The 144,179-nt window shown below is 39.4% G+C and overlaps 2 protein-coding genes and 1 pseudogene across 4 annotated transcripts; 1 reads left to right on the forward strand and 2 right to left on the reverse strand.

Annotated features, from left to right (window-relative positions):
• Positions 1 to 1,024: 1,024 nt before the first annotated feature.
• On the forward strand, positions 1,025 to 3,103 carry LOC104603316 (CBL-interacting serine/threonine-protein kinase 25 pseudogene; annotated as a pseudogene). The gene has a single exon (XR_016082548.1). The product of XR_016082548.1 is annotated as a CBL-interacting serine/threonine-protein kinase 25 pseudogene (transcript).
• A 16,599-nt stretch (positions 3,104 to 19,702) lies between these two features.
• LOC104603315 (Glycine cleavage T-protein family) lies at positions 19,703 to 27,244 on the reverse strand. Its single transcript, XM_010267318.2, has 5 exons — positions 26,558 to 27,244; positions 21,268 to 21,521; positions 21,084 to 21,182; positions 20,591 to 20,749; positions 19,703 to 20,484 (listed from the first exon to the last, which is right to left on the reverse strand). The coding sequence occupies exons 1-5, from the start codon at positions 27,034 to 27,036 to the stop codon at positions 20,240 to 20,242; spliced, it is 1,236 nt and encodes a 411-aa protein (XP_010265620.1). The 5' UTR covers positions 27,037 to 27,244; the 3' UTR covers positions 19,703 to 20,239.
• Positions 27,245 to 32,771: 5,527 nt separating this feature from the next.
• On the reverse strand, positions 32,772 to 112,143 carry CPL4 (C-terminal domain phosphatase-like 4). 2 transcript variants are annotated; one of them, XM_010267316.3, is made up of 9 exons: positions 111,833 to 112,143; positions 110,208 to 110,416; positions 89,850 to 89,941; positions 74,417 to 74,532; positions 74,086 to 74,266; positions 37,518 to 37,807; positions 33,964 to 34,155; positions 33,795 to 33,833; positions 32,772 to 33,371 (listed from the first exon to the last, which is right to left on the reverse strand). In XM_010267316.3, the coding sequence occupies exons 2-9, from the start codon at positions 110,345 to 110,347 to the stop codon at positions 33,066 to 33,068; spliced, it is 1,356 nt and encodes a 451-aa protein (XP_010265618.1). In that variant the 5' UTR covers positions 110,348 to 110,416; positions 111,833 to 112,143; the 3' UTR covers positions 32,772 to 33,065. The 2 variants fall into 2 exon arrangements, with proteins under 2 accessions (XP_010265618.1, XP_010265619.1); XM_010267317.3 differs by having other exon boundaries at positions 89,850 to 89,935; positions 111,833 to 111,992.
• Between the last annotated feature and the right edge of the window lie 32,036 nt (positions 112,144 to 144,179).

The raw sequence follows: 144,179 nt of genomic DNA on the forward strand, positions 1-144,179 counted from the left end.
TTGCGAGGTCGGGCCAAATCTTCCTTCATCAAAAAGTTTTGTCGTAGAAAATTAAAAAAAGTTTGGTTTCAATTACTGGCTTCCCGTGGGAGAAAATTGTGAGACCAAATGCATTTTACAGTTAAATTTTAGGGTTTAAGGTTAGATTTAAGGATTTAGGGTTCAGGTTTAAGATTTAAGTTAGCATAAAATACAAGAATTTTTTCTGAAATTTCTCACAATCATAAAAACTTTCCCTAGAGTTTTATTTTAATATTTGACATCTTTTAACTTCTGAGAAATTCAACAAAAGCCTTTCTTTCATCTTTGTCCTAGATGGAAAATGTTAGACTGATGTACCAGTTTTTTTCTAAATACCCATTTTACCCATTTATAAATTATTTTACATACAATTTTTTTTTAAATAACTCAGTTTTAATTTAATAAAAACCTCCTTTAACATTCATTTCAGTAATTTTACATACAAAATTACTGAAATATGTATTTTTGTTGAATTAAAATTGGATTATTTCAGTAATTTTGATGTAAAATAATCTATAAAAGGGTAGAATAGGTATTGAAAAAAACTGATACATCAGTTTAACATTTTTGTCTAGGATGACGATGAAAAAAAGGTTTTTGTTGAATTTTTGAAAAATTCAGAGAAAATATTTATTAAAATAAAATTATAGAGAACGTTTTTATGATTGTTAGAAACTTCAGGTTTTTGTATTGAGATGGTCGGGTTATGGTAGGAGCGAAGCAAAGCCCTGTCACCAAAACCAAACGATCAAATGGGCTGGGCCCTCTTCTTCCTTAAAAATTTACCCTCGAAGTGGGTCCATCAACTGAAAAAAGCAGACTGACGGTTATAACTACAAGCCAAAACCCCAAACCCATGGTTAGCTGCCCCCACACGCCATACTCCACCCATTCATTACATTATTTTCATTACACCTCTCCAAATCCAATCATCTTACTCCACCAACTCGACCTCACCTGAGCTCTCCTCTCAATCAGTCCGATTTGAAAAATTGTTGGGAACCCACCACTAAACATTCCAATCAATCGGACTTGACCCATTTTTCAAACTGATTGAAAAAAAGATACCCAGGTGTCTATCTCTCATTGGTTTACTTTCTCTTATTAGTTCCCTGAAATCCCTCATTTCTCTCCATTCTATGTGCTCGCCGGTCGCCGCTTCATCGTCATCGATATCACAGTCAGAAAACCAGGTGCTCTCTCTCTTCACTTCTTCAGTCTCCTCTCTCTCTCCCCAACTGCCGGTCCCGGACAGTCTCTAATGGCTACAGGACAATCCATGCCTCCCCCAGCTCCTTATTCCATTCCATTTATTTTTCCTCCCCCAGTTGCTTGTTAACCGCTCCGTCCTGTCCTCCACTCCTCCCTTCCACTTCCACCTCCGCCACCACCGCAGGAAATCATTTTCCGGCCATCACTTAATGGCTATATGTATATCATCGATCCTTTCCTGGATTCCATGTCGACCCGCTTAAACCCTTGAAAAACCCATCTCCATCTACCTCTTTGATAATCGATTCGAACCAGATCGACCCTTCTGAACTCAAATGGAGAAGAGTAATGGAACGAGGAGTCTTCTGTTCGGCAAGTATGAGATGGGGAGGTTGTTGGGGCAAGGCACCTTTGCCAAGGTCTACTACGGGAAGCATCTCCATACCGGGGAGAACGTCGCCATCAAGGTGATCAATAAGGACCAGGTCAAGAAGGAAGGACTCATGGAGCAGATCAAGCGGGAGATCTCCGTCATGCGCCTCGTTCTCCACCCCAATGTCGTCGAGCTCAAAGAAGTCATGGCCACCAAGACCAAGATCTTCTTCGCCATGGAGTTCGTTAGAGGCGGTGAGCTCTTCGGAAAGGTCTACAAGGGGAAACTCCAGGAGGACGACGCCCGCAAGTATTTCCAGCAGTTGATCAGCGCAGTTGATTTCTGCCACAGTAGGGGCGTCTCTCACCGTGATCTGAAGCCTGAGAATCTCCTTCTCGATGAGAACGAGAACCTCAAGATATCGGATTTCGGTCTGTCTGCTCTTCCGGAGCAACTGCGCAACGACGGGCTCCTTCACACGCAGTGTGGGACTCCGGCCTATGTGGCTCCCGAGGTTCTGAGGAAAAAAGGCTACGACGGCTCAAAGGCCGATCTCTGGTCTTGTGGGGTAATTCTGTATGTTCTTCTGGCTGGTTTCCTCCCTTTCCAGGACGAGAGTATAATGAAAATGTACCGGAAAGTTTTCCGGGCGGAATATGAGTTCCCGCCCTGGTTTTCCCACGAGGCCAAGCAGTTGATCTCGAGTCTCCTGGTTGCCGACCCCGATAAGCGGATTACGGTTTCGGAGATAATGCAAATGCCCTGGTTCAGAAAAGGCTTCACTCGACCAATCGCGTTCTCCATAGAGGAACCGTTGCCGGAGAAGACAGAGGAAGACGACCCTGTCATGAAGTCGAAATCGTCTCCGCCTTTCTTTAACGCGTTCGAGTTTATTTCCTCGATGTCATCTGGGTTCGACCTCTCGAGTCTGTTCGAGAGCAAGAGGAAAGCTAGGTCGATATTCACGTCGAAATGCTCAGCCTCGGCAATCATGGCGAGGCTCGAGCTGGTGGCGAAGGGGCTGAGTTTCGGGTTCGTGAAGGTGAAGGATTTCAAGGCGAAGATGCAGGGAAGCGTCGAAGGGCGTAAAGGGAAACTGTCGGTGACGGCGGAGGTGTTCGAGGTGGCGCCGCAGGTTGCCATCGTCGAGTTCTCAAAGTCCGCCGGAGATACGCTAGAATACGCCAAATTCTGTGAAGAGGACGTTAGGCCAGCGTTAAAAGACATAGTTTGGTCCTGGCAAGGTGACGGTAACGGTAACGGCAACACCAACGCTAACAATCAACCACCCTAGCTCTCTCTATTACGGATTGTTTTGTTCCACTTCCATCTTTCATTCAAAGAGGTAGGGAGAGAGAGAGAGATTGTAAGTAATTTGTGTTTTATGATTCATAAACGGTTCGGGTACGGATTCGAGTGAAGGGTATTGGGTGCATTTTGTACATAAAAGAGACTTTGAGATTTGGAATGAAATGGGTTGCTTTCATTTGCTCTTTACTTGGGATTTTTGGAATGTGAGGTGTGGGTGTGGTTTCCTTGTCTAAACTGGTGTGGTGGTGGTTTGAGTTTCTGGTGGGCCTAACTTATGGGCTGAGGTTGCACCACTTGGAGCTCAAAGCAGGTTCAATGAACCTAGGGCCCATTTGGAGTGTTTAAGTAGATGTAGCATTTAGAATACAATTGAAGGGTTTGGATTGAGAAATTTGATTGGTTTCTACTTGGAATGGTTTGGATAAGGGGTGGAGGTTTATGGTTGAGCTAAAAGGATCATTTAACGGAATTTTTAGACCACCAAGTCTGCAATGTGTTGAATTGTATCATCCAAAGAAAACGACATTTGGGTTTTATGGAGATTTTGTTGAAAAACTTTGGGCCTAAAATGTGTTAAAGTGAGGTGAAAGTATATTTTGTGCATTTGTTTTGTTGTGGGAGTTGGAAGTTTATGCATTTATTATTGAGGGTTGAATGGTAGAAAGGTGGGGCAATGATAATAGTATATCTGTGGAGGTTACAATGGTTTTTCTGTAAAGTGGACTGTTTTGGTTTTGATAAAATGTTCCCTTCACATGGCTAGAAAGGGATGGGCCAGCCAGACCCAGACAAAATACAGAAAAAAAAAAAGCAAAGGCAGCACTCAGAGTGACACAATTGTCTGCATTGTATAGGGATTTCTTTGGGTTATGCAAATGGGTAAAAAGATGATTAAACTCATAAACATGGATTAAGAGAGAATTAAGTAAAAAGAGCCTTTACTCAATGAAGGTCTTAGCTCTCTAGGGCTTCATTCTTGGTCATGTGTGAACAAAGTGAGAATTTTAAGTGAGATCCATATATAATTTCCTATTTTTTTTTTATTTGAGCAGTGCTATATTAATAGGCCTTATTATTTTATTATTTGTCTAACAAAACAACTAACATGTCTCTAATATCGTCCCTTTCTGCCTTAAAGTGGCCTTTCCATCATCGTTTGAAGGTGAAAATGGCCATTTTCAAAATTTTGGGTCTAAAGTGGCTTTGTTGAAAAGTTCAATGGTTGTCAGAGTCAAAAATCCAATTATGTAATTGAGAAGTGTGTTTTGATTTATATGATTTAAATATACGAGAGAAAATGGAATATAATAAGAATTAGTGGGAGATAATATGAATTAATTAAGTAACTTAATTTATGAAAATTATACCTAAATAGGAGCAAAAGATCCACTACATTAGCTCCATATGTTGACACCATCAGTTAGTATCAACAACGAATAGACTTTTGGGAGTTCAAATCAGTTCCCCCACGTCTTACATCACATCTCTGCCATGTATTGGGAACATCTCCCATGATGATATCATCATTTATGGTATTATCATCGAGAGATATTCCCAGTACATGAGGGGATGTGCTATGGGGGGCTGATTTGATCTCGACTTTTGGCCATTACAAATGTATAGTATGCTAGTAACCTAGATTATTTTCTCTTCTTTCCTTTTTTCTTATTTTCTCTACTTCCCTTTTTTTTCTTTTGTGAAGATAGAAAACAGGGAGATGGGCTACCACTGTTGCATAGCTCCATGAAGTTCAAAAAAAAAAAAAACTGCAAAAGTCTCAACTTGTTTGGAATGCAAACAAGATTAATTTGGTTTGCTTTTGATTTAAATTTGACTCTCTTATTAATTATTATTAGTAAGTATTAAGGTAGGAAGTAAAGTGACGTCGTCCCAACCTTGTATGAAAAAGTTCCAATGAAAAAAAAAGGCTGATATTGGAAGCAAGATGATGTAGTCTTGGACCCACTTCATATGAGAGAGAATTGAGGTAGGAGGCAAGTGATGAAAATTTTGCATCAATATTTTAGATGCAGAATTTGCACTATTAATAAGTGCAAATATCTAAATCTATATAATATATAAAATTGTGAATGTGGCGTGGAAGTTTTTTTGGACTAAAATTATCTTCTATTTCTTTGTTTGAGTAAGGGTATAAAAGTCACTTTATTATATGTTTATAGATTCAATGTCAACTTTAATGTCTATTAAAATGCCCATATTTGTATATTTAATTCATCTCTAATTGCAAGGGTTGAAAATGTAAATTCAATTATTACTTTTCACCTCATTTAATCTCATCTAATTAAGTCTTATACTTAAGATATTAAATCCCATTTTCTCTTATTAAATCCTATCTTTTTAAGTTATTTTTCACTAATAAATGCTACTAATTAGATCTATGTCAATATTTTTAATAGTATAAATCCATATATTTAAAATTGACCAAAAATAAAATCATTCTTTATCTAAGTTGTGGTTAAGCAATTCAACCATCCGAGTCAAATTGATCAATCAACAAAATCATAGTTAGATAATAAAATTTTAAAATAGAAATAAATATAGAAAATTACAAATAGTGTAAAAAAATTAGTCACATTTATGTAACCAAATTAGTTTTATTCATAATGAAATTGAAATACATAATTTAGAATTGGCAAAAAAGGAAATATAAAAATTAATAATAAATAGTTCAACTTTTGGGTTAAATGTATTAAACTTTAATGTCATAAATAAATAATAAAAATTAATAAAATATAAAAATACAAAAATAAAAAATACATATATTTTGCAAAAAAAAGGCTTTCAGACACATGTATAATATCATATATTTGTCATATTAAACAAAAAGTAAGTGTAAAATATCATAATTAGTTTTACACACAAAAAATACAAAAAAATAGTAAAAAGTTGAACACATCTATAATTCTATATTTACATTACTATTAAAAATTTGAATAAAATTGTAGAATTTTCTTTTGACTAAAATACTCATTTTTGAATTTAGCCCTTATTTAATTGTGATGTTTAATTTATAAATTGAACTAATACTTTTCACCACATTCAATTCACTCTATTTAAATCTTACTTTTTTTTTTTATAAATGAACAAAAAAAAGATACACAAAAAAATTATAAAATGAAGAATCTAGCCAAACAGTAGGGGTGCAAATGGGTCGGATCATGATCCGAGTTGATCCTTTTTGGTGAATTCAGGTATCCCCAGCCCGGATCTTTGGATTGGATCGGGTCAGATAATAGGATCCAATAAAAAAACTAGAATATATATGTGTTATATATTTATTTATATTGCATTTTTGTAAATTTGTTATATTATTTATTGTTTTATAAAAAATTATATATGATGATGAAAATAGTTGAAAATATACATGTATTTTTTGTTTTTCTTTATTTAAATTATTATATTTTATATTTCTTTTAATATTTTATTATTTTTTAAATTAAATTGGAACGGATTAGATCCAAATATCCGACTTCCTCATCGGATTCATATTCCATGTTTATGAGATGCAATCCGATCTACTGTTAATAATATTGGATCAGATTTGGATACCCTAATTTAGATTTGATCCAATCCGTTTACATCCCTACCAAACAGATAGACTTGTCAATGATACCTGAAACTTTACAACTCAATCCGATTATTACATATTTGGATGATGTGTTTATGTAATCAGATTTGGATTTTGCAATTACATCCGATTAATGATAAAAAAATATAAAATATATAAAAACAAAAAAAATCATAAAAGTTTATAGAAATTTTTGGATATATTATTATTATCATTATCATCATCTAGAGTTGCCACGTGCATGCTTACTAGTTATCATTAAAAGTGTGAATGAGAGTGTGAAACTTTTGTTTGATTAAAATACTCTAATTTTTGAATTCGATCTCTATCTAATTGTAAGGACAGAAATGCAATTTAAACAACCACTTTTCTCCTCATTCAAATCATTCTCATCAAGTCTTATACTTATGGTATGTATTAACTCCCATTAGCATTTATTGAATCCTTTTCTTGATCGGAATCCCACTATTTTTAGATTTTTTTGGCATTGACCACTATTTTTGAATTTGGTCATTCTCTAATTGTGAGGGCATGAAATGTAAGTTAAACTACTGTGGTTTTTCTCATTCAATTCCCTTTCATTAAGTCTTATATTTATAGTATTAACTCCCATTCTTTTATTGAATCCTATATTAATTAACCATACTAAATAAAAATAAGTGTGAGAAATTAATTGTTTTTGTTTTCCTATTTGGTGGTGAATCAACAATTCAACCTTTTGGGTCAAATGTGCTAACCCTTGATGTCATAGCTAAATAATAATAAAAATTATAAAAGATAAAAAACACAAAAGTATATAAAATACAAATATATATATAGAGAGAGAGAGAGAGAGATAGATAGATAGAAAACATTTGGGAACATTTCTAACATCATATATTCATTGTATTAAATAAAAATAAGTGTGACAAATAAAAATTAATTTTTATAAACATAGAAATAAAAAAATGTAAAAAATTTTGAAAATATATTATTAAGTATCATGATAATTTTTTGAAGAAATTGTTATGTGTAAAGCACATGTACACTTTGTAATAAGACAAAAAGTACAAGTTCTGCATTAGGTGTAGTACTGCAAATCTTAATTACAAATAATTTTTTTAGTTATAAAATCACCCTTATATAAAAAGATGAAGAGGAAAATAACTTAGGATGGGATATAGTTCTCATAACAATAACATAAATAGTTCAACAATAATATCCAACCACCACAACTTCAACAAAAAGTACATCAGTACTATATAGCACAAAATTTCTGAACTGATTTTTTTTTTTGCATTACAAATTTAAATTGCTTATAATGATTCGAAGTACCTATGCAATTTTGATTTGCCTTCACTGGATTAATAAAGACTTTGTCATTTTATATAGTTTTTAAAATGATGCATAAACCATAACCATTTGATGAAATGAATTTAGGGTTTAAATGGTTTCATGGGCACGTTTTCTATTTTCTTCTTTTACTGCAGAGTTAAAGACTATAATAAAATTTGGGTGATCTCTGAGTTTTGCTTTATGGTTTCAAGACTATACCCTTGTAGAGACCTCAGTTGTCGCCCACCCATTACTAGAAACTCTCTGGACTCATCATAACTGAGGTGGAGAGAATTATTGAAACTTTTACACAATATTGTAGAATGTTTTATGGATAAATCAACAAGATAATCTTGGGATTTTATGTGGTTTTGTGCAAAGTTGTTTGCACATCATAAAACGACCCAATAAAGGTTACCAAGTATGCACAGTTCAGATTAGGACCTCTTTGTCTTTACCCTCAATGAAAAGGTATTTTCAACTTAATACTACTATGACGTTCCAAAGTTCCCATGTTTTTGGTGACAAATGAGAAGAAAATGAAAACAAACTAACCATCTTAGCATGTATTTTTTTGACACTTCTTGAGGACGACACCTGCTAAAGATTGTCGGCAACGTTAAAGCGATGCAAACACGTCATAGATTTTTTTTTTTTTTTTTGTAACTTTTTTGCCCTATTTATCACCTTTTTTTGTAATAAATTGTTCATCTGCTTGTAAATGAAGACCATACCCATGAATAAGGGGCCATTGATTGGTGTAATGGTAAAATCTCAGGTTAGCAAGCAATAAGAATGCAGGTTTGAGTGAGGGACCAGTCTCCCTTTATGCAAGAAAGTGCCAAAGGTTAGGACAGAATCCGGTCTAGCATGAATAGAGAAGGGGTAATTATCATGGTTGTGTATTTGCTTCTTCTTAATTAGATTGGATATATCATATATACAGTTGAATTTTCTTTTTCTTGGATTAGAGAGATGGAAAAGGACTACCAAACTATTCATAGCAAGTGACTCAATCTACCATGAATGGAAAAAAAAAAAACGAAAGAAAGAAATTCTTTAAAACAAGTTGTTTTGTTTAAAGAAAAAAAGAAATCCATGTTTTAGAATTTCTAAAACAATACCAAAAGTTCAAGTACAGATATTGCATGATTTATGAAAGATAATGAGATATATTGTGTGATTTAAAACAAAAGAATGTTGTTCAAACCAAAAGTTCAATAACATGTTATTGGTTTCAGCTTTAGAAAATCAGATGGTTTTAATGTGCTTTTGGAACTCACAACAATAAAAGCAATTCACATCGAAGAATTAATTATCTGAAAATGTAGGGACGTGATGAAGGGATGAGAGATCCATCCTATGGATGCCCAAAGAATGTGGAATAAGGGGCGAATTTCAAAAATTTTATCTCTCCCTTCAACTGGGAATCGTATTCCCTATTTAGAAAATCATATTTTCAAGGATCAATCTTGAACCATAAACTGAACCAGATCTGAACCAAAAGGAGTGGGAGAGGATTATACCTGATACGGAGAAATACTATCTCCCAATGGAGGTGTTCACGCCCAAGGAAGGATCCAAAATCTGCTCCCACTGAAGATGGCGCAGTGAAGGATGGAGCAAAATCAGCAATGTTCTTCAAAAGAACTTGACCCTTCGCAAGAATCAACTGGACGGCTTGTTTGTACAGCTCCAATCAATCTTTTCCCAAAAGATTGAAATCAAGATCCAATCTTGATTGCTCCTAAGAACTGGAGATCGAACTGAAGGAATGGCAATGGCAGGAAGGTGGCGGCAGGAGAGAATTCGCAGTATGCAGGAAATCTCTCAATCTCTCTTTCTTTAAGAGAAGAATGCTGTTGATGATGTAAAAGGCTGCCGCCCCCTTCCCCTTTTATAATCTCAAAGGGATCAGCTCCTAATCAGATTAGGAGTTGCTAATCCAAATCATATTTGGGTTAGAAGTCCCTTAGTGATAAGGGATAATCCTTATCTTATATGCAAATCAGATCAGCTGTCTCCTAATCTAATTAGGAGGTTTCCAGATCTAAATCTTATTTAGATCTTGGACTCTCCGAGTGGATAGGGTCTAAGCCCAATCCTTTTAGCTGACCCACTTCAGAATTTGCCCCCTTTAAATGACTGATCAAATCAGCCCAGTTCGAAATGGGCTTAAGGCCCATTAAGGTTATGTACTCAAAAACCTTCCAAATTGCTGCCCAGTTGGGCTTCCTTGTATGGCGTGGGACCCAAGCATTGATCTACACATCAGCCACATGGGTTCAGCCCAGCCTTTGTTACAAGGCCTAGCCGAATGCACTGCTGAAGACAGTGTACCCCCTGAAACCCATCAAATGAGCTCTATGGGCCCAACACTTACACTAAGTGGTCCCTGGGCCAAGCCACCTTGTAACACCCAAGGACTGTGGGCAGATGCAAGATTAGCCCATCAGGTGTTATCCTCAATGGTCTTACACTTAACCTCTCAGCCCATAATGATCATACACTGCCCGACAAGAAAGGACCTCTCCCTCGGCTGCAAGGAACAGTGTTGCACTCTCCACTTATATGGATCCCGGGAATTAAAACTTTCTTGCAAACAATTTAGAAACCATATATATATACTTTTATATCCTATATAAAATATATTTTGCAAAACAAATCTCAACGGTTGAAATCGGCTGCCGGCAGTCTTGGTTTCCATCAGTGAGAGTGCATCCCCGATCATTACCTTTGTCCGACAAAGGGGCTGATCCTGTCACTATGATCACCCACTCAGATGAATTCTCGGACTGTCCCAACATACCCAGGTTTTGACCCCCGCTAAGGATCTCACTGATTGGTACATCAAAGACAGTCCAATCCGACACCTAGTGTAGTATCATAATCGAGTCTAGGGGTCGGGTGTAACTTTCCAGTTTTGCCCATCAATCTCCAAGGTCCAGGGCAATACTGGAAATCTGGTCCAGTTCAAAGATTCAATTAATCCTACATTGTATGTGCCTAGGGTCTCACCCTGGCAGCTGAGACAAGCCACCCCAACCGACTTGGTGGCACTACAGTGTCAGCCTTGTCAGGATAGGTCTCCCCAGACCGATCCACTGGCTGTGAACATTCTAAACTAACACGAGTCTCATTAAGTGTCCAGTTTAAGGGTATTACACAGAAACATACCAAGGGAACATGAATCAAATATGTATCTTTATTCATTTACAATAAACTCATAAAGTACATCATTCTGATTGAAGCTAAGGGCATACAAAACTGTCTAACACGTGAATTATTTTTCTTGTTGTTAGTTCCAAAAACAAAGCAAATTCAATTACCTGGGTTGAAAACAAATTGGTTCTTAAAACAAAAAACACAGAAAACAAATGTATGCATTTTGTTTCTAATAATAAAACAAAAAACATGTTCTTGAATTTCTGGTTTAAAGTACGTTCCGTCAATCTTATAATTTCCACACTTTGAAATAAATCCAACTGATTTTTGGCTTTCAAAAAAGGAGTTGAAGAACATGTTATTGTTTTTTGCCAATGTAGCGGTTTCAAAAACAAATGAAAACAAAAAACAATCAAGATTTCATGTTATAGAACACCACCCTATAAGTTTAATCTCTGGTGCAAACCAAATACTTGATTTGAAGAATTTCCATTGTCTCAGAAGAAAGGAAATTTTTTGGCTCTCCACATGATGTGTTAGTTCACTAAGACTGTGTAGCAGTATCAATGTTGGATGAATTGCCGAGTAAAATAACTTTTCATGCAGAGAGAGCCCTGTTTATAGCCCAGCTTGTCAAATCTAGACAGCCTAGTGAACTAACTCAAATGGGGGACGGAATCATCTGCAAGCAAAAACGCTGCACACACTCAGGGAGCAGGGACATCTAGCTGTACATTGGGAACATCTCCTCATGAATTTAACATATTATTCCCACTGTGCAGATGGATGCCGTGTAAACACATTTTTCGCTTGCAGGAGATCTGGACTCCTCAACCAGTACCCACCCAAATTAAACTCCTATATGTGGTTACAATATTAGAGAATTAATCAACCAATTAATCAAGTGATATAGAAGAGATAGAGACAGGCAAAAAAGACAAAGGTTGAAGTAGTGAAAAATGATGTAAGGGCTTATAATTTAGCAAATGATAATAATGACATTGAAAAAGCTTCGATGAGGATACACCCCCTTGATGTGGGATCATCTCATTGGTTGTTATGAAAAAACACTGGCATAGATGCATGAGCCAAAGAATCAACTGGAATGAAGATCCCTCTTATAAGGGAAAGTAAAGACATAATCTAAAGCATCCAATGAGCATCACTGTTGTGGAACTGAACTATGAGTTGCTTAGCTCAGAGAAAGAATTCACAAACTCCTTGACTGGGTATAGCATGTGTTGGCAAGCACCAGAAGAGATGTTCTGGTTCTGCAACTAACTAAAAATGACAATATCATCCAAGATAGATGGATGCTAATTTTATTGTGCAAAATCTGGTTACATACAGAGTCATACTAACCTCATAGCCAGTGTATATAATAAAACAGTCTAGCACCAAGAAGTTGATATGAGTGTTCGTTGGAGATTTATTCTCCTTTTGGGTTGTTTAGCCTTTGTCACTGCAAATAATTCAGTTGGCATATTCTGTGAACTGAGTTTTCCCTACAAATTTTTATGAACCTAATTATCATTCATCATTTGTGATGAAGGAAGATTTGGCCCGACCTCGTAATCACTCAACACGTGGCAAAAGCAACAGCTCGGCACAACAGCACACCCAAGGTGCAAGTTCCAAAAGGAGGAACCAGCGATCTGAACTTCCTACAAGGAGCCCGAACTCCCTGCAAAAAGCCCGAGCTCTCCCTTAGGCCTCGAGCCTTACAAACACAAAGGGCAACAACCCGAACTGGCCTGCCCCATGGCAGTTCGGGACACACTTCTATCCGAACTCAAGACCACCTCACTCACCACTCCAGCACTTCGCCTCCAGGACGCCAAACTGAACAACCGTACCACGCCTGACACCGAGGAAGTACGTACCCGGGGGCGGCGCACCAGACTGACTTGGGATCTGACGCTTGACAGCCGCACTTCAACAACCACCTGCCACTGCCATCTCCAGTTGCAGAGACGGCTCCGACAAAGAGAGCAGTGGCGGTCCTGTCCCAGCAGAGATGATGACACCCGAACTGGCAGGAGCACAGAGATAATCATACCCAACCTGACGGAAGCTTAGGAGTGAGTGCGCGAGGTGGCTATAAAAGGCTTCCTACCCCCCAAGAACAAGGTATGTGAACTTTGCGCCATCTGGTTTTATCTTGCCTTTGAGAGAATACTAACTTGAGCTTCGGAGCAATCTCACCGAGTTCCTCCCCGGAGATTCCCCACTTTCTTCTCTGTTTCAGGCCCTCCGTTGCTCCAGTCAGAGGCAAGGTCGTTGACAGTTAAGACCGGCCGGATTACGCATCATCAATTTAAACATTGAACCAGCATTATTGGACATGAGGGGCCTGTTTTTTCATGAAGATAAAAAGAGACCAAGTTTAACCCATAGATGACTGAAACGTGGGCTGTCATTGTTTGATTTGAGGTTTTACTTGTACTAATTAAAGCCGAATTTCTGATTGGGTTTGGATCAGGAAGCCTGCCAACTTGACTTGAGCTGAGTCCACAGTGAGTACCAACCATGGGGCCTGCTGCCAGCTTGAGCCAGGGGCCTTGAGGAGACATGAGAAGACCCAGCAGTCTCTCCGTTGCTAGATAATGACTGCCCATGTCAAAATTTGGAGAGTTAGAACAAATTTTGATCAATTTTTGAGCTGTATTAGGCTTTGGATTTACATTGGTTCTAACAAGGATGAGAGCACATAGAATCTACTCTTACAGCAGCCAAACAGGACTTTATTAATTGTCCCCGGTACTGCAAAAAACCCAAACTAAATCTTTTCTGATATCTCCATCTAGCGAAGGAAAAACATTGTTTCTGGCCAATTTGCTGAAAGGGCATTCCAAGAACAAATTGCATAATCTGGTATCAACATGAACCCATCAAGCCAGCTTGCAAGAGAACATGCATGTACAAGGCATAAAGGCATAAGGAAATTAATTTGCATCATTACTCTAGAACCACAATACTTGAGTCTATTGTTCAGAGGATCTAGCTCTGGGCAGGAAAACTAAGGGCTGTTTGGACAAGTTCAAAAACATAGCCAGTGTGTTTAAAGTCAGATTAGCCTTGTCTTTAGACACCATGAAAAGGAATCCCTCATTTTCTGGCTATGATTTTTCACTTATGCTTTGAATCTCGTTCCAAAACTATTAAGTTAGTTAACCAAATTACCAAACTGTGCATTCTTATATCGTCCAATCCTCTGGACCATCAACTAGACTTGAAAGGAAGATTTTTTTTTTTTTTGTGGTATTCCGTTTTTCCTTTCTCTTTCTGAAGCAAACGATAGAAGAACCAATAATGCATGCATTTAGAGAAAACTAGTCCAGATCAAGCCCCTCCATAGCCAGCTAGCAGGATTGTCAACCCACCCTACATACAATCAAAATGTAATGTTAGGCCGTGTTTGGATAAACTTTTATAAAATATTTTGGGAAATTGTCTAAAACTCACTGAGTTTTCAATATTTCTCTTAATCTCACCACAATTTTTCAAACTGTCTAAAATTCACCATGTCAGTAATTTTTTTCCCAAAACTCACCTTCCGTTAGTGCACCGTTAATGCTTCTTAACAGAGGTGTCCATGTCAGCATAAATAACAATTTTCATGACCAAATTACCCTTGAATGGTGAATTAGAGGAAAAATAGTCCAGATCAAGCCCCTCCATAGCCAACTAGCAGGATTGTCAGCCCACCTTACATACAATCAAAATGTAATGCTAGGCTGTGTTTGGATAAACTTTTATAACATATTTTGGGAAATTGTCTAAAACCCACTATGAGTTTTCAACATTTCTCTTAAACTCACAACTTTTCAAAATGTCTAAAATTCACCATGTCAGTAATTTTTTTCCCAAAACTCACATTCCGTTAGTGCACCGTTAATGCTTCTTAACAGAGGTGTCCATATCAGCATAAATAACAATTTTCATGACCAAATTACCCTTGAATGGTGAGTTAGAGGAAAAATAGTCTTTTTCAGTTTTCAATTTTCTTGTTTTTTTTGCTTTTTTAGTGTTTTGTTATAATTTCCAATGTTTTTTATAATTTCTGTTTTATACATTTTTTTTACTTTCTATAATCTATAATTTTCCTGTATTTTTTGTTATTTATTTGCAATTTGTGTTTTTCTATATTTTTTGGTGTTTTTTCTACAATTTTTATTTTCTGATTTTGTTTTTCGTTTTCTATAGTTTCTATAATTTGAAAATAATTTTTTATTTTGTTTGCAATTTTTATAATTTTTTATATTTTTTGTAATTTCTATGTTTTTATGTATTTTATATTTAAAAATATTTTTTCAACTTTTTTCCTTTTTTCATGTCTAAATATTAAAATGCTAATATATTAACACCCATTAATTTATTTTGTATATATTTTATTTTTTCTATGAAGGTTAAAATGGTAATATATTAACACCCATTAGTCTGTTTAACGTCAAGTTGGTGATATGATGAGATTTAGACATTTTGAAAAGTTGTGGTGAGTTTAAGAGAAATGCTGAAAACTCATGGTGAATTTTAGACAATTTTCCAAATATTTTTGTATTGAAAGTACAAAAGTACGGAAAACGATATAGTGTTTGTTTTTGTGCCAATGTGACCACCCTTCAATAAAACTCTCAACCCTATTCACTTTTGCTAGAGTCGGACTGTCTGTCATCGGTCTCAAACCATGAAACCACCAGAAACAGTCACTAGAAGTAAAAAACGGGTACTTTTTCCAAACAAAAAATATATGGGAAATTGTCTAAAAATCACCATGAGTTTTCAGCATTTCTCTTAAACTCACCACAACTTTTCAAAATGTCTAAAACTCACCATGTCACTAACTTGACGTTAAATAGACTAGCGAGTGTTAATATATTACCATTTTAATATTTAGACATGAAAAAAGGAAAAAGGTTCAAAAAAATATTTTCAAATATAAAATACATAAAAACATAGAAATTACAAAAAATATAATAAATTATAAAAATTGCAAACAAAATAAAAAATATATTTTTAAATTATAGAAACTAGAGAAAATGAAAAAGCAAAATCAGAAAATAAAAATTGTAGAAAAAACACCAAAAATTATAGAAAAACACATAAATTGCAAATAAATAACAAAAAATACAGGAAAATTTATAGATTATAGAAAATAGAAAAATATAAAAAAAAAACAGAAATTATAAAAAAAGCATTGAAAATTATAACATAACACTAAAAAAGCAAAAAAAAAACAAGAAAATTGAAAACTGAAAAAGACTATTTTTCCTCTAATTCACCATTCAAGGGTAATTTAGTCATAAAAATTGTTATTTATGCTGACATGGACACCTCTGTTAATGGTGCACTAACGGAAGATGAGTTTTGGGAAAAAAAGAAACTTACTGACATGATGAATTTTAGACATTTTAAAAAGTTGTGAATTTAACAGAAACATTAAAAACTCATAGCAACTTTTAAACAATTTCCCAAAATATTATCAAACTGCCTAGCGTAAAAGTGGGATATTTGAAACTGACCCCATTGTTCAATGGGGTTGATGCATGTCAACCTAGCAACATTTACACAAGGATCAACTGAGAAATAATATCTAGTCTGCGGGCCAGAAGTTGATACAGGGAATGAGGGAAACCCATTAAATAAATTTCAAGATTGGATAGGTAGATTGTCCATAGCTGAACGGGCTTACTTGATCTAACCAAGAAATAATCAAAGAACCCATTTTATCACAATTCATAATGATCAGTTTGCTTCAGAGATCAGCTTCTTCTGATCCAAAACCCATATTAATTCACACAGGTTCACCCTTATCCGTAGTACGAGTACACTGTTTGGGTCTCTGTCTGACATCAAGCTAGGAAGCCCATCGAAGAAATTGGGTATCTAGTCTTCTTGATTCACTTTTGCATTATTGGGATTACATTTGTTGCTTACGTCAATTATTTGTAATTACTTCACACAACTCAAGAGCATATAGCGTCCACTTCACTCCATTTTTTTGTTGTTTGATCTTAGATTTCAATTTAGGGGCAGAGAGAGAGAGAGAAGACTAATTTCTTGTACTCATGTGGGATTTGCATGGCTTCAACTACTTGTGCACGTGGTGCAGGGGCTGAGTAAAAAGTGATTAAGTCAGAGCTATTTTGGATCATTTGTTCAAAGACAATTAAGCAGATTGTGGTATCAAGTGTCAATTATGTACCAAGCAGAACTTAAATATCTGTTCTTTTTCTTTTTCTTTTTTTTTTCTTAAATTCAAACTTACCAACTTTCTAAGTAGAAGAAATGTTGAATTAATTGTGCTGGTGCTCTGAATTCTCTTTGGACTTTGGACTGTAGTCTATAGACAAATTTAACATTGACTGATACTCAAACCTTTCTAACCAGTGATTTATTCATTCTCTGTACCATGGTTGGATTTAAGTATGTCTTGATTCTGGCAACATATGATGAAAAGTAGAGCTACTCCTGCAGTACTCCATATTTGCCCAACTGGAAACTGTTCTGAAGTCAAGTCTATTATGCTTTCATTCCAAATCTCTACTTTTATGGTGCATCTGTAATTGAATGTGATAGTAAGTATATCTTGATAAACATGAAAGTACATTTTATGAAACGAAACATAGACAAATATAGTTGCCCAATCACTGAAATATCTTATCCTCAATGATCAAGGACAAAGATTCCTCTCTATCTGGAGATTTGCACCTCAAGAGAGAGGAAACCATGGTGTCTTAAAGACTTCTTAGATTCAAACAAAACACAAAACCAAAATACGCATCCGGTAGGGGTGCAAATTTGGTAGCCTGATTTCAAGAATTTCAACTATAATATGCTCGGGTTCATTGAAACTAAACAAATTCCCAACCCAACTCGATCCAAATTGCATCTCTATCACCAGCCAGGTCACCAGTTCGGTAGTCCTGTTTGGTCAATTTGATAGAAGTGCTTAAAGTGGATGTCCATTGACGAGTAGCAAAACCTTTGTAGTGTTTTTTTTTTAGTGTTATGTGCCTTGAATTAATCTCAACTGAACAGACAGCAAGGTTCAAAGTATTGATACGTATCGGCCCGTATTGGCCGATATGTATTGTGCTGATGGTTTTTCAATACGTCCCTCCAGGGACTGTATCGGATCAGACACTGTTCAGAGGGTAATCGGACCTTAAACTGATCCCTCTAAACCGATTTCAAAAATAAATAAATAAAACCTAAAAAAAAGTACTGATACAAACGTATCAGCCTGTGTGGGATACTTTGAACCCTGACAGACAGAGAAAGTTGAATATTATGGAGGGGAGGAGGGAGGAGAACAAATACAAAGAACCAAATCGTGGATAAGATTTCAAAGGAAAACCCATAAAATTATTGAAGTGTTATCACTTATCACTTATTTGCCATAACCATAGACCATAGTGGTTGGATGCAGCTGATCCAGTAATAAAAGGACACATCCAAACCAAGTACAGTCAATTATTGGAATCTTATGGGATGTTAATATCTGCATTAAACCCAACCAATAATGTGGAGTTGGAATTTATGTGGGTCCATAATACACTTTCAATCAATATTTACTCATTCGTAGTCTAAGATGTCTGCATTCCAATGGCTATTAGGACATGGCATCCAAGGCTATCAACAACTTGACTCATGTCAGACCAAACCTAGGGCAGCCCTAATTTATATTATTTGTCACTTGGGCTTATGTTATCATATCATACTGGCCCAGCATACCTCTAAAGCTGACCCAACCCAAGTTGTCTACATATGGCCTGTAATGTTATTATTAATCACTTTGGCAAGCCTATTAGAAATCTTCTGCACTTTTGAAGTTCATTGTTTGGCCGAAGAGGTACCTCTGGTCCAGGATAAAAGTTTTATCATTCCAATTGGCTTGCAGGAGAATAAGCCCAGAAAATTGTGTCAACCCAAGCCCGAAGTGAAAGTGAAACATGTGATCATGTTGGGTTAGGGTTAGGGTCGGAGGGTTCAACAGCTCAGCCAGATTTGCACCCACCCCTTACTAGGCCCATGGGCATGCGTGGCTATCGTGATACTTAGTTTTTATGAAAAAACATCATTAGCCACGTTCAATTTGTAAACCAGATTCAACCCCCCTTTACGAGTGCTTATCTTTAATTTTAATTTTAGGCTAAGACCACACCAAAATAAGCACTTACATGTGTATAGGAAGGAAGCACGAATAAACACTTTTTCAGGAATTAAGGCCATTTTGAATAAGTTGAAAATTTTGGCGTTTTTTTTTTCTAGTGCTGTTTGGAAGGTCCAGAGCAAAGATATAGGAAAGGTCCCACGGGACCACAGGAGAACCTCTCCACTCTCCAGGAGAAAGTTGTCTAAAGGCCCGCCATGCCATGTAATTTTCAAAATACATAACTACCCTGTTTGGGCTTTTTCACCAAACACTTACAAGAGCTTATTAGGATAAGCACTTCCAGGCTCAGTGTCATACAACCATATCCAAATTACCATCGCCAACATACACCATGCAGTGACACTCTATGGAGTACCAGTATAACAATGCTACTCCATGTGGCTTTAGTCTTCACAGTTTTGGTTCCCTAATATTCCAAATATCAACTCAGAAAACTTCAGGAGTCACAGAAACTGCCTGCAATCCTTTTCTTTGTTTTCAAATAATCACTAGGATGAATTTTTTCTTTAAGTTTTGGTTTACAAACCAAGGAAGAAGATACCAAGGCCAGGCATAGAATTTCCGGGTTGTATTCGTTTACAATGTTTCCCAAGGGGAGTCCAAATCTTGCTGTTCACTAGCAAAAAGTGCATAGAACTATGCAACCATTACAACAATGATATTGATACTTACAAGGGACAAAGTTGATTGAGAAGAAAAAATATGTTAAACCCCAAATCAGGAACTCAACCCAACCAAAGGTTTTGCACCCTTTGAAGCTACCAACAAATTAAAACCACAAACCTGAAGGACCAACCAAACAAGCTTGCTCTGTTCCAGCAATCTGAGACTGTCAAATTCTTTTTTCCAACTGGTTCTTAACAAGGTTAATTGCAAAATGTTCTTAAGACTGTCGCTTCCAAAAGTAACTGGTTGCTTCCACTCATTGAGGAACTAATTGCTTTTTATGTTGCACAGGCCAGCTAGTGGGCTTCTCTATACCAGTATCCATTAAGACCACATGTGTAATAGAAATCAAGTTCAGTCCAACATGTGGATCCAATTACCATTGATGGTCTAGTGGCAGCCTGTAACTCTAAGCAACTGCATGGTGTTCTTGATGCTCAGGAAACCATTCAGCAGGCCACCATTCTGGTCTAATGGCTTCAACCTTCACATCATCCTGCCCCTTGATTCTCAAGGCACCTGAAACTTTAAAGGCTTCCTCCAGCCTCAACAGACCCATCCCACAACATCCAAGTGCTGTTGTCACTGCCCCAGCCTTCTTGTTGGATGCACTATCAATGACTTCCAACCCTGGAATGACCTTTTGCTCTACTTCTGAAAAACAAAATAAGGAAATGAAGTAGACCATAGTATTGTCAGATAATATTAGTATATTACAGAACATGTCAGATAAATTGAATTTTCCTAAAACTCAAAATACCTTTGCCACTCTCATAAGCAAATTTTAGAGGAACTAAACGCTTGCGAATGACGCCACAGTGATGTGTACGGGCAACAGACTCTTGGCCCACATAGCAACCCTTGTCAAAGCTGATTGCATTTAATCCAGCGAGATTGTATTCAAGTGGAATAGCATTGCCTGGAAAAAAAGCAATAGGAGCTTGAGAAGTGCTGATTTACAATAACTGACGTGAAAATAGCAACCATGGTCCAAACCCAGACAGTTACCACTTGCTAATAGGAGAAATTGCAATGTTAAGAGCAGATAAGTATAGCTTTTGAATGTTGTTGGAGATGGTACAGCAAAAAGGACAGAGAGGGTGGAAGATATTAATGAGGTAAAAAGAAATATTTTCATTACCATATTGATGAAAGTTAACAAACTTGTGATTCCTTTTCAATATGTTATCACTTTTTGTAGAATGCACATTTGAAGAGAAAATGCAATTTAGTGGTATATAAAACCAATGCACCTTTCGGAATCTCAGTTGAGCCCTCTGCAACCCCTTTTTCCACTCTCCATAAAAGGTACTGTTGTTCATCACATTCCTTATCAGACTCGATCAATGGTGCTGCAAAAAACAAAGTGAACCTATAAAGTCTACTCATTGGTTGTCATACATAAGAAATACAAGCACAAACAACATAGGAGCTTACGTATTGTATTTGATGGAAAGATCCCCCTAAAACCAAGACATTCCAATCTGGGATCCTTGAACCACTGCCACCCAAGATTGTCTCCCTTTGAAGCTGACACACCAGCATGATCAACATCACCACCCCAGCCAACACCTGCAGCATCTGGTTCTTCTGTAGATGAAGACCTATTGGAAATGTCTCCACCAAAACGCTGCCAACAAGAGAATTCTTTGGCCAGATTCTCAATCTCAACCTTAGATCTTAACCGGTATCTGTAGCATCAAAACACAGACAAGAAAAGTGCACAATTCTCAGTTGCAATGGCAACAATAGGTCTGATACAGGTATTTAAAGAAACAGCATGCAGATTTATTCTTATGTTAATAAAACAACCCTCTAGGCTACCCTGATCCTTTAGAAAAATGCAAAAACTTCCTGATGAGGGGTAATTTGGCCAACCAGTCACAGAGCGACATGTGGCACATCCAAACCGCCCAGAAGCATGTCAGCACCAAGTACCACATGTGTCCTGACCTGAGGAAACCGATGGGACAACAAGGTCGCACACGCTACCTCGGTAAAGAAGGCTGAAGGCCGACATGCACTTCATGTCCTCTGACCCGGGCAACCAAAGAGCCAAGCAGCCAGCCAACCTCCGGGGTGCCAACCTGCATGGTAGATTAACCTTATCCTGAATAACGCGCCTATCGGTTCAGAGTCGGGCGGTAGCACGATCCCCATCTGGCACGGATGACCCCGTCCTCCGTATAACTCGGGGAGATCAGTTGACGACTACTGCCAATGTGGAAGGAACATGCCCCAAAGATAATGGGCAGAAAAGGCCTGACGTCCCCAGATATCTCAGACGCGGAATTCGGACCCCAATGCCTATATAAAGGACTCAACTAGCTCACGTTCTCTTACTCTCTGCTCTCAACTAGCTCACGTTCTCTTACTCTCTGCTCTCAACTAGCTCAGCTGACTTAAGCATCAGAGTGCTCACCCCAGGTCTAAACCCCCAAGCACTCTAATCCTCTTCTACTTTTGCAGATCGGTACGCCAACCTCAGCATGCTTCGTCCGAGCTGTCCACCAGCAGGGAAGCAAGTGAATTTGCACATCATCACTTCCTATGATTGCAGTTGAGCATTACATACTGCTAGCTTTAACCGTGTTAGAGGGTTAAATTATTAGCTTATTAGTTGTCCAATGTTTGGACGAATTATTAAAAATATAATGTGTTGGAGCATATAATAATTTTCCAGCTCTAATGCCATAATTAACTCAGCTAAAACATAAAAGAAAAACCCTTGTCATCCACCTTGCAGACCAATTCAGAGATCAAGAAATGAGAGAACAAAGCCTAGAAAGATTTAGGTGTGCAATCATATTATTGGGAAGATGGCTTAACAATTGATCCTGATGAATCCTATAGGATGCCTGTATATATCTTCGCTTTGGAAAATACAGAATCGTATCTTCATTCTTCGTATTAGTGTTTATAACCCTTCCCTTTCTAGGGGCCTTATTTCCTCATGGCCCTGTAGCTATCACCTAAACTGATAGGAGGAAAAGACTCATATATTCTCAGTGACAAGGAAAGATAGTGACGATCAACTTAGTTGCACTTAGAGAGCTGAACGTCATTCCTTATGGGATTAAGGGTTGCTAAAGAGCACATTTTGCCCTTAAGAGATGTAGGTGAGGTAGGAATTACTTTTGGGTCCATGGAGATTAGTAAATTTATCATGGGAGATAAGATCTAGCATAAAAACGGCTTCAATCTCTTTCTTTCAGATTCTGAAGGTGTACATTTTTGTGGCCTACGGCTTGTCCATGGCCAGTATTCATAGAGAGGAATTATATGGTGGCTGTCTATACATTTAAAAATGATCCAGTGAGCTTTTTCATTCTGTTGAGCATCCATTTTGTACATCTTGCAGAATAGACAGATGCACCATTGCAACAATAAATTGTTCATCATCTAAGCTTTGTCCCAACTATAAGGGGTCGGCTAAACGAATCCTGTTTTGCCACTATGTTCTGTTAACTGCTATAGCCTTTTTCTATCAGTGTTAACTGCCATGGCCATTGTTAAATTCTGAGTTCTTAAATCATTTCTTACTAGTTCAACCAATGTCCTTTTTGGTCTACCCTTAGAAAGGAAAGGAAGGGGTATAAACACTAATATAGGTGTTGGAATTGTGTCTTATTTTACAACTGCTGGATTAATTTTAATCTAACAGTTGGTGTGGTCCCTCTTTAGGTTAAAGAGGTCATATAAAAGCTTTCTTTTGTATGTAGGGTTAAGGTTTTTGGGAGAAACAGTGTGAGAGAAAAATACAGAGTGCTCTTGGTGTGAAAGTGTTTTTTTCTCTTGTTTTGATCTTCGGGTTGAGAGAAAAAGGAGAATGGGTGTACAAGGGTTAAGGGTGGGTTTGGGCTGCAAGTCACAAGGTACTTGTATTGTTTCTCAGTTTTCTTTCATAGTGAAGAACAGATTTCGTCTCTCCCGTGGACGTAGGCAAAGGTCGAACCACGTAAATCTTTGTGTTCTTTGTGGCGCTTGTTTTATTTGTCTTTGTTGGGATTTCATCTTTTTGCTGCTATTAGATTTCTCATGGTTGTTATTTTAAATACCTTGTGATTTTATACTGTGGGTGGTTGTTGTGGGGCCCCAACAAATTGGTATCAGAGCTCCCAGGTTAGTGTTTACAAGGTGTTTGTAGAATTGCTTGAGAAATAATGGCAGCAAAAGGTACAGGTTCTCAGTTCCAGATTGAGAGGTTTAATGGAAAAGGCAGTTTTACCCTATGGCAAAGAAGGGTGAAGGACATCCTGGTTCAACAAGGCTTGGCTAAAGCGTTGAAGGGAAAGGATGGAAAGCTAGAAGACATGAAGGATGTTGATTTGGGATAAGGTGTGTTAGTACGATTTGATTGCTCCTGGATGATAACGTTATGTTTAACATTATGGAGGAAGATTCTGCACCGGAATTGTGGGATAAGCTAGAGAAGCTTTATTTGGGAAAAAGCTATATCTGAAGCAGCAATTGTACGGGCTGAAGATGGAAGAAGGTAGGAATCTCCTAGAACACCTAAATGTGCTCAACAGTATCTTGGATCAACTAAGGAAAGTTGATGTCAAGGTAGAGGAAGAAAAAAAGGCCCTCTTACTTCTTACCTCACTTCCTGATTCATATGAAAACTTAGTGATAACATTACTGTACGGGAAAGATACAGTAAAGATGGAAGAATGTACCACATCTCTTTCTATCAAATGAGGTTAGGAGGAAGCCCAAGTATGAGAGCGGGCAGGACTCTGCATTGGTTACGCTGGGAATAGATCGGAAAGGAAGATTGCTTGATAGGGGGTCTGAGAGCAATAGGTCTAGATCCAAGGCCAGGGAAAAGGGCAAGATACAGTGTTATAGATGCAAAGAATTTGGTCACATGAAGAGAGATTGTCCTACACGAAAAAGGAGTGGGGATGAATCTGAAAGCATGGCAATTGCATCTGATGATGATGGAGACGTTCTCACAGTCTCCGAGGTATGTGCAATTTTTTCTCCAAATGAGTGGATTTTAGATTCTGGATGTTCTATGCATATTTGCTCTAGGAAGGAATATTTTGACACATTCCAAGAGAGGAAGACAGGTGTTGTCTCCTTAGGTGATGGGTCTACGTGTGACATCACAAGTGTTGGGATAATAAAAATCAAAATGTTTGATGGAGTAGTTCGCAATTTGGGTGGTGTGGTGTATATCCCAAAAATGCGTAGGAATCTAATATCACTTAGCCGCTTGGACTCCAAGGATTGCAAGGTTTTTGCTGCAGGTGGAGTCATGAAAATCACACATGACGGTATGGTCCTAATGAAGGGAGAAAAATGCAAGGGTCTGTATCATCTGGTTGGGAGTATAGTGGCTTCCAAGACCTCGATGGGGTGTTGGAAACGGAATGCGCAAGGTAGTGTGTCTACACGGAGGGTCTCTTTTGTGGATAGAGTGGAAACAAATGCTGCAAGTTTCCAAGGTATAGATGATGGTGAGAGGAAGATTCCTGTTGGAAGAGAGGAAGGATCGAGGTCCCTCTCTGAAGTTAACTAGGATTGTTAGGTTGGGTACAGTTACACAGGTACATTGGCCATTTTGTTTGAATCAAGTGGAGTCAGGACCGAATGATTCAGGTTATGTGTAGCTGGTGGTGTTTACAAGATCAATGGAGGTTCGTGGTATTTGCAAATAGGTGGAGGCACAAATAGTATATCTCTAAGGTGGTTGAAAAATAAGCCAAGGTGGAGATTGTTGGGATTGTCTTATTTTACAACCGTTGGATTAATTTAATCTAACAGTTGATGTGGTCCTCCCTCTTTAGGTTAAAGAGGTTTTACATATAAAATCTTTCTTTTGTATGTAGGGTTAAAGTTTTTGGGAGAAAAGGTGTGAGAAAAATACAAAGTGCTCTTAGTGTGAGAGTGCTTTTTTTTCTCTTGTTTTGTTCTTCGGGTTGAGAGAAAAGGGAAAACAGGTGTACAAGGGTTAAAGGTTGATTTGGGCTGCAAGCCACAAGGTACTTGTATTATTTCTTAGTTTTCTTTCATAGTGAAGAACAGATTTTGTCTCTCCCGTGCATGTAGGCAGTAAGGCCAAACCACGTAAATCTTTGTGTTCTTTGTGGCACTTGTTTTATTTGTGTTTGCATAGATTTCATCTTTTTTGCTGCTATTAGATTTCTCGTGGTTGTTATTTAAATACCTTGTGATTTTATACTGTGGGTGGTTATTGTGAAGCCCCAACAACACAGAATGAAGATATGATTCCTTATTTCCCAAAGCTCAGCATATATACAGGCATCCATTCATCAAAAAAAAAAAAAAACATATATAAAGGCATCCTATAGGGTTCATCAGAAAAAATCGTTATTTCCAATTAATAAGAGCAAACTATATGTCCCAAAAAAGTGATTGCACAGCCAAACCTTTCTAGGCTTTGTTCTCTCACTTATTGATCTCTGAATTGGCCTGCAAGGTGGATAGCAAAGGGTTTTCTTTTATGGCCTTGTTAAGGTCTTGAACATCTTATCTGATCAGAAGAACAGTTTTTCCCCCTTCTTTTCTTTGGTTCCAATAAGAAATTAACAAATCTTAAACTATCAAACAAACACCTATTGTTTTAACACAGGCACTGCACAAATCGAAAAATACAAGATCAAATAAAGATCAGAACCCTTTGCAGACAAACTCATTTAAGCATAAAACCATAGAAATGTGGAAAAAATAAAACAGTATCATCAGAAGTAGTACTTACTTCTTGAAGCACTGCAGCAGCTCATCCAATACAGCAGCATCAACATCTGCGAACAGCTCGAATTCCTCATCAGAGTCTGAACCAGGAAGCGAGCCAGTTCTGTCGAGCTTATCACCGGACCGGGAGGGGCGATAAAGGAACAAGTCATAAAGGAATCTCCCCTGGGGAGTTAGCATTGCAGCATAGAGCCGGGAAGCAGACACAGTGGATAAATTGGGTGTAGTCAAAGCAGAAGTTTTCTCTCCCACCGGCTCAAGGAACCGCCGGACGTCGTTGGTCAAGAGGCCCTGCAGAAACTTAACAGTATCGGGGCCTCGAAATCTAATGACAGAGCGGCTCTTGAGAAGGGAAGCCATTGGACCGGCATCTTCAAGATGGGCTGCTCGATGATGAGAGAAAAGCTTCGAGGGGGAGGAATGAATGTTTCTGTAACCATTAATGGATCTGTAAATCTGTAGCGATGGCTTCAAACGATGCATTCTTCTTCGCTTCTGGTAAATTCGGTCGAACTTCGCGCCGTTCTTGCAAGATTCGCAGGTGTATTATGTTTTCGTAAGCTAAGCCTCATGGGTCGGGAGGACTGTAACGTGGGTCTTATGACGCGTGTATATTTGAGTGTTTCAGGATCAAACCACGTGGTTCCGGTGTTGCTTTTCCGTCTAAAACGAGAGAAATGACGAAGTTCCCAAAAAAAAAATCAAACTCTGCCAAGTGCTCGATGAAATGCCCAAACCAAAGGCTCAATTTGATAAGATCATAACTTCATAAGAGTACAAATACAAATGGTGGAAAACCTCGTATTTGCATTCTATATATTCGTATTTGCATTCTTCCCAATGAATATAAATACAAATATATAGAGTGCAAAACCTTCTATTTTATATATATTTATAATGTATATATTTGCATTTATAACTCTTTTCAGATTGAGCCTAGAGAGTCAAATAATCCTTAACGTATAATACATGACACACCCGGGGAAAAAACATAAGACTCCATTTGAGAAGAATGTAATATAAATATATAAAGTGCATTCCGGTTCATGCAAATATAAGGTTGGTTTAATTTTGATTAATAAATTTGCTTTCTTGTCAAATGATTTTTAAATGTAATAACTAAAAGGTACAAACATAAATCTCAACTTTAGAATATATCTCTTTAACATTGATTAATTTTGACGGCAAAAGTTTGCTTTCAATTTTTAATATAAACTTTGTTCTCATTTACTTTCAATCAAGGTTTAAAGTGTCGATACATATTGTGCCGATGGTTTTCCGATATGCCCCTTTAGGGATTGTATCAGGTCAGACACTGGTTCAGAGGATAATCGGGTCTTAAATCGACCCCTCTAAACCGATCTCGAAAAAATATATAAAACTTAAAAAAAATACCGATGCAGGCTAATATCAGTGTATTGACTTGTATTAATACTTTGAACCTTGCTTTCAATCATTGTCAAGACGCAAATACATTATTACCAAACACTAGCAAAACTGAACCAAAATACATATATGCACTGAACCCACATTTGCACTCTTCCCAATCAAAGCCTAAATAAATTGTGTAAAACAATTCTTTTGATAATAAAAAAACTACACAAAACCCTTAAAAATTGAATCGAGGAATATGAAATTCACTCTGTTCAATTCAATTAGGATTTTAGTTCAATCAAGTAGCTTATCAATTTTATACCCTTTCCTAACTTGGGCTCATGCAATTTTTTTTTGTATTATACATTATTTAATTTATTTTTTGAATAATTAAATTGTTATCATTAGATGTCATGGGGCCAAAGCTTGGCCCCAGCCCGGTCCATAATTCATTAAATCATCTTTCATTAAGCATGGAAAGCCTATAAGCCCAGCTGGAACCTGGGCTTATAATCAAGGTTCAGGCCTTGGCCTAGGTTGAAGGGAGCTCGCATTCTATGCACCCGCGAATGGCTGATTGATACGTCGACCAGGCCAATGTTAGTGCGCGCTTGAGCATTAACGTGGTCTGGTCCGGTTCATGTGGAAATGAACTGGTTCATGTGAACACGAACCGGTCGAGTACCCAATCAAAAAGCCCCTTTTTCTAGTTTCTTCGATTCTTCTTTCAGTTCTTTCTTTTATTTCTCTCCACTAAACCCTACCCATACAACAGAGTAACTCTTGTCCATCGGCGGCGGCAACGTATCCTTCTTCTCTTCTTCTTCGACTTCTCCGATGGTAGGTCCAGTCTGAAGGACGAACAGGTAGGACACGCCGACTGTAAACATCTCACATCCCACATCCCACCGTTGTTTCTCGGTTTTGAATGAAAAACAACAACTGATGAAACAGGGGTTAGGGTTTGGGGAGATTAACTTTGTTCTGACAACTGATGACTGCCAGTGCGAGGAGTAATGGTTCTCAGAAGAAGATGGGAAGAAGAAGAAATAAGAGTCGTTGGGAAATTGGAGAGAACTTTTTTATATTTACCGTTGAAATTCTTGCCACCGTTGGTGAACCATGTTTATGGACACCGGTGTATGTGAGTGGCTGATGGGATGATTTTCTGGGTTAGGACCGGGATTGGGAGAACCGGAGAAGTGGAGGAAATGGGAGGGACTGAGGGAATTCAAATGAAATCCTTTATGGGCGGTTCATTCGAAGGACAATCAATAATAGCCAGTTCAACCAGCCAAATTATTAATAACGGAGAAAACTTCCGTTAATTCATGATTAACACGTGTTCGCCTCTCATTCGTAGGTGTACTTGTCCAGTGCACCCACAGGTGCACAGAATGGGACCTCGATTGAAGGCTTTATCATGGTGCTAAACCCAGCCTGTCCCATGATCACCCTTATTGAGAGGACTCCTCCCCTGCCTTCTTTCCTCTTTCTATTATAGAAACAAAAGTATAGTTAGAAAATAGAAGCTTCAACCCAAGGTTTAAAACATCGATGCAGACGACATGCTAAGGAAAATGGGGCATATTGGTCTGTATTGATATGCACTTTATATTTTGTTTTTAGATTTTCTTTTCAAACTTGTTCAAGGGGTCAGTATAATGCATGTCTACCCCCTGAAATAGGTCAAACCCCATAACCATCCCTATAATAGTGCATCGGTGGGTCATTGATATGATATGTATCAGTTGATATATGATCCATGCTTCAATCTAATTAGAACGTGTGCAGAGGAGCTCTTGAAATAAAAGAAGTAATCTTATGATTTGGGGTGATCATTTTCAGCTTGACCCGACCCAACCTGGATATTTTGGATTGGGTCTAGGTCTTTTGTTCAAGCCTAGATGGGGCTTAGCCTATATATATATATAGCCCTCCCAAAACCCCACATTAGTAGAATCTCATGCATTGGGCTGCCTTTTTGCCTTGTGATGTAACAATTTATACATAAAATGCATACGTTGGAACCAAGCCTGGCCTAGACCCAAGTTATAGCCCTTATCATAAGTGCAAGACTCATGGTCACCTCTACTTATGATATTCCTAGGAGTGGCCATAATTCGAGTTTTTCACAAGTTATTCGATCTTGACTTGGTCTAAGCCGAACTCTGAGTCAAGCTCGAGTCCAATACATAGGCTTATTTGCCAATTGAACCGAACTCAAGCCCAGTAAAGCTTGGCTCATGAGGCTTGCGAATCTAATTGAGCTTATACATACATACATAAACAATAAAATATAAAAATAAAAATATTATATATATAATATTTTTTATTGTTTATATATATAATAATCACACTTTTTTATAATTCTTAATTTTTATATATCAAATAAAAATAAATTTTTATAGTTTTTTTTTTAATTTTTATAAAACGGCTCACAGTCAAGCTCAAGCTGAGCTGAACTTGGACTTACAAGCTTTTGACTTGAGCCAAATTAGAGCTCTAGCCTCATAGTTTATTAGCAACCCATGCTCAAATAGCCAAATATTTGGCTCAGCTCGAATCCACCCCTAGATGTTCCCAATTAAGCCATTATTATTTTTATCATATTAATTAATTATTATTATTATATAAAATAAAAATTGATTGGTTTTATTACTTTTATTAATTCATTTTAATTATATCTCAAATCAAACAAAAAACTGCACAAATGGGGAAAAATACAAGAGGTATAAGTTTTAACATTATAGCAACTTGAATTAAATAACACTTAATTAATAAATAATGTTTGGAATCCAAAAGTTTGGAAATCCTCATACATTGATTCAACAAAACTAAATACCAACATTATAGGCAATCCACGGAGGTTTGGGTTTAAACCTCTCTCTCTCTCTCTCTCACACACACACACACACATTGAGTATCTAGTCATAAAAATCTCTCTCCACTGGTCCTTTAAAAAATTATGTGGCTATATATATATATATATAACAATTTTACAGACATATACATGGTAAATTGGTAATACATAATTTATAATTACTAAACTCAGTATTGTGTAATTGTATAAATTTATTTATAGAGTTCAAAAGTGATTAGCATTTTTTCAGCCTTTTCTTTATTCCAAAGACAATGAAGTAGATTCAGATTAAATCTGAATGGTGAGCATATCTGCAATGAAGCCATGTATATCAGTCGAAGGTAATCTGTTGATTCGAGGCAGAGGAGTTTAATGAACGAAACTGGCTTCAGTTCTCACAAGACCATGTTCATACCATTTGCACAGTCCCTTGCAGTATACCTCTCCATGAAAAAAAACATATAAATGCAAAGATATTCTTAGTGCATGGCTGTAAAAGACTGTACAGACGATGTGAAGATAGTCTTGTGAACACTGAAGCTAATCTCTTAATGAAGGTATTTTTACGGCTACTAAAGCTGGGTTTGTAGCAATGTAAATGCAGGATTGGTGCTATACTGCACTTTGGTCCGATTTGGTGGGCGTTCCACTTTTCTTCCATCGAAGTAAACTTGCTCATATGTCAGTATGTCACATCCTTCTCTCATATTGCTCCATCAGAGAAGTGGCAACGGTCACTATGCATCTGCTGAACCTGTCGTTGGCGACCAGGGTAACATCAATATTCCAACGCAAAATCATTAAACATACAAGCTTCAATCTCAGATCTGAGCAAATGGTGTCCACCGATCTCAAATCTGATAAAAAACCTCTTCACTGATGCCATCTCAGATCTGGCAAGAAAAAGAGCTTTTGTTTTAATCGCATCTGGTATAAACACCTAAGAAATCATTCAAATCTTTTATACAAGATTTGAAATTTCAGGCCGTATCGGTCAATATATATCATATTGGAGGTTTCCCGATATACCCCTATAGGGGGTGTTTCGAGGTTTAATCCAGTTCAGGGAGTAGACAGGCCTTAAATCGACCCCTCTGAACCAGGTTTAAAAAAAAAACTTAAAAAAAATAGGAGAAATGAGCTTTGATACAGGCCGGTACGCCCCTACTAGCATATCATCCATACCAATATTTTGTGCCTTGCTTTTACATCTCTCTCTCTCTCTCTCTCTCTCTCTCTCTTCTATTCTTCTTCCCTCTCTTTTCCCCTTTCCTCTCTCCAAATGCCGGCAAAAGTGCATTGACAGTTTTAGGTAGTCAATGCCAAATGAGAAGAGATGAAATCAAACATACAAAAAACGAACCCATTTGCATTTTGAGAACTAGTAGAATGTGAATTTACAGTGTAAATTTGAGCTTAAGGACGTGTATCAATTCCATTTTGTTGTGCAATGGCTATGCTTTGGAATTTGGGTTCTGTTCATATTTTATATTGATATTTGGTGCCACTTAGGCACCATTTAATGCCACATAAGCAAAAAGGTGAAAATGTCTCCATTGCAAGAAACCTCAAAATAACATTTTCCCCAGAATGTGGCTCTTACAGAACCTGAGTGACCCAGTATTGCTTGAAACAGCTTGAAAACGTTCAACCAAACAAAGAAAAGGTGAGAGAAAACAAAACACTTATATGATGCTGACCTGATGGAAACACCTTGGAGAAACAACTCTGGTACCAAACACCTACTAAGTAGGGGAGTTACAATTCAGTGGTTGAAGGTGATGCAGCAAGCATAGTGAAAGCTTTGCAAGAGAATTTTGAAACTTCATGGAAGGTGCATTCTGTTATTGAAATTATAGATTTCTGCTCAGAATTCTTTTATTTTGGTAAATCATGCAACGAGGAATTGTTATAAAGTTGCTCGTGGTCTAGTCAAGACATGGTGCCTGCCTTCTAGTATCAGCGAAAGCTAGGAAACGAGTGCCCCAAACTGTATAGTTGATTTGTTAAATTCTAATTGTCAAAAAGATGCATGTAACTATGCAACCCTTACAACAATGGCATTGATACTTACAAAGACAAGGTTAGTTGAGAAAAAGAGAACCGCAAAGTCCCCATTCAGGAACTCAACCCAACTAAAATTTTTGTACCCTTTGAAGCTACCACCAGATTAAAACCACTAACCTGAAAGACCAATAAAAAAAGAGTAAGGAAGGTAAGTATACAGGTTTGCTCTGTTCCACCAACCCGAGGCCAGAAATTTTCTTTTTTCAGGTCACTTGTTCTTCTTAACTGCAAAATTTTCTTCAGATTGTCGCTCCCAAAAATAATTGGTTGCTTCTATCCATTGAGGATGAACTAAATGCTTCTTATGTTGCACAGCCCAGCGGGCTTTCTCTGTACCAGTGTCAGTTGAGACCACATGGGTAACAGATGAGTCAAGTTCAGTTGAACATGTGGCTCCTAACTGCTCTGCTATCTTCCAAAGCTGATGATTCTCTGCATGGAATTTGGTAGGAAATACACGGCTGAAGACTATTTTACACCCCTTCAGAACATCTTGCCTTATTGCTTTCATCACCTACAGACACCAGCAACAGGGAAAATTTCTGGTTTAGGATATAAAATCATATGCTATCATATCATACACCTGGAATACCGAGGACAATCACAATTCATGTTTGGTCAAAATTCAAATTGTTTATCTCTATATCTGTCCTTGTTTCAATGGTCAGATCCAATAAAATCTTGGAATAATTTTGAGCTCTTCATTGAGGAAATTTGGAAGCCATGTCGGTTGCAATAATCTCAGTTTAATTTTCATAGCATTGGGATGAACCATCTAACATTCTAAAATGAACTCATTTTTGCCAGATGTAGTTAGGTTAAAGCAAGTTAAAACCCAAGACCAGCTAGAAAACTTGACAAAATAATAAAGCACATTCAATTTGATTGGGGAGTTCAGAAAAAAAATAGTTGATTAGGTCATTGCAGGAAAACTTACTTGTCTCACATCCCTTGATTCAAGATCTGCACCAAACACCTGCCAGGCACAGCCCAATCAACAAATGAATATACATTAAACAAGCAAGTACATCAAATTGGACAAATAAATGGTCAGAGCAGAAAAGGCAAGAAAAGAAAAAGGAAAAAAGGTCCGACCAGAAACTAACCAACTCATTGAAGAACATCTCGTGGATGCGTTTCAGAACCTTAAGAACAGTTGCAAGTGCACCTTCAGATTCACATTCATCCCTCTTCAACTCAGAAAGGGATTTAGCACTGAAGCCAAACTGACGACAACTTGAAGAAAAGTAGTGGTATCTTTCCATCAGAATAAGGTTTTCTCTATGTTTCTGCCATACCTAAAATCATGAAGAACCATAATGAAATATTAGTGGAAGTATTCAATTTATTAACAAAAGGATGTTATTCAAGAGTGAAAGCTTTGAACCATTAAGAGTGTTAAAGCAGTTAAATTTGGCAATACATTTTTTTGGGTAAAAGAATTTTTCTTTTTTAATTTGGTAGAAGAGATTCTTTTACCCAAATTTTTTTGGGTAAAAGAAATTTGGCAATACAAAGGACATGTAAATATACTCTTTTTTTTTTCTGATCAATTAAAATATACTCTTCTTTCCCACATTACCTACTGCATTTTAGACAACCATCTGCAATATAATGAGAAACATTCCTCGTGTACTTTTGTCACATACAGTAGTCGAGGCAGCTCCAAATCTGCTACAAACAAGACATACATAACCAGCTACATAACCCAATCACAAGTAAACATGTCACTGGCTGGTATATCCGGTAGCTGTACAGAAAACTGATGTGTTTACTGATAATTGGTTGCATAGCCTGTTGAGAACGCTTTGTTTGTAGAAGAACTAGAGTTGGTCAAGGTGACAGGTAAATATGCTTAAAAAATAGATATACTTTAAGTTTTCTTAGCTCATTTACATAGCAGTCAAGGTGGCAAAGTAGGTTGGCACCTTGACTAGGTGAAGGCATAACCCAGGAAGCTGACTAGCACCAGTCTCAATGACTGTTTAAGATGGCATCAATATGTACATAGATATTTTGTGTTTCCAAAGAAAGTATATGCATGCAATGCATATGCTTGAGGAACTCTCTGATCCACTGGATAGGGAACCCTCTGGGTTGATCATCTGTTAATCTTCTGGTCCATATCACCTCTATACCGCTCCTTGTATTAGTTTTTTTTTTACCATGGTAATATTGACAATCAAAAGTACTTACAGAATACAAAGCTAATTAATTAGCAAACATGAAGAAAATTAATCACCAAAGCTATTTGACAGTAAAATAATCCTCAAATCTTAAGACCCTTAATCTCACCATGCATGTTTGTGAGAAACTACATAATATGCACACCTACAATACTTACATATAAAACAAAATATTCCATTAATAAATTATATAATAACATAAGGTATGGGCCAATTGGTTATGGTAATTCCTCACGGGTGGAAATGTTGGCCTTGAAGTTGATGGGGTTGCAGGGATTGAAAGATGTGGAGATGGAGGGAGATTGTCCAACAATTATATGCCGGACTTGGGAATTTAGAGCAGTGGTTACAGGCACACCAGATTGGCTCCACTTTGAACATCTCATTCAAGTAGGCTTCCAGAAGTGCTAATACACTGGCAGATTCTTTGGCAAGAGCAGGGGCAGGAGGGCATCCACTAATTGGCTTCACACAATTGACTTGTGAGTACTGCCTAGACAACACGGATCTGGAACTACCAAACAATCATCTTGACTACACATATTTTCTTTATAAAGAATAAATATAGAACAAAAAATAATATATGTGGAGAAAATGGTACTAGCCTCCATATTGGAGGGTTTTCTTAGCCATGACCATATCCAATCCCTTTTCATCAAGATCTCAAAGTTTTTAATGATTTAACTAGCCTCAAATCTTGAATTGGCATTAATTTCTTTTCCTTTCTTTTGAAAAAACAAAAAAAAAACAAAAAAGATGTAGTAATTTTTACCAATCCTATATATTTATAAAAGCACACCCCTAATTATAAGTAGTCAAAAAGCACTTGCTTTGGAAGACCAAGTATAAAAACCTGGTCCCGAGTCTTGACTCCCACCCCTTGGTCCCCTAATTGTAGGGTACAGTTGCATGTAAACCAGGGCAGACTGGTTGTTAAAATCGTATGATTTATGAAACGATTCACAATTTGAATAAATACCAAGGACTTTGATTTGAATCTTATGTATGAATCCTTTTCTGCAAAAATCTTATGATTTTTTATTTGAATCCGACAATTTGAATCCCACAATTTGATTCATAAATCTTATGATTCATGCATAGGATATGTAGGTTAAAGAGTCATTGTATGTGGATTTATTTGACTTTCAAGTCAAGCTTGATTAAAGCATCTTAGGCTTCTATTGTATAAGTCATAAATTCTATTGTTTTAGGTATATATATGATAGATATGGATTGAAAATAGTGTAAAATCACTGTCCAATATATATATATATATACCTATATTTAATTTTTTGACTAGTTTGTAAAAAACAGAAATAATCTTCCAATATACGATAAGATTCATGATTTGTTTGACTTAACTTTCTTTATGATCTATGATATGATTACAATTTTCAAAACATTGAGAAACCAAAGTCTTTGGCCCACTTCCAGCTACCAGCGTTGGATCAAGAAAGCCTTACTCAAAGACACAAGATTACATGACCAGTCACAGTGTAAAGGATGTTTCCTATAACTGGAATCAAGATTTAATTCCATAGCAGTAGATTGAACTCAATAGTATCACATCTGAAACACACTTTTTAAACTGATTTTACATCACTCATTAGACTCCACACTCTAATGACTTTGACCCAGAAAAATTCAAAATCAGCAAGGCTGAGCCAAGATTAAGGCCTAAGGGAAGACTATGGTCGACCAGATTTCAGCTGCCATTTTCAGCCTATAACCATAAGGACCTAACACCAAACAGGTTGAATCCACATAGCTTCCAAAATAATTTGGATCTAAGAAAAAGTAATTGCACCTACAGGTATCTGCATTTTGTTTTTCCTTTTTTAAGAAAGAGGTAAAGTATTGTATTAATCTTTACCATAAAGATCAGAATTACAAGTATAGCATGTACTCGTGTACAACCAGCAACTATACAGCACCACCAAAAAAAACAAGGCTCTCCAACTAAAAACAGCAAAGAATCCAAAATTATAACTATTTAAAAAGGATACTATGATAAAAAACTGATGATGCAGGATTTTGCAGGTTACTTGTTTGAATACAAACTTTCATGATTCGTCATAATGGTTTTCCTCTGTATAGGTTAAGCTTTCCCTTCAAACTATTTGCCATAACTTGGAATATATTTAAGCACAAACATAAACATAACATAAAAATAAAAAAGGCCATTACACAAAGTTGGCCCCAAATATCTAGGATCTTGGGAGGGCGGACTGGATATGGACCAAACATAGAATAGATCTAGAAGTTCAAAGAATAAAAAAATGCATTGATAGCAGAAGAGAAATGGAACCTATCCTAATTTATTGACAAAAACAGTTACACATTCTCTACTAATCTGGAAAAAAACCAATTTAAATTCACAATCCATCCAAATGTATATGTCAAACAGATTAATAACCAAAGTATAATGTCATCAGAATTCAAGCATGGGTTAGCTAGATTGCAACACTACTTACAATCTCCGTATCATCAAGGATCACAACAGCACTTTCTGCCCCCAACACCACATCAAGGCCCTTCTGGTGCCTTTGAGTGCAATTATCTTGTGATATCACCCTAGAACTAAAGTACACTCCTCCAGGATCCAAGAGTTTTGCTATTTCCAAAGCATAGGAACGTTCCGCCATAGTGTATACGTACATCTCAAACATGCTACTTGCTTCTTTCAGAAAAGTGTGTACAAAGGGCCTCAACTTTGTCAACATGGTCATAGAATCCAATCTGAAAAGGCTTCCGTTTAAAACATCTGAATATTTCAAAAGGAAACAAAATTAATCCCATAGGAAAACAAGTAGATAAAACTACATTGAAATAAAAGGATGAAGATGTAATTGAGATGAAGACCAAATTATTCTCCAAAAACACATCCTGTTTGGGATTTTATTTTGAATTTAGCCAACTTCCCCCTCCTTTATCTTGATTTGTTGTCTAACTTACTATTCTATTTCTAGAGATACTGGGCCAGATGGGCCATAGTTCTTTTCTTTTATTTACAGCACTGTTTATGACTTGTGTCTCCTTTAGTGGGCCTTAGTTATGGGTCTGTTTTACTTTTCTTATTATCTTTACTGAGCTAGCTGTCCTACTAGAGATATACTTGTAATTGTATTCAAACTAAGATCAGTTTCTAATAAAAGATGATTTGGGGGACTGGAGAGAGGTTCAATTGTCTCTCTTCTTTCTTCCCTTCCTTCCTTTTTCTTCTTCTCCTGAACTCTTTTTCTTCCATTTTCCTCTCCTTTTCTGTTTTATTTTCAGAATTTCTGCAGGTGTGATTTACAACTTGGTATCAGAGCAAGTTCCTACCTTCTTCATTCTTTCCTCTTAGGCCCATACACACTGTGTATGGAGAGTTGATTGGCTGATTGATCAACAGTTTATACAGCCCAGTTGGAGGATGTTTTTGGAGAAGATTACAGTATTTGTTTGAGGCCCATGACAGGTTCTTGGAGAGTTTCCCAAAACCCTAGATAATTGGAAAGTTTTTGAATTAAGGGGTACAAAGACAGTTTGGAGCTGGTGCTTGAGGCTAGAATAGAAGTTTTTTGACTAATATTGAGATCGATCTAGGTTGGAAAGGTTTCTGGAGCCTCAGGTAGGAGCAGCTAGACTTTCTCTGTCTCCCGAGTTGCTGATAGGGGTGCTCATGGTTCGGTTGGGTCTATTTTTGAAACCAAACCAGTATTACCAGTTTTTGGGAAACCAGTAACCAAAGCCGAACCAAGCCGATTGGTTAACCATCAGTTCAGTTCGTCGGTTTTTCAGTTTTTTTTATATTATAAAAAATATACAATTTATATTTAAAAAATATAAATATACAATTTATATTATAAAAATATAAATATACAATAAAAAACTAGAAATACACATAAAATATTATATTTTAAATAATAAATAATATATTATATATTATAAATATATATATATATATTTATATATAATGCATATTTATTAATTTATAATATATAGAAAATATAAAATATAAAAAATATATAGAAATATATGTATACCAGTCGGTTCCGTTAACCGCTAGTTTTCTATATTGGTTAACCAAAACCAAACCAACCAAATCAGTTAACTGGATTTTCGGCTCGGTTTCGGTTGGTTTTTGGTTCGGTTGGGTTTTTTCGGTTTTTCTTGCTCACCCCTAGTTGTCGTGTAGCAAAATCCTAGTTTTGGTTGATTGAAGAGCAGTGTTGGCCTTAGGGAAATGACTCTTGATTAGTAGAACCCTAATTTTATTTCTATTTGTTATATTGTCAAACATAACATTCTAGCAAAGGATGAAGTGACCTTATCTCAAGCTTATGCCATGATTAGTAGTGAGGACAATAGAAGACAGGTACAGGTTGGAGAAGTCCCAACTGATCACTTTGCCAATGTTGGAATGAAACCAAGGGTTACCATTGGGGACAAAGATGTAGTGTATGATTATTGCAAGAAGCCTAAGCACACGAAAGACACCTATTGGGAGCTACATCCAAAGTTGTTTACCTCCTAGATTCAAGAACAATAATAAAGGTAAGAAGAAGGGGAGTGGGAATGGTGACAATGCTAATACAACCACCTCTTCTAAGGCTAAGAAAGGGTCCAATGATGAAAAATCAATGGAGGAATATATTGCAATCGCTAGAGTAGAAGAGTATGAGAAGTATGGTCGGATCATTAGTCACTTAGAATATGCTACTACAGCTACTACTTAGGAAATTACTTGTACTAAAAAAACTTACCTCAAAAAATGGTAAACACTAACTAGCTCCTATCTGGCCAAACCAAGATTTCTCATACTGATGGCTCTCTTGCTCCCATCTCAAGCAAGGGAGACATCAAAGCTTCAAATACCCTCATCTTTAGTCCTTCATGTTCATAAGCTTAACACTAACTTGCTTTCAATTAGTAATTTGACAAAATCTTTGAATTGCAGTGCAACTTTCTTTCCTTCTTATTGTGTTTTTCACGACATGAAATCTCAGAAGGTGATTGGGAGTGGCCATGAGGTGAATGGCATATACTTGTTGGATATGTCTAAGAAAAGTCAAATATCACCTCAAAGAGAAAATTTTGGTTCAAATGTGTCTGAGTTAATTAACTGTGTTATGTTATGTCACTAGCATCTAGGTCATATTTCCTTTTCTTCATTGAGACTTTTTGTTTCCAACCTTATTTAAGGAAACCGAGTTGTCAAGTCTACATTGTGAGTCATGTGAGTTGTCAAAGCATTGTAGAAATTCTTATCCGACAAGTAATAAAAGACCTACTATTCCTTTTCATATTGTTCACTCTGATGTGTATGGGCCATAGCATTTACCTTGCATGGGTAGTTACAAATACTTTATTCTGTTTATTGATGACTTTTCTCGCTATACCTAGCTTTATCTTGTGTCTCGTGCTGAAGTGCCAAGACTTGTGAAACAATTTCATGAAATTATACTTTCCCATTTTGATACACGTATCAAAATATTCCAATTTGAAAATGCTAAGGAATATTTTAAGAAAGAACTTACCTCATACTTAAGATTTGGGGTTGTGCATCAAAATTCTTGTGCCCATAATCCACAACAAAGAGGAAAAATCAACATGTTGTTGAAGTAGCTAGGAGTATTCTTTTTTGCCTCCCATGTTCCAATGGGGTGATGTCGTCATGACAACTACCTATCTTATTAATAGCATGCCTTCTCGAATCTTGAGGTTCAAGTCCCCTTTTGCTTTTTGTTTCTTAATGGTGATATTTTTCCTATTCTTTTGTGTGTCTTTGGTTGCACATGTTATGTCCATATTCCCAACTCTTAGAGACATGAATTTGAAACCAAGACTCAAAAGTGTATTTTCTTAGGGTATGCCTCCACATAGAAGGGTTATTGTTGTTTTAATCCTACTACTGACACTCGTTTTCTTCCCATGAATGTCACCTTTGTTAAGTCACTTCCCTTTTATGGTCATTCTCCTAAGGGGGATCATTCTATTAAGTTGTTTGCTTCATCACTTCCTCCACCATCTCCTATTGGCTCTAGTGTTAAATCCTCTACAGATCCTATTCCTTTGGCAGAGTCTTCCTTGTCTCCTAGTTCTCCCATTCCTATTCCTCCTGCACCACCTGCTAGCATGGTTTAAAATGTCCCTAATTTCCCTAATATTTCCACAACATATTTCCATTTCCATGGGTAGTGACACGAAATTTTACTAGAATCAACATTTCCCCAATGAACACTATCGGAACTATGTGGATTACAAGAGGTAGTTTCCACAACATATTTCCATTTCCACTTTCATGGGTAGCGACATGAAATTTTACTAGAATCGACACATTCCCTAGTGAATACTATCAGTAGTATGTGGAGTACAAGAGATAGTATTATAACATAAGTTGGTGACAATATTGTAGACATGTGAAGTAACAAGTTATTGTCCACCTAACTTACCTGATGACAACTTCAAGCTAGCTCAATACTCATTTCAAACATGTAGTTAAATATTAGTTCTTGTTTGTGTAGTAGATTATTTGGTTGATCTATTACAACCATGTACATTTTCTATGAGTTCAAATTTTGCTTTAACTCATTCTATCATAAAGCTCTGACTGGTTTACAGGGCAACTTCAGAACATATTCTTTTGTCTATAACCTTAGTTTCTTAGCTTTGTTTAGTGATTTGAAACAAGATAATAATTTAAAAAGGTGTGCCTATGCTTCTTTTATCATTTCATAAAATATCCTTCTATATTTTGCATATTTTACAATGTTTCCACCATGTATATAATTTTTACAATATTTCCATACGATTTTTCTGACATTTCCAACATGTTTCTTATACTTGGATGACCGAGATCGACATTTTAAACCTTGCCTACTAGTCCTCCATTTTTCACTACTCATCCTATTGTTCAAAGGCAGTACCAAAGACAAAGGCTACGGCATTTAACAAGTAGTTCGCCCATTTAAAGTTGAGCCTTAGGCACTCCCAATTCCTAAATAGAGGACATGTTCTTTACCACCTGCTCCAATACCTTCCTTCCTAGACCTTGACCTACCTATTGCTGTGAGAAAAGGCAAGAGAATATGTACAACTCATTATATCCCAAAACACCTACTCTTTCTTACAGTTTGATGTCACATTCATACTATTCTTTCCTAGCCTCTATTTCCTCTCAACCTATACCCAATTTAGTTATAGAAGCCTTGTCCAAGACAGAATGGAGGGAGGCTATTAGAATTGAAATAGAAGCAATTTGCAAAAATAATACTTGGGATATTGTAAACTTGCTTATCAGGAAGAAACTAGTGGGATGTAAGTGGGTGTTCACCATCAAGTATCATGTTGATGGAATAATTGAGAGGTATAAGGCCTGATTGGTTGCCAAGGGTTATACACAAGTATATGGAGTTGATTATATGGAGACCTTCTCAATGTAACCTTAGTGAGAGTTTTGTTATATCCTTGACAGTGAGTTATGACTAGCCTTTATATCAATTTGGTGTTAAAAATGACTTCTTATATAGGGACTTAACTAAAGAGGTTTATTTGTTACTTCCTTCGGGAATATATAGTAAGGAAATGCAGGGTAAGGCGTGTAAGTTGAAGAAATCCCTATATGGCTTCAAGCAATCCCCTCGAGCATGGCTTGACAAATTCCAAGTTGCACTTATTGAGTTTGGCTACACTTAGACACAATCTGACCATACCCTATTCAGTGGGTGGGGAGATCAGCAAATGCTTTGGCTAATGTGTTAGCCAAGCAAGGGGCAAATAGGGAAGAATTGTTTTGGGCTCAAATGTGATTCATGTACTCTTTTCCTAGTTTCTTTGCATTATGTTAGGAGAGGCTACAGCTATGCCTCTCCAAGGGCTCTTGTATGAGATTGTAAACCTGGATTAATTTCTATTTTAATAAAATTCAATTATCATCTAGAGGAAGTTCAGGCACTCAAGAACCTCCTTAATTCAGAATTTGAAATTAAGGATTTAGGGGAGTTGAAATATTTATTGGGAATTGAAGCTTCTAGGTCTAAAGATGGAATCTTTTTCTCCAAGCGGAAGTATGTGTTAGATCTTCTAACTAAGACTAGGAAACTTGGTGCCAAACCTACCTCTATGCCTATTGATTCATACCATAAGCTTTCATCCAGTTATGGTGAGCTCTTGGAAAACAAGGGAGTGTTCCAAAAACTTCTGGGGAAGTTACTATATCTTTGTGTTATATGGCTAGATATTTCATATATTGTCAGTGTGATTAATAAGTTTATGCATGCACCTAGAGACACACATATGGCTACTATAAAAAGGGTTTTGTGTTACCTAAAAGGAACTCCAGAAAGGGCACTCTGGTAATAGGGAACATTATCTTTTGTAAGAAGCAATGTGCGGTAGCTAGATTTTCAGCTAAGGCAAAATATAGACATGGTTCATGGAGTTCCAGAGTTGTTATCGCTTAGGTCACATCTAGATGAGATGGGCATTGCATATGATAAGCCCTTGATGTTGTATTGTGATAATCAAGCTGCAATTAATATAGTTCACAACCCAATCCAGCATGACAAAACAAGGCATATTGAGGTAGAAAGACACTTCTCATACAAGAGAGGATGGCATCTGGAGAAGTCTGCCTCCCTCTCATTGCCTCAGAGCAGCTGGCAGATGTTCTAACCAAAGGTGTACTTGAGCCGAAACTGCAACACTATGTAAACATGCTGGGCATGATTGATATCCATGCTCAGCTTGAGGTTGAGGGGGAGGAGAAGTGTAGAGATACTAGGCCAGATGGGCCATAGTTCTTTTCTTTTATTTATAGCATTGTTTATGATTTGTGTCTCCTTTCGTGGGCCTGAGTTATGGGCCTGTTTTACTTCTCTTATTATCTTTATTGAGCTAGCCACCTCCTTTAAGAGAGTAAGGGTATTCTTGTAATTGTATTCAAACTAAAATCAGTTTTTAATAAAGATCAGTTTCTTGTTCTTCTCCTGAACTCTCTTTCTTCCATCTTCCTCTCCTTTTTCTGTTTTATTTTCAGAATTTCTGCAGGTGTGATTTATAATTCTGTTTAACATTAACTTAATAAACAAAAAAAAAATATATATATATATATCAAATAAAGAATCACTTCCATAAGACCCAAAAACAGATGCAACCTTGGCAACTAATGTTGTCCACTTGTTTATGGCATCTCCATACCAGCACATTGCTGATTGGAATAAAGAACTGAAGAACTCAACCATTTATCTTTTGCTTTATGCATTGTTTCTGTTTTATATGTTTTAAGTTTTAACCCAACCATTTTAAATCATGAATGTTTAGAACAAATAGAATCCATATAACAATGTGCAGATGATATTATTATCTTCTGCTATGATAGGGTGAAGGAGTTAGAAATTTACACCTATTATTAAAATTCTTTGAAAGGATGTTGAACTTAAAGGTGAATATGGCAAAAGTTGCATTGTGGGGCAGAATTTGGGGGAGTAGATGTAAGGAAGATATACAGAAATGCTAGGATGTTCAGTGGTGGAATGGACCATCAAATGTTTAGGTCTTCCACTTGGAGTATGTCCTAAGGCATCTAAATTTTGGAATCTAGTCCTGGACATTTTTTTTAATATGAAACCCTGATTTTTGTAAAATCTGAAAAATCTTAATAAGATTATACAGGTCCAGTCCCTAAGAGTAGGGATTTCAACCCCCCCCCCCCCCCCAAATTATTAGCAGTTACAATTCAGCCCAGAAATATCCTCCCCTGTTTACCCCTTGTTTAGCTAAAGAGTCGGCCAAACCATTTGCTATTCTTCTAACCCATCTGATATGACCAGTAAATCAATCTCTCTTGAAAGACTTCCGATCTCCCTCATACTCTGCTTGTAAATCCATAGCCCCATGCTACCCATTTGTAACCATCCAATCACCATCTTCAAATCCCCCTCCAAGTCCTAGACAGATTTGTTAGGAAATTATATTGGAAGAAAAATAATATTTCCTTAGGTAGTCAAATTACATGGATCAAATCAATTTTTGCCAAACTCCCAATCTGCTCCTCTCTGTCTTTAGAAATCCAGCATTGGTAGCAAAGAGGATTGAAAAGATTATAAGGGATTTCCTGTGGGAACAGGACTCTAAAAAAGACCACCCAATCAATTGGGCAACTGTGTGTAAGAGCAGAAGAGGGTTGAAAGATGGGAAGGGTATGCATGAGAAATTCCTCTGTGGTAGGAAAATGATCTTGGAGATTAGATTTCCCGGTTTCCCCTTGATTGGGATGCAGTGTACATTTGAAAACAAATCTCTCATCACCTTGGAAAGGCATCTCTTCTATTCTACAAAAAATTTCTCCAATATATTCACTTTGTTATCATCTCGGGTAATTGGGTCAAGTTTGGAAAGATCTATGGCGGGTAACATATCACTAAATGTTAAATATCACTCTTTGTACACCCTGTTACAGGAGTATACCCATATTTCTCTATGTGCCTCTGTCTTTGTACATGGAATAGAGTGAGACTTAGGTCTTAGACAAGGGCTGAGGTCCTTGAGGAACCATCCTCTATGGGCATTGAAGAGCAAAAGCATTTGAATTTCAGAAACCTAAAAGTAAAAGGTGATTTAAGAGTTGTAACTGGTTGGCTAACCGAACATCAAGAGACCCCGTGGATAATATAAACATGTTGTCAGAGAAATTAAAAAATATATATTAGTTGATTGGGAAGCAAATGTACCATGGGTAACTCTGCCAATGGTTTGGCAAAGCAAGGAGCTATAAGAGATTAAATGTTTTGGGGTCATGTGTTGTAAGGTGATAGATTCATTGTATCTGTGAGGGAGTTGGCCCACTTCCTGGGGTGTAAGATCGTAATATTTCTTATTACAGATTGGTCTCTCCAGGGACTCCAAAAAACTTCTTGATACAATCACCCTCTTCAGAAGTCAAGAATAAAAAGAGAAACAAACAAGTTTTTTTTTTTGAAGAATCAAAAGAAAATGTATTAGAAAAAAAATAAAGTACAGCAGGAGGTGATAAGATATCACCAGAAGCAAGAAATACCCTTAGAAAACCACACCCTGCATATAAATGATCCCAAAAAACCCAAAAGATAAACCACACCTTGCAAGTTAAAGATTACCCAAACATCCGGAAAAAGATCACTGAACAGACAACAGACCCAATACAAAATCCCCAAAAGACTAGAGACCACCCCCCAAATCTGTCTAAAAGCAAGAGCCTTTCCAACTGCCCACATCAGTCTTCATCTGTGAGCACATCCTCTTGATTTGAGAATTCCTCATCCCATTCCTTGTTCCTTTCCAGCTTTGCTTTGTTCTTCATTTTCTCTTCCACTTTTTTTTTCTTTCAAATTCTCCAAAAGCCTTCCAAGCAAATTCCTCACCACCCCAGAATAGCAAGCCCAAGTTTTTCCCAATTTTGACCTCTTTATCCACTATTTTTTGCATATCTACCTTACCTGAAACTTCATCAACAACATCATTTCCCTGCCTTAGCCACATCAAACCAGCCTCAGGATTGACACCATTCACCTTGTTTTCCTGTTGTTCCTTGATCAAAAGGCGGGGGGCTGTGACTGAACTTTTCACCAAGAACCTGAACTTGCGCTTTTTTTTTTGAATTTTTTGACTTTTTTTTTATTTTTTAGCTTTTTTTTTTTAATTTTTGCACCTTGCTTAAAAAAAATGCACGACTCGCCTTGCGCCTTGCACCTCAGGCACAAATTGACCCCTGCGCCTTGCGCTTTTAAAACACTGGTTTAAACATGGGAACTAGTCTGTTTAGTTTATTATTTGTGTTCATCTCTAACTTTTAAAATGGTATTTTTCATTGGTAACAACACAATTTTATTGCTTTCATGAAAAATTTTTTATTACAAACCTGTAAAAAAAGTTTTGATTATAATACTTAAGTGCCTTGCACCCTATCTAAGTTGGCTGGCTAATCTACCCATTACACCTCTCTTTCACTTGGTATAATTCCCCAATACGTTTGATCTCTAAGTGCCCCAGACGTTGCCAAAGTATCAGATAGGTGGTTAGCTAACCTAGGAATCTACCTGTATTGTACCCCAATCTCCTAAGACAATCTTGATTCATTCCTTTTCATACGTCTATATTTCCATAAACCAACTTTTTTGTTCTTAGCTCAAGCCACTATAGCCTTTGAGTCTCCCTCAACTTGTAGATTGATGTTGAGTGATTTAGCCATACTGCCATACTCAAACCATGCAACAATTCCCATAATTCTGCTCTATTATAGACCTTCTCCAATTGATCCTGAAAAGAGTGCTTGAATATGACTTTCCCAATTCATGAAAACACTTGCAATTCCAACTGGCCCTGGATTCCCTAGGCTGCACCCATCAAAATTCATTTTGATTCTATAAATATTGGATTATTGGGTGGTCGCAATATCAGATTTTGCCTTACTCTTGCTGATGAGGAGGAAGCCATTATCAACCATTTTTTTGCATAATATCTTTTTTCTATCAGCAAGAAGAAGAATTTTATTATTAATAATTGAGTGAACAGTTTACAGAATTACAGTAAAGCACAGAAGACAATCATTGCCCAACATAATATTACAATATAGCCCAAAAAGCTGCTGCCTGTAGACCCCCTGTTTGGCTAATGAGTCGGCCATCCCATTGGCAGTCTGCAGTCCTCCTAATCCATGTAAAAGATGCATTGAGCTCCCTTGCCAAGCTTTCAATCTCCCTTAGGGAGACATCTTTTGCATATTATTATCTACTGTAAATTGCTGAAAAGTGTCCAAGGATTTTACCCAATGCCAATCTTCAACAGTATATATTCTACAAGTGCGTCATTGTTTCTCCACTTGTTTATAGATATTCTTAAGTTCCTCCTAGATGCACCAAAGGATGGCTGCTCTGGCACATCTCCACATGATTGCCCTTCTTCTAGGAGGTGAGAAAAAAAGGTGTGAAAAGGCTCTGTAGGTTCAGAGGTGAGGAGTCCACCTGTAAGGCTGTAACAAAATAAAGAAAAGAAAAACACCCAAATACTAATAGCAAACTGGCAGAACATTAGTGGATAAAAAGTATTGTCATCACATAAGGGTGGCACACTGGCTGAAATCTTTGGACTTGTTCAGACTTCACTTTGGATGATTTACTGAGAAACTAGAAAGAAATTGCAAGTTCAGCACCAATTAGGAGGGTTTCAAGTTCATTTTGGACCCATCCCCCTAATGGCTTTATAAAACTAAACTTCGATGGTATTAGCATCAGGAATCTGGGGCAATCTGGTATTCGGGGAGTTTAATGAGGATGGGAATGTGTTAGCTATTTTCTCAGGCTCAATTGGAGAAGGTGACTCTCTTGGGGCTGAAATCCTAGAGGCCTTGGAAGGAATTCAAAGAGCTAAAGAATTGAATATTAGTAAGTTGGTCATTGAAGGAGACTCGGAGGTGGTAGTAGGTTGGTTAAAGGAAGACAATAACAGAATGTGGAATTACAGATATGAAAAGAAGAAATTTAAATGGCTGACTAAGGACATTGAGGTAAAATGCAGTTGGGTGAAGAGAAGGGCTAACTCGTTTTCTGATGGGTTAGCCAAGCAAGGGGTGAATAGGGAATCCTTATTTCTGGGCTCACTTCTAATTGTATTTTTCTTTTTCCTTTTCTTTTGGTGACCTTAGCCTCTCTTGGGGGAGTTAAGATAGTTTATCTCCCCCTTCTTGTACTTAAAGCTTTTGATTAATGAAAGTTATTTGTTATCGATAAAAAAAAAGTATTATCATCACTTGCCTTGCAAAAGACGCAAACATGAGGGAATAACAGCCAAAAGGATCCTCTCTTTTAAAAAGTCTCATATGTGTTGGTTTTGTCATGAAAGATTCCCTAACGGAAAACTTTGACTTTTAGAGGAGTGGGACCTTTCCAAATGAAACTGACAGGACAAGACAAAAGAGGGGAAGGGTTTAGTGTGAGCGCTGCATAGAAAGATGTTCAAGAAAAAGTCCCTTTGGGTTTAAGGTCCAAATCCACTGATTCCACTCATCAAAATCAGAAGCTTAAAGAAAGATACCTTTTAGAGATTCTAGTGAGGAGACTGCAGATAAAGCTTAATGTCCGCCAACCCTCTTTTTTTTCATGAATAGCTATTGTTGGAGTGGTCATACAAGATTGCAACTAGTCTTAGGTTTTGAACAGAAACTAAAAAGAGAAGAAAAAAAGAGGAGAAGAGAGGAGAGAGAGAGCTCGAGAGAGATTTCTGAGAAAAGAGAGAGTGGTTGTATTAGAAACAGCTGCCCCACTCTTAAATTTATATACATAGTGTCATAATTGTAAAAGGACTGAATTGCTTACATGGCAAGATAAGATAAAGCTGAAATACTAATCCTAATCATAACTAATAGACTAATCCTAACTAATAGATTAATCCTAATCATAACAAATTGCTGACATACGAACACAGTGGGGTCCACATTAGTGTTCTCTACACTCCCCCTCAAGTTGGGAATAGATGTTTGTCATTCCCAACTTGCATAGATCTATCTCTAACTTCTTCCTTGAAATAGCCTTGGTGAGAAGGTCTGCAAGCTGCATGTCAGAGGTGATGTACAGAAGGCATACTTCTTGAGATGTAACCCTTTCTCTGATAAAATGTTTGTCCACTTCAATATGTTTAGTTCTGTCGTGCTGTACCGGATTATGGTCTATATTAATGGCAGCCTGATTATCACAGTACAGCATTAAGGGCTTCTCATAAACAATACCCAACTCCTCAAATAATGATCTCAGCCATAGAATCTCAGCCGCACCATTTGCCATGGACCTATATTCAGCTTTAGCACTAGAACGAGAAACAACATTTTGTTTCTTACTCCTCCAAGAGACAAGATTACCACCTACAAAAGCACAATATCCAGAAGTAGATCTTCTATCATCAACGCACCCAACCCAATCAGCATCTATGTAAACTTCTATCTTCATGTGATCATTATTCTTGATAAAAATGCCTCTGCTTGGGCACCTCTTCAAATATGCCAATATCCTCTCAACTGCAAAGAGGTGAGTAGTTCTCGGAGAGTGCATATACTAGCTAACAACACTGACTGCATAATGGATGTCGGGTCGTGTGAGACAAAGATAGAGAAGTTTTCAAACTAACCATTGGAACATAGCTTTATCTTCAAGAGGCTCTCCACCCTTTGCACTGATCTTGTGGTTCTGTTCAATAGGTGTGTCAACAGGCTTAACACCCAACTTTCCAGTTTCTTCCAACAGGTCAAGAACATACTTTCTTTGAGAAACAAAAATCCCATGCTTGGACCTAGCTACCTCAATGCCCAAGAAATATCATAGTTCTCCCAGATCTTTCACCTCAAACTCTTGATGAAGGAGTTGCTTAAGGGATTCAATCTCACTATTATCACTCCCTGTTACTACAATATCATCCACATATATAGCAAGCAAGGTTAAGGAAGAATCCACTCTCTTAATAAACAAGGTGTGGTCTGACTGGGCATGCACATATCCGAACCTTTCAAGGGCTTGTCTGAATCTATCAAACCAAGCTCTGGGGGACTGTTTTAGTCCATACAAGGCTTTGTTCAACCGACAAACCTTCTTTCCTGTCTCTATACTATAAAATCCAGCAAGCAACTGCATGTAAACTTCTTCCTGCGAGTCTCCATTGAGGAAGGCATTTTTAACATCCAAGGAGGAGGATGATAAGGGAGGAGGATGCAAGTCTCCGTTGAGAAAGGCATTTTTAACATCCAAGGAGGAGGATGATAAGGGAGGAGGATGCAAGTCTCCGTTGAGGAAGGCATTTCCTGCAAATCCGCGATACCTGAGGGACAGAACAGAAGAAAGGGAGGAGGATGATAAGGGTTGGTTAAGGTGTAGTTCCGAAAGTGAAGATGAGGAGGAGAGTTCAGAAGAAATTTCAAGCAAAGGGAGTTTGGAAGACGATGAACTCCAAGGAGATCAAAACAAGGAGACTCTAAATCTGATGGGTCTCTTTTCTAGAGATTGGGAGTGCGCACAAGTGGAGTCTGGGGCGGATCGGAAGGAAAAGTCAGTGTTAGCCAACAACGCATGTCAAACCGACGGGGGCCAATTCCAATGCCCACAAGGGGATAAGCCTTCACCAAGTCTTGGGGCCAAGCAAGAAACCGAGATGGTGGCAGATCGTGTTAACCCAAAACTGAATGGGGATACACCTCTGAGAGGTAAACAATCGGGTAAGAGAAGCAGCCTGTGTGTAAACCAAATGACGGGGAATGTTTCCCTCCAAAACGAGGAGACAGAAAACTCCAATTTCTCTTTACTGGGTTTGACTTCCACCTGTCCTCCCTTGCATTCCCCTCTAAACTCTCAGTCAGTTTCAGGTAAATTTGTCAACTCTGTAAATTCATTTTTTTCTACTGATGAGGTTGCCGTGTCCCTTGTTCCAGATTCCCTCCCTAGTTCAGAGTCTGAAGCCCATAGTTAGAAGACCACAAGAAGTTTTCAGGGGGTGTTGGAAGGGGAGATGAGGATGGAGGGAACTTGCAGGGATAAAAGAATTTGGGGAATCATTGACAGTATAATGGGAGCAATTGAAATAAATGAATTAAGGAGGAAGGCTACAACTAGGACATAATCGGATTATAGTGGGGAGGCTGAGGGCAGAGTTGAGGAGATGGCTAGGAGTGGAGAGCACAAAGATATTGAAAGAGGGGAGGCTAGTAAGGAGGACTCAATAGCAGAATTTGTTGGCAAGCTAGGGTGTAAACTTAAGAACCCAAATGACCTAAAAGCCTTTCTACAAAAAAAGGAGAGTAAGATTAAAAGAAGAAAACTAAGTGAAGTTGAGAGGTTAAGGAGAGATATTGAGGGGGATAAGAAGTTTGGGGTGAGAGGGGAGAGAAGGAAAGGGATTATATAAATCTCGGGTGAGTTAGGGTTGAAGCCTAAATTTGAAATGCGGATCCTAAGCTGGAATGTAAGGGGGATGGGTAGTGTGAGGAAGGGAGCAACTATCAAAGAGGCGATTAATAAGTTTGACCCGGATGTGGTGTTAATTCAAGAATCTAAGAGATCTGATTGTTAGACAATGTATGCCCTTAGCTCCAATCAGAATGATGTACCTTATGACATTTAATGTAAATGAATAAAGTACATATTTGATTCATGTTATTATGGTGTGTTTCTGTGTAATACCCTTAAATTGGACACATATGAGACTCGTGTTAGTTTAGAGTCTTCACAGCCGTTGGATAGATCTGGGGAGATTTATCCTACCAAGGCTGACATTGATGTGCCGCCAAATTGGTTGGGGTAGCTTGTCTCAGCTGCCAAGGTGTGACCTGAGGTACATGCAGTGTGGGTTTTCTTGAAACCCTGAACCGGACCAGAATTCTAGTATTGCCCTGGACCTTGGAGATAGATGGGCAAAACTGGAATGTTACACCTGACCCCTAGACTCGATTATGATACTGCACTAGGTGTTGGATTGGGCTGTCTTTGATATGTCAATCAGTGAGATCCTTAGAGGGGGTCAAAACCTGGGTATGTTGGGACAGTCCGAGAATTCATCTAAGTGGGTGATCATAGTGACAGGATCAGCCCCTTTGTCGGACAAAGTGAATGATCGGGGATGCACTCTCTGATGGAAACCAAAACTGCCGACAGTTGATTTCAACCGTTGAAATTTGTTTTGCAAAATATATTTATATAGAGATATACATATATATATTATGGTTTCAAAATGTTTGCAAAAATGTTTTAATTCCCGGGATCCATGTGAGTAGAGAGTGCAGGACTGTTCCTTGCAACCGAGGGAGAGGTCTTCTCTTGTCGGGCAGTGTTTGATCATTATGGGCTGAGATGTTAAGTGTAAGACCATTGAGGGTAATACCTGATGGGCTAATCTTGCATCTGCTCACAGTCCTTGGGTTTTTATAAGGTGGCTTGACCCAGAGACTATTTAGTGTAAATGTTGGGCCCATTAAGAGCCCATGGTGATGGACTCAGGGGTTCACTATCTCCTATAGTGAATTCGACCAGACCTTGTAACAGAGGCTAGGCTGAACTCATGTGGTTGATGTGTAGATCAATGTTTAGGTCCCACGCCATACAAGGATACACAACTGGGCAGCAGTTTGGAGGATAAGTGAGCACATGGACTTAATGGGCCTAAAGCCCAATTCGAACTGGTTTAATATGATTAATTAAAGAGGGGCAGTTCTGGGATTTAGATCAGCAGATAGGATAAGGGATTGTCCCTATCCACTCAGAGGGTCCAGATCCAAATAGAGATTTGGATCAGGAAACTCCTAATCAGATTAGGAGGGCTGATCTTTATCTGCAAATAAGATAAGGGATTATCCTTATCTCTTAATGAGAGTCCAGATCCAAATACAAGATTTGGATTAGGAAACTCCTAATGGGATTAGGAGAACCTCTCTTTAAGGCTATAAATAGAGGAGAAGGGCGAACCCCAGTTCATCCTTCAAGATTACTGATTCAAGAGAGAAGACAACTGTAGTTGGACTGACGCCATCTTTTGCTCTTGCCTTCTCCTGTTGTTACCGCCATTGCCAGTTCGATCTCCACCTGTAGGAGCGATCGAGAAAGGTTCTTGATATCAGTTTTTGGAAGAAAAACTGATCTGAAGTCGTGCTCACTCGTCCTCCATCAGATTCTTGGTGAAGAATTAGGTTTTTGCTGAAGAACCACCCTGCTGATTCTGCTCCACCCTACGCTGTGTCATCTTCAGTGGGAGCAGTCTTTGGTGATATCCTTGGGCGTGAACACCTTCATTGGGAGTTACTACTACTCTGTATCAGGTATTTCCCTCTCCTACCTTTTGGTTTCAAATCTGGTATGGTTTAGGGTTCAAGATTGATCTTTGAAAATGCAGTTTTCTAAAATAGGGAATGTGATTCCCACATGGGAGAGATAAATTTTTGAAATTTCGCCCAACCTACCTGCAGTGTTCGGCCATCCATATGATGGATCTCTCATCCCTTCACTAATTTCGACAATAGATGGGCAAGAGGTGTGTGGAGATCAAGGGGGATAAGGTGGGCGACTACTCCATCATGAGGAGCTTCAGATGGGATTGTAACTTTGTGGAAAGAGGATGTGGTTGTAGGGGTCGAGGAATTAATAGGAAATCACTCAGTATCTGTGATATTCAGGCAGGTGGCAGATGGTTTTGATTGGGTCTTAACAAATGTATAATGGCCCCAACGACTACAGACAGAGAAAGAAACTATGGGAAGAGTTGAGTGATATTAGGGGCGTCTAGGAAGGACCCTGGTGCGTGGGAGGGGATTTTAATGTGGTGAAGTTCAAAGAGGAAACTAATAATCCGAGTCAAAGGGTGACTACAAGCATGAGGAATTTCAATCAGTTTGTGGACACCTTTGAGCTTAAAGAAATCCCTCTTCTAAATCACAATTTCACCTGGTCTAACCTACAATCTAGGTCATTTTGCTCCAAGCTAGATAGATTCCTGTTTTCAACAGATTGGGAAGAGCATTGGAGGAATCTAACTTCTAGGGCACTCCCTAGACTTACCTCAGACCACTGGCCCATAGTGATGTGTAAGGAGGAATTAAGTGGAGATGGACCTACCCCCTTTAGGTTTGAAAACATGTGGCTGGCTCATCCAGGATTCATTGAGAAAATCAGAGACTGGTGGGAGCAATGTAATCTATCAGTAGAGTGGGAGGGTATGAAATTCCACAAGAAGCTTCAATTTCTAAAATCCAAGATAAAGGAGTGGAACCGGCTGGAGTTTGGAAGATTGGAGGAGAGAAAGCAGACTTTGCTAGAACAATTAGAGGACTTGGATTTAAAGGAAGTAAGGGGTCCCTTTGGAGAGGAAGACAGAGAGTTGAGGTGGAGTGTGAGGAGGCAGATGGAAGACCTTTTGCTCCAAGAGGAAATAAGTTGGAGACAAAAATCTAAGTGCAAATGGTTAAAGGAGGGAGACAGAAACACGAGGTTTTTCCATTCTTAGCAAATAGCAGAAGAAGGAAGAACTTCATTTCAAAATTGGAAGTCGAAGGTGAAGTAATTCCCACCAAGCAAAAATAGCAGAGGCCTTTGTAAATCATTTTAAATCTATTTTTAGAAGGCTGGTAAATGGGAGGGTTTGGCTGGAAGGGCTGGATTGGCCTACTCTAAGTGTAGCGGATAAGGAGGGGTTAGAGAAGGTTTTTGATATAGAGGAGATTAAGGAGGCAGTGTTTATGATGGATAGGACAAAAGCTCCAGGCCCAGATGGATTCACAATGGCTTTTTATCAGGATTGTTGGGATATTGTGAAGCAGGATATTATGCGGGTCTTTGAGGAATTTCATAGGAGGGGAATAATCAATCGGGGCTTAAACTCCACTTTTATTGCTTTGATCCCGAAGAAGAAAGAGGCTTCACACCCTAAGGATTTTAGACCTATCAATTTGGTGCATAGTCTATATAAGATAATTGCAAAAGTGTTGTCTCTAAGAATAATGAAAGTTCTTCCTTCTATTATTGCACCCAATCAAGGAGCGTTTGTGAAGGGGAGGCAGATCACTGATCAAATCTTGATTGCAAATGAGAGTTTGGAAAGTTTCAAGAAGTCCAAGAAGAAGGGTGTGGTCTGCAAACTAGATTTAGAGAAGGCCTATAACCTAGTTGATTGGTCTTTCCTAGTAGAGGTGATGAGGAGTTTTGGGTTTGGAAACAGATGGTGTAAATGGATTTGGGGTTGTGTTAAGAGCTGCCACTATTCAATCTTGGTGAATGGAGCTGTAAGGGATTTCTTTCCTGCCTCGAGGGGAATAAGACAAGGAGACCCACTCTCCCCCTTCCTATTCACTCTGGTTGTAGATGTTTTGGGCAAACTGATTCATAGAGCTGATGCGAGGAACTTAGTAAAAGGGTGGAGAATAGGAAGGGAGCAAGTACCAATAACACACTTACAGTTCGCAGATGACACAATTCTTTTCTGTGAAGGTGGGGACATAAATTGGATAGGGAACCTGAAATTGGCCATACAATTATTTGAGCAGATGTCCAATCTAAAAGTGAACTTTGATAAGAGTTGTTTGGTGGGAGTGAATTTGGAGGAGAGAGAGGTAAGTGAATATGCGGGGTTATTAGGGTGTGCAATTTCGGATTGGCTATTGACTTATTTGGGTCTCCCCTTAGGAGATAATCCCATGAAGGACAGCTTCTAGAACCCGGTTCTAGAAAGCCTTGAGAAAAGGCTTGCCTCATGGAGGAAAAATTATCTTTCTCTAGGGGGGAGAATCACTTTAATTAGGTCTACCCTAGTTAACCTTCCTGCTTACTTTCTGTCGGTGTTTAAGATTCTCGCAAAGGTCTCAAGTAGAGTGGAAAAATTCATGAAGGATTTCTTGTGGGAACCAGGAGAGGAGAAGAAAGACCATAGGGTGAGTTGAGAGGTGGTAACTAGAAGCAAGCAGTTAGGAGGGCTTGGGATTGGGAATATCAAGAAAAGAAACATGGCATTGTTGGGGAAATGGTTATGGAGGTTTCCAATGGAAAGAGACAAACTCTGGACAAAGATTGTGGCTAGTATACATGGGCTGGAAGACAATGACTGGGATCCAGAAATCTTGGCAAGGACTATAGCTGCTTCTCCTTGGAAAGCCATTCATGATTTGCTTCCAATTTTCTCCCCTTGGATAAGGTATGATTTGAACTCTAGTAATCTCGTAAAATTTTGGGAAAACCCTTGGGTTGGGAACTCATCTCTAATGGACCGATTTCCCTCCTTATATGCGTTGTCAGACCTGAAGAATGAACCCATTTCTTCTTTCTTAGTTCCTTCTGATTCTAATTCCGGTTTTGGATGGAATCTAGGGTTGAGGAGAACAATAAGGGATACGGATTTGGGCTGCTTGTCGTCTCTACTAGCCACCCTTGAAAATGTTTTCTTGGACCCGAGTAAGGATGACTCCAGAATTTGGACCCCATCCTCCAATGGTTCCTTCTCTTGTGCGTCGTTTTTTGAGACCTTGGTCCATCCTCCTGCTCCCTCTGGCCTTTCCTTCCCTGTTAATGAGATTTGGAATAAACCATTCTTCCTCGGGGTTGGTAGTTTTTGCTGGGAAACTTTCCTAGAAAGAATAAACACAACCAACTTGCTTCAAAGAAAGAGACCTAATTCTTGCTTACTTCCCAATAGGTGTGTTCTTTGTAAAGCTAATGGGGAAACGGCTTACCACCTTATGGTTACTTGTCCGGTTACTAAGACTATTGGGAATGGGCTTCATCCTTGTTTGGATGCACTTGGAATCCCCCCGTGAGTTTGCAAAGCTTGTTCTCTCCCTCGTTCTCTAGATGGCCTAAGAAAAGAGGGAAGATCATGTAGAGAAGCATTAGAGCAGTTGTGTGCTGGTCCGTATGGGAAGAGAGGAACTCTAGACCTTTTTCAGACAAGGAAAGATCTATGGAGAATTTAACTGAATTGATACACTTAAGGATCAGTCATTGGCTGAAATCTTTGGAGCTTTTTTCAGAGTTCTCCATGGATGATCTTTTGAGAAAGTGGAAAGAAGTTGCCACCTCGGCTCAGTGCAAAAGGACCTCTAGACCTTCTTGGTCCCCCCCCCCCTCCTTCAGGATTCATGAAACTGAATTTTGATGGTTGTAGTTTAAGGAATCCTAGGCCTTCTAGGATTGGGGGAGTTTTCAGAAATGAGGCTGGGATTATTTTTGCTATGTTCTCTGGCCCTATTGGTGAGGGTGACTCTCTTAGGGCAGAGATTTTAGCAGCTTTGGAAGGAATCAAAAGAGCAAGGGAATTAAACATTCGGTGCTTGATCATTGAAGGGGACTCGAATGTGGTAATTAGGTGGTTGAAGGAAGACAACAATGGTTTGTGGAGCTACAAAAATGAAAAGAAAAAATTTAAATGGCCGAGTAGGGATATTGAGGTGAAGTACAGTTGGGTGAAGAGAAGTGCTAATTCCATGGCTGATGGGTTAGCCAAGCAAGGGGTGCTTAAGGATTCTTTGTTTTGGGCCACTTTTTAGCTTTCCTTCTTGTTCTCTGTTGTGGGGGAGTTAAGATATTTTACCTCCCCTCTCTTGTACTCAAAGTTTCACAATTTTTATAATCTAATAAAACATTTTGTTATTGATCAAAAAAAAATAAAAAAAAGGCATTTTTAACATCCATCTGATACAACGGCCAAGAGTAACTGGCTACAAGAGATAATAGGACTCTGATAGTGGTCATCTTTGCTACTGGTGCAAAAGTTTCCAAATAGTCAATACCATATGTCTGAGTAAATCCCTTTGCAACTAACTGGGTCTTATACCTTTCAACGGAACCATCAGCATTATGTTTCACAATGAACACCCATCTACATCCAACCGGTTTCTTCCCTTTAGGCTGATCAACTATCTCCCAGGTATTGTTTCTAATGAGGGCATCCATTTCTACTTTTATTGCATCTTTCCACTCAAGAACTGACAAGGCTTCCTATACTATTCTGGGAATAGGAATATCAGCAATGGATGCAAGAAAAGACTTGTAGGAGGGAGACAAATGATCATAGTGTTGGTTCGGCTGTCTTAATATGTTTATTTATCTCTGTTGGGTCTTTAGTCTTCTGTTATTGGGCCTTAGTTATTGGGCCTAATCTTATTTAGTGTTTTTTTTTCTAGGTGTCCCATCACTAATTAGGGGCATTCTAGTCTATTTGTGTAACATTATGTAATACACTTGTTAATAATAGAGTAGGGCCGGCTGAGAGATTATTGCCGCCATTCTCAACTCTTCTTCTTCTTCTTCTTCTTCGGTAGCTTCATTCCAGCAAACACATAGGACAAGAACTGAGAAATGCAGTGAGTTGTGGATGTGGTGCAACGGCATTTGCCTTTACGGACTGCTATGGGAAGGTCAAGGTCATCCAATGAAGGTGAAGGCTCAATGGTGGAAGGTATCTCATCTGTAATATCTGGTGAAGAGAATGTGGTACCTAGATCTGGATCTGTAGAAGGAACTGGGGCTGGCCTAGACTACTAATGACCAAAATCAACCTACCTCCACCGTCTGTGATAGACTCTTACATCCTTGCACCTCTAATAACCCTCCCCATTACACCCCTCTTCACTTAATGGGGCAGGTAAAGGAACTTTTGATGAGTTAATCCCAACCTCATTACTCTCCCCCCGAGGAGAAACCCTTGGATAATAGGGTACATTCTCAAAGAAAGTGACATTCATAGAGACAAATCTCCTCCCAGAAGTGGGTTAATAGCAGCAATACCCCTTTTGAGTTTGTGCATAACCAAGGAAAATACATTTTGAGGCCTTAGGATCAAATTTAGAACGATGAGGGCCAAGAATCTGAACAAAGCAAGTACAACCAAAGGTTTTAAGGGGAACGGTAAACAACTCTTTATCAGGATATAAAAGTGTAAATGGAGGTTTCATGTCAAGAACCCGTGAAGGAATCCGATTGATGAGATATACTGCTGTAAGAATAGCATTCCCCCCAGAAACGTATAGGCACATTGGAGGTAAACATAATGCTTCTGGCCACCTCCAATATGTGTCTATTCTTTCTTTCAGCAACCCCATTCTACTGTGGTGTATGAGGACAGGTACTCTGATGGATAATCCCATGGTCAAGCAAATAGGAGGTTAATGGGTTTGCAAAATATTCTTTCGCATTATCGGATCTAAAAATTTTGATTTTGACCCCAAATTGGGTTAAAATCATCTGATGAAAGATCCGGGTCAATGCTGGAACCTCATCTCAAGAACGCATAAGGTAAACCCAAGAAAAACGAGTATAATCATCAACAAACAACAGGAAATATTTGTACCCCCCCCATGGTAGTGATATGATAAGGTCCCCAAACATCAGTATGCACAATTTCAAAGGGAATATTGCTTCTGTTATTTTTTTTTATGAATGATAATAAATTTATTAATTCAGAAGCAGATTTAGAGTGAGTTCATACAACATCCCAAGGAGAGGCACAAGCTGCAGCCCCTCCTTGAATCTTACAAGTAAACTAGGAAAGAAAAGCAAGAATCACAACTGAGCCGAAAACAATTCTTCCCTATTTACCCCTTGCTTGGATAACACATCTGACAAAGTATTTGCTGATCTCCCCACCCATTGTACAGTGACAACATATTCCTTGTCAGCCAACTAAATTTCTTCATTTCATTCTTGTAACGCCACATAGCCTCTTCAGGATTTTTCAACCAACCCACCACCACTTTGGAATCCCCCTCAATCGTTAGGTGTTGTACCCCCAGCTGGTTTGCAAATTGCACCCCTTGTACAGTAGCTAAAAGTTCTGCCTTGATGGAGTCCCCAATTCCCAAGGGACCTGAGTAGAGCAACAAAATCTCTCCCTTCTCATTTCTCAAAGCACCCCCCATTCCAGATAATCATGGACTACCCAAGCTACTTCCATCAAAGTTCAACTTCAGTGAGCCTTCGGATGGAGGAGACCAGCTTGTAATTGATTTGTCCTTTAGGGATGAGCACCTCGCTACTGCCGACCAATTTCTCCAAAGGTCATTAAAGGAGAATTGATTAAAGATTTCCAAGGTCTTCAGCTAAGGTATTGCCCTATTTAACACACAGTCTTTCAATTCCTGACTGCTCCTTTCCTTTTCTTGAAAAATTCTAGCATTCCTTTCTTCCCGAAGTCCAAATCAAGGCAGCACAAGCACATCTCCACATAATTCTCCCTATTTTTGTAGGCCAATAAAAGGTAGAATGGTTGAAGAGCATGTGAACTTCTACTGGTAGACTCCAACTGCTCCCAAACAACGAAAGTAGCCAAGCCCAAAGGTCTGTAGAAAAGGGACAAGATATTAATAGGTGGTTACAATCCTCATCGTGAGCTCTACAGAGGATACACCAATTAGGAGAAATACAGAGGAAAGGTCTTCTCTTTTGTAGGTTATCTAGAGTGTTTACTTTCCCATGGAATACTTCCCAACAAAACGCCATAATTTTTTGGGGAACTGGCCTGCACCAAATTTCTTTTGACGGAAAGGGTTGGTGAGTAGAAAGTTGAGAGATGGACTTGAGGAAAGAAGCACAAGTGAAGGTTCCATTGGGTCTAGGAGTCCATACCCTCTTATCTGGCTTGGAGGGATCCAAACAAACCTGATTAAGACAACCAAGCAAGACAGAAAGAGATTCAATTTCATCATCCCTAAGTCCTCTACGAAACCCAAAATCCCAAGTAGGATCTAAGGGTGTTCCCAAAGGTGAGACAAATTTTGAGACCACCACTTTTTTGTACAAAGAAACAGAAAATAGCGAAGGGAACAGATCCTTTAAAGGTGTGTCTCCTACCCAAATATTGCTTCTGTTATTACTTAATGAATATGTTGTCCTACAGTGTTTTGCAAGCTCACAACTCTCACATTTCAAACTAGACATCTGGATAGATTCAAATAAACTAGGAAACAAACTCTTCAAAGCTCAAAAAGATAAATGACACATCCTATTATGCCAAAGCATAACTTGATCAACAGACTGAGAAACAAAAGACCTCTTAGTTTCACTATCTTCCCAATGAGAACTCCCTCCAAGCAGATAGACTCCATTTGTCTCATGGCCAGTCCCAATCACCTTCCTTGTCTCCAGATCCTGAAAAACACATCGATCAGGGTAAAAGGTTACTGAACAATTCTGGTTTTTGTAATGCTACTAACCGAAGATAAGGAAATGGCATTAGACAACTTGATGTCTCCCTTGCCAGAAATAGGAACAAGGGATCCGTCAGCAATGGACACTTTGTCTCTGCCGGAAGATAAATGATAGGTAGTAAACAGTGATGGTAAGCCAGTCATATGGTCAAATGCTCCTGAATCTATTATCCAAGAATGTTTTCCATTACCTGTAGCTAAGGCATGGTGAGCTGAGGCCCGATTACCTGAATGAGCAAAAGTTGAGGTAGGAGGTGCTGATGGTGTCTGAGGAGGTGGAGCTGAATTACCAACTTCATTTTCCAACTGAGTTAGAGCAGCTCAGACAGCAGCTAGGGTGTCTAGAGGAGTGCCTCTTGTGCTAGATGAGGTTGTACTATTAGTGTTAATAGCCATATTTGCATTCCCCTTTTTGTTTCTGAGTTTTGCTGGAACTAAATGTGGATGCAACTTCCAACAAGTGTCTTTAGTATGTTTAGGTTTTTTGCAATGCTCACATACTAGGTCCTTCTTAGCTTCCTTCTTCATATCTCTTTCCTTATCACCCCCAGATTTGGGCTTAATTGCTGCTAGGGCTGATTCGAAAGGCATTGTTGTAGCATAACTTTTCTCCTAGTCTCTTCACTGTGCACTAGGGAATAGGCCTGGGATAGAGTTACACCGTCTCTTGTCAACAACTGCTGTCTCACAATATCATATTCAGAATTTAGACCAGCTAGGAACTCAAACACTCAATTAGTTTCAACCTGCTTTCTGTAAGTCTGTGCATCCTTCTGACTCTCCCATTCAATTGTTTCAAGGTGGTCAATTTCATGCCACAGGAATTTCAAGATTGAAAAATAAACAAAGACCTATTTCTCTCCTTGCTTGAGATTTTTAACCTCACATTTCAGCTCATAAGCCCTAGCAACATTAAGGGGCTAGGAGTAGGTTTCTTTCACAACAACCCATATTTCCTTAGTTGTTTTTGCCCATAAGTAGTTTCGGCTGATGTGTGGCTGCATAGAGTTGCACGGCCATGTCATCACCAAATAATTCTCCTGAATCCACTTAGCATAAATGGGATCCTCCTTAGTTAATGTGTGGCTGCATAGAGTTGCACGGCCATGTCATCACCAAATAATTCTCCTAAATCCACTTAGCATAAATGGGATCCTCCTTAGTTGGTTCCTTCATATCCCCAAACAAATAGTTCAGTTTTCCTCTACCCCCAATGGCCATCATGGCTGATTGGGCCCACTCTAAGTAGTTTGATCCATCAAACTTAACAGTTGTAATCTGGAAAGTGTTCTCAGTCATGTTACCTAAACCAGTCCCAAAAAACACCTTCTAATTACTGTAACAATCGGCCTACTGGGTCTGAAACTAATAACAGTAGGTCTAGAAGCAGAATTCAGATTTAGTAATTAAAAGCACTTTCCAATTCACTGTATCACTATATCAGTCAACCTACTGATTTTGGAAATTAATAACAGTTGGCCTAGAAACAGAAACCAGATTCAGCAGTACTGGGTTTTTGAAACAGAGAATAGAAGCAAACTTAAATCACTGTATTAGTCAGCCTGCTGGTTCTAATAACAGTCAGCCTAGAGACAGAAATCAGATTCAGCAGTACTAGGTCTTTGAATACAGAGAACAGAAATCTGATACCCGCCAAACTTAAATAAAAAAAGGCAAGTCTAATCTCTTACCCGGACACAGTAACAGTCTTGGATTTCAGGGTTTTCTCTTAAAATCCTAAATCATAAAAAAGATAATTTTTTTATAGCCGTATCTCTCAGATTAAGCTATTCTTGCTGCCGACCTCAAGAAGGAATAAAATTTTACCCAGAAATTTTTGAAAAAAACTGATCTTGATCCAAAAGTCTTCCTGAAATTCTGATCGCCACCTAGAGTCTTGCTCAAAAAACTGATCTTGATTCTGATCAACCCCAGAAAATTCTGAAAACAAACTGATCTTGAGAAAATCCTCTTTGAAAACTTCAATCTTGATCAAAGAACCAAAAAAAATCTGATCGGCACCTCCAATCTTGATCAAAGACCTAACCTTGATCACTTAATTCTTCTCTGATTCTTCCTGATTACAAGGAGCACTCTCCAATCCTTGGACAGTTGCTGAAGACTTCTTGTAATCTCCAAGAATCAGCCGAATGAAAAATCCTTCTAAACTTCCAGCCCTAAATAATTCCCATGTGGTTGGCTGAATTAATTCCACATGAGAAACCCTAGATCGAGTGCTCTGATACCAAGTAGTCGTACAAGATTGCAACTAGTCTTAGGTTTTGAACAGAAACTAAAAAGAGAAGAAGAAAAAAAGAGGAGAAGAGAGAAGGAGAGGGAGAGCTCGAGAGAGATTTCTGAGAAAAGAGAGAGTGGTTGTATTAGAAACAGCCACCCCACTCTTAAATTTAGATACATAGTGTCATAATTGTAAAAGGACTGAATTGTTTACATGGCAAGATAAGATAAAGCTGAAATACTAATCCTAATCATAACTAATTGCTGACATACGAACACAGTGGGGACCACATTAGTGTTCTCTACAGTTGGGTTATTGGGCTCTCTTATTTCTTTTGTTCCTTTAGTTAGTTAGTGGGCCCCAACCCATAATCTGTTTATTTTTTATTTCTTTTAGAGATGGCCACCCTATTAAGGGCACTTTGGTCTTTGTACAGGTTTTTATCTAAAAGTATAAAATAATAAGAGTGGGGTTCCCCTTTTTCTTATTCCCATGTTGCTCCTTTTTTTATCTCTTAATCCCATCTTCCATTCTTTTCACCCCCTTTTTTCTGTTTGTTATTACCTACTTGGTGTCAGAGCCTTCTTAGGGCTTCTCGATTTGCTTTCCATGCAGTCTTGAGATTAGCCGACTGCATGGAACCTTAGAAAGGGCTGATCAATCTGCCTAGGCACACTAGGCGTGCACCTTTTGAAAGGGCTGTGCCAAGGACCTGGGCGAGGCGCCAACCCTAAAATGCACCTCACCTGTGCGCCTAGGCGCGCCTGAGGCGTGCTTTTTAAACAATCTGGTGATGGAAGGAGACTCCGAAGTAGACAAGTAGTAGTGGGATGAAAACATAGATCATTCAATGGTTTAGCTGATATGCTAGCAAGAAGTTGCAGAACACACCTGTAATAATTCAGAAAATAAAATAAAAATAGGAAGAGAAAGAAAGAAAGAAGAGTTTCAGCAGAAGCTTTAGGAAGAAGATGAGAGAATGAAGAGAAGAGAAGAGAAGAGAGAAGAGAGTAGTCTGATCTCTCTCCTTTGTCTCTCTCATTTGATTTATATATGCTGAAATAAAAATGTGTAAAGTTACAAGAGTGCCCTTAGTTGGGCGGCTGACTTAAGCATAAACAAAAAGAAATAAAAACAGGCCCACTACAGCAAAAATGAAGTCATTTAAAACAAAGAAAACTAAGGCCCATTCAGCCCAATCTCTCTACACTCACCCTGCTGAGCATAGATGTCAATCATGCCCATCTTGCTTACATAATGTTGTAGCTTTGCTTTGGGAACTCCCTTAGTTAGAAAATCTACTAGTTGCTCTTATGAAGCAATGAAAGGAAGGCATACCTCCCCCAAACAACAGTCTCCATCAAATCAATCTCCTACCAAAGATATTTCAGCATGGAGAAGTAAATGGCTAAGGGTTTCTCCCTCTATCTTAGGTTAATCACATCATTCATCAATTTGTAGGCCCAGGCAACATTCACTTTTTGGGAATAGTGCTGACTAATATGTGGCTGCATGGAGTTTACTAACCAGCCCACTATTGTGTAATTTTCCTACATCCACCTCTCATAGGTAGGATCATCCTCCGCAAGTTTCTTCTTGCTCCTGGTGCTCTAACCTCATTAACCTCTACTACACACATGTATCTTTATAAACTAAGACCAAGCCAAATAATTGGTTCCATCCAACTTTACAATGGTCACTACTCCTAACAAAGTCTCCACAAACCCTCCATGTCCAAACCCGAAAAATATGGGATATTTGGTTTCTCCACCAATTTGCTCCATTGACTGTATGGATGCAAACAAAAATCAAATTAGGCTGTTACTAATCTAGAATGCTAACCCAAAGAAAAAACTATTCTTCAACCACCCAAAACTAGGGTTTCACAAGACCCATCAAGATGGGAGAAGAAGAGAAAGTGCAGCCACTCCTACTAGAGGTTCCAGAACACTGTCTAGCCTAAACCAATCTTAAAGGAAATCAAGAAACTTCCCTTTAATCCCCAAGTGCCAGCTTCAAAGTGTCTCTAGAACCCGTAACTAAGTTTCTCTAGTTATCTAGGGTTTTCAGGAAAAAATCTCCAAGAACCTGCCTTGGGCTTCAACTAGGGATGAAAATCCCCAAAAGCCTCTCCAAAAAACCCTCCCAACTGGGCTACATAAGCTGGCTAATTAATCAGCCAATCAGTTATTCATACACACTGTATGGGCCAAAAAAGAGGAAGATGTTGAAGGTTAGAACTTGCTCTGATGCCAAGTTGCAGAACACACCTGTAATAATTCAGAAAATAAAATAAAAATAGGAAGAGAAAGAAAGAAAGAAGAGTTTCAACAAAAACTTTAGGAAGAAGATGAGAGAGTGAATAGAAGAGAAGAGAGAAGAGAGTAGTTTGATCTCTCTCAATTGCTTTATATATGCTGCAATAAAAATATGTAAAGTTACAAGAGTGCCCTTAGTTGGGCAGGTGCCTTAAGCATAAACAAAAAGAAATAAAAACAGGCCCATAAAGAAGGCCCACTACAGCAGAACTAACAGCAGAAATAATGGATGGGTTAGCAGTGCTAGCCCATAACAAGGGGCGCTAGGCACATTTTTGTGCACTTGTTATTCTTTCATTCATTAAGCAATAAATTAAATAGTTACAAATCAAAAACAAAAAACCAAAAAAAAAAAAAACTAACTAGTCATTGGTTGAACTAGTAGATGCATAATCATCTCATTCAACTGCATCATAGATATTGACCCACTAGCAAGCTGAGGCATTTTCTGTATGGCTTTCACGTTTCAATGCTTTAATAACACTGTTTTTGATAACTCCCCAATTTCAGTTTCAACCATGACCTTAAAACTATGAGGTGTTAGTGATGAAAAACATTTTCATTTTATTGGAAATGGGAACTTCATTACTACAAATTAAGATACAATTGTCAAACCCTAAAATAGGTGTTGAGCCCAAGTAATCTGAATTACAAAACTGCCCAGAACAAACTTTCCTTCACAGTCCCTTGTTTGGCTAAGGTATCAGCCAGACCATTAGCTGATCTTGTCTACTTAAAGCATGCACCAATCTCCCTTGTTATATTGAGAATTTCCTGTATGGGCTGTCTATACATCCATGCTTCCCAACTTGCCTGATTGTAGCCAATCCATCAACAATTTAGAGTCCCCTTCTATCTCAACTTGGTGTAACACCAATTGTTTGGCATATCTTACACCTTGATGCAAAGCCATCACCTTGGCTCTCAAAGAGTCCCCCACCCTTATTGGCCCTGAAAACGGAGCAATAATTCTCCCATCTGCATCTCTGAATAGTCCCCCTATACCTGAAGGCCTCGGGTTACCTCTAGAGCTTTCATCAAAGTTCAACTTTATTCTTTGTTATGCTGCTGGGGACCACAGTTCCTACACAATAGGGTTTTGTGGATGTTGTAGCTGCCACCACTCCCCAATTCCTAAATATGTCCTCAGCTGAGAAATCTTTAAACAAATCTAGAGTTTTCAACCAATGGATAGTCATAATGGTTATTCTTTCTACAGTTTCCTCCTTGGATTTCTCCACTCTTTTAAAGATCCTATTGTTTCTTTTTTCCCAGACTGACCAGAGTATAGCTGCTCTTGTGGCTCTCCACATAATTCTACCACACCTCTTTAGTTGATTGAAAAAGCTTGGGTCAAAAAGGCTTACCAAATCTGCAGGGGGTGTCCACCTGCAGCCAAAGAGAGAAGAGAACCAGGACCAAATAAAGTGCACAAAAGGACAAGATATTAATATGTGTGGTCGTCTCACCAGAACCCAAGCAGAGGCTACAAACATGGGGTGAAAGGCAGAAAACATGAATTTTTGGAGGTAAAGGGCTACACCAAACCTCCTTTGATAGAAAGTTCCTTGCAAGGTTATTTGACTGAAGGTCATTAAAGAAAAAGGAACAAGTGAAAACACTAGACGGGGAAGGTTTCCAAATTCTACTGTTCAAACAAGATTGATCCAAAAAGGTCAACCCTAAAAGAATAACTAGTTCATCTACCATTGTCATCTCTCCCTTAGTCCTCTCCTCAATGCCAAGTCCCATGAATTATCAATAAAAATTGAAGAGCATTGTTTTAAAAGGCTTAAAGCCTTAAGGTGTGAGGTGTACTCCTTGAGGCGAGGCGCACAAGCCTCAAAGTTGTGAGGTTTAAGCCTTTGTCAGAATGAGGCATAAACCTCAAGCCTCAAGGCGTAAGCCTCAGTATCAACGATTACTTGGTGATTCAATGCAAAAAAATATATATACTTTTATAATTAAAAACATATAGAGACAACACTTCAATAATTATAGGCCAAATAAAAAAGTAAAAAAGAAAAACCAATAAGGCAAATCAAATTCTATTAGTTTTTCTTAGTGTTTTAAGAGAGTTCAATGAAAAAAGGACTAATCAAGCTTTTAGTTTCTTTTGGATAAATTAAATGAGATTTTTCTTTTTCTTCTAAATGTAATGCCCCAAAGTTTTTATTGTTCTCATTTCTTCTACTAATGGATCTTTTTTCTTTTTAACAACAACAACAACAACAACAACAATAATAATAATAATAATAATAATAATAATAATAATAATGATATTGGATCAAATTAACTAAATTGTTTCCTTTCTTCTAAATTGGTTTTTTACATGAAATGTAAAATGTTTATAATTGTTAGTTGATTAGTTATTATTTTATTTAATGCTTAAATGCCGAAACTTATTGCTTGTAAACTTCTAGTTTATGGATATGTATACTTTCTATTATTTTAATTTGGCATATTGTATGTTATTTTCATCAATTTATAAACTTTAATTAATTTTTTCCTTAAAACATTGAGGCTTACGCCTCACCTTTTTGGGCCATTATGCCTCAACTACACCTATTTTTTTTTTATCAATAACACTTTCATTAATCATCAGTAGAAAATTTACAGGAGGAAGATAAACACACTTATCTTCCAAGAGTCACTAAGAGCCTCATAAAAGAAAGAAAAAAGAAGAAAAAGAGAAAAGAATACACTAAAGTTATATCTTGGCCCAAAATAGTGAATTCCTTTCTGCCCCTTGGTTAGCTAAACCGTCAGCTAGGGAATTAGCCGATCTTTTAACCCAACATGTCTTAACTTCCATCTCCCGCACCAGCCACATGAGTTTCCTCCTCTCATTGTTATACTTCCATAACCCATTTTGATCTTTAGATAGCCATCCTATCACCACCTCTGAATCCCCTTCAATTATGAGTTTCTTGATGTTCAACTCCTTAGCTTTTCAGACTCCTTCCATAACTGCAAGGATCTCAGCTCTAAGAGAGTCACCCACTCCAATTGGGCCTGAGAACATGGCAGAGATGACCCCATTTTCGTCCCTAAAAACACCTCCAATCCCCGATTGCCCCGGATTTCCCCTACTGCATCCATCAACATTTAATTTCAAGAATCCTCTAGGTGGGGGAGTCCAAACCACTTTCATTACTGACTTGGTCTGTGTGCAATTTGCAATTTCACCCCACTTCCTCAACATGTCATCCACAGTGTAATCTGTGAATAGTTTCAAATATTTCAGCCACTGTACCGCTCTAATATGTATGATAGCCTTCAGATCTGCTGCTCCTCTTTGGATTTCTGAGAATATCCTGGAGTTTCTTTCCTCCCACAATGTCCAACATACTACAACCCTTAGTCCTCTCCACATTATCCTTCCCCTTTTTATCCGCCACCTGAAAAAGGTGGGGGAGAAAAGGCCCTACAAGTCTGATGGGGGATTCCAACTGCTTCCAAATAAGGAGGAAGCCCAATCCCAAACTGACCTCGCAAAGTGGCAAGACACCAGTAAGTGAAAACCAGTCTCCCCATCCGCTTTACATAGAACACACCACTGAGGTGACAAACAAGTATTGGGTCTCTTCTTTTGGAGTAGATCACTAGTGTTAATTCTTTCCAGATAGGCTTCCCAACAAAAACTACCAACCCTAGGAGGTATTGCTCTGCACCAAACCTCACCAACAGGGAAAGGGGGGAAGGTAGGACTGGTGGACTGACTTAAGACTTTGAAGAACGAGGCACAAGAGAAGATGCCATTGGGGGTAGGTGTCCAAATTCTAGAGTCCTCCCTAGTGGGGTCTAAGACAACATTATCAAGAAGTGCAATAAGGCTCGAAATATTATCAAGGTCTGAGTCCCTCAAATCCCTTCTTAAACCCAAGTTCCACCCAATCCCAGAAGTGGAAGAGGACGGGGTGATGAAAGACAAGATCGGCTCATTTTGCAAATCAGATAGAGCATACAAAGAAGGAAATTGATCCTTTAGAGGGGCGCTCCCCACCCAGGTTTGTTCCCAAAATTTTATGGAATTACCGGAATTCAAGTCATACCTGATATTAGGGAAGAAAACTGGTAGCAGGTCATGAATGGCTTTCCAAGGAGAGTTGCTTGTGGTCCTAGCTCTGATTCCAGCGTCCCATCCATTGTCCTCCAGCCCATGTATACTTGCCACTATTTTAGCCCATAGCTTCTCCTTCTCCATAGGGAACCTCCACAACCACTTCCCCAACAGAGTCATATTCCTTCTCCTGATACTCCCAAGCCCCACACCACCACAAGACTTACTCCTACACACTATCTCCCAGCTAACTCTGTGATCCCTCTTCTCTTCTCCTGGCTCCCAAAGGAAATCTCTCATAAACTTCTCTAATCTGTTAGCGACCTTCACTGGGATTTTAAACACCGATAGGAAAAAGATGGGTAAGTTAGCAAGCGTGGCCTTAATTAGTGTAATTCTTCCACCGAGAGAGAGGTAGTTCTTTTTCCAGGATACCAGTCTTTTTTCAAACCTTTCCACCACTGGGTTCCAAAAGCTCTCTCGCATGGGATTATCACCTAATGGCAACCCTAAGTAGTTCAATGGCCACCCCGAAACTTCACACCCCAATAGTTCAGCACTCTCCCTTAGCTCTCCCTCCTCCAGGTTCACCCCCACTATACAACTTTTCCCGAGGTTAACCTTCAAGTTAGACATTTGCTCAAACAGTTGTATCACCAACTTCAAGTTCCTGATCAAGCTCACATTACCACCTTCACAAAATAGAATCGTGTCATCAGCAAACTATAGGTGAGTGAGGGGGGTTTCCACCCTCCCAACTCTCCAGCCTCTAATGAGCCCCCTATCATCTGCTCTGTGGATCAGTTTCCCCAGAATCTCCGCAATTAGAATGAACAAGAAAGGAGACAGGGGGTCTCCTTGTCTTATACCCCTACTGGCTGGAAAAAAATCTACCACTGTCCCATTCACTAGTATTGAATAATGACAACTCCTGACACAACCCATGATCCACTTGCACCATCTAGCCCCAAACCCAAATTTAGTCAAAACTCTCCTCAAGAAATCCCAGTCCACCAAGTCATAAGCCTTTTCCAAGTCCAACTTACAAACCACTCCCTTCTTCTTATCCCTCTTAAAGTTCTCCACACTCTCATTAGCAATTAAAATCTGATCAATAATTTGTCTCCCATTCACAAATGCTCCTTGATAGTGTGCAATGATATCGGGCAATACCTTCTTCAACCTCATAGACAACACTTTTGCAATGATCTTATACAAGCTATTAACCAGGCTAATTGGCCTAAAATCCTTCGAGTGGGATGCATCTTTCTTTTTTGGAATTAAAGCTATAAATGTAGAGTTCACACCCGGATTGATAATTCCTCTCCTGAAAAACTCCTCAAACACCCGCAAGAGATCATCTTTCACGATATCCCAACAATCCTGATAAAAAGCCATTGTGAACCCATCTGGCCTTGGAGCTTTTTTTCTATCCATAGAAAGCACAGCCTCCTTGATCTCTTCTAGAGTAAAGCTTCTTTCCAGCCTTCTCCTATTCTCCACCCCTACATCTGGCCAGTCCAGACCTTCTACCCACACCCTTCTGCTTACAAGCCTTCTTAGAATAGATTTGAAGTGCTCCACACAGACCCTGGCAATCTCCTCTTGTTGTACTAACTCGACTCCATCTACTACCAATTTGGAGATAAAGTTCTTTCTTCTCCTACCATCTGCTAGAGAATGGAAATACCTAGTGTTTTTGTCTCCCTCTTGCAACCACTTACATCGAGATTTTTGCCTCCAACTAATTTCCTCGTGCAGACAATCCTCTAGCTGTCTTCTCAAATCTCTCCTGAGATCATTGTCTTCCTCTCCAAATTCTCCCCTTTCTTCTTTAGAGTCAAGGCTTTCAATCTTATCCATCAAATCTCCCTTTCTTTCTTCTATCCTCCCAAACTCCATCAAGTTCCACTCCTTGATTCTTGCTTTCAAGAATTGTAGTTTCTTATGAAATCTCATCCCCTCCCAATCCACCAGTGGGTTACATTCATGCCACCATTCCCTCACTTTGTTAGTAAACCCTGGATGATGTAACCATATATTTTCAAATCTAAAGGGGGTAGGACCTCCACACCTTCTTTCCTCCTTACATAATACTATGGGCCAGTGATCTGAGGTCACCCTTGGGAGAGCTCTAGAAGCCAAGGTTCCCCAATGTTCTTCCCAATCCAAAGAGAACAGGAATCTATCCAGTTTAGAGCAAATGGGTCTAGATTGGAGGTTTGACCATGTAAACGTCTTATGGGCTAGGGGAATCTCTTTAAGCTCAAAGGCATCCACAAAACTATTAAACTTCCTCATGCTTTTTGTCACCCTCTGGTTAACCTTATTGGACTCCTCCAAGAATCTGATCACATTGAAATCCCCACCCATGCACCACGGCCCATCCCACAACCCTCTAACATCCGCCAGTTCCTCCCACAACTCCTCTCTCTCTCTATAGTCATTCGGTCCGTAAACATTTGTGAGCACACATGTATAGTCATCCACTTGCTGCTTAAACTTCAGAGACACCGAGTACTTTCCGATCAACTCCTCCAGACCTTCCACCACATCCTTCTTCCACATTGTTACAATCCCCCCGGAAGCACCCCACGAGGAAGCAGCCACCCAGCTAATTCCCCTGGCTTTCCATACACTCCTTGCCCATTTATCATTAAACTGCATTCTCTTAGACTCTTGTAGCAGCACAATGTCTGGGTCACACCGTCTGATTACCTCTTTTATTGTCGCCCTTTTCCTTGCACTCCCAATTCCCCTCACATTCCAACTAAGAATCTTCATTCCGCTTCTTGGTGAACCCCTTGCCACTTACCACTACTTTCCCCTTTCCCTTTATCACTAAGGGGAATCTCTCCAAGCCAAGCATCTATCCAAAACTACACTGTGTTTCCCACAGAGGCATCAAATTTAAAGTAATGAAGGATGGAAGGCAATATACCATGAGTAGCTTTCTAGGGAGAACATCGAGAAGCCCTAGGGTCAACTCCCGCATCCCAACCATTGTTTTCCAATCCATGTATCCTGCCAATCACTCTATGACATAGTCTGTCCTATTCCAACTTCACCTCCATAACCATTTCCCAATAATGTTGTGTTTCTCAACCTGACATTTCCGATTCCTAGCCTCCATCTCTACTTCTAGAAACTATCTCCCACTTCAGTAGGTGATCCTTCTTAGTGATGAAAAACATTGCTCTCAAGCTATGATACCCAGATGCTTGAGAATGCTTAGCATACTGGTGTTGGACACTACATGTACCTGATAGGTCACCAAATATTACATGTACATTTCAAGATTACATTTTATAGCATTAGCACTTTAAAAATGTGTAGTTGTAATATAATAACACATGTATTCTGAAGCACATATCATTAAGGATTTTGACTCCATGTATGTTTCCTCAGATAAGGATGCATTTTCCAACACCAGACTGTAATCTGATAACAACATAACCAATCTTGTCTCGGTATTAGGTTTCATTTAAACTAATTTACTGGTTAAATGGTCCAACTGATGTAAGGGTCCTAATTGAATCATGAAATTGCTGGTAATTTATTGTCAAATACCACAAGTATAATGTTTATTAAGTGAGTGAGCAACCACTGAAAAGCGAGGAAGCCACCTCGGTTTAGAAGGCCAATGTTGTTTCCCGCCTAGCACCTGCGCACTGCCTAGGTACCTAATGATTAAGCAACTAGCCTTGAAATACCAATCATAGTAGACAATGAACTGGAATAGAGGTCCTACCATTCAAGGAATCTGTTTGGCCCTTTAAATATTCCTCTTCTGGTGACAGATCTATAAGCCGGGTAGAATTAAGCAAAGTATGATCCAAATCCAGGACCAAGTAAAGTTTTCTACCATGCAATAATTTCTTATGATCTGCGCCACGTAGTCGAGCAATTTCCTCCATCCCAAGTTTCAAATCCTGCAAAACACAAATTATTGTCCACCAGCAATACATTGCTCAACTCTTATGCTAAATCTGTAAAACATAAGCCAGGACCAAACTTATATGTCCAGATATCTGAACAAAAAACAAAGAATTAATATGGTTATATATAAATATAGAACTTACCTTGTGAATGTACCCAAATGCTACTCCAGAACCATCTTCCTGTCGTTGTCCACATCTTATACACATTTCTCTTATAAAGCCAGGATGTGGAGGGCATATGTCCTCTTTTGAAGTATCTGCATATATATATATATATATATATATACTGGTTAGGACTAGATTACCGTCAAACATTAAAACTGAGTTCTGAATTCTGAGGATAACCTGAGGAACACTGTTCTTCTTCCTTTCCTTCTTGTTTCTTTATTTCTTTCTTTAGAGGGGTCAAAAGGGAATACTAGCGTAGTAATTACAATAAGTGATTGTCTATTCCCCCAATCCAAGAGAAACAATGACCAAAACAAATGATAATAACAATAATAATGGTGATCATTATCATAACAACAATAACAATATCTGTCTATATGTGCACACCAAGAAAAAAGAGTGTGGCAAAAAATGCTAATGTTGAGATGGATGAGTGGGAAAACTAAGGAATAGAATCATAAATGAACTTATTTAAAGAAACCTAGGAGTAGGTCCAACAGGTGATAAAATCAGGGAAAGTAGATTAAGATGGTTTGGGCACATACAGAGATCATCTACAGCACCAATGAGAAGTTGTCTGTTACAAGTCAAAGGGGCTAGAAGAGCTATGGGCAGACCAAAAAGGACATGGGCTAAGTATTGAGAAATGATTAAGGGCCTATGATTTAACAATGGATATAATACTGAACAGAATGATTGGTTAAGTGCCTTGCATTTGAAGAGTTCATTGTTACATACATGAAATATAGGAAAAGAATTGAGGGGCCAATTCTTTAAGATTAAAAGACAATGCAATCTTGGGATTCAAAAAAAAACGACAATGCACTCATCGCATATTATGCTAGGAATCCAGCACAGAAGCAAGAACATAGAAAAACCAGTAATGAGAACCCACCACTGGCAAGGAGACAGGAGATTGAGCCCCCTACAAAGCCCCAAGAGCAACCAATCAGCGCTGATGGAGAAATAGACATCATCATGATACCAGAACCCCAAGCACAAGCTTCTTCATAACAAAAAACGTTTAGTAGGCCTAATTAACCTTCCAGAATCAAGACATCACCACTCTAACTGCCTCTTTTCTTCTTCCACCTCTTTCTGCTTAACCTTCAATCCTTGCCTTGAGTCCACATGGTAAACTTCAAAACACAACAATTTCAGAATCTCTTCCTCCGGACCCAGCATGGAACTATTGCTGTCAGTGTTGACCATTGCCCTACATTTTTCTTCTTTGATAGGTAACTGTCAACTTAAACCCATCATTTTCTTGACCCTCTGTAGTTTTTTTTATATTTTTCAATATAATTATACTTGTAACTTAATAGTTATGTTAATTTAAATTTTTTTCATGGATTCAAGGTTACGGTGATTCACTGCTTCCATGAATATTTAACAAGAAAATGGCTGATGTGGGTGCTAGTCAGGAAGAAAGCCAAGGAACTCAAGGAAATAGAAGGGATCCAGTTTGGAAATATTGTCACTTGCAAGATCTCAAGAACACCATGACATGTAATTTCTGCGGAAAAGTTACTAATGGAGGAATTTATAGAGCCAAGGAACACATTGTTGGTGTAGGAGAAACACAAAAGCTTGTACTAAATGTCCTAAAAATGTTAGGGAAGAGATCTTAGCTTATATGAACAAAAAAAATCTATGAAATAAGCATGAGTGGGGAAGAAGAGAGTGGTCGCATTGTAGATTTTGATGACTTCGAGAACATGATTGAAGACGAAGATGATTTGGGAGATGAAGTTCACATACTTGGAGTTAGTGGCCAAGGGAAATCTGGTGTGAAGCATAGTGGTAGTGTAAGTGCTGATTCAAATACTAGGTCTTCGGGGTTGGGGTTTAAGGAATCGTGTTCTAAACCCAGTAGGCCACCACCCATAAAACGACAAAGGGGCCCCATGGATATATTTATTTCTACACCTAGCCCAAAACAAGTTGTGGAATGAGAATGGAGTAGAAAAGATTGAAGCAAACAACCATTAGCGATGCATATAACAAAAAAGCAAGAGAACAAGTCTATACGCATTGCTAGATGATTCTATCAAGCAGGTATTCCTTTGAATACCATTCGCTTAAAAAGTTTTGAGGCAATGATGGAGACAATTGGACAATATAGGTCGGGATACAAAGTCCCAAGTTATTATGAGATGCGAGTTCCTCTTTTGAAAAAAGAAGTGGAACACACAGACATTACTACAACACCACAAGGAGGCGTGACAAAAGTGGGGCTGTTCTTTAATGTCTGATGAGTGGACGGACAGAAAAGATAGGACCCTCATAAATTTTTTGGTCCATAGTTGTGCTGGGACCATGTTTATAGAAAGTATTGATGCTTCAAATGAAGTGAAAACAGTTGAAAGGTTGTTTTTATTACTTGCCAAGATGGTGGAGAAAATAGGGGCAAAGAATGTTCAAGTGATCACAGACAATGCTCCAAACTATGTTTTAGCTGGTATTTTTTTTTACTTTTATAATTTCTTTATTGTTATTTGTTATTATTTTCTGTAGTCTTTAACTTTTCAATCTTCACATGTTTGATTATTTTATTGTGCTATTGCCTTTTAGGGAAATTTTTATGGCAAAACATCCTCATTTAACTTGGACCCCATGTGTTGCCCACTGTTTGGATTTGATTTTAGAAGATATTGGAAAGATGCCAGTTGTAAGGAAAACAATCGAAAGGGCTATGCACTAATAGGATATATTTATAATCATCCGGGCTTGTTAAATTTAATGAGGAAGTACACAAACCAGAGAGAATTACTTCAGCCAGCAAAGACCCACTTTGCCACTTCCTTTCTCACTCTGCAGAGCATTTATAAACAGAAGAAGAACTTAAGAGATCTTTTTAATTCAAAGGATTGGAATGAAAGAAAGTGGGTGAATAAAATAAAGGGGAAAAGATAGGGGAGACAGTGATGATGCCCACTTTTTGGAACAACATCATCTTCACACTAAAGGTGTGTAGTCCACTTGTGCGGGTCTTGAGATTGGTGGACCGTGGGAATAAGCCTTCAATGGGCTACATTTATGAAGCCATGGATAAGGCAAAGGAAGCCATTGAAGTGCATTTAGTGGAAATGAGGAAAAATATAAAAACATTTTTGAAATCATTGATAAGAGGTGGGAGTGTCAACTCCACCAACCATTGCACGCAGCAAGCTTCTATTTAAACCCAGAGTTTTACTATGATGATGCTGAAAGGATTGATTCAGATGAAGAAATCATCACTGGGCATAAAGTAATTGAATTATTTGAGAATGACAAAAACAAGATCAATGCAATCACTAATGAGATAAGCAAATATAAAAATGCAAAGGGTGTTTTTGGTCTTGATATGGCTATTTGGCAGAGAAAGGAAAAAGCATCGGGTAAGTAACATTGACTTAATAGTTTGTTTATTTAATTGTTTAGTATTTTTTATTTATTAAATAAAATTTTAATTAATAGTTTGTTATTATTTAACATTTTACAGCTGATTGGCGGGTTTCATATGGTGTTTCAGCTCCAAATTTACAAAAGATTGCAATTAAAGTTCTTGAAAGTTAGAACATGTAGTGCATCTGGATGTGAGAGAAATTGGGAGCATATTTGAGCATATAATTAAAACTATACTTAAGATTTTAACATTATATTTTTATATTTTATAGTTCATGATATGTTGATACTTTTAGTTTTAAACTTCTAATTTTATTAATCAATCTTATATTTTATGAATTTATGCAGATCCATACGAAAAAAAAGGAATCAATTGGATCAAAAGTGCTTGAATGACTTAGTCTTCATTAAGTTTAACCAGTTGCTTAAAGAGAACTTTGATTAACGTAGTGTCACTAACCCTATATCTTTGAAAGATGTAGATGAAAGTAACGAATGGTTATTAGGGGAGATGGCACATGAAGATGGTGGAGCTAAAAAAGATTTGGTATTTGGCGATGATTCTTTAACATGGGAAGATGTGGCTCTTGCTTCGGGAGTCAAAGAGCCAATAAGGAGCACAAGAAATAGAGGTTCAGGTGTAGCTTCAACTTCTCATGCAAGAGCAGCAACATCAGCCAATGCAAGAAGGTCTAGAGGGGGTTCAAGTTCTCGACTTTGTTTGGAAGATGAAGAGTTTGAGGAAGAAGAATCGGAAGAGGCCTTGGGAGACTATAATGCTGATGATGATGAGGATGATGAAGTTGAACTTCCAAATGAAGAAGATGAGGAAGAAGATTATGGAAATGAAGAGTGAATGGGTGACACTTGGAGAGTAATTTATTCAGCCAGCCTTGTTTTAAAGGCTTGAAGAATGAAGATCTACTCTTTTTTCATTTTTTTTGTTTAAGACTGACTTGTTTTTTTTTTTTTTTGATGCCATACTTGTTTTTTGTTAATATTGACTATTGATTTTGAATCTTGATCAATCATCAATGATGTGAATGTGAATTTGTGTCACTCTCACTCATGTGTGAATTTACTAATTACCACTTATTAGATATTAGATGTAGTGATTTAGTGATTGTGGTATGTGGTATTGACTATTGAGGCTTAATTGTTTAACACCATGGAGAGTGGAGACTTGGACTTGGAGAGGTATGTTTTCTTTTAATAACTTCTTTTATATTTGTATTTTTGTTCATTATTTATCATACATATTAAATACTTTGTCAATCCTCATTTGCTTGTTCATTGAAATGATTAATTTTTATTATATGACATAACTCATATGTGTGAGCCAAGGAGGCATGGATATTGGAAACTTACAGTCCATTTGGTTGCCACGACGGGGATGTAAAAGGAAGAATATTCTCTTTAGATTCCTCTTTTTTCGTGTTTGATTCAGGATAAACACTGAGATGCGATGGGAAATGGGTTCACAAAAATAGGGATGCGGGGTCTCACCAAATAGGTGCGACCCCACTGAGAAACGAAAGCAGTGAGAACCAAGTGGGAAAATTTTATCGATGGCGGTAGTTCCTCACCTTCTCAACCAAGCTTCAGACACCCCAACGGTCACAACTCCATCTTTGTCATCATTTCCCGGCAAAGGTAGGTCATTTGAATACTTTTTTCTTCTCCTTTCTCTTCTCTTTACGCCATTTTATTGTATTTTTTCTCATTTTGGACTCATTTTCGTTCTTCCCCATTCAAGCTTTACACCTTCAATGGTTACAGCTCCGACCATCACATTCTTCATCACTGGCGAAGGTAATACCATTTTATGCCACCATTTTTTTTCCATCGGATGAATTTAGCGATGTAGATCTAACTGATAGGCCCCCAATTAATTTTACGTATGCCAGGAAGGGGAAAGGTCAGCTTTCGGCCAAGGGGGGAAATAATTGAACATGGGGGAACTTATGGCTGGAGGGAATAAGGAGAGTTTTGTAGCATTTATAGCTTGTCAGTTGGGAATAAGAAGAGTAGCATTTATAGCTTGTCAGTTGGGAATAAGAAGAGTGTGGAGCATTTATAAGTTGGCCAGCTGGGCAGTTATGCTGTAAGATGTGTATAAGAAGGGGCTTTGGGGGATGGAGGAGACAGACTTTTGTTGAGTACAGAATTCTGAGAGTGCTTGGGAGAGCCGGCGGTCTCTTGAAGAACCGACCTACTATAAGTGATCTTCTTTCCTTCTGAATGAATATCAGTTCCCTGTTGATGTACTAGTGGTTTGGATTCAGTTGTGAGTCTGTGAACTGTGTGTCAAATTTCTGGGTCATATTAGTGGTATCAGAGCACATCTTTCCTCGGCCATGGTGACAGTTAAGGAAGTGGCACCGCAGGTGGAGGGTTTCGAAGAACGCCTGTCTTCCCTGCATTCTGGATTTCGTTTGGAGATGGATGGCTTACGCAATGAGTTCCAACGACTCGATCCAGACAGGGTAGCTGCTGGACTTTCGAAGATCTCGTCCCTAGAGAACTCGGTACAATCTCTGGAAGGAGGTGTTCAAGATCTGGTGAGACGATTTGATTTGTTGCTTCAGCAACAGGCCTATTCAGCTCCTTTGTCTGCAACTGACATTGCTCCTCCCTTAGTCACATCGAGTCGTGCGGCTGACAAAGGGAAGAGTGCAGCTTTCCCGACGTCTTCTTCAATGTCAGTGCTGGAACATACTTCTGATCCACTTCCTCGGAAGTTGGAGTTGCCCATTTTTTATGGGGAAAATCCGGATGGCTGGCTTTTTTGCGTAGAGCGCTATTTTGAGATTAATGGCTTGCTTTCGGCGGAACGTCTGCGGGCGGCAGTGGTCTATTTAGAGGGTGATGCACTGGCTTGGTATTATTGGGAGGATGGTAGGCGACCTTTTCGTAGTTGGGCAGAATTCAAGGAACTCCTCCTTGAACGTTTCCGTTCAACTCAGGAGGGAAACTTGCAAAAGCAGCTTCTATCATTACGTCAATCCACTACTGTCAAGGAATATCGTCACCATTTCGAGGTGCTTTCTGCCCCCTTACGTGGCCTACCAGAATCAGTCCTTGAAGCAGCCTTTGTGAATGGGTTGCGCCCAGATATCCAGGCCGAACTCCGACAGATAGAACCCGTTGGGCTGATTAGAAAAATGGTTGCAGCCCAGAAAATTGAGGAAAAGAATCAGGCCTTATGGGCCTATCAATCAAGTTTATTTCCTCGTGGGCCCGCAACGTCCCTCCCTGGAACCCACTTTAACTCACGGGTTTCGCAAGTGACTACTTCTGCTGTCACCCGACCTGCACGTGCTGCAATCCCTCCTCCTTCTTCATCAACCCCTATTATTAAGGCCCCACCTCCTACTTTCAAAAAGATGACTGACAAAGAGATGCAGCAGAAACATGCAAAGGGTCTATGCTTCTGTTGCGACGAGAAATACAGCCCGGGACATCGTTGTGCTCAGAAATCACTTAGGTTTTATGGGTTCAAGATGATGTGGAGGAAATTGCTTCTGATGCGTCTAATTGGGACTGCACTTCCGGGGACACTGAAATTGCTCTGGCTCCAGAATCAGCCGCACTTTGTGTTTCGTCTCTTGTTGGGTTGTGTGCGGCAAATTCCCTTAAGGTGCGTGGACACATTTTGTCACGTGAGGTGGTCATATTGGTAGACTCGGGTGCATTCCACAACTTTATCTCCGAAACTTTAGTGGAAGAATTGAAATTACCCCGCACCCCTACACACGAATTTGGAGTTCATATGGGAAATGGTGATGAGGTGAGAACTTCTAGAGTCTGCCGTCAAGTTTGCCTCAACTTACCCGAATTGGATGTCATTGCTGATTTCTCTCCCTTAAAGTTGGGTTCTACGGATGTCATTCTTGGTTTTCCTTGGTTAGCATCCCTCGGGGACTCAGTGATGAATTGGGGCAACATGTCTATGAAGCTTAATTTGGGAGGTGTCCCGGGTAAAGTTGCAGGGCGACCCTTCTCTCTGTTCCTCTCAGGTATCTTTGCATGCTATGATGCGTAACTTACAACATGAGGGACAAGGGGTTTTGTTAGAATTAAAACAATTGCAGATAGTGGATTCTCCGTTGAACTCTGTCTTGCCTACATCCCCGCCAATCTCCGCTTTACTAGATGAGTTCAAAGATGTTTTTGACATGCCTACGGGCTTACCCCCTACACGGGCTATGGAACATGCTATTGTCTTGCAGGAGGGCACTTTTCCTATCTCTGTTCGTCCTTACAGATATCCTCAATTCCAGAAAGATGAAATTGAACGCCTTGTCTCTGAGATGCTGGTTGCGGGTATTATTCAGCCAAGTAATAGCCCCTACTCAAGCCCGGTCCTTTTAGTCAAGAAGAAAGACGGAAGTTGGCGTTTTTGTGTGGATTACAAAGCCCTTAACTGTGCTACGGTTCCGGATAAATTCCCCATTCCGATTATCGAAGAACTTCTCGATGAGCTCCATGGTGCTTCTATTTTCTGCAAAATTGATCTTAAATCGGGCTACCACCAGATTCGGGTCCACAGTGAGGACATTCCCAAGATTGCATTTCGCACCCACGAGGGCCATTACGAATTCCTTGTCATGCCCTTCGGTCTCACCAATGCGCCCTCGACCTTCCAGTCATTAATGAATATGGTATTCCATGATTTCCTCCGTCGCTTTATGCTGGTATTTTTTTATGATATTCCGGTTTACAGTGCTTCCGAAGCTGCCCATTTGGATCACCTTCGACATGTCTTCTCTGTATTGCGCGCCCACCGTCTCTTTGCCAACTCAAAGAAATGTATCTTTGCTCAGCCTAGCATTGAGTACCTGGGTCATATTATTAGCGCGGCTGGTGTTTCTGCCGATCCTTCTAAAATCCAGGCCATGGTTGGCTGGCCTCAACCATCTTCACTTAAAGCTCTTCGCGGTTTTCTGGGACCTACAGGCTATTATCGCCGTTTTGTGCGTGACTACAGTAAAATATGAAGGAATGGTAGGATCCATCTGATGGACGCCAAAAAGGTTGCGGAATGGGTGGGCGAATTTCAAAAATTTTCCTACCTTTCAACTGGGAATCATATTCCCTAAATTTAGAATACCATATTCAAGGATCTTACTTGAACCACAAACGAACCAGATCTGAACCAAAAAGGTAAAAGGGAGGAATATACCTGATCCGGAGAAGCAGTATCTCCCAAAGTTGGTGTTCACACCCAAAGAAGAAACCAAGATCCACTCCCGCTAAAGATGACACAACTGTGGATGGAACGGAACCAGCAGGGTGCGTCCTACACACTGGATCCTTCGCAAGAATCCTCTGGAAACTCTGAACACCGAATCTTTTCCAGTCTTTCCTGCAAGACTGGTGTCAAGAACTGATTTCTTGACTTCCTATTGCTGCAAAGGTCGAATCTTGCAAGAGGGAATGGCGGCGGCAGGAGGAGAACTCCAGGGACGAAGATTGCTGAACTGCTTCTCTTCTCTCTGGAGTATGAATGAGATCTGATCTCAATTCGCAGGGAGTTTTCTTTTCACAAAACCCTAGTTCGAATTCTGATGTGTTTCTATCTTTTCTCCTCCTTTCTTCTTGATTAAGAAACCTCCTAATTAGGAGTTATCCCAATCCAAATCTGTATTTGGATAGGGGATTATCTTAATCCTTTCTGCAAATTAAGTTAGTTTACTCCTGATCTTATCAGGAGGTTACCAGATTCAAATCTAATTTGAATTTGGTCTCCTGGAGTGGATAAGGTTAAAGGCCCAATCCTTTTACTAACATTAATCTCAGATTCGCCCCATGGATGGGTGATCATATCAGCCCACCTCGAAATGGGCTTTCGGCCCATTAAGTGTTCAGTGTCTAAATACTTTCCAATCTGCTGCCCAGTTGGGCTTCTTTGTATGGCGTGGGACCCAAGCATTGATCTACACACAAGCCACATGGGTTCGGCCCAGCCTTTAATACAAGGCCCAGCCGAATTCACTGAAAAACTCAATGAACCCCTTGAGTCCATCACATGGACCCTATGGGCCCAACACTTACATTAAGTGGTCCCTGGGCCAAGCCATCTTATAAAAACCCAGGGACTGTGGGTAGGTGCAAGATTAGCCCATCAGGTATTATCCTAAATGGTCTTACACTTAAACTCTCAGCCCTTAATGATCAAGCACTGCCCGACAAGAGAGGACCTCTCCCTCGGCTGCAAGGAACAGTGCCGCACTCTCCACTCACATGGATCCCGGGAATTAAAACCATTTGCAAACAATTCGAAACCGTACATATATATATAAATATATTAATTTTGCAAAACAAAATTCCAACGATTGAAATCAACTGCCGGCAGTTTGGTTTCCATCAGAGAGAGTGCATTCCCGATCATTACCCTTTGTCCGACAAAGGGGCTGATCATGTCACTATGATCACCCACTCAGATGAATTCTCAGGCTGTCCCAACATACCCAGGTTTTGATCCCCATCTAAGGATCTCACTGATTGGCATATCAAAGACAACCCGATCCGACACCTAGTGAAATGTCATAATCGAGTCTAGGGGTCAGGTGTAACTTTCCAATTTTGCCCATCTATCTCCAAGGTCTAGGGCAATACTAGAAATCTGGTCCGATTCAAGGATTCAAGTAATCCCATACTGCATGTGCCTCGGGTCTTACCCTGGTGGCTGAGATAGGCCATCCCAACACTTGGTGGCACACCAGTATCAGCCTTGGCAGGATAAATCTCCCCAGACTTATCCAACGGCTGTGAATATTTAAAACTAACACGAGTCTCTATAAGTGTCCAATTTTAGGGTCTTACACAGAATTAAACCAAACAACATGAATCAAACATGCACTTTATTTATTTCCACTAAATAACAAAAGTACATCAAATCGGATTGAAGCTAAGGGCATACAAAACTGTCTAACAAAATAGCATGGCCATTGACGCAGCAGCTTAAAAAGGATGCTTTCTCATGGAATGCAAAGGCTGAGAATGCATTTCAGGAGTTAAAACGGGCTATGACGACCGTACCTGTGTTGGCCCTTCCAGATTTTTCCCAGCCCTTCTTGATCGAGACGGATGCATCCGGTGTAGGTCTCGGGGCGGTATTAATGCAGAATAATCGGCCTATAGCTTTTTATAGCCACAAGCTTAGCCCGTCTGCATAGTCAAAATCTGTCTACAAGCGGGAATTAATGGCCATTGTCTTTGCCATTAAAAAATGGCGCCCCTATCTTCTTGGAAGACACTTTATTGTTCGGACCGACCAGCGTAGTCTCAAGTATCTGTTGGAGCAGGGATTGTCGAAGGTGAGCAGCATAAGTGGCTTCTTAAGCTTATGAATTATGACTTTGAGATTCAGTACAAACCGGGTGCTGATAATACCGTGGCTGACGCCCTACCAAGAGTTCCTGCTGAAATGCACTTAAACTCTCTTACAGTCCCTATTTTCCTTGATTTTGATGACCTTAAGGAGGAAGTTGATGCTGATCCTTTCCTGGCTCCCATCAAGCATGCCATACAGCATGATCCGGCGTCCTATCCTGCCTATTCTTTAGTTGGAGAACACCTACGTTATCATGGTAAATTGGTTCTGTCGGCTTCTTCCCCATTTATTCCCCTCTTACTGAAGGAGTTTCATTCGAGAGTTGTGGGAGGTCACGCGGGTATCCGCCGGACATACAGGCAAATAGCAACTGAATTTTACTGGCGGGGGATCAAGCGTTCTGTCCAGGAGTTTGTGCAGGCCTGCAATGTGTGTCAACGCAGTAAATATGAAGCCATGTCCCCCGTTGGCCTTTTACAACCTTTACCCGTACCTGAACAGATCTGGAAGGATATTGCTATGGACTTTATTGAGGCTCTTCCTAAGTCAAAGGGGTTTGACACAATTATGGTGGTGGTCGATCGTCTCTCCAAGTATGCCCATTTTATCCCTCTCAGCTCTCACGGTTGCTCAGGCCTTCCTGCACCACATAGTCCGTTTACATGGCATTCCCCGCTCGATTGTATCTGATCGTGATAAAGTCTTTATGAGCTTCTTCTGGCACGAGCTTTTTACCCTGCAGAGTTCAGAATTGCGTCGTAGTTCAGCTTACCATCCTCAGACAGATGGACAGTCGGAGGTGGTTAATCGCTGTTTGGAGACTTATTTGAGATGCTTTGCAGCTGATTCCCCCTCCCGCTGGTCTTCTTGGATATCGTGGGCAGAATACAGCTATAATACCTCTTTTCACACTGCCACTGGCATGACACCTTTCAAGGTGGTTTATGGGCGCGATCCTCCTCCATTAATCCGCTATGAGCTTGGCTCTACGGCTAATGCTGATGTTGAAGCTGTTCTCCTTCAGCGAGATGCTATACTTAGGGAGTTGCATGCTCATCTACACCGTGCACAACAAAAGATGAAAGACTCGGCTGATGTGAGCCGCCGTGATGTTAATTTTGAGGTTGGCGATTCAGTATATGTGCGAGTGCAACCTTATCGCTAGCAGTCTCTAGCTCGCCGAGCCAATGAAAAGCTTGCCCCTCGATTTTATGGACCATTTGCTATTGTGGAAAGAATTGGTGTTGTAGCTTATGAACTTCAACTTCCTCCAGAGGCAAGGATTCATCCTGTTTTTCATGTCTCGCAACTCAAGAAGGCAATTGGCAATCATGTCTCTTCTCCTGTGATTCCTTCCACTCTGTCAACTGATATGGAAATGCTGGTGGAACCTGCGGCCGTTCGAGGGGTGCATCCATCCACTATGCCTGGAGTTACTGGTTCGGAAGTGCTTATCCATTGGCAGGACCTGCCTGATTTTGAAGATTCATGGGAGCCTTTTGACTTACTTCGCGCCCAATTTCCTCATTTCAACCTTGAGGACAAGGTTAGACTTTGGGCGGCGGGTAATGATAGGCCCCCAATTAATTTTACGTATGCCAGGAAGGGGAAAGGTTAGCTTTCGGCCAAGGGGGGAAATAATTGAACATGGGGGAACTTATGGCTGGAGGGAATAAGGAGAGTTTTGTAGCATTTATAGCTTGTCAGTTGGAAATAAGAAGAGTAGCATTTATAGCTTGTCAGTTGGGAATAAGAAGAGTAGCATTTATAGCTTGTCAGTTGGGAATAAGAAGAGTGTGGGGCATTTATAAGTTGGCCAGATGGGCATTTATTATGGAAGGCAATTATGCTGTAAGATGTGTATAAGAAGGGGCTTTGGGGGATGGAGGAGACAGACTTTTGTTGAGTACAGAATTCTGAGAGTGCTTGGGAGAGCCGGCGGTCTCTCGAAGAACCAACCTACTGTAAGTGATCTTCTTTTCTTCTGAATGAATATCAGTTCCCTGTTGATGTACTAGTGGTTTGGATTCTGTTGTGAGTCTGTGAATTGCGTGTCAAATTTCTGGATCATATCACTAACATGTTTGTGTTTTTCAGATCTGACTCTCAGATCTCGTCGTAGTAGATGCAGATAAGAGAAAAATAGAAGGCATGGCCACCGGAGGCGACACTCATCATCCGTTATTCCTCCTCTCTTCTTTTCCTCTCCTTCGCCATTATTGCCCAATCGTCTGATGATTGTGTGTATACGGTGTACGTCAGAACGGGAACAATCATGTTTTTCAGATCTGCAACCCCTTGTGCTAGATCTACTAAATTACAGTGGTGTTTTTTGTTTTTTAGACTCTTCAAAGCACTATCAGGTATTCCTTCCATCTTGCTTCTTATTTTTTTAGATCTGATAAACCCCTATGCAGATTTATTGATCCCATTTGTTGAATTGGTTTTCAACAAATCTGTAATTTCTGTAATTTTTGTAATTTGTAATTAAATAGAAAAGTAGAAATTTTTGTAATTTTTAATCTGTAGTTTCTGTAATTTTTCTCAGCAACCAAACACTGGGAAGCATATTTGGTAGGATAACCAGTCTCAACAACCAAACACAGGATGACAGGAATGAGAAAATAAAGTTTATCTTCTCATCCCATCCATTCTCATCACATCCTTTCTCAGCAGCCAAACGGATCATATTAGAGATGTAAGTGTCTTTTTAACTTCTTTTATGTTTGTATTTTTGTATCTTATCTTATTCATGATATTTAAACTCTTTGTAATTTATACACACTAAAGCACATTGGTGTCATTACTTTAACATCTTTTTATATTTGAATAATGTGATTATTTGAATCATTGATAGTTTGAATTTGATAATTGATACTATGTTATTTTAATTATTTAATTGTTTAGAACTTTAGACTTAGTTTTGACTTTAGAATAGAAATTAGAACTTTAGATGGCATTTTCATACTCATATCTTAACTCTTAACTCTTAGAAATTTAGATTGTATTGTTTTTTTTATTTTTTCTGATTTTTTTAAATTTGTATATATTTTTTTCTTTTTTTTTTTGCATTTTCTGAAAATTTTGTGCGCCTTGTACTTTTAAAACACATTCCAACCCCATTACCTCCCTGTATACAGCTTCTTATAGAAGTCCACCGCAAGCCTTTGAATGTCATCCCAGTCCTCAACCTCTTCCTCTTCTTCTTCCATTCGCAAATGCATGGAAAAATGCTGTGTTTTTGTCCCCCTTTTTTAACCATAATGCCCTTGACTTCTGTCTCCACCTCACTTCCTCCCTCAAAAGTAGCCTCCCTAATTCCCTTTCCAGCCCCTCTTTTTCTCCACCTTAGCTTCTCTTATAAGGTTCTCATCTTCCTCTAATCTCTCCAATCTGGCAATCTTCTCCAACACCTCCTTTTTTCTACCTACTTCTCATCCCCAAACTCTTCCAATCTCCTTCCTTTCAGCTCTTCTTTGATCAACTGTAATTTTTTCACTACCCTAGAGCCAGCTGAACCCTCCACCTGTGAATTTCTCAATTTCTCCTCCACCCAATCCACAAAATTTGGTTGAAGTAACCAAACATTTTCAAATCTGAAAGGCCTCAGACCTGAAATCTCTGCATATTTTCTTAACAGAATTGGTTTATGATCTGACAAATACATCTATAAAGGTTCCTGCACCAGATCTCCCACATTCTCCAAGCCTCCAACCGATCGTTGGATATTGACCATTTGACAATGTGAACCTCCCACCACTCAGGGGAAGGTCAACCAGTTCATGCTCATTGATAAAATTCTCAAATCTCCTCATTCCCACACTAATTCTCCTCTCCCTCCCCCCTTTCATCTCGCTTCTTCTTCTGACAATATTGAAATCCCCTCCCAAACACCATGGTCCCTCCCAACTCTGTTGAGCCCTACCCAACTCCTCCCAAAACTTCAATCTCTCCCCCTCCTCATTTGGCCCATACACATTCATCACACCCCAAGCCCAATCCCCATCTACCTCCTGTACATAGAGCAAAGAATCTCAAGATCATTGCCCCACATTTCCTCTATTTCAAAATTAAGAGGATCAAAGAAACTTTTTTTTTTGTTTTTTTTTCCCTTTTTGGGAGGGGATTTGAGAAATACGAACAATTTATTACTAACATAAGAACTTGCCCAGCTCTGGCTCAACTGTCAAAGGCTCAGATAAGGAACCCAACACTATATTATCGTTCTTATTTCTCAAATCCCCTCCCAAAAAGGAACAAACCAAAGAAAAAAAACAAGAAAGTCTTCTAAGTTTACACCATTTATCTTATCATCATCAATCCCCAAACCCAGACCAGCTCAATGCCATAACTTCCAATGAGGAAGAGGGGGAGGCAAGGCTATAACTGCCACCACAGTGCCTAAGATTTAGAGGAACTAACCTCAAGTATGATGAACCCCTACACAGGTATTAGAGACATCAAACAACACAGAACTTTCAAATGCAATAATCACCATATACATATACATACATACATACATATATCTTCAATCCATTGATAGCAAATACAAACCATTTCAGAAGTTCATGTTGTAGAGTTTGCTTTGCACTCTGCTAAATAATATCATCCAACTATAGTGTATTAGCAGTAGCTAGAAACTTGAGGGTAATATTGTTTAACTGGGTCAGAAAGAAGTACCTAATTCTTGTTGTAAGGCTCCAACTGAAGTTGACCCCTGAAGATCCTCTACATTTTCCAATTCATCCACTTTACGCTTTTTGATCCTGAAACTTGTTTCAAACCGGTAGGTTAAACAACACAGATAACATTTTGATAAGTATAAATTATTTAGACAACAAGCAGGTAATATTATTTCAGGTATGCAATAATTATAAGATTTTATGGAGACGTACAAATGCTGTAGTAATATAGTCTAATATGGAAAGAAAGAAATGCTAGAATCTTCAAAGGAGAAACTTGCACCAAAGATGCTTTGGTTGAGAACATTATGGTAAACAGGTAAAGGTGATGCATTGGGTTAAAACTTGAGTCATTTTAGCCCTTTCACAGTGGATGACATCATAAAGGATTGACAAAGCATAGAATCAGCATCTTCCACAAGGAACAAAAAAATCATTTATTGGCATCCAGCACCACAAAATTTAACAAAGTTAAACTCTGATGGATGTAGCACAAACAATCTAGGTAACTTAGGAATTGGACAAGTCTTCAAAGATGATGATTTCTTAGCAATGTTCTTGGAGCTAATCGGCCATGGAGATTCAACTAGAGCTTAACTATTAGCTGTGCACCAAGGATTAAAGTTGGGGAAATCACTGAATTATATAGACAATGTTATGGAAGAAGACTCAAGAGTAATTAGATGGTGCACAAACAACAGTCCAGGCAGATGACAATATAGACACATATTAAGGGAAGAAAGAAATCGGGCTAGGCAACTAACAAAATCCTCCAGATAGACTCAGCAGTCAGAAAATTGCACCACCTCAAGTATAACACCAAAACAAGAAAAGTAGGTCTTGATCCACCCCAACAAGACACCCAACTTGATCATAGTGGTTTCTAACCTACAGGAAGAGCAAGAAAGGCCTCAAAGTCTCTCCCTCTACATCTCAAGAATCTCATTTATACTTCAGGAAGCTTGACGCAGTCCAGTAAGCACTCATTATTTAGTATAAAACAGATAATTAATAAAAAAGGGAAAAGATCCCTCAAAATATTCGCAGTATGTAAAACTTCTAACTAGAACACAGGCTCTACTAATGAATCCAAGCATCGTCCATATATTATTTTACCTTGAAGTACAAAGTAAAGTATTTCATTAATCTGCAAAAAGGTTCATCTATATAATAAGTACTCCACTAAGAATAGAAAACATGGAAAAACCCTTAAGCTCTTATAAGGTGAGGAAAACAAATAAAAGACTGAATGTCATGGTCCAGTTTCTCCACCAAGCAATAGATGTCTTTGAATAAGCTGCTGCTTTTTACTTCCATGATCAGTAACAAAGGAAACAAACATATGCAACCCCCCACCCAGCCCCAAGAAAAAATGTCGAACAGAATGAACAAGCAAAAAAGGTTACTCTTAAGGCCCCAATGCCCAGACCAACATAACTCTTTTGGAAACCCAGGGCAGCTTTTGGTGTTGGAGATGAGTACAGGAGCTATGGAGGAAAGTTATTGCAATGTTCCAGTCCATTGGTCAAGGCAACCCTGTACATGCTCAGCATTCATCCCTGCACAAGGGATTATTATTTAGTACATCACATGTATTTTCATGTAACAATTGGGTGGATGAGGAATGGAACAGAGGGCCATGGGGTTTCAGGAATTTCATCTGAGATTTTGTTTTTTGATAAATAGAGTAATTTTATTAGAAACAGAATATATAACATTACAAACAACCTGGGGAGAGGTGTGAGATTCACCTCATCCAAATCCGAAAGACAGAAAAACTAGAAAAAGTACAAGTTACATTTGAGCCCAAAATAAACGATCCCCATAAAACCCCTGTTAGCTAGAAGGTCAGTCAGTCCCTGGGCTGAAGAGCATAAAGACCTGAAAAATGAGGCACAAGTGAAGGCATCTTTCAGGTGGGGGGCCTAAACACATTTATTAGAACAGAGAAATCAAAAGAAGCTTTCTCCAAAACATCCAACAACAAAATCAATCACCAACCTCACTATCTCTCAATCCTCTTCTAAAACCCAAGTCCCAATTGAGTTCACTAGAAACAAGGCTGACTTAGGAACCTAAAGATAGGTTCCTTTGTAAGGAAAGAAATAGAGTACAACGAAGGGAATATCTTTCAGAGAGGAATTACCAATCCACACATCTTCCCATTATAAAACAAAGTCCAAGAGCAGACGTCATACCTAACATGATTTAAGAAAAGAGGAAGAATGCTACCAGTAGCTTTCCATGGTGAAGCCAACGTTGCCCTAGCAAATATACAAGCATCCTGGCCATTACTTGAGACTCCATGAATGCCTGTCACCACTCTACTCCACAACTTTTCCCTCTCAAGAGGACATCTCCACAACCACTTTGCTAATAGAGCTGCTAATATTCTTCTTTGCTAACTTCCCTATACAGAAACCACCATCCTTACTTCTAGACACAACCTCCCACTTTAAGTGGTCCTTTTTGCTCTCTTCCGGCTCCCAAAGGAAATCCCTCATCAACTTTTCCAACTTACAAACTTCCTTTTGGGGGATCTACAATTCCTCTTCTAGGTTGCTAGTCTCCTTTGCAAACTTTTCTACAATTGGGTTCCAGAAACTTGTACCCTTTGGATTTGCACCTAGAGGGAATCCTAGGTAATTCAAACTTCAAAGGCCAAGAATTAATAGTACAACCAAGGGTATCTGCAATGGAATCCACCACCTCATCTGCTAAACTGATCCTTACCATACAACTCTTGTTGAAACTGAATTTTAAATTAGATATCTTCTCAAACAAATTGACCTGATTCCTCACCTTCCCCAAGTCTTCCCCCTCACAAAGAATGATTATGTCCATCTGCAAACTGTAAATGAGTGACCAGTGCCCTATTTCTGCCCACTCCTAAGCCACTAATTATACCTTCTCTATCAGCCCAAGAAAGAAGTCTGCTAAAAGGATCCACTAATTTACAGTTAGCAATCAAAAAAATGAGTAAGGTCTAAGTGACATGTACCAATCTTTGATAATTGAATCAACTAAGATAAACAGCTCCTTCACAGAGCACTCAGTGAGTAGTACAAAAACGTTCCAGTCAATAACCTCCCAAATGCAAATCCAAAAAGAAGGGAAAATTTGAGAATTGCACTCCTCCAAAATACCCCAAAGAATCAACCATTTTTTTCTTATGATAGATAACACAAAATTTATAAAGAAAAATAAGGGAAATGCAATACGTACACTTATCAAGCCTCCCACAATAATAGGAGTCTTACATGAAAGGACTTGGTAATATGAATCGTTTTTATCAGCAACTGGAAATGATTTTATTAACAAAGAAAGCAAGATACAAAATAAGAACTGTCATAATAAGATATTATAAAGCAAGCATATCACATGATCTTTCATTTTTGAGAAGTGCAGGGTAGTGCCAAATTCTAGCAGGGTAAATTAGACCTTGAGGACTAGTCACTGAACAACAATGAGAGTGAGAAGAGAGGAACAAAAGAGTTTTTGAATAAAACCTCCTCCATAGCTTGTTTATAGAATAGAGTTTTGACTCAATTGCTGTCTTTGATGAAGACTAACAAGGCTTTCACAGGTTTTAACCATGGGGATTTAAACAAAAACCTTCTACACATCTTCCATTCTTCTCCTATTGAGATTCAGCCTTCCTTTTCCCAATGCCAAAGACTGCTTTCATTTTGAGGTTTGATGGTAGTTTAAGAAGAGCCTCAGACACCCTTTTGGCAGAAGGTATAGGAGGAGTCTTTTATAATTCTGAAGGCTACATCTATTGGGTGTTCAGTGGCCCGGTTTTGGCTAATGATGCTGTAAAGAGACTGGGCCGAATAGGTCCTAGTATCTTCTCTTGTAATATCTTTTCTTTTATTGTTGGCTAATGGGCCTCTCTTAATGGGCCTGTTATTTCTTTTTGTTTAATCTCTTTATGTTACTGCCTAGCTGGCCGCCCACTTAAGGGCATACTTGTCATTACTCTAACTTTAATTCTTAATAAAAAAAGGATTAGAGGAGAAAGGGAAGATAATTCGATTCTTCTTCTTCTTCCTTCTCTTTTCGCCATCTTCTTCTCTTGTGTTGCTGCTCTTACTTCTCTTCTTCCTTTTTCTTCTAATCTTCAAAGTTACACCTAATATTTGAGGACTGATTTACATCTTGGCATCAGAGCAGGTCTATTTCTTTCTTCTTCTTTTCCCATACACCCTTAGATTAAGAGAGTGTATGGAGAGATAGATTCTCTATAGTTCAGAGGATCTCTGACCTAGTTGGTAGAGGGTTTGGAGAGTTTAAATCTGGCTGGATATTGCCAAGAAGCGGTGTTGTTCTGTTGCTGCCCAAAACCCTATCCGATTAGAGATTTTCAAAGGTACAGGTAAAGGTGAAGCTTTGGGTGTGGCGCTCTATGCTTGGTAGGTGTCTTGTGACTCCTAAAGGAGGGTAGTTCAGGTTTGGAAGAGATTGGGAAGTTCTGGTAGGAGCGGCTGCATCTTCTCTCTTCCTCCCCAACAGCTGGACGGAGTAAAACCCTAGTTTTCAAGCATTTGGGTTCTGGTTTGACTTCAAGTATGTTTATATAGACAAAATTTCTGGTTCTTTGATTTTCGTTTGATTGATATAGCCATACGGAAGTGAGTTCAAGCAAGTGCCGGTTTCAGGCCTTGGCTCGGTAGATTCCGTTTTGACTGGTGTAACCACAATCAAGCTAGATGGGACAAATTATCTTGCTTGGGCATAGTCTATAAGAATTTATGTCTGTAGCAGAGGAAAACTCGGGTATCTCACAGGTAGTAAAGTGAAACCCGAAGAGACAGGCCCTGAATTTGAGAAATGGATGCAAGAGAACTATACTGTCATAGGATGGTTGGTCAATTCTATGCAACCTCATATAAGTCAGCATTATCTCTGGATGTCTTCGGCTAAGGAGATATGGGACAGTGTTACTGAGACCTATTCACAGAAGTTGAATGTAGCCAGAGTCTATAAGTTGAAAAGTGATGTGAAGAACCTAAGACAGGGGGAGAAGAGTATAGCAATCTACTACTCTATACTGAAATCCCTATGGCAAGAAATTGATGTTATGGAGACAGTTGTATGGGAGAGTAAGAATGATGCTGAAATGTATAGGAAGTTGGTGGAGAGAAATAGGGTGTTTGAATTTCTCACTGGACTCAACCCTGAGTTTGACATCATTAGGCAAAATATCCTGGCCAGAGATGAGGTTACTCTTTCCCAGGCATATGCTATGATAAGCAGTGAGGAGAGTAGGCGGCAGGTTCGGTTGCAAGGTCCACCTACAGAACACTTTGCACATGCTGGAATAAAGCCAAAGGGTCCTATTGAGAAAAAGGAGTAGATATGTGAATATTGCAAGAAACCGAGGCATACAAAGGACACTTGCTGGAAGCTTCATCCTAAGCTTCTTCCTGATAGGTTTAAGAATAACAACAGCTATAAGAAGGGCAGTCAGGCAGGAAAGCCTAAGGCAGCTAATGTTGCTACAGTACTTGAAGGAGGAAATAAGGAGAGTGAAGAGAAATCAACCATTGAGCAGTTGGCAGCAATGAAGGCAGATTTTGAAAAGTATGGGAAGCTACTGTTTCTTCATCTCACTCTTCCAACAATAACACATCATCTTCATCAGCATTTGCTCACTCAGGTATTCGTGCTTCTACAAATCATGCTTCAGTTTCAGGTAATCATAAAATCCCTTGGATTATTGATACCGGTGCATCAGACCATATGACCAACCTGTCTAATCTCTTCTGCTCATACCACCTTCTCTCTGGCAAAGAGAAAATATCCCTTGTTGATGGGTCTCTTGCTCTCATCTCTGGTAAAGGACATATAAAGACCTCTGACACCCTTTATTTATCCTCTGTCCTTCATGTCCCTAAAACACAAACCTTTTATCTGTTAGCAGCTTAACTAAATCCATGAATTGCAGCATAACCTTTTTTCCCACTCATTGTGTTTTTCAGGACCTGCAATCTCAGAGGATGATTGGGAGTGGCCATGAGGCGAACGGAATATACTTGCTGGACACACTGGATCGAGCTTTGGGACCACCTCATGGAGTTGCCTTAGAGTCAGTTTTGTCAGAGTTTGTTAACAAAGTCTTGTTATGTCACTTTCGGTTTGGTCATTTGCCATTTTCTGCTTTGAGTCATTTGTTTCCAGATATGTTTAAGGGAGTGTCTTTATCGAGTCTTCATTGTGAGTCGTGTGAATTGGCAAAGCATTGTGGACATTCTTATTCAGTAAGCAATAAAATATCTCTATCTCCTTTTCATATTGTTCACCCTGACGTGTGGGGGCCATATCATTTGCCAACTATGGGGGGTTATAGGTACTTTATCCTTTTTATTGATGACTACTCTCGTTAGACTTGGATTTATCTCATGAAATCCAGGGATGAAGTACTAGTTATTGTGCAAAAATTTCATGAACTCATCATCACCCAGTTTAACACTCGTATCGAAATATTCCGTTCTGATAATGCTAAGGAATATTTTGAGAGAACCCTCTCCACCTATCTTGAAACTTTTGGGGTTATTCATCAAAGTTCTTGTTCCTACACTCCACAACAAAACAGGGTGGTGGAAAGGAAGAACAGACATGTGGTTGAAGTTGCTAGATCCCTCTTGTTTGCATCCCATGTTCCTATAAAATTTTGGGAAGATGTTGTTCTTACTACTACTTTTTTGATCAACCGTATGCCCTCCAGGGTCCTTGACTTCAAAACCCCCTTTAGCCTTCTCTTCCCGGATGAGGATATTTTTTCTCTTCCTCTCCATGTTTTTGGGTGCACTTGCTATGTGCATATTCACAGTCATCAAAGGCACAAGTTTGAACCTAAGGCTTATAAATGTGTTTTTCTGGGATATGCTTCCACACAGAAGGGATATTGTTGTTTTGATCCAGTTCGTGGCACCCGCTTTGTATCTCGGGGTGTCACCTTTGCTGAGTTGACCCCTTTCTTTAGCATTTCTCCTGAGGGGGAGAAATCTGAAGAGCCCTTTGCTATGTCTCTAGCTATTCCTCTTCCCATTCCTCTTGAGTCCTATCATGAGGTGTCTACTTCTCCCACTGGACCTACCTCTGATATTCCTATTCCTCCTCCTCCTGTTCTCCAAAGGTGGTACAAAAGGCAGAGATTCAGACATGGGCAGGTTGTTTCCACTCCTACAGAAGAGCATCTTGCTCCTCCCATCATTACTGAGGTAACAGGTCAGCCTTCTTCTAACCCATCTACAGCTTTCCCAGACCTTGACCTTCCTATTGCTCTCCGCAAGGGCAAGCGGAAGTGTACAGCCCATTGTATCTCCAAACACTTGTCTTACAGCCTTCTCTCTCCTTCCTACTACTCTTTTCTTGCATCTGTTTCTTCCCATATGATACCCAAGTCTGTACCGGAAGCCTTATCTCAACCTGAATGGAGGGATGCTATGATGGCTGAACTGGATGCTTTGCATAAGAACCATACCTGGGATATTGTTGACTTGCCTGAAGAGAAGGAACCCGTGGGTTGTAAATGGGTGTTTACCATTAAATATCACTCTGATGGCTCTATTGAAAGGTTTAAGGCTAGGCTGGTTGCTAAGGGCTACACTCAAATGTATGGCATTGACTATCTTGAGACATTTGCTCCTGTCGCTAAGATGACCTCAGTCAGAGTTTTGTTATCTCTAGTCGCTACTTTTGACTGGCCCCTACACCAATTTGATATTAAAAATGCCTTCTTGAATGGAGACCTGCATGAAGAGGTATATATGTCTTTGCCTCCAGGGGTGTATGGGAAGGAAATGCAAGGCAAGGTGTGTAAACTGCAGAAATCTATTTATGGTCTCAAACAGTCTCCTCGGGCTTGGTTTGAGAGGTTTAGGGCTGCTCTTGTCTCCTTTGGCTACACACAAACTCAATCTGATTATACCCTGTTCTTGAAGAGAAATGGCTCTCTGGTGACCTTCTTGATAGTTTATGTTGATGATATTGTAGTCACGGGTAATGACACTCAAGAGGTCAGTAAACTAAAAAGATTTCTCAACTCTGAATTCGAGATCAAGGATTTGGGAGATCTTTGGTATTTTTTGGGCATTGAAGTTGCTAGATCTAAAGATGGTATCTTCATTTCTCAGCGTAAATATGTCCTTGACCTCCTTGCTGAGACTGGTAAACTTGGAGCTAAACCAATCTCCACTCCCATTGATCCTAATCATAAGCTTTCTGCTACAAATGGTGAGCTTTTATCTGATAAGGGGGTGTTCCAGAGACTACTTGGGAAGTTGTTATATCTTTGCATGACTCGGCCAGATATTTCCTATGTAGTAAGTGTTATTAGTCAATTTATGCATTCTCCTAGAGATACTCATTTAGCTATTGCAGAAAGGGTTCTGTGTTACATGAAAGGTACTCTAGGGAAAGGTATTCTATTTGCCAAACATGGACACATGAAGCTGGAAGCTTTCACTGATGCTGATTGGGCAGGATGTATTGATGATAGGAGACCCACCTCAGGTTATTGTGCTCTGGTCACTGGGAACATTGTGTCATGGAGGAGTAAGAAATAGTCTGTAGTTGCTAGATCCTCAGCTAAAGCAGAATACAGTGCAATGGCACATGGTGTGTCAGAATTACTGTGGTTACGATCCCTTCTAGAATAATTGGGGGTTGACTACGAGAAGCCAATGATGCTCTACTGTGACAACCAAGCAGCTATCAACATTGCACATAATCCTGTTCAACATAACAGAACTAAGCACATTGAATAGACATTTTATAAGGGAAAGTTTCCTCAGGAGAAGTTTGTTTGCCATTCATCACATCAGACGAAAAATTGGCTGATATCTTGACCAAGGGAGTTTCAAGAGGGAAAATGACACACTATATAAGCAAGCTGGGCATGATTGACATCTATGCTCAGCTTGAGGGGGAGTGTAAAGAGACTGGGCCGAATGGGTCCTAGTATCTTCTCTTGTAATATCTTTTCTTTTATTGTTGCCTAATGGGCCTCTCTTAATGGGATTGTTATTTCTTTTTGTTTAATCTCTTTATGTTACTGCCTAGCTGGCCGCCCACTTAAGGGCATACTTGTCATTACTCTAACTTTAATTCTTAATAAAAAAATGATTAGAGGAGAAAGGGAAGATAATTCGATTCATCTTCTTCTTCCTTCTCTTTTCACCATTTTCTTCTCTTGTGTTGCTGCTCTTACTTCTCTTCTTCCTTTTTCTTCTAATCTTCAAATTTACACCTAATATTTGAGGACTGATTTACATCTGATGCTTCAGAGGCAGAGGTTCAGGCTTTATTGGTGGGTTTTCAGCAAGCAAAAGGTCTTCAAGTTACTTCTCTGTTGGTCAAGGGAGACTTAGAATCACAATCGATTGGGCTAAAAAAAGAAAAGTTCAGGTCTTTGGAGGATTGCCCATTGTTTGCATGAAATACTTGAAATTTTGGCCTCCTTTCATTGCTGTTTCAGATGGATTTCCTAGGAGTTTTAACTTTTTGGTTGATGCTTTAGCTAAAAGTGGGGTGGGCAAATACTTTTCCAATTTTGTAAGTGGGCTTTTTGGTTTTTAGTTTTGGAAGCCCTGTCTGTACATCTTCTCATGTACATCCTTTCATTTTTCTTCTGAAAAAAAATTTACTTTTTCTCAAAAGAAGAAGGAAAAAAAACAATGACAAAAGAGTCAAATTCATCCAATTCCCTGCTTGTCAAAGCACAAACCAAATATGTACGAGGAAATGTTTCAAGTTCTTTTTTTTTCAGTGAGCAAACATAAATCAAAATTTGTTAATGAGAAAGCATGAGAAATACATCACCTACTCTCCAAGTGTCCTTAGAAATATAGAGGCTAGAACCAAAAGATACCCAAAACTGACAAGCATTTACTAAATGAGAGTACCAGTTACATCTTCATCTCCAGGCCTAGTGTCCCCTCACCAAATCATTTTTGTTAGCCCCCTTCCTTGCTAAAGGGTCAGCCAGATTAATGGAAAATTTGGTACTCCACCTGAACAAGCAGTTCAAGTGAAACCAATGCATTGCATCCCTATCAAGAATCTTTGGTCAGTCAAACAATTGCCAAATCTTAGCATCATTCAATTCAACCTGAATGAACCTTACTTGCTTTTGATTACTCGATTGCGAAGGAAATGGAATTCAAATAGGAACCTCCAAAGAAACTCACATTATAGGTCCATATTTTCTGTCCTTTACTCTCCCAACATCCAAATCCCATCTACCTTCCCATAATACACATTTTTAGTTCGAAAAATGAACCTTTAAACACTCTAAATGTTTCAAGTCATATGCATCCTATAAATCATCTAACAACCATTATTTTTATTATGGGGCAACAGCCACCTAAGTATTCTCATTTTAGGTAAAATGTGAGACTTTTTTCAGATCCTCTTATCTGAAGAAGGAACCATGAACAAGGAAAAACACCAAAAATTACAATGAGCTTCAATCAACTGAACCCTACAATCTTGGTCTTAAAAGACAGATAGACCTTTGCACACTAAATCCAAAAAGTGAGATGTTGAAAAAATAGTAATTGTAGATGACAACAGGCAAAAGGTTTAAAATGTCAATGTCATTGGATATATGGGTCATCCAAATATAGGAAACATGTTAGAAATATTGTAAAAATTATAGGCATGGTGTAAACATAGTAAAATATGTGAAAACATAGAATGTTATTCTCTGTATTGATAAAAAGATGCATAAGTAGACCCTTTTAAATTATTATCTTGATCCAAATCATCAAAACTAGATAATAAGTGAGTTTAAGCAAAATTAAAACTCATAGAAAGTACAAATGATTCTAATAGATCAACCAAATTATTTATAATACAATAAAAAACTAAGACTGAACTTCATGTTTGAAAAGAATTCGAGTTGGTTCAAAGTGGTAATAATGTCCTTTTTTACTGGAAACAGTAACTTTCATTAATACATTAGGTGGGCAATAACATTGCTACTCCACATAGCACCAGTAGCAAAATTAGGGAATATGTCGATTCCAGTAATATTTCATGTTGATACCCATAGAAATGGAAATATGGCATGGAAATATTAGGAAATTTATGGACATTTTAAACCATTGTAAGAGTATCATTTTTCAGTGGCAACAAATACCACAAAAAAAGAATGGTTTAATCCTGGAACTAACAAAGAAGACATGGTTTGCTACTTTTCTATAATGAAAGCATTTCCTAAGAAGCTTTTCTTCTTTAATAAAACACTCTGGTTGTGTAAACATTGAACAAAATGCTAACAAGGAACAAAACTTAAAACATGCATGCATTGAGGGGGGAATCGGAGGCGAAGTGGAGAATGGAGAACTTTGTGGAGGCCAATCGATGGACAAGATTTCTAAAGGTGGAAGCGAAAAGTTTTCTGTTTGAGGAACTAAGAATCAGAGGGCAGATCAGCATGAAAATCAGGGAAGCCAAGAAGGCTACAGTGCTGTTGATAGGTTTGGATGTGGTAGAATGGCTCACAGACTTTGTAGCAGAAGCAAGCGCAAAAGGAAAGGAGAGAAACTGGAAAGAGTTCATCACAGAGGTGGGAAGAAGATATGTGGTGGAATGCAGGAAAAATCACAAAGGATCTTTCGGAGCTCTTTGACAAGAACAGGAAGCAGCTGATTTGCCTCCCTGAAGGAAGAAAGAGCCAAGGGTGGATTGAGATAGTGAAGACCCTGAGAGACTTTTTATCAAGAGTGAAAGCAGAAAGGGAAAAAGGTGTAGAAAAGAAGAAGGAAAAAGAGGAAATCTCAAAAATAGTAGTCGATCTCGAATCCCCTAGGCAAAATGTTTCTACCTTGGTGCAAGCTGGAAATAAAGCAGCTCTGTTGGTAACTGCTGGAAAAGGAGATTGGACAAGTAAATTGATTTTTTTTATCAGTGACAAGTAAATTGATTGTTGAAGTCAACAAACCAAGTAGAAGTTCAGAGGAAATTGCTGTGTTATTGACAAAACATTTGAAGATGAGAACCACATATATCCTAACACCCTTTGACAGGTGCAAAGCTTTGCTGGATCCACTTGAAAATAAATTGGAAGTTGAGGCTGTGTGTCTGCAGGATGATCTTGGCTCGATTAATATATTCAGGTGGTCTCCTTCATCAAACTCGAAGGATTCCTCGGTTCTAGATGAGGTAGTAGAGTGTGCCGTTGGATTACCATTCCATTTTTGGAATGATGAAGTGGCAGAAGCGATTGCAGTACTGTGTGGAGCAAGACTGGCTGGTGTTTTATGGGGTGACCTCAGGTCCGCAGCAATCTTATTGAATGGAATCAAGCCCAAGGAGATTCCTAGGAAATTGAACCTGGTTGGCTTCATCCATGGAAGCTGAACTGTGGAGGGAAGCTTGAAAGGAGGAAGATGCAAAGGTTGAAGGCATAATCCTGTGTGGCAGCAAAGGGTTGGAGGACCTGCAAGGAAAAGAAAGTTATACAAAAAAGGGCGAACAAGCTTTTAGAGGTCCAAAAGCCTTGCAGAAGTTGGAAAGTTCTAAACGTGATCAACAGGGCATTAGCTGGACCTCTGACAGATCTTATGCTCAAGCAGTTACAAGTGGCGCCAAATCTAATTTTTCAAATACACCTGTTCAACTGTGAGAAGGCTCTAAGGGGTCAGTAAAATCTCTCAAACCAAAGCCAAAGGAAGGTGGGGGAGTTAAACAGTTGGGCCAAATGGAAAAGGACAAGGTTGACTCTCCACTTAACCCAGACCAGACTAATGTTGGAGGGCCCCGGAAACCAAACCACAGGCCTTCCAAGTTGGAAGTTTTTGGTGTGAGGCCATCTCAAGGAGGCCTCTCTAAAAGACCAGGGGAGCAAATATCTAATGGGCCAACTTTTCTTGGCCCACCTAAGATGGGTCAGGCGGAGAACACTAAAAGGTCAGGAAAGGTGAGTTCAACTGGGCCGAACATTGTTAGCCCAACTAAGGGGCCCAAGGTAAATGGTGAGAAACTAAAAAGTCACGTGACTATGTTCGTGTTATCGATAGATAGTAATTACCATCTATCTTTTTACTCTTCGAGCAGGAGCTTAGGAAGGATTTTCACTCTGAGGATGAAGACTACAGCGAATCTAATTCAGATGATACAGTGAGCCTGGGGAGCATCGATCTAAGCAACTTGAGGGATATGTCTGAGGAAGATAACTTGGGTACAGAAGCACTGTTTCAGGAGGATGAGGAAGCTGGTTCACAAAGATTTGAGGAAGATTATTTGAATGAGATGGAACGGTAGACGAAAACTACAGCTGCAACTCAGGTTTTGCCTCTACTCGCAAGGGAGGTTAGCCCCATAGCTCAGGAAGAATAGGATACTGGTTTGGAAGAGAAAGAGCCTACCAGAATGGTCTGTAACGTCTTGCCAGAAGCCGAACAGTAGTGGAAAACTAACTTTGATGCTGAAGCCGACAGGGAGTTGACCTCCACTAAAAACTCTCCCATGCAGATCCAAACACAGGAAACGGGCTTAGACTTGCCTCCCTACGCTAGTCCCCCTCCCTCGGAAGAAGTCCACTTGGTCCCCAACAACGCAGGTATTCTTGTCCATTCGGTTTTGGTTACTAATGTGCTTCTTGTGCTTGAAACAGATACTCCAGCATCCCAAGTGGAAACCTTAGATGGGGAAGGGGGGAAGAGAGAACATGGCATTGTTAAGGTGAGTTGAGCGAGGTAGACTTGGAACTCAAGAAAAAACAGGAGGAGGAATTAGAAAGAATATGGGAGCAGATTTGTGCGTTACTGGAGGAGTATAAAGAAAAGGAGGAGGGATTAGATGATAAGGAACAAGCAGCAACTCCTCGAAGTCAGTGTTCCGGTTAAGAAGACAGAGGGGAATATGAAAACGAAAAAGAAAAAGATATCAGAAGTGGAGAGATTAATCTCAGATATTGAGAATGATATCGAGTTCAAAGGTAGAAGAGAAAGAAGGTTTCTTTGTAAGGTGGAATCTTTTGAAAGGAATCGCACAATGAAAATCATCAGTTGGAATGTGAGAGGCTTGGGGAGCGCAAGAAAAAGAAGGGCAATCAAAGATTTACTAAGAAGAGAGAAACCTGATATAGTCATGTTACAGAAAACCAAGCTGACAGAATTGGATAGAAGATGGGTCAGAAGTGTGTGGAGATCAAGAGGAGTCTACTGGACCTCAACTGCCTCATGGGGAACCTCTAGAGGTCTAGTTACCTTATGGAGGGAAGATGCTATAGAATCAATGAAAGAACTCATAGGGAGATTTTCTATATCTTTAAAATTCAGGAATGTGGGGGATGGATTCACTTGGGTATTAACCAATGTCTGCAGGCCAAATACTTATAGAGAAAGGAATGAGATGTCGGAGGAGTTGTATGGAATACAAGGCCTATGGGATGGCCCTTGGTGTTTGGGGGTGGGTTTCAACGTAATTAGGTTTTGTAATGAATCTAACAACCCCCAAAGAACAGTTACAACCAACATGAGAAAATTCAATGTGTTAATTAACATCTATGGCCTAAAGGAAATACCCCTCCTACAAGCCAATCTTACTTAGTCTAATTTCCAAGAAAACTTCCTTTTCTCGAAACTTGATAGATTCCTTTTTAATGTAAAGTGGGAGAATCATTGGAGGAATTTTCTGGCTAGAACTCTACCTAGAGTTACTTCTAATCACTGCCCTATCCAGTTAAGCCCTAAACCTCTAGGCTCTGGCCCACGACCCTTATTTGAGAATGTGACTAAGTCACCCGGATTTTGGGCACTTGGTTGAGGAGTGGTAGAATGAAGAATTGAGAAGGGTAAAGTGGAAGGGAGTAAGATTCCACAAAAAGTTGAAGAGATTGAGATCCAAGATCAAGGAGTGGAATCGAGAGCATTTTGGAAGGATAGAGGAGCAAAATACTAATTTGATGTCTAGGATTGAGGAACTAGACTCCAAAGAATCTCAAAGGATCATGAATGAACAAGAAAGGAATCTGAGAAGAAATTTAAAGAAGGAACTGGAAGAAGTTCTTAGAAAGGAGATCTTCTAGAGGAAAAAGTCAAGACATAAATGGATCAAAGAAGGGGACAGTAATACAAATTCTTTCATGCTATGACTAACGGGAGGAGAAGAAAAAATTTTGTGGCTAAATTAGAAGTAAATAAAGAGGAAGTCAAAAACCAAGATGAGATAGACAAAATGTTTATTGATCATTTCAAATCAATTGTTAGGAAGCCATTGAATAATAGGATAAGGTTGGAAGGATTAGAATGGCCCAGGCTGTCTGAAGAGCAAGTAAACTGGTTAGAGAGAGGTTTTGAAGAAGAGGAGATTAGGCAGGTGGTATTTTCAATGGACAGATCCAAAGCACCTGAGCCAGATGGTTTCACTATAACTTTTATCAAGACTGTTGGGATGTAGTAAAAGAAGACCTTCTTGAGGTGTTTAAGGAATTTGCAAACAATAATAAAGTAAGCACTGGAGTTAATGCTACCTTCGTAGCCCTAATCCCAAATAAGAAAGATGCAAAAAACCCTAAGGATTTTAGGTCAATTAGATTGGTGACTAGCATTAACAAAATCCTGGCTAAAGTGTCATCTTTGAATATTAGGGTAGTATTGCCCTCCATCATTAGTCAAGCTCAAGGAGCCTTCATGTAGGGGAGACAAATAACGGATCAGATCCTAATAACAAATGAGTGTGTCGAGGACATGAGAAAGTCGGGAAATCAAGGTTTTGTTTGTAAGCTGGACTTAGAAAAGGCCTATGATTTTGTGGACTAGAGCTTTTTACTAGAGGTCCTTGGTGCAGGTTTGGAGGTAGATGATGCAATTTGTCTTCAAAAATTCTTCTATTCCTCTCCTTCCATAAATTCCAGCATATTGCAAAAGGAATGCAGCTCCAAAACACCTTAGCCTTCTTGGATCCTCTTAACTTTGGCCAGGCAGAAAAGATTTCGGCAGCAGAATTTGGATGAAAGTCAGATATCCCAAACATTTTAGCGAATAGTTTCCATAGGAAATCAGCAAACTTGCAGCTGATAAACAGATGTCTGACATTCTCTTCTTGTTCCTCACAAAGACAACACCTATTCGCCATGCAGAAGCCTCTTGATTTTAGATGATCCACCGTTAGAATACTGTCCATCGCCAGTAACCATGCAAATGCTTCTACCCTTGGGGGAACCAGATTTCCTCATACTCCTTCTGACTGGATTAGTTTTGAATTGTGTCTGCACAGTGCTAGATAACAAGACTTCACTGAAAATTTACCTTTTGAACACTCCTTCCACCAGAGTTCATCCCTCCTTTGAGGAGCAATCTTCACCTCCTCTAGCTTTCCTAACAGAATTAAACACTCCTCTACCTCTCTATCCAGCAAAGGCTGCCTGAATTTGGACTCCATATCAGCTGATCTCCTCTTCTTTCATAGTAGCTACTGATAGTAGTTTCAGCCACAGCCAGCTTATACAATCTTGGGCACAACTCCATCAACTTACCAGCCCCACTCCAATCATCCTCCCAAAACCTGATTCTTGAACCACCTCCCACTGAGAAACTTGTTAGACTTCTGAATTCCCTATTAAAACTCGTAATCCCCTTCCAAACATTCACCCCATAAGATGACCTAACATCTCTAGGTTCCCAACCAAACCTCACCACCCCCTATTTCCCCAACACCACCCTCTTCCACAAAGAATCTTCCTCTCTCCCTAACCCAAACCTCCATAACCATTTTCCCAGCAGAGCCCCATTGAACACTCTCAGCCTTCTAATTCCTAGCCCTCCTTCATTCTTTGGTCTGCAAACCTTCTCCCACCACACCAAATGGAATCCCCCCCCCTTCCCATCCCCTCTCATAGGAAATCTCTTTGCACTTTCTCTATTCTTTCAGCCACCTGAGATGGGATTTTCAGCAAGGACAAGTAATATGTTGGAGTAATAGAGAAGACACTTTTAATTAAAGTTATCCTCTCACCCAATGAAAGATGCTTTGACTTCCAACCGTCCAGCCTCCTTTCAATTCTCTCCACTATTGGTCTCCATAATACACCAGAATTTGAAACCCCTCCTATTGGCATGCCCAAATAAGTGCACAGAAGCTTTCCAATTCTGCATTCAAGAGCATTATCACAGTCAAACAACACTTCCTCCTCAATTGCACCCACTCCAATCACCACACTCTTTGCTAGATTAACCATTAGACCTGATAACAGCTCAAAGTTTGCCAAAACTGCCCTTAGATTTAACACTTGATCCATCAAAGTATCCAGGAAGATCAAAGTGTCATCTGCATACTGTAAATGATAAATGCAGGGGCCATCCCTTCCTACCTTGAAACCCTCGATTAAACCCCTTTGCCCACCACTCCACAGCAGTAGATTCAGAAATCTCCATAGCTAAAACAAAAAGCATTGGGGAAATTGGATTTCCCTGCCTCAATCCTCTTGAGGCTTGAAAGAACTCCGAGGAGATGCCATTTAGAAGTATTGAAAATGAAACTGTGGGCGTGCATGCAAACATCCAAGACCTCCATCTTTCTCCAAAACCCATTAACCTTTGGAGTTTGGTTCCTCCAGAAAACCCCATTCAACATGATCGTACACTTTCTCAATGTCAATCTTACATACTAAGCCCGGTCTCCCACTTCTTAATCTTGCATCAATACATTATTCTTCAAAAATAAAAAATAAAAAAAAAAATCTTGCATCAATACATTCACTTGCCATCAAAACTCCATCTAATATCTGTCTCCCTTCCACAAACGCCACTTGAGACTCCCCTACAACCTCATGTAGAACTTTTCTCAGTCTTTTTGATAAAACTTTAGCCAACAGCTTATATGGGCTGCTGATTAGACTTATTGGTCTAAAATCCTTCAGATTTACTGCTCCTTCCTTCTTTGGAATTAGAGAAATGAATGTAGCATTTGCTGATTTCTCCATAACTCTCTCTCTCTCTCTATGAAATTCCTACATCATCAGATTAAAGTCTCTTTCTAAAATGCTCCAGCAAGACTTTATGAAAGTAAAGTTAAAGCCATCTAGCCCCGGGGCTTTGTCCCCATTTATGTCATTTAAGGCCTCTTTGATTTCCTCCAGACTGAATTCATTTTCAATCCAGGAAGCTGAGGTTTCACTCAGCATTTTAGGAACCAGCTCCCCTAACAACATCCAATTCCATACTCTTTAAGTGTACAAAGCCTCCCTAGCAAACCTATTGATTTATTACTTCTTTGTCTTTAGGATTCCTGTTAGGGAGGCTACAAAGTTGGGGAGACTAATGAGAAACTTTCTTTGGGGGCTAGAGGAGGAAAGAAAGGATCATCTAATAAATTGGGAAATAGTTTGTAGGAGTAAAGAGGAGGGTGGGCTGGGTTTAGGGAAGTTAGTTCTAAAGAATAAAGCTCTCTTAGGAAAATGGCTGTGGAGGTGGCCCATAAAAAGGGAGAGGTTGTGGCATGAGGTGATAGCTAGTATACATGGCAGATTGGGAAATGGATGGGATATTGGTGTATTGCGTCGAGCTACGTCGGCAACTCCTTGGGAAGTAATTCAAAGTATCCTCCCTCAATTCCTCAATTTTGTCAGGTATGATGTCAGCTTTAGTAACTTTGTTTTGTTTTGGGAAGACATTTGGGTGGGCAGCTCTGCTCTTAAGGATCTTTTTCCATCTCTTTATTCCCTTTCCCTCTACAAGGAAAAGGTTGTCTCTCACTTTCTTCCAACACCTGTTTCACCTTCCTCCTTCAATTGGGACTTTGGGTTTCGTAGGGACTTGAGGGATCATGAACTCATTTGTGTTTCAGATCTTCTACCACTACTTGGAAGTGTTTTTTTGGACCCTCTCAGATTAGATGTAAGATTATGGTCCCCTCATCCAAAATGTTACTTCACATGTGCCTCCTTTTTTAAGTCCCTTTGCTACTCCCTAAGACAGTTAGTTGGGTTTTCCGGCTAAGGAGATCTGGTCTAGACCTGTTCCACCTAAAATTATTATTTTCTGCTGGGAGGTGTTCTATAGAAAGATCAATACCTTAGACTGCTTGCAGAAGAAAAGGCCTTTCATGTGCTTGTCCCCTAACTGGTGTGTACTTTGTAGGGCTAGTGGTGATGATTGCTCCCACTTACTTTTATCCTGTTCTTTTCCTACTACTATTTGAGGTTGGATCTTTGCTTTGTTTCGATGCAAGTGGAATCTGATCGCAGTTGTAGGTCAGCTATTTGACCCTTCCTTCTTTGTGTGGCCCACAAAAAAAGGTAGAACAATGTGGAGATGTACAAGAGTTGCTACTTTGTAGACAATTTGGGAAGAAAGAAATGTGAGGCTATTCCAATAGAAGGAAAAAAAAAGCATTTAGGCTGTAAAGGAATGCATTTTGACTAGGGAAAACCACTGGTTGAGAACTCTGGACTCCTTTCACACCTTTTCTTTTGACGATATTTGGAGGAACTGGATAGTTGTAGCTAACAGTCATACTAGGAAGGGCAGGATGCCAGCAGTGTGGGTGCCTCCTTCTGAATGTTGAGTAAAATTGAATTTTGATCGTAGCAGCCAAGCCAACCCAGGTCCTTCAGGGATAAGAGGGGTGCTGAGAGATAAAGACAGCAACATTTAAGCCTTGTTCTCAGGCCCCATGGGTATAAGAGAGTCTAATAGAACTGAGTTTTTAGCAGCTGTACAAGGTATTCATATTGCAGACCAACTAGGAGTACAGAATACTGTAGCTGAAGGAGACTCCAAAGTTGTTGTGGGATGGCTTACAAATCCAAGCTCAATTATATGGTGCAAGAACAGCAATGGGTGGGCAGAACAGCAAATACCTTAACAGATGGGTTAGCTAAGCAAGGGGCCTCAAGGAAACAATTATTTTGGCCAGCTCTGTAACCTTTTGTTCTTTTCTTTTTCTTTTCTGTTTTTTTTTTTTTGATAAATGAGTCTGTAACCTTTTGTTTTAGTCTGATGTATTTGTTTTTTAGGAGAGGTAGCAACTCATGCCCCTCCATGGGTAGCTTGTAATGACTTAACCTCTTGATCTTTCTTTAATAAAATCTTATTCATTCATCAAAAAAAAATGCTAACAAGGAACAAGAAATTCTTATTAAGCATGCACAAATTTCAAATATCCTTTTTAGTTGAAAGGCTGCTTCATTACAAGAAACCGTATGCTGTCTATATTATACAGATAGGGCAAGGGCATAGCTGGATATGGTATCAGGTAGGAAATTTACACTAAAAATTGAAGTACCTGACATGATATGGCACCCCTGTACAGGTATCCATGTATTGTAATGTGTTATTAAGAAGAAAATGGGGAGAGGAAGAAGTGGAGAGAGAGAGAGAGAGAGAAAAAAAACATATACCTCTCAATGTTAAAATCCTCGTCGTCATCTTCTTGACCACCTGATGCATCTGAAGATACTGTATCCAACTCTGCATCAAGAAGTGCTGCAAAATCATCACTACTTGAGGATTGCAGTGGAGAATCTGCAGCCAAGCTCATGCCTGCCGTATTAGCAACCAGCCTGCCTAATTAACTTAACCTCATGGCTCCTTTGTGGTGCATTTGGATCTAGTAATGAAAATGCAATTGCTCACATTAATTTCCACTGAAAACTGTATTGAATTTCATAAATTTGGCAATTATGCTGTCCAAATGCAGTTCTTAGACTATTTGGAATTGGATACCCTTATTTCATTTTCACAATTTCAAATCATAGATGTGCAAATGAAACTCAACAGTACCAAGAATAATAGAATATGGAAAGCAATAAAGGAATCCACAAAACTGTTATTGCATTTTTGCATGAAATCTATTTGTTAAATTTCTCTTCAATGATCATGTTTATATCATATGATTCAGTTTTCTCTTCTTTAGTTTTTGTTTATTCAAGTCATATAATCATATCATACTATTTTCTGTCAAGGCATTACAAATTTTTAAACAGGAGAGGAACATAACCTAGTAATTCATTTTCTTCATCCATTGTGTCACTAAAATATGTTTGTACATCTAGTGACGCTCAACAGCATCAACATTAAGAATTTCATCAGACAGGCATGCTAGAAAATAAGACCATGACTGGCTCTGAGCTCTGGGTAGATCATTTCTACCACTTCTTTGTGAGCTTCTACTGAGGTCTGAATTGCTAATAATTCTGTATGGTATTATATGGGCTTGGGAGAGAAGGAAAGAATGACAATTCGTTGTACACAATACAGCTAGTTGCTCAAGTTTGCCATTTTCACTTCTTGTGTCAAGCAGAAGACTCTAAATTCCATTAGGAAACCAGCAGGAAATTTTCATCATCTTTGGAATTTATTTGGTATTTGGTAATATTCTGATCAATCAATCTGAAGAATTCACTACAACTAGATTGAGCAAAACATCAAAGGCAGACCACTCTGGAGATTAATCAGATATGATCCTTCACTTATTTTTTTCATAATATTTTTGTCTCAAGACAATTTCAGTATCTCCTTAGTAGAAACACGTTTTTCTACATTTGATATGAGATTTCTTTTCCAAAATTAAGCTTAAAGGAATCAGTGCAAAAGAATGGAAGGAAAAACCAGTGGGCAGTGGGACTCGATGTGCTTGGGTGGCAAACTCTGATTCAAGCCACATAATAGAATGAGAAGTTGAGAACTATAGCTCAATCTACCTCTCCAACCTGCTACTTTTGATGCAATTTTCTACCCATTACAATTACTTTCATGATGAATCGACAAGCTATGTAACATCAACATCCTGCCGCATGTAAAACAGAACGCCTGTGGTTGAATGGCTCTCTTCTACTTCCATTGACGAAGGCGGAGAGAGAGAGAGAGAGAGGGAGAGAGAGAGAGAGGCAGAAAAACAAATTGAGCTCCCATCCTATCTTTGTGAAGTTGGAGCGGATCTTAAGAGAAAATCTCAGATAGAGAAGCAAAAAAAAAAAATGGAAAACATAAAAAGGCAACGGACGGAGGGAAGGGGAGAGCTCACCGTAGCCGGAGATGAACGCCGGAATGGAGGCGGGAAGCTCAGACCCGTTGTTGCTCGGAGAGATTGGGGCACGTTTCCGTCGAGAGCCCTCACAATTTTCGTTTCTTCTCTCTCTGCGGTGATGATTTGTCTGCTGCAGATTGCGACGAGATGCTTCTTCAAACCCTACAACCGTTCGATTAGAATTTTTAGTTGGAAAGATTGATCGAACAAATCGTTAAACAGTTAGGACTATCATAATTCCAATCCAGCGGTTGTTATAAGCAAACAACACTATTATAAGCAACGTACAAGCACAACGGTTCGAGTCTGCTTGGAACGTGCAATTTTGAAGAAATTATAGCAAACAACATCATGTGCAACTTCGCCAAGACAGCGCCCTACAGATAAAGTGGGACCCATTAAATACAACCCAATATTGTCATTTTAGCTGAATACTAGTGGGGTGCACGTGCGTTGCATGTGTATGTTTATGTTGCCAAAATTAAGGGTGTTTAGGATCCGGTTCGGTGCGATTTGGAGAAAATATCACATCAAACCGGTAAGAAATTTTTAAATTGAATCAAACCGTTTTAAACCGTTTTAGTATAGAAACTAAACCGTTTTATTACAATTTGGTGCGATTTTTAATACGATTTGAGGACTTTGGACCATTCTATGTTCTTTTGGGCTTAACCTAATTAGAAAGCCCAAATAGCTCCCCTAAAATTAAAACTTGAAACTTTTACTTATAATTTTATTATAAAATAAAGCATTCATTATATATTTATAATTTTACGGATTCTATTTAGATATATTATATATAATATTTATATATCATATATTCATATTATATATATAATTTCAGTTTGTGGTTTGGCTCAGTTTATTTAATAAACCAAACCAAAACTATAAATCGTAATTTAGAAAATTCTCAAACCGAACCAAATCGTTTATAGGTATAAACTAAACTAAACCAACTTATGTGATTTGAACCGTATAATGAACACCCCTAGCTAGTCAAAATAACATATTTGAATTGAAGTGATTAAAAAAATAATTGATTTTCTAGTACCAAAAAAATACTATAGAAAAGCAACCCAACAACGATAATAATGACTAAATTCACTATGAATTTATAATCCAACTTTAGTGTTATAATCATTATTTGAACAATAATCAATCAAAGCTACTAAGCTAGCAAGTGAACATAACGCAAACGACTCAGCAGCACCACCTTGAAAAAATAACACAAATAAAAAATGTAAGTTCAAATATCTTCATTCATTCTCTAATTTAAACTCCTCTTCATTACAAAAAAAAAAAAAAAAAAAAATTAAACTCCTATTCTTGTTTTCTTGTTTTCTTGTTTTCTTGTTTGATCTATGAATTTAATAACGGTATTCCTTCCATCCAAAAGCAGTCCTTATAGACTGGCCCAAAACAACCATGTCAAAACAAAAATAGTAGTCTTCCCAAAGTTGTTTAAAAGTAAAGAGTAGAACCACTATCTCAGTTGCAAGTTATAGGGTTATATAATCACATTTCTCTTCATATAAACTGCTATACACCCAAAACAAATTAACAAAAAAAAAATAAGCACAAAAGGGAAACCAAAAGAGAGTACAAGTTAAATCAATTTAAAATTTTAAACAAAATAAGAAATAATAAACTAACTACTTTGTTGAGTGAACTCTTATTTTGGATTCTAAATTGATTGTGTATCCAAAGAAAATGAACTAGCATTCGAATGCTATAACATACTACACCCCTATTTAGGTTCAAATTTGGAGGATTTTTATAAATATGATTACATTTTTATTAAAAATGGGGAGATACATCCATTCAGTTTATCAATTAAGTTTATCCTTGAAGGAGAAATTTTGAATTTGTCATGATGTTTTGATTCCATTTAATATCATGAAAACAATCTAGAGTAATGTGAGGGTTGTTCAGTCACATTCATATTTGATAAAAATTTAACCAACATCATGACTACCTTAATAGGGTAACCATTACGTGGAGAATTTGGATGTCCACGTATTCATCTTTTTAGGGCACTTGTCTCTTTTGTATATAAGGGTAAATAGAAACCTGTGAATTTGCTAGATTGACTATCAACCCATTCAAAGTTGTATTATTAATAGGGGTAGATTTGTAAATAAAAATCAGGGTGTTCTACCAAGAGAATTGATCATTTTCGCATTTTTAAATTTTTATTTTAAATAATGGGGTATATGTTAGTTTGGCTGTTTTGTATTATTAATACGAATAAATTTGGAAATAAAAATCAGGGTGTTCAATGAAGAGTCATTGATCATTCTCATTTTTAATAATGGTAATAGGTAATAGAAATAAGTCAAGGAATGATTAATGGTCAGGCCCGGCCGGCCCGCAATTTGTGGATGATAATATATATCTCTAGGTCTGGGTCAAGCATCCATCCATATAAATTAATAAAATTATATTTTAGAAAAATGAATTCATATAATTTTACATTTAAAATTACAAAATATATATAAACTTATTATACATATATAAATATATAATTATTATGCAATATTAATATAATATGTATTATTTATATTAAACTTTCAGGCCAGGCAAGACTGGGCAAAAATTATCGACCGTAAATAAACCCAAAGTTTGTCAAAAACTTGAAAATTTAGGCATTTGATAATTTATTTTGGTAATATCAACAAGTGAAATTCAAGAAATGTTTTCCCAAATATTTGAAAAATAAAATCCATTTATGACTAGGACATGAAATTTTCAAAGCATCAGTAACCGTTTAGGATGAAGCCTGTCTACTTGTGGGTCTCATTCAAATGGTCTATGAGTATGGTGAAAAATCCCGAGAGCCAAATCAATTGTCAATCAGCTAAAAGGCTATTCGCTTCAACCTCTTTGAGTGCCTATTTGAGAGGTTTGAGCTCAACATTCAACTGCTTTTGAGCAATGTTCAAAGTGTCAGAAACACTAAGTATGTGTTTGGTTCCGTTTATGTTTATTGAATAAACGTTTGTACTTAATTTGCTGGTAAAACCGAGAAATGCAATAATTACAGGTTATTTATGACAACTGGGCGCCACTAGGCTCTACACCAATGTAACAGTGAAAAAACGCATGACCATTTGTGGAAGCTTTAAAAAATAACTTCCACAAACGGCTGGCATGCACAAAAACCAAAGTTGACATTTTTCATTTTCGATGCATGCAAAAGAGCAAGAGAGAGAAAATGCTGAAGTGATGCCTATGTGGCACCATCAATAAACGTTTATTGAACAAATGTAAACGGAACCAAACACCCTCTAAGTGTATTGAAAAGGCAATTTTAAGAGACGTATTGGGATACGCTTTGGATATGCATGTGTATTGGAGAAAACTTAAGATACGCATTGATAGGCATGGAAACATTATAAGTACTTTAATAAATTATAAAAATACATTAATCATACTAAATATAAGGCTTTAATGATATATTAAATTAATACATTTTAATGATTTTATAAAGAAATACATTGTAGTTAATTATAATTTCCTTAAAAAACCCAACTATCCTATCCAACCATAAAACATGCATTGGCACAACATTTGAGTGTAAATATAATTAATAACTTTTTTTATTTAAATAACTATACTTTATTTTTATTTTCAAAAATTACAAAAAATAAGAAAACATTGTACGATATATTCAAATAAAAATATTGAAGAAGAAATTTTAATTGCTCAATGGATATGATAGATCACCTATAGATCAATAATATATTCAATGATTGTGATTAGACCATAAAATATAACTAATTATTATTTATTTTTTAACTCTAAAATATAAAAAAATTAAAGTAGAATTTTCAATTGCTTTATTGATATGATAGATAATCCATAGATTTAAAACATATTAAGTCTTTATAAAAATGCATTTTCATTTTTTTTTTGTTATTTTATATTTTCCCAAATCTTTTCGTAAAGTTTCACATAAGAAATTGTGATTTTGAACATAAGAAATGTGTATCAACATAGATTTAAAAACTTTCAAGGATTCAAGCAAAAAAAAATCATAAGATATTATGAAAATTTGAAAAAGCTTGCCTATTTTAATAATATTGATGATTCATACTTGTTTTTTGCATTTTTTTTGCATATCTAGCACTCTAGGAATAAGGTTTGGAGTTTTAAAGTTGTTTGGGGGGGGGGGGGGTGAAAGAATGCTTATCTTTTTTGATACGCTACAAATACGGCTCAATATGATCTGATACAAGTCCGATATCATGGAAAAAATGATATTTCCAATTTCCCCGTATCTTGTATCAAATTTTAAAAGATACAATACCATACACATCATATTGGGGGTATCATATCAAAATTTGAAACCTTGCTTTTGAGTTGCTCTAAATAAGCTTATGTAAATTCTAAACTTTAAAGACCGATCGACAACCAATTTTGGGGGATCTCCAGATTTTTTTTTTCTCCAAACATAAATTAAAAGTTGTCTGTGTAGAGCCAACCTTGGAAACCTAGAAGCCATGACACTTCAGCCCTCTCAAATGCGGACCACCTTGCCAAGATTGTTTGACTTATTTGACTTCTTAAGCAACTAAACCAGTTGTCAACAAATATAGCTTATGGGTCCATTTGGTTCGTAGGAACAAAGGTTTGGAATCAAAACTGGAATGGTCCAATTGTTCCTTTGGGTAGAATGAAATCTGATTCCCATTCCTGATGGAATGAAAATGGTAGTCTCCCATTTGAAGAAATGGCCATTCCCTCCACTCTCCTGGGAATGAGAATGAATTTCAACCAATTTTGATTCTGTTTTTGATTCCTATTTGAACCAAACAAGTGGGAATAGACCATTTCAATTCCAATTCTAAAGCTGCATTTAGTTGTGATGCAAATGCAAGTATGTACTATGCATAAATACCATGGTTTTCAACTGGACCGGACCAGACGGTTGGACCTGACCAGTTCCATTTTCCCCCAGAATCGCTTTTTTCCCCAAAACTGTTGAATTTGGTCAACAAACTGTTGAACCAGCTGGTTAACCATTCAAATTGTTCGAATGATTTTGACCATTTTTCAAAATTTTAAATTTTTTTAATTTTTTTGTTAGAACGGGCCGACTGTTCGGGTCGAACGGTCAGACCGTTTGAACCGGTAACCAGACCCTGACCGGTTTAATTTTAAAAATCATGATAAATACCCTCTTTTCGGTTCAAGAATGCAAAGTGGGTTCACAAATGTAACCCATTTTTTGGGTTTGTTGGGGTAATGCCGCCAAAAGCGATATCTTACCCATTATATGACGTTACTATGTATTCATCCCATTTGATGGACCATTTCTAAAATTTATTGAAATATTGGAAGGTTGATCTCTTTTGTAGAAGGTGCCAATACAAAGTGGGCTGTAAGGCTGATCTGGATAGGGGGTTCTACACATGACTGATCTAAGCCGTCCCTTTTCTAATCGACAGTTAGGATCAGCAACATGTCATGTAGTGATGGAGACCTGTTAGAAACAGGATGTGTAACGCGGGCCACATACCCAATTCAAATGCTCCACTATTGGTGAATAATATGGACTGATGTATAATCCTAGCCCACAATCACTGACCCGTTACTGGTTTGGTGGGTAACTCCTTGGGCCTGGAGGGTAATTGAAGGCCCAATAGAGTGGTATACATGAGTTAAACCAGCCCGATAGCCTTCACTCTTCTTTGTGCGACTCATTTACCTACAAGGCTACAACTACAAGTTCACTAGATTTGGGCTTGATTTTGACACTTTGTTCTATGAAAGGACTGATCCTGTCCCATCTGAAAGGGATGCCATGGATAGAGCTTGTTTTATCTATCTGACCCTGAATAACAACTGAAGTTAGCTGAACTTAAAGGCTTATTGCCTTGTCTTTTTAGTGAATAAATTGTTAAGCAGGCTGTTAGCTCCTGAATGGATGAAATTGAAGTTGAGTTGATTATTAAACCCTTGAATATTTAGGGAACGTTGTATAATGTGACTTTTTTGTTGGTTTGAAAATAAATTGCTTTTCAAAACAAAAACATAAAAAACGTGTTGGTTGTATATGCATTTTTTGTTTTCATAACTGAAACCAAAAACATGTTCTTGAATTTATGATTCTAGAAACACGTTTTCATATGGTTATTGAATATCATTTTCCATAAATTATATGATTTTTATACAACAAATTTTGTTTTTATTTACAAAAACGTTATTTTGATGGTTCCAAAAACATGTATTGTTTTTTTGAAATGGGAAAATCTATGATGCAGAAAAGATATGGTATGGGAAGAGTTAAAACCAACTTGTTTTTCCTTTGAAAACAATATAACAGAGCTCGATAAAATATTTTTGCTTTTTTGTTTTACTGATGTCGCAATTTCAAAAACAAATGAAAAAAAAAACATTCATGCTATAGAAGGCCCCCTTAATTATTTTATCCATCAAAACACAATGCAATTAATCAAGTTAGGGTTTTGTTAAAATTTGAATGTGCCTGACTCAAAGCCCAAGTCCAAAAAAGTATAAAATGTTAATTCAGGCCAGCCTGAGTTACATTCCTAAACACAATAAGTCATTCAATTCAGCCACTTCAGCTGCTATCAATCCACCCCTTGCACTCAAAATGATATTTGTTAAATTTGCAAGGCATCTATCCCATGTTAGCCATTAGTCGAAAGATCTCAGGCAGGGATGCAACTTGGGCAGGACCAACTGACTCCGGGTCTATCTTGGCCCAACCTAAGTTTTTGTATGGGATAGGTCTTCTCTTGAACACCTGAGCCTGACCAAACCCGACCAACCTGTCCATGCCTGAGCCCTGCCCGCATTGTGCTAGTTTAACCCAAGCTTAACCCAATAAACGAAATCCATATACATCTATAATTCAATATAGGGTCATTTTTAAAATACGCCTTATAATTTCATGGATTTACTAAAACTTATCCTATAGTTTACATTTTACTAAACCACCCCTATAGTTTGCAACCAATTTACTTAGTTGACCTTTTGCTAATAATCCTTTACATTTTTGTCTAAAAATGGTAAAGTGACCATATAAACAGAGTGGAAAAATGTTTACGGGCACGAAACCAAGCTTTCTAAAACTTCATATCAGGCTTCTAGAAAGAAACATGGTTTGATTTTCAGATCTATCAAAAATTGTTTGGTTTCAGCAAATGAAAAAGAAAGAACAATGGGATCCAAGGTTGTTTATCAACAATGGCATGTCTTCCTTCTTCAAACAAAAACAAATTTTACCAAATAGAGTTGTTACCCACATTTTTTTACTACAGTCAAGAATGACATTTCAATGTTTGCTTTTTGAAGATTAAATTTGTTTGAAGGGATGTTAATGTCAATGCTTTCATTTTTCACTTCCATCTAATGGAAGGTCAATTAAGTAAGTTAGTTGCAAACTATAGGGGATGTTTTAGTAAAACGCAAACAATAGGTAGGTTTTAGTAAATCCATAAAACTATGAGAGGTGTTTTAGTAAATGACTCTTTAATATATCTCATACATGACATGAAAAATGACTCAAGAGTCAAGAGATGTGGAGCAGAAGTGAAAACTTGTACTATTCTTTTACTGCTCAATATGAAGTATGAGTTAACTAGATGAAGAAGGGCAATCATCGTCCCTCTAGATGGATTCAGTTCTTAGCACTACAAGAAAACCGGTCTAAGCCGGCGGTCTTCTGTCCACCCCCTAAACCTCTGCCGGCTTAGGTCAAGACCGCCGGCTTAAAGGCAAAAGACCACCGCCTTAGGTGACCAGTTCAAATTGCTCTAAAGCGGTGGTCACACCGAGCTGCCGACTTTGCATTAATCAGGCGGCGGTTTAGACCACCACCTTACATTTCTGTCAAACTCCCTCATATTCTTAGGTGGCGGTCCGAACCGCCAGCTTATATGCTAAATGACCACCGCCTTGTGTGTTGTTTGTGGCTAAATTGATGGTTTCATGACCGCCAGCTTAGATATTTTTTTTTTCATTTTTTATTTATATTAGATTAATTCTAACATTTTTTTTTGGTCATATTGATAGCTAAGCCAGTGGACATGACCGCCAGCATATACCTATTTTTTTCAAAAAGAAAATGCATATACCTGCTTAATTAATTCAAAGATTATATATTAAAATATCCAAAAGACATTGTTCAAATACAATATCCTATTGACATATAAATAGTACAAGAACTTAAAAAATAATCGAATTCTCTAATAATGCAGCACATCTTCCAATGTCTCTGCACCTAGAAGAATTGCATCACTTCCTGCACCCATTCAAAAGTGAAATAAGTATGAATCTACAGTACCAAATAGCGCCTAGACATGTAACTTGAAAAAAATAAAAAAAGATGCATGATGGACCATGGAAAAATACGAGGATCTCCCACTTGGGATATGACTTACCATCCAATACGTCATTTGCAACGTCAATAGCCTCAGCACGAGTTGGTCCCAGGTTATCAGTCATACTATCCACAACTCGGGTAACAACTGCAGGTTTTCCAGCCATGTTGCACTTGTAGACAACAGATTTTTGAAATAAGAAAACCTGATCACAATTCAGGAAGGATAAGTATCATATCCAGGTTAGTTCCAATGGTTAGCATAGCAAATCACTAATACCAGATGGTTAACCAACAACTAGTGTTCAATGGGTTGACAGATTTTCTAGCCAAACAAGGGGTACATAGGACTCAGCTATGTTGAACTCAATTGTAATATTTTTGGGATGTTTTGAGGCTGCACCTCATGCCTCCTTGTGTGGGGTACTCTCAATGTATCTTTTGATTACTCATTAATTAAATCTCTATTACTCTCAATGGTCAGACGTACAAGCACCGGTCTGGTACTCTTCACGTGGCTCGGTCAGCTCAAACCGCCGAGAAGATTTATTCTACTGCGGTAGTGGGAAGGGGGTGAAAGTCTATATCCATCTCTTTCTGTTGGTTCAAACAATCCTGATTTGAACATCCAGATGAGGGGGAAGAACCCTAGAGAGAGAGATTGAATAAAGACATTTGCAAAGTGAATCATTCTAAACAATAACTCCTGAAATATTTTATTTTAAAATAGCACAAAGTTCAGAAAGCTGACCTTCTCAGGTGGGAGATCAATGCCCAGATTGCCACGAGGATAATGCCATCAGCTTCATGTAGGATCTCACCAAAACGGGTTAAACCCTTTAAGAATCGAAGAAAGGTTTCATTACTCACATTGTCATACAAGCACTACCGTGAAAGATGGTCAACACTACATTAATTTAGAATGTACTAATAATAGTTTGGAAATTTACCTCAACATTTTCAATCTTTGCAAAAATCTGAGTCTGCTAAGGTCACCCAATTTAGAAAGGTACTCACGAGCCTGCATAACAGCATCACGCTCATTATGTTAATTAACAGTTAATTTTATATATTTAATCCCAGAAGAATCCTTGGAAATAGATTACATATGCACATGTATATACATAAATTGTTACAAGGAAAATAATCTAAGCATGAATATTCACAAAAATAGATCCTTACATTACGAACATCCTCTGCATGACAGGTGATGGAGCGTGATCGGGTCACTCCTAGCTGGAAGTGGCTTTGCTCCTAGCTGGCGTCAGACGAGAGGCACTTGCGAGGAAGAAGATGAAGGATCCCGGGAGATTCACCCGGCGGGAACACTCTGACGATCAAGTTAGTAACTTAGACTGGGAGCTGTGTGTGTGAGAGAGAGAGAGAGAGAGATGCAGAGAAATCAAGGAGCTAAGAGTGATGATCACGCGATCCCCTTGCCCTTGGGGGTCGGGGTCCTTATATAGTGGTCTTCTGACATATCAGGTGTAACCGCCTCCAAATCTCTATTGTGGCGATCTTCTGTCAAATAACGGCTTGGCGTGGCTAGCCGTTATTTGTCAGAGTTGTGCTGGCGGGCAAAGGTAATCGCTGCAGAGTAGGGTTCTGCCAGACGCCGCCAGGCGAGAGACGTGGGTGCAGTCTGGCAATGAATCTCCCATGATACGTTGAGCTGCTCTATCGTAAGCTACTTTACACCGAGCTACCGGTGATGCGCCGAGGTGCTTCTCCGAGGCGGGTCTCTAAGAGCCTAAGTTTAGGCGGGAGCGAACTGATCCTAGTTAGGGGGGCTGATGAGTCTCACCCGAGGTGTCTTCAGCTCAGGGTGCTCCCTACTCGAAAGTGTTAGCTCGGGGTTCTCCCTACCTGGGAGTCTTAGCTCAGGGTGTCAGAGTATCATCTTGCAGCGAGCTGCCACTTCGGGTGAGCTGTCAACTGAGTTGTACCGAGCTCGTTATGCTGAGTTGTCACTTATGTCGGGTCATGTCCATGTGTCCCCCTATTATGAGGTCGGGCCAAATCACCCTCCATCAATTGCCCCCCACTCCCCGGGCCAGGGGTCCTGACCTGGTGTGGAGAGTTCATGACACGACGGGTGAATTTGGCTCGAAGTCTAGGTCGCCTAGTCAGATAGTTCGCTGGTCGACTCAATCAAGGATAACCCGAGTTGCATACAGTTCACGCGTGGACGTCACGCAATCTATAGATTCTGCAGACGCCAAAAAATGCGCTAAACTGATTTCACCTCGGGGGTCGTGCAACCGGTTTTCTTGAGAGTCATTGGATCACCCTGATCCTGACTGTTGATTCTCGGATATAGCAGCTATAAATAGTGGGGGACCCGAGTCATTTTCTCCGCCATAAGTTCACTAGCGTTCACTCTGAGGTCGCGCCTAAACTCCTCAGCTCAGGTTCTCCAACTTGTCAGCTTCCTAGTTCATTCATTTTCCCTTGGTAGTTATGTCAGACCATAGCTTTGATAGTCTTCTAGATGAGCCCAAGGTGGGTACCTCGACTCAAGTAGGTGTCTCTGAGGCACAATTGACCTACGAGGCACGGGAGGCCTCAGATAACCCAGCGTCCTCCTCACATCGAGTTCGGGTACTTGACAAGTTCGGTCCCTCAACTATGACCGTAGAGAGACTTAGGGCCCTGATACGTCAGTATAATCTTCCGAGGGAGTATTCTTATAATCTTCCCGCAGGTAACTTCCCTTGGGAACACGGTCACGATGAGATCATGATTTTCGGAGAACAGCTCGCGGTTGGGCTCCGTCTTCCTCTGCACCCCCTGATCATAGAGGTCTTAAAGTTTTTCAACGTCACCATAGACCAACTTCACCCGAACTCCATTCAGAATGTGGTCGGGACAATCTTCCTCTGCTTCGACTACGCCCTCCCCCTTAATCTCGACATTTTCTCCTCTATCTTGTCTATAAAGAAGAATGCCTCTAGCGTTCTCCCCGAGCATAGGCGGGCCTACTACTTGTCCCCTCGCCCGGGCTATAAGTTGTTGCACAAGCTTCCTAGTAAAATCCCGGCCTGGAAACGGGATTATTTCATAGTCCGCAATTCCGCGGGGTGGCTCTTTCCTACTCATTGGAGGGCAGCTGTTCAAGACTCCAGTATTAGGCTGGACCTGAAAACAAGAGAGATGCTCCAATCTTGGGCGGAGCTCAAGTTCAACTACAAGGACTATATCACCGAGGACAAGCTCATAGAAGCCAGCTTAAGCCCTGGTAGGTTGCTTTGGTCTAGAGTTAGTATCTTATCTTAATAGTTGCCATCTCTTTTTGATAGCGTCACTAACGTTGAGCTTTGTTGCAGGCCCCATGGAACGACTCAGTGCAGATAAACTCTTCGAGAAAATGAAGGGGAAGAAGAAGTGAGCTGTCAAAAGAGCTCGCGTCGAGTCTCCTCGGGCTCCTACTCCCGAACTTGAACAACCCTCTGTTGCTCCGGTGATTGACTTAGAGGAACCGGAGAAGGCCCTACCTCAGGAGCTCGAGACAACTGCGGAGCCCACTCTTGAGATTGCCGTTACTACTTCGGGGAGCGGGGGATCAGCTTGGAGTATTCTGAACCCGCAATACAGCCTCCGTAAGAGCAAAGGGGCTGCGTGCGCCGAGGAAGTCTCTAGCTGGGCCGAACTATCGCCTGCTCAGCTCGGAGCTCGAGCAGCTACCCACTGCATAGTGGTAAGTCTTGTTTAAACTTCAATTTCTGCATTTGTAGCCTTACTGGTGCTAATTGGCACTTTTGGCAGGTGAACAACGTCGTGCACGCCCTGACTCTCCAATCCGAGGTGCACCTGAAGCGGGCTCTGGCCACCGAGAGTTCGTCCCGTGAGGCCCATACCGAGCTGAAATTAGCTCGCGGCCAGATTCACCGGCTAGAGAGCGATGCGCTAGCTCAGAAAGAGTTAATCAAGTCGTTGATGTCGGAGAAGGAAGACCTGCTGCGCAAAGTGGAAAACCTTGAGACAGATAAAGGAGCTCTGAGGCGCCAGGTAGAGAACCTCGAGGTGGATGTCAAGGAGCGGACTGAAATCTTTCTTAAGTCCATGGAGGAGGCCAACGTCAAGGCCGCCCAAGATTATAAGAGCTCAGAGGAGTTCGAGGGAGAGTTGGTCGAGGCTGGGGCGGAGGGCTACCGCAAAGGCTTCAAGCTTAGTAGGTGGCTGATCAAGCGCGAATTCCCGCAGCTCGATGTGAGTGCCATCACTACCTCGTGAATCACAAAGGAGGTAGCCCTCGAAGCTGCTAAAGACCCGGACTCAGAAGCGGAGAGCGACGGTGATGACATTGCAGAGACCAATGCTGATGACAAGGCTGGCTCCTCCGCCGAGGCTTCGGGCAAGAGCAACGAGTGCCCCAAGTAGTTTTTGTATTGTGAGCCTGCGAGCTCAGCTTCTTTTTCTCCTTTCCCCCTTTTGTAATGAACTCTTTATAATGAAATACATTTTTTGTTAAGTGTTGTGCAATCGATCTTCTGGCCATGGTGATTTTTTCCGAACTGTTGAACTATCGAGCTAGATGGCCGAAGTAGGGGTTCCTTAGCTGTTACCCCGAACTGTCACTTAGTGCTTAGAGGCAACTTCACAAGGTGTACGCCGAAGTGAGCGGCATTGTAGGGTGTATGCCCGACATGTCTGCGCACTGGTTACCTCGCCTATGTCGAATTGCCTGGTATGCCCGAGTTATCATTGGTGCTCATACGCGAGCTGCCTATTCCTTAGGCATTTTTAGAGTACTTTGCCTATGTTGAACTGGCGACTAGGTCTTTGGTGTGTCGAGGTCTTTTGTTAGCTTGGCATTTTAGCCCTTAGGCTGGGGGAGCGACTCATAGTCCACTCTCTTCTGAAGTTCGCCCAGACTGAGGAGGCAACTGGATCTTGTATGGTGCCGAGGTTCTTTTATTATCTCGACACTTTGGCCCTTGGGTTCTAGGAGCGACCCGTGGTCCACTCACTTCTGGAGCTCACCCATGCCAAGGAGGCAACTGGGTCTTATATGGTGTCGAGGTTCTTCTATTAACTCGACACTTTGGCCCTTAGGCTCAAGGAGCGACTCGTGGTCTACTCACTTTTGGAGTTCGCCCATGCCGAAGAGGCGATTGGGTGCCGAGGTCTTTTGTTAGCTCGGCGTTTTAGCCCTTAGGCTGGGAGAGCGACTTGTAGTCCACTCTCTTGGAGTTCGCCCATGCCGAAGAGGCGAATGGGACTTATGTTGTCGAGGTCATTGCTAGTTCGGCACTTCTGGCCCTTAGGCCGTAGGAACGACTCGAAGTCCACTCAGCTTTGCCCATGCCGAAGAGGCAACTGGGGCTTATGGTGCCGAGGTCATTATCAGTTCGACACTTTTGGTCCTTAGGCCGTGGGAGTGAATCGAAGTCCACTCAGCTTAGTAATTACAGGTAATATTGCCTTAAGTTGACAATATTCTGTGTCCGAGGTATCTGCTTCCCTTCTAGGGTTTCGAGCTCATACGTTCCTTCCCCAAGTACTCGCTTTATTCGGTAGGGTCCTTCCCAATTTGGCCCGAGCTTACCAACACTGGGCTCAGGTACCATGACTTTACAAAGAACCAGGTCTCCGACGTGGAGGTTCCGCTTCTTGACCCTGGCATTATAGTACCGAGCTACTCTCTGCTGGTAGGCCGCAGTCCTAATGTATGCAAGGTCCCGTACCTCGTCAAGTAGGTTGAGGTTGGTGCGTAGTTCATCCTTGTTTGCTTCGTCGCCGTATGCTTCCAGGCGTAGTCTAGGGACCTCAATCTCGGCTAGGATCACTGCCTCCGTGCCGTAAGTGAGGTTGAAGGGGGTTTCGCTCGTTGCGGTTTTCACCGTGGTTCAATAAGCCCATAGTATGTTGGGCAGCTCGTCTACCCACAGTCCCTTAGCTCGGGCTAGACGTGCCTTCAGTCCGCGAAGAATGGCTCTGTTTGTGACCTCCGCTTGATCGTTTGCTTGAGGGTGCGCCACCGAGGTGAAATTTTGTTGTATCCCCATGTCTTTACACCAGTTCTGGAATTTGATGTCCTCAAACTGTTTGCCGTTGTCAAAGATGAGCACTCGGGGTAGTCCGAAACGACAAACTATATTCTTCCAGAAGAAGTTCTGCACACTTCGTGCCATGATTGTTGCGAGAGGTTCGGCCTCCACCCACTTGGTGAAATAATCAACTGCTACCAATAAGAATATCCTCTGTCCTGTTGCTGGTGGAAACGGTCCGAGTATATCAATCCCCCACTGTGCAAAGGGCCATGGGCTGGTGAGGTACTTTAGGTCGGCAACGGGCTAGTAGTGGATATTGGCGTGCTTCTGACACTTGTCACACCTTCTGACGAACTCAATCGCATCTGCCTTCTGAGTGAGGGCCCTGCCCCCCATGTGTCCGCAAAACAGACCCTCATGAGTGTTGCGGAGCATGAGCTCGGCTTCAGAAGGTCGTAAGCAGCGCAGATAAGGGAGCGTGTAAGATCTTCGGTACAGTCGTCCGTCCATCATGACGTATTTGGCTGCCTGGTGCTCTGCAGCATTACGATCTGCAGGGAGGGTCCCGTGTAGCAGGTAGCTCACGAATGGATCAATCTAGCTCGGCTATGCCTATACGACAGGAGCGACCTCCTCTGGCCCCCGAAGAATGCTAGGCCGAGGCAAGTTCTCTATGTACATGGTTCTCATGGTGTTGTCGCTTGTGCTGGCTAATCGGGACAGGGCATCGGCCTCAGTGTTCTCGGATCTCGGGATCTGCTTGATGAAGTAGGACTGGAAGTTGAGCAGAGCCTCTCTAGCTTTGGCTAAGTAGGCGACCATGGTTGGCTTGCGAGCTTCGTATTCGCCAGTGACCTGGTTGACCACGAGCTGGGAGTCATTGCAGATAACGATATGCTTAACTTTCACTTCGCTTGCTAAGGCCAACCCGGCTATCAACGCCTTGTACTCCGCTTCATTGTTGGACGCAGAGAACTCGAAGCGTAGTGCATATTCCAATTTCACACCACTTGGCCCATACAAAATGATTCTAGCCCCACTACCCTGCTGATTTGACGAGCCATCCACATGGAGGATCCAGGGCTCCTCATCCCATGTCGGTTTCGGTCTAACTAGGAGAGAAGCCGCGCTGGTTGGAGCTTCCTCGCTGTGCTCAAGCTTGACTAACTCAGGGACCTTGGTGCTGAAAGTGCATTCCGCGACAAAGTCAGCTAAGGCTTGGGCCTTAATGGCAGTTCGCGACTTGTACTGGATGTCGTACTCGCTGAGTTCGATGGCCCACTTCGTCAATCTACTGGAGACCTCGGGATTGAGCAAGACTTGCCTTAGAGGCTTATCGGTGAGGACGACGATTGTATGAGCTTGGAAGTACGGTCGAAGTTTTCGAGCTGCAACAACTAGCGCGTACGCCAACTTTTCGATCTCAGGATACCTCGTCTCTGCTTCCTGCAACACTTTGCTAACATAGTAGATGGGTTGTTGGACCCAATCTACTTTTATCAGTACCGAGCTGACTACCTCATCACTCGCGGAGAGGTACAACTCCAAAATATCCCCCTCCCCAGGTCGGGTTAACACTAGGATGCTAGCGAGGTATTTCTTGAGCTCGTCAAAAGCGAGCTGACACTCTTTGGTCCATTCGAAGTCTTTGCTTCTTTTAATTGCCTTAAAGAAAGGCAGACAACGATCTGCCGATTTTGACATGAAGCGGCTCAGAGCGGCTATACGGCCATTCAACCTCTGAACCTCCTTTAATTTTTGGGGTGGTCTCATATCTAAGATGACTTTAATTTTATCAGGGTTGGTCTCAATGCCACGTCGGTTAACGACGTAACCTAAGAATTTACCCGAGGTGACACTGAAAACGCATTTGTTCGGGTTTAACTTCATGTTAAACTTGCGCAAAATTTCAAAAACAGAATGCAAATCTTTTATTAAGTCATTTGAAAACTGGGTTTTGACGACCATGTCGTCTACATAACGTTCTACTTTTTTTGTCGATCAGTGGCCCAAACAATCGGTTTACAAGTCTTTGAAAGGTAGCCCCAGAATTTTTCAGCCCAAAGGGCGTGACCTTGTAGCAGTACAGGCCTAGCTCAGTTATGAAGGCTATTTTTTCCTCATCGGCAAGGTCCATTCTGATATGATTGTAGCCCGAGTAAGCATCCAAGAAGCTCAACAACTCATGCCTGGAGGTCGTGTCCACCAAACGGTCTATCTTGGGAAGTGGGAAGCAGTCCTTCGGGCAAGCTCGGTTCAGGTCGGTATAATCGACGCACATGTGCCATTTACCGTTGGCCTTTTTTACCAGAACGGGGTTGGCTACCCAGCTCGGGTAATAGACCTCCCTGATGAAGTCAGCTGCGAGGAGCTTCCCAACCTCATCGTCGACTGCTCTCCAACGCTTTGGGGCTAGGTTGCGTTTCTTCTGTCTAACGGGCCTAACTACAGGATCAGTGTTCAGCTTGTGAGTAATGACTTCGGGGTCTATGCCATGCATCTCTGCTGCAGACCATGCAAAAACATCTAAATTTTAAGTAGAAAGCTTACTAGCTGAGATCGCAGGGGCTCCTCGATTGAAGTGCCAATATGGAGAGTCCAAGCTGGATCGTCTATCGAAGTAGGTACAGTGACTGTCTCCTCTATGGGCGTAGCTCGCTCTTCATGTTGCTCCGTAGGTCACTCTAACTCGAGGTCGTCGGCCACCTTGGCTTTCCCTTTCAGGGCGGCGACGTAGCATTTGCGAGACTCGAGCCGGTCGCCCCGCGCTACCCCTACTCCGAAGTCCATTGGGAACTTCATGGCCAAGTAATAGGTAGACACCACTGCGCGTAAAGCGTGGGTGATCGGCCGACCTATTATGGCGTTGTACGGGGAGGGGGTCGCGACCACTAGAAAAGTGTGGTTGAGTCTCACGATACTAGGCCATGTGCCGACCTCCACGGATACTGTAATTTTTCCTAGGGGCCTGACTTCCTCTCCGCTGAAGCCCACCAGAGGAGTGTTCGTGGGTTTCAGATTGCTCTCCCAAAGCTGAAGTTTGTCAAACGCGGCCTTGAAGAGTATATCCACCGAACTGTCGGAGTTGACGAGGATGTGCCTTACCTCGAAATCATTGATTCTCATCTTTACAACGAGCGCGTCATCGTGGAGGTACTGGACTCCGCACGCATCATCTTCGATGAAGAAATTTGGTTCCTCTTGCCTCGGCCGCTTTGGGGGATTTCGCTCTTCTCTTTCGATCTCGCGAGCCGAGGTCCTTGCCGCAGCTGAGGTGCAGCTCGCGACGATCGCCCCGCCGGTGATCATTTGGATTATTCCCTGAACTGGCCTCTCTTCGGGCAGCTGCCTATCTGGCTGCTCACTTTGCCTGAGGCTGGACTCTGAAGTATCTCTGCCTTGCTCCCCCTGCCGACCTGTTTTACTATCACTTTGTACAAAATTTCTTAAGTACCCGCGACGGATGAGTTCTTCTATCTCATTGCGGAGGTTTTTACAACTTTCGGTACTATGACCGTCATCTTTATGAAAATGACAATACAAGTTTTTATTTCTAACATTCGGATCTCCTCTCAACCGAGGTGGCCACTTCACGTACGGCGCATCCTTGATCGCCATGAGGATCTCAGCCCGCTTCGCGTTCAAGGGCGTGTAATTCATCCTTTCAGCTGGGGAAGCTCAGAAAGACTGGTTTGGCTTTCCTCCCCGAGCTGGTTCTTTCCTCTTCTTGTTGTCCCCGTGGGTTGACTCACCTTCTCTTTTCCTCTTCTCAGGCGGGTTCTCGCTCTTCTGGTTCATCTCCTCCTCCGTTCCGATGAACTGGCCTGCGGGCTTGAGGAATTCAGTTACATCCTTAGGTCTGTTGACAACCACGTGCCACTTGAACTCCTTGTGCGTTATGCCCCTCTTGGTTCCTGTGAGCCTCACCGCGGGGTCCATGTCAGGTATCTGCAGACATGCATCATTGAATCTCTTGATGTAGTTGCGGATGGACTCCCCTTCCCTCTGGACTATGCCGAGGAGGCTTTCCTGGGTCCTCGGGCATCTCTTGCTAGAGACAAAGTGGGAGGTGAAAACCTGCATGAACTGTGCCCAACTCTTGATCGTTCCAGGCGCGAGGTTCCTGTACCACGTGTGAGCTACTCCCTTGAATGTGGTGGAGAAGGCTACACACGTGCAGGACTCACTTGCCCCGACTAAGTGCATTTGCGATTGGAAAGCATCTACGTGATCATTCGGGTTGAATGATCCATCATACTTGTCTAGGGGAGGTACCTTAAAGTCTTTGGGCATTGGAACGGCCAGGAGTTCGAGAGACAAAGGAGATGGTATAGAGAGGAGTGGAGTGGCTTTCGCTGCTCCCGAGCTCGCCTCTTCTTTGGAGAGTTCGGGCAAGTGCAGGGCTGTAGCTTGGCGAGATTGACGGCGTCTCCACTGCTTCTTTGCTAGCTCAGCATTGGTGTTGCTGGCCTCTGTGTTGTCAGGCACAGTAAGCCTGGGGAGGGGCTCAGACTACTGCCGATGGCTGCGGATCGAAGGGTCTTGTCTATAATTCGCAGCCAGGACCTCGAACTGGTTCTTGACGAGCGGGATCTCGAATTATGAAAGCCGAGGTGATGCGGGTCTGGCTGGCTGAGAGTCCCCCAACCTGACTACATGCTGCGAGGTGGGGGGAGTGGCTTGTCTTTCCCTCCTGCCGCAGGATGAGGCCTGACTCCCAAGAGGGTTCTGAGTTTGGGAGATCTCTCCCCGGCGAGGGAGGTGCTCACCGCGACAGCGGGGCTTGGCCTGTTGCGTAGCGGGGTATCGAGGTGGAACTTGTTGCTGGTTCTGGGGCAGTGGTGGAAACTGCTGCTGGTACTGCTGCTGATGGACGTAGTGTAGCATTTGTTGTTGGTACAACTGAAATTGCTGGACTTGCTACATTAGAGCTTGCATAGCTCGCATGCAGTGCATCAGGTCATCTAGCTGGTTCTGTCCAGCCACTGGGGGAACGGACGGTTCTGCAAAGATCGCATCTACTGTGGGGGGGAGGGAGCATTTATCGGCACCATGATTTGGGGCACATTCAGAGTAGGGACTCCATCTGTAGAGAAGGGTACGGTGAACTGGCCGATGCATACCGTTGGGGTTTGGGGTTGTCCCCCGGACGCGTTTTGGTCAGCACTGCGTCCGGCGTTGCTGGAGGAAGCCATGGAAACTTGACTGAAATTGCTTGGTGAGATAGGCTTTTCGAAGCGGTTCCCACAGACGGCGCCAATTGATGGAGTGCGATCTGGTCACTCCTAGTTGGAAGTGGCTCTGCTCCTAGCTGGCGTCGGACGAGAGGCACCCGCGAGGAAGAAGATGAAGGATCCCAGGGGATTCACCTGGCGGGAACACTCCGACGATCAAGTTAGTAACTTAGACTGGGAGCTGTGTGTGTGTGTGTGTGTGTGTGTGAGAGAGAGAGAGAGAGAGAGAGAGAGAGAGAGAGATGTAGAGAAATCAAGGAACTAAGAGTGATGATCACGCGATCCCCTTGCCCCTGGGGGTCGGGGTCCTTATATAGTGGTTTTCTGACATTATCAGGTGTAACCGCCTCCAAATCTTTACTGCGACGATCTTCTGCCAAATAATGGCTTGGCGTGGCTGGCCGTTATCTGTCAGAGTTGTGCTGGCGGGCAAAGGTAATTGCTGCAGAGTACGGTCCTGCCAGACGCCGCCAAGCGAGAGACGTGGGTGCAGTCTGGAAGGTACGATTGTCAGGCAGTGAATCTCCCATGATACGCCAAGCTGCTCTGTCGCAAGTGACTTTACACCGAGCTACCGGTGATGCGCCGAGGTGCTTCTCCGAGGCGGGTCTCTAAGATCCTAAGTTTAGGCGGGAGCGAACTGATCCTAGTTAGGGGGCTGATGAGTCTCACCCGAGGTGTCTTCAGCTTAGGGTGCTCCCTACTTGGGAGTCTTAGCTCGGGGTGTTGGGAGTATCATCTTGCAGCAAGCTGCCACTTCGGGTGAGCTGTCAGGCTGAGTTGTACCGAGCTCGTTATGCTGAGTTGTCACTTATGTCGGGTCATGTCCACGTGTCCCCCTATTTTGAGGTCGGGCCAAATCACCCTCCATCAATAGGTATATGACAAAGACAGAAAATCAATATTGTTTCTGACAACCCATGTACTTATTACTTGAAATAATCAACGAAATATCATGAAACATAATGGACAAAAACCCATGGGCAAGCAGCAAAACACCATAACATTTAGTGTGAGAAGATTCGAATTTTAAAAGCACCTACTCGATCTGAAAATCACCAAGATCAAGCTAAGACTAAGAGATCCATAATCACTAGATGAAAGTTGCTAAGTAATAAATCTTTCATTTTACATCCGTAATCACTAGACGAAAGTTCATAAGTAATAAATCTTTATTTTTACCTTCTAAAGGTATCAAATGTTTCATCATGTCCACCCAACTCAAGAAACGCAACTTCTAATAACCATACTATTGTTTAGCATTAAATGGGGCATATTAATAGTTCTATAGTAGGAAAGATTATTGGAAAATAACTAAAACTTACTTCTTTATCTTTATCAGTCAGGGTAGGCAGGTCAATACGGATTTGAGAAACATGCAATGTGAACAATGACCCAACCAATGTAGCAGAGTTCTTTATCATGCAAACTACATCTTCCCCCTTCAGTTAAGAAACCTGCAATGAAAGACACAAGTTTACTAGTGTCATTTCCATTAGGCAAAATAATATCTTACTTGAACTTACATACTTTACTGAACTACTTGCTCCTCCACCCAGGCTAATTGCCCCAACAGGTCACACCACCCAAGTTTTTCTGTTTTAGCCGGGGGTTAGAGACAAAAGATTTTTTTAATTGGTATGTAGACTAAACTTTGAAATGCTAGGACCCTTCATTTAGGTTCATAATACTTTTTGAAGCAGGCTAGGTCTACATGAGATACATGATTCGCAACTCAGGAATTTCAACAGATCAAAGGACCTTCAAATAACCCAGTTAACCAGATTTTTCTTGTAAAAGAACATTAATTAAATATTAATTAGATATATACAACATAGCAAAGTCGCTATCCTTTTCTATAGGATGGCATAAGGGCCACTTAACCCAAAGTTCTGGTTTTCTTTAAAACCCTACCCCCCCTAAACAATATCTGTCAATTTACCCCTTGTTCAAACGGTTGAGTTTTGGTGGCAGTAAGCAGTTCCACTGTGGTTTAGACATTTTTGTTTTGATCAACCCACTGTGGTTTAAACATCTAAGCAACAATGCCTCAATATTGAATTGTTGTGCTTGCTTGATTAGAATGAGGAATCCATCTGATTCTTGATTGTAGAATTACTAAGTTCAACTTAGCTTTCACTGTGTCAGGCATGAGGACTTGGTTGTTGCACTTGATCTCTATGAATTTCTTTCTAGGTCCACGTATACCCAGTTGGTAGCAGGGCTGAAAGTTATCTTTTAAGCCCTCAGTAAGAGTGTTATCAATGAGACCAATTAGTTTAGAATTCTTGGTGTATTTTGTTTCAGGATAGTCCTTTTTGGGTACTTTCTTGGCTATTGATATTTTAATGTTAATTTGGATGGGTAAGATGCTTTACTGGCCAGGTCACTGGCCAGGTCATCCAAGAGATGGTAGAACAGGTAAAAGAGTTGGGTTATTGGTACATGACAGATACTCCATTTTACAATGTGGATTGAAGTTTTTGATTTCTTGGGTTTGCAGAGAAGCCTGCCTTCCACAACTGGATCTGGATCAACAAAAAGCACTCCATCAGGGTTGGAAGCATTTTAATTTTGTATCAGTGTTTTTTGGATTTGAGTGAGTCCTTATTTGTTCTGTACCTAGAGAGAAGATAAAAGAGAAAAAGTAATAGGGGAATGTGTTGGAGCTCCATCTGGGTTTCCTACCCTCCAGATGGTTCAGATGTTGATAAATCTAGACCATTCAATGAAGGGATTCTTTCTATGCATGTGGTCTGTAAGCACTGATCAATTGTTTGTGCTTTATCAATGGACATAGATCTAAGAAGCAAGTAATAGGGTCCCCCTAGGAATAAGAGATGGGCATCAATTATACCAACTGCAATTCATCACTTGGGTGAGATATAAATGAAACAGTCCTCCAGAGGAGAATAATGCATTGTATATTTGCATTGAAAGACTATGGAGTATTCAGTACAAAAGAATGACCCTTAGCAACTATACTACAAATCCTGTAACTGAGCTTAGAGAGTTACAGGTGAAAGAAGCTAGCTAGTGGGAGAGGGGTGGTCTGAGAGAATGGGGTTTGGCGGTTCCACAGCAGAACTTACTTATTATGAATGTGTCTAGTTGGGGCTAAGCTGACTTTATAGGGGAAGGACAGAGACGTATCAAACATTGCTGGGCTGAAAGTATCAGTCTTATAAAAAATGCAGAAAAAGTTGTTTCCACTATATGGTGTGGGCCGTATAAAAAATGCATGTGTGGCATTTAAAGGCAAATATGCTGTTCATATCACTATACAAAAACGCAACAGTGGGATTTAGTAGGTAGTTTTGTGTTTGCCACCAAGCTCACTCCTGGGCCCACTTTTTTTTTTTTTACTTCTATCTCTTCAAATTTAATCACAAAGCTCAAACCTTTTAATTTGTCTAGTTATAGCCATCTAGATCCAATCTTCTGTGCTGTTTGCTATTTGATTCTTGGAAAGCTATATGCCTATATCTATATGAGTTACAGTTCAATGTTTGAGCTGTCACTGGATAAACCATGAGCATGTTAATGTTTTCATTTCACTAGTTGGCTTGACAATTATAGTTAGAAAAAGAGTTGTGACTACTATGTTTCTTTCGCTATCTAATAAACCAAGCATTCCATCCTTCTCTGGACTGGTTAGCATTTTAGGGTCATCCCACTGAATATATGTGAAAGAGATGGATTGTGGCCTGCTAAGATATATATCACCCAAAGAGCCCAATATATAATTTTTTATCACTTGGTTATATATGAATTTGATCTTTAATTTCATGGTGAATTCAATATGGGTTAATAATATCAGAGTTTTTATTTCTCTATAGAATATGGACTTGAAAGCAGAAACTATGGGAAGAGGGGAAGAAATGATCCTTAAAACTATGAAACAAATCCAGTTGGATGTAACAGTATATTTGAAGAAAGAAACAAAGTGCAACCACCTTCAAAGAAGAAGAAAAGAAAAAAAACAACAACGAGAAGAACCAACACAATTCCAAGTGTAGGAATATTTGAATAAAAATAAGATGAATTATGCATACAGCTATATTCATGCAAGCTTCAAGTTTCCCAACTGATCCGATCCAAAATATATGACACCTTCACTTCACTCCCACAACCCTAACTCTAGCTAAGCTCTAGGTTGATAGTATGCTACCTGCTTTAGTCTTAGAAGAAGGGTTCTTCTATAGGTCTAGGGTTTCCAAGCTGAAGCCCATACAACAGGTTCCTCCTCCCATGTCAATTAAAGGCCTGAATCATCATCTCTTTGGGGAAGCACAAGTGACCATCCGGCTCTGTACCTCTTCAGGAGTGCCCTCACATCATCCACCACATCTTCATTGAACCCAACTGGTGAGAAGGCCTCCTTATAAGCCTATCACACGATTGTCTCCCCCTCTCTCTTCTCTCAGATTCCTCACTTTAGCTACCACCATCGCCTTCATCACAAGCCAACACACTAATGGATTCTCTACACGGTGTCCTGTTCACATTTCAATACTCCTGGAGCACTCCCTCTCCAACATCAATCTCTCATTGCTGGTTTGAGGAAAACTCTCCTCCAGCATCTCAAAAAACAATGCGTAAAATCTGAGGCATTCATCGAACCACCACATTCCTAGAAAACTGATTCAGGAGATCTAAACATGCACCAAACCCTAACCGCCAAATTTTCTTATTACGAATCTAAAAGGTCAAACAACAAAGTGGAAGAAGAAAGAGTAAATTCGAACAAAATCAATCCCAATCTTCTTGCACCTGCAAGAGAAAACATTTACTACAGAGAGAGTCTCACCTGTTAATGTTAGCATCATTCTCTGGCTGTCGTCCGGTGGTGAGAAAGTCTTGATCAATATTGAGAGAGAGAGATTCTCACCTGTTAATGCCATCGTCGTTCTCCGGTTGCCATCCGGTGGTGAGAAAGTCTTGATCAAGACCGAGAGAGAGAGATTACGAGCGCGGGAAGTCTGAAAGTTTTTTCAGTGTTTCATCCTTTTTTCCCGGATTTGAATGGGATTTAGGCCGGTTCAAAATCCGGTTCAAATGTACAACAGCCGAGCCAGTTTGAAAGTCCGCCGCCGGAGCTTTAATTTAAGTTTGAAGGCGGCGGTTTTGTTGAGAACGCCATTTTAGTTCTGGATGTGGCGGCGGCCTTTAAGACCGCCGGTTCTAAACCGCCGCCTCAGGTGATTTTTCTTGTAGTGTAGTTTGCTTTAGTTGTCAAGCTACTAAGTTACATTTGGTTGTAGTGTAAATGAAAAAATGTAAATTTTCATTTAATTTTGTTTTGGGTTTTACTTCATTATGTTTCATGCCTTATTTTATTTCATTTGTGCTGCAATCAAGCAAAGTAAACTAAATTTTAATATAAAAATAGGTCAGAATTTACACTCAAATTATTTGCACTGCCATAGTTTTGAATTAGTGCAAATTTATTTGCATTGCAACCAAACACAGCCTTAGGCCTAAGCAACAAACATGAAGGGACTGATTTGGAGGCAACACCACCTTTAGGCTGTGTTTGGTTTAAAAGAAAAGGTAGGGAATATCCCTTCCTTTCCCTATCTTTTCTTTTAGACCAAATACAACCTTAAGAGATGAATAAGGTTAATTGTTGATCATTTCGTTCTATTAAAACAGATGAAGTGTGTTTTAGGCATGGGAAGAGAGCAAATACAAATATGTACAATGCAAAACTTTGTATACAGCGTTTCTAAACTTTATATTTGCACTAGTACAAACCTTATTTCTAAACCTTGTATTTGCACTCTTTTCAAACTAAACCCTAGGAATTACACCCGTATGCAAAACTTTGTATACGGCTCATTTTTGTTCCATTTTTTTTCCAATCTTATGTATTTTAAATATTCTCCTCCTTTTAAAACTTGTATTGTACAAAAATGTAAGTGCAACTGCTAACTTTAAACAGACATAATTAAGTCACGTTAAAGCTTCCTGAAAGAACGAAAGAATTATATGTTTAATATAATTAGGTGTGAATTCGATCAAATTAGGGGTTGTTCGATGGTGCAACATGTATGAGGTGTGGTGTCTTTGAATTTACTAGGCCCTATTGTGGTGATGTTCAAACTCTGTAAGAAGTTCAGATTGGTGCCCCACACGTGCCCCATATGCACATCTCATTGTGCATTAGGAACATCTCCTACATTTGTTATTTGTTACAGGGAAATGTTGCTAATGCACAGTTGAGATGTGTTGTGGGGAATATTCTATGGGGCATCCATATAAATTCTTTTGTAAGGTGTTATGCATTATGGAGTGGATGCATTATCAACAAAGTTTCAAATAAAAAAAATTCAGTCATTACATATACATTAAATTTACTAATCATTGGTGGTATGGACTGTGGACAAGACCAATTAATTACTATATTTTCTATTTCAAAACCATCCATGAAAGGTTTCACAACACAACCACACATCTAAAGGAATGTCTAATGAGTGTAGTGTGTTCCAAAACCTAATGATCCACAAAATATCTAAATTACCGAATATTCTGTAAGGGGGTGTTTGCCAATCAATATATATAATTTTATTTTGTTTTTTAAACAATACAACTACTACATCAGAAAAATCAATATTGTTTATTATTGTTATTTTTGAAAGGTGGATTGTTTTTTTAATTTCTAATCGATGTTGGCAATTATGTCAACACCATTTAAATATAAATAAAATTGAGATTGCTCACCTACCAAGAGATCTTACTAGCTCGGAATAATAAATAGTAAATTAAGAAGCCTTTGTGACTATATCTTTTGATATTCTTCATATTTTTGCGGCAGAATATTTTTATGTATAATCAATTTTGTATGTGTTTGGTATAGCTTCCATTTATTAAATAAATATTTGTATTTGATTTGTCTTCAAAATTGAGAAAAGTACTTGATAAACCGTTAATGGACAATTAGGCATCACATTAGCAGAACAATGAATAAATGCTCAACCATTGGGGGAAGCTTTTCCCCAATGGTTGTTGCACACATAAATCAAAATCCACTTTTATGAATATCAATGTGTACAGATGAATATAATGGAAAAAATATTGATTTGACAATTACAGACGATATTTTAATAAACTCCTATCACGAAACGCCCATAGAACAAAACACACACATTATATACATAGTCTATTAACAAAACCCATGATTACGACAATCTTTTCTCAATCAGTCAATCTCAACTTTGTCATAATTTATTTGTAAGAGTGAACTAGTTTGATACTTCTTCTCATGAATGATACTTCTTTCATGATTTTTTTTTTTTTTGAAATCTATATGTTCTATATTTCATTCAAGACATGATACATTCAGCAGTTAAAAACAACTTGGCTTTTCCTACGTGGCTTTGACCACCAAATTAATACTGTGGCAACAGACATGAAAAGACTGGTATCCAGAGGAGGCAACAGAATCCTTAAGAATTAAATGAACCCTCTTGGTTTCGCCAATACAATATTGTTGATTAAGGCATTAGCAAGAGTCGTTTCTTTGGCAATTAAAAAGTATGGTTTCAAGTGTTGTAAGAAAGTGATTCAATAGGTAAGGTAACATTTGTGTAAGTTTCAAGATTTGTGCTTTTAAAGCTCAAAGTGATTTACAGAGTGTTTTGGCTTGAGAATGTTATATATGCTTTCAAAAAGCAATTGTTACCAAATAACACTCAGCTTAAAAGACATTAGATTCATTTTTGTCTTCCACAGCCCAAAACTCAAAAGTAAAAAAATTATCCAAAGCTAAATAGACCAGAATTTGTTTTCTGTCTTCTCTTTGTCTCTTCTCTCATAAAAGTTTTAAGGAAAATAATGGGTCTAGTCAGGTCATGGAAATGGACAACCCCGGTAATGACTTGGACTAAAATCTGGTTAATTAACCTAAGAAACATGGTCAAGTTGGCTGGGAAAGTTGGGGATAATGGGTTATTGTCATCAAATCACGATTCCCCATAAAATCAAAAGGATTCTTAGGGTTTCTAATGAGAATCTTATTTCATAAAATTAAATTATTTTATAGTAACAATGTGATTAAGATCTAAAATATTACAACGTATTGTGTATCATATGACACTTAAAAGTTTTTGAACCCATCGAAACACCAAATATAGGGAGTTAGAGGGGTTCTTAATTTTTAAACATTACAATACAATTTCTCTTGGCATGTCTATCATGAAAACCTCAAGCTGAAAGAATACAAAGAACTTTACTTTAGCCCTTTGAATCCGACGACATGAAAAAAAAATGCATAGTGATTGTGCCAATATTTTAAACCATAATATTAGAGAATAAAAACTTATTTAATTCAGGAGCTTCACCTAACAACTTAAGCTTCCAGATTTATGTTGAATGGTTCATTGAGATGGTAGTAGAGCCTGTTTGACCAAGTGTTCTAGTGTTCAATCTTTATTATTCCATTATAATTAATTAAGTTTTAGCACAAAGTATGAGCGATCTTATAATTTTCCACACTTTAAACCTGAAACTTTTACATTAATAAAAATTTATTCAGTAACTCATCTAACAACTTAAGCTTTTAGGTGATGAATGTTAATAATAAAAGTTACTATTATTATTATTATATTATTCAAAGCATTACATAATTACAATGAAAATAATATTGGTGATGAATTTAGCTTTATTTAAACAAATTAGTCTTCTCTCTTTGTTGCTTATTATTCATTTGCTTATATACTTTTAATTTGGATTGGGTTTCACATAAATGTGAGTATATGCCAAGAAAAGTCTTTAGAAGGAGGATCACTGCCATTTAGTGACAACATATAATTTTATAATTTTCATTTCTTGATGTATAAAAATTGATATTAGTGTTGTAATGGAATTATGTTAAGGATACTAATAGGATTGCTCAGATAGATAAAATTTGTCCAAGTGAAGTAAATTGTTAAGTGTCATGTTGATGATGACAATCTTGACTATTTGAATGTAGAAACTGTGAATCAGAATAATCTTTTTAATTCTATTATTTACATGTATTTCCGCTTTTTTCGCAGTGGATGACAAAGCCACATTGTCTTGTTTTTTTTGAAATTTTTTGACATTAAATGAGACAACATCTACCATGAAAAAGTAGAAGTATGTACTTATAGAATGGAGCATATAAAGTTCATCACTTCAAATACAACTCAAAGAGAACATGTTAGGGGGGGTATGAAAAGAAACATATGACGATTGCACTTTTTTTAGCCCACTTGCAAAAAAAAAAAAAAAAAAAAAACACATTTCATTCATTTATTTATTTGCTAGAAATTTCTTAAACTATCCATACTATTTAGATGAAGTCGTGATGTAATTCTAGGTCATTTAATATTTTCATATGAGGGGAAATTTCTTAAACTATCTATACTATTTAGATAATTAACAAACTCTACCCTTACTATTCATATATTGTCTTAAAGCACCCCTTCTATTTCTAATAATTGTCATCATCGTTAAATGCTAACAAAAAAAATGAAACGTGAAATTTGCCCTTTATTTTAGTTCAAATTTTCAAAATAAAACCTTATCGTCGATCGGATGAAACAGCCTCTGGTACCATCATACATGGCATCGAACTTGATGGACCTCCACTGCACGATGAATTTCTCAAAGCCGACGGGGTATGGCAACATGATCATGTTGAGATTATAGTTAATGATCAAGGAAACAGGACCACTCCATCCTATAACCCGATCAACACCATTTTTTATGCAAAGAGTTTGATGGGTAGGAGATTCAGTGATCTTCTATTCAGTGGCCTTTCAAGGTTATTGTCAGCCCCCATGATTATGGTAACCTATAAGGTGAGGAAAAAGGCACACACAATCTCGGAGAGAGAGAGAGTGTGTGAGAGAGAGATTATACCAAAAAGGCAATAGCATCAAAGATTATACCTGCACCAAAGACGTAAATCCTAAAAATGAGCGCGGGCTATGCTGTTCTATTAAGCCTAATTCTAAACAAACCATCACGATTGGCGACCATCACATCTGTGTTGGTTTCCTCCATGAAGTACACCACATCCTCGACTGATTAGAAGGAAACATTGGATGGTCATTGCCGCCACCTCTTTGTCGAACGGGTGTCATAACAGGGGATCGTGGGAGGAGGTGCGATGGACGATTTGAAGCTGAGAGGGAGAGAAAACGTCGTCGCTCTGTGTTCCTCTTCAGATCGAAGACAATGAAGATTTCTGAGAAAGTATTTTTCTTTTTTGAGAACCCGAGATTTCCAAAAGCCCCAGATCGATAGGTCTAAAAGACGGGAGGAAGAGAGATCGACAGGCGGTGGTCGAACTTCTTCCAATAAACAATTGAATCTGATAGAAGAGAAATCTATTGGCACCGCTACGCCATGGCTGAGTACCAATCACCGTGGTCCAGAGGAGGACGATGATGAGCAATACATTCTCGATGACTATTTCATTGGGGGAGAAAGACAACGGGAAAATGAGGTAGAGAGAGAGAGAAAGAATGAGAGGGAAAAGGTTGGAGGAAAGATTAGAGGGAAGTGAAGTGGTGTCGAAGGGTTGAAGAAGATGAACAATTCCTTGGTGGGGAAAGATTTACTCAATGCAGTGAGGAAGAGAAGGGTAATATTGGGTTTTAAAAAAATTTATATGTCGCGTGATATCACATCTGTAGGGATTTTGATGGAACATTAACAGATGCTAATGATATAAATAGAGTTAGTCAATTGTCAAAAACAATAAGGATGGTTTAAGACAATAGTTAATCAGTAAAGATACAGTTTGTCAATTAGCTAAACAATAAGGATAGTTTAAGAAATTTACTCTTTATATTATCATTTAGGGATCCAAATTTGGTTTAAAATTTAAGTCATTTAAAATTAAGATAAGTCCAAATTATTAAAATGAATGAAAATAAATAATACAAGAACCATGATAGCATTCACATGTAAATGAAAAAGAAAACCAAGGCTTTCTAAAGGGCAGCCCAATAAACAAGGCTCCTGTCAATCTGGGTCTGGGGAGGGACAGATGTATGGAGCCTTACAAATCTACATGTAAAAAAGGTTGTTTCTAAGATTTGAACCCTCGTTACCTAGGGTCGTAATGGAGTAACCCATTGAACTGGAATATATACATGCCAACATACATATGCATATATGTATTATGCATATATGTATGTAACTATGTATGATGTATATATTAATGCAGTCTATTAATAATCCCTTTGTGTTCCAAACCTTTTACCTTGAAGAGGAGACTGAAGTGCTCAGATGAATTCCTAATGTCATGTACATAAAATTCATTAAAATTTGTCATTCTCTAGAATGCATATGCATCAGAAGTTATTGAAATTTCCAAAGTGATGCTAAAGAAGAAAGAACTAGGAAAGACCAATGGGGAAAAGAAGAGGAGGAATTAATGAATTTGTTTAAAACTGATAATTCTGAAGGAATTATTCACAATTAATCAGTAAAACCATTAGGGTCATTGAGAAAGTGTCCCATAAAACTGGACATTGACCCACTGAGGCTGGCTGCAACAGTCAGACCAGTTCAAGGGGAAAAATATGAAATTTTTATTTCAAAAATTAAAGAGAAAATCCCATAATTCATCTATTAAATAAATCAATTTCTTACTAAAAAGTAATAATTTTATTAATAATTAGATAAAAGACAATGATTTAATTAAAAACCCAATCATCTAAAAACCCAGCTTTAGGGCCTGATTACGGGTCCAACAACCCAACCGGCCGCGGCCGGCAAGGGCCCCAAAACAGAGCAGAAAAGTTGTTATAAGAAAACAAATGAAATCGTGTTATTATAAAATCGCTTGTCAACTCACCCGAGTCAAAGTCTTTGAGCCTGACCAAGTCGTCCCAAGTCCTAAGAGAAGAGAATTCTGTTAAAAAGTGGGGAAAGTACCACACGAGGAACCAAAAAGTAACACTTCTTAATCCTTATCCTAAACCAAAGACATATCAAATCACTCCATCGTCACACCTGATGTCCCTCCTCTGCCTTCGTCACCCCCACCTACGTAAGATGGCGCATCAGCACTTGAGTGAGTCTACGACGAGACGCGGATGAAATCGTGAGTTGACTCGGCGCGAATTGTTTGATCTATTCGCGATTTGTCTCGCGGCGGCCGGCGGGCGAGTCTCCCGTGAGAATTCTTTTCAGAACCTATTAAACTATGAACGTTGTGATGCACTCATGCACCACAACCGCGTGACCGTTGGATACTTTGACTTTCGTGAATGACAAAAAATTGACCAGGTATATGTATACTTACAAAGCCCAAATGTCTATGTGCCAGGCAGATGCAGGTTAGGGGTTCGGATATGTTACCCAAAAAAATCTGTTTTGATATCTCTAGGGGTGGATTCGAGTCGAGCCGAATCGAATAGTGCCAGTCTCGAGTTTGGCTTGAGTCAAAAGTTCATAAGCTTGAGCTTGGCTCGGCGTGACTCATTTTATATTTTATAAAAATATTTAGAAAAATATTTTATAAAAAAATTATATATATAAAAAAAATTTATTTTATATTTAAAAAATTAAGAATTATAATAATTAATGATTATAATATTTTTATTATATATATAATTCGAGCCGGCTCGCGAGTCTCACAAGCCAAGCTCTAGTAGGCTCGAGCTCGGCTTGCTCAATAATTGAGCCACTAAATTGGGCTTAAGCTTGGCTAAAACCGAACCAAACTGAGCTCGAGTAGCTCGTGAAAAGCTCAGCTCGTTGCCACCCCAATCTCTATGACTCTA

The sequence above is a fragment of the Nelumbo nucifera genome, chromosome 2 (genome assembly GCF_055504915.1).
Source record: "Nelumbo nucifera cultivar China Antique chromosome 2, China Antique-T2T, whole genome shotgun sequence".
Taxonomy (NCBI): Eukaryota; Viridiplantae; Streptophyta; class Magnoliopsida; order Proteales; family Nelumbonaceae; genus Nelumbo; species Nelumbo nucifera.

What these genes read in the sequence shown, in the direction of transcription:
- CPL4 (XM_010267316.3), bottom strand. Translation starts at nt 110,347, where the DNA reads ATGAGCTTGGCTGCAGATTCTCCACTGCAATCCTCAAGTAGTGATGAT. An exon ending in TCCTTGATGATACGGAGATT is followed by an intron (nt 34,156 to 37,517) that starts GTAAGTAGTGTT and finishes TCATGATTTTAG; the next exon opens with GTATGGCAGAAACATAGAGA. An exon ending in AGATGTTCTTCAATGAGTTG is followed by an intron (nt 33,834 to 33,963) that starts GTTAGTTTCTGG and finishes TGTGCCTGGCAG; the next exon opens with GTGTTTGGTGCAGATCTTGA.
- LOC104603315 (XM_010267318.2), bottom strand. Translation starts at nt 27,036, where the DNA reads ATGCATCGTTTGAAGCCATCGCTACAGATTTACAGATCCATTAATGGT. An exon ending in CTCAACTGAGATTCCGAAAG is followed by an intron (nt 20,750 to 21,083) that starts GTGCATTGGTTT and finishes CTTTTTTTCCAG; the next exon opens with GCAATGCTATTCCACTTGAA. An exon ending in TGCTTATGAGAGTGGCAAAG is followed by an intron (nt 20,485 to 20,590) that starts GTATTTTGAGTT and finishes TTTGTTTTTCAG; the next exon opens with AAGTAGAGCAAAAGGTCATT.